The sequence below is a fragment of the Salvia hispanica genome, chromosome 1 (genome assembly GCF_029641045.1).
Source record: "Salvia hispanica isolate PSC_SH4W2 chromosome 1, Shi_PSC_v1, whole genome shotgun sequence".
Lineage (NCBI taxonomy): Eukaryota > Viridiplantae > Streptophyta > Magnoliopsida > Lamiales > Lamiaceae > Salvia > Salvia hispanica.
The window spans coordinates 60,235,378-60,379,556 of NC_142692.1; the positions used below are offsets into that span (position 1 = coordinate 60,235,378).

The following is a 144,179-nucleotide window of genomic DNA, read 5'->3' on the forward strand; positions in this document are numbered from 1 at the left end:
GGAGGGTTAAGGGTACTTGCTGTCAATATATTGGGAAGATTCTTGTCCAGTCGGGACAACAATATCAGGCATGTTTATTTGTAACATCCCGAATTTCCGAACCCTAATTTTAGAACCCTAGAATTTATAATTGATGACGTGGGAGATGTGAATTATTTGATAAGTGAATTTATTGCATGAGTTTCTTCGACCGGGAAGTTTGAAAAGTCAAAATTTTTGACTATGTGATGTGGCATGTGATTTATTAAATTATGAGGTGAATTATTTGTTTAAGGGTGAGTGAGAATATTAGAGAAAATTTCCATAAATACTAGCCACCTAAATATTGAGATTTTCGAACCCTTGACCTTTTTGAAGGAGGAATTCTATTTTTCCAGATTTAATTTAATTCTTGGGATATTTATCCAAATTAAATCTAAAACCCAATTATTCCTTATTTTTATTGAGAAAAATCGAGCCCCTTATTTTCCTAGGTGAATTTCGAAAATCACCATTTTGCTTGTTTGATTGATCCCTTACTTGATTTCCTTCCATACCTAGAATTTAAATATTCTACCAAATCTTTCCATACCTCAATAGATCTTGTCATATCTTATTTTAGTTAATATCAAAAAAATCCATGCCTCATTTAAAAGGCATAGGAAAGCCTATTTCAATCCCTAGTTGGGAGAATTCTTATTTTTATTTTTGCTCCGTGATATTTTATTCTACTCCGTAAAATATACCAAATCAAAATCTCGGCTATTTGGGAGCCCTATATTTCGAAATTTCCATGCTTGATACCCTAGTCTATTTTTGTTAATTCTTCTTCCCTACTTCACAATATTTATTTATTTAATTGTGGAGAATAAAATCTCACCAAATATTCTATTCTATTTACCTAAAGATTTTAATGAGCACTATAAATAAGAGAACCCCTAACCCTAACCCCATAATTTTTGCCCCCCACCCATACTACATGCCCCCTCTCTCTTCTCCACACTCTCTCAATTTTCTTCTACTTTTCTTCAATAATCCTTCAACCTTTGTGAAGAATTGAAGTTTGATCCAAGAATCTTGAAAAACCGAGTCTAATACTTAATTTCTACCGTTCGTTCTTCTCTTAAGGTATTTTTATATCCATCTTCTTCGTTTCTACTCGATTCCTCTTCTTTCTAACCGATTAATCGGTATTCTTGAACCCTCATGCATCTTGTTTGAGTGAAAGTGGGATAAAAAGGGATATGGGAATATGTATACATGTGTGTGTGGCGTGGGTGTGTGTGGCGTGTGTGTGTGCGTGTTGTGTGTGTGTGTGTTGTGTTTGTGTGGAGTGTGTTTGATGGCTGAATACTCTTGTATGACATATGTTGATGTTAGATCTGGATTTGAGATGCGAATGGAACTTATGCGATGAACATGACCTTGATTGATTAATGATGCTAAGATAAATCGGTGGGAAAAGGGAAAAAACGTTGAGACATGCATGAGTTAGGAGTTTGTGTTGAATCTGATTTGTGATATGTGCCTATGTGATTAAAAAGGTGAAACCTCAGTTGCGAAGCAGGATAACAAAGGAAAGAACATACTTGAAACCTAAGCAGTCGAGATGGGCTTTACTCTTAAACTCTTTTATGTGTAAATTTATGAATGTGGAGAAATAAGGGTGGTTTAACTGTTATGTCATGCCTATGTCTGTTTTGTTGTGATATTGTGCACCTGATGCCCACTTTGAGAGTTCGCTCCATTGGGCTATAGGGCTATGGATATGTTTAAACGAATTCGGGTCTGAGTACGGGCCGCAAACCCTACCAGGCTGTGTACACGAGGGGATCGGGAGCCGTCCTTGCTAGTCGGCTGGTCTCGTGGGCGAAAAGTGTGACCACACTTTCGTCGCACCATGGAAAGATTGTGATTGTGGAATTTGATGAGAAAAATGGGGAGTTATTTGACTGGCCAGTCTATTGGAAAATATATTTTGTGATACTCGTGATATTCTCTTATAACTGCTTAAAAATCGAGTTCACTTGGTAAGGGTGGCATAACTTATAAAACGTTTTGGCGATGAGCTCACTGAGTATTTCAAAATACTCAGCCCTGCATGTGTTTCCTTATGTGCAGGTTGAACGATGACGAGCGGTGGCGGGTGTTGAGCATGATAATTAATTAAGTTGGTTGTTTTGAACTTCAAGTGTAGTTGTGTCTTCATACATAGCTACTCTTTCTCTTGGTCGCTTCCCGCTGAGTTTTTGATACACTTACGTTTATTTTGAATATTTTGCACTCTCCTTTCGGTTTAGAGGCCTTAGACTATCTTGTGGTTTTTATCTGGGAAACTATGTCATACTCTTGAGATTTTTGATCGTAATTTATGATACCTTCCTTTTTCTTATTTAAGCTTCTAGGTTAAGTTGTTGTTTTAATGCTCTGATAGTTCCTTTAAATTTTTGGTCAAAACTCTTTAAATGTAACCCTAGCCTATGTTGAATTCTTTGAGTCCGTTTTGGTAGCAGTCGGCGCATTTATTGTACCCTAGGAAGGCGGGCTGTTACAGTTGGTATCAGAGCCTCAGTTCTTTCCGCTCTGGACCCAAGAGTCTTTCAAAATTTAAGTTAGCCTTGTTATCATTTTCTAACGTACTAAATACGGAAGGCTCAACACCGCAACTCGTCCCGTTCAACCACGAAGAATGAGGTAACAAGTATCTCGATGAATATTGATTTGAGTTTGTGAAATGTTGGAAATTGCGATGGGAATATTACTCTGGTGAAAATGAAAATATTTCAATGGGAATTGAAGTTAATATGATGTCTTTGAAAATATTGCTTGGGAGTGTGAAATGACGAATATGCATGAATGTGAAATTCGCTAATTGCGACTATGCAAAAATGATGAATGCTACTCCCTCCGTCCCGGCTAAGATGACACATTGCTTAGCCGGCACGAGATTTTAGGAGTTATTAGTTAAAGTGTTTAATTGGAGAGAGAGAAGGTGGGTGGAAGTATTAAAGTAGAGAGATAAAGAAAGATGGATATTTTAATAGGAGTGAGAAAAAGTGGTTGAGTGTATTTATTGGAGAGAGAAAGTTACCAAAAAAGGAAATGTGTCATCTTAGTTGGGACAGACTAAAAAGGAAAACGTGTCATCTTCAGCGGGACGGAGGGAGTATCATGCAAGTGAATATGTGTTAAGACCTCTATGAGATGAATGAATGAAATTCTATATGGTTGTGATTGTGATGTAGATGCGCATGAACTACATGATTTATGAAATGCGATTCCATGAATGATTGATTGACTGAGTGTTGCTATTCACATATATTGATGTACGATGCTTGTTATGCTATGAAACACCAAATGGTTTATATGATAAACATGTTTGATTGTGAAATATATGGATGACGTTTGATGTGGTGAAAATTCATGACCAACGAAGTACGAGGTATCGTTAGAACCACTAAGAAAGTGAAATGTGGAAATTTTCAAATCTGTTGCGAACGTAGAAGCCATATGGAGCTTGAGTTAGGTAATGATCGAATATACGTCGAAGTACGAGACTTCAAGCTATGCTTGAAAGTATAGAGTGCCTAAGAAGTAGGCCAGACTGAACGTGCTAGAACTTAGTTGTAAGTTGACAACTGCAATATCACTTTCCTGAGTGATAAAACCAACAAAAATATATATATTTCGAACTTTGATGTATTCTTACAATGGCGAGATCATACTTAAGATCTAATAAAACTATGCAGTCTTGCATAACATACCAAAGTGGCGATGCGACACAAATATGACGATGTTTATGACACATTAAGACCACGTGTATAATTGCAGTGTATTTCAAAAATGACCATGTGACATGGCCAGGAAACTTTGAAGATGCGACCATCCAACATAGTTATCAATTTCGACGACAAGATGAATCTCAATTTGGAATCCACGATTTCATAGAACGATATTACCATGTTCATGCTCGCGAAAAAAAAATGTGCGAGGGAGTGCGACCTTCGTAGCTGGAATGAACAATTCTTTTTAGTCAACAGTCTTACTTGGATCCTTAGAAAATTTTTCTGAACCTCTCGATTAACAGTGAGCCTTTGTTTATCTAAGACCTTGTTGGACTCACAATTTGCATGTAACACCCATTATTTCTTTTCTTATATCGAGTCATGAGTCACTTGTCTTGAAAGTTGGTGTTTGCCTTGGTAACCTTGGATATCTTGATTGAGTAGTCTCCTTTGATTCATCATAAGGACGGTATTTTGATTTTATGAGCTTCCGTCATTGAACTTTAATCCTAAAGTTGTTTGCAGTTATGACCTTGAGTATGATTACATCTCTAGACATATTTTCTTCAAATGATGGAATATTCTTCATGGAACTTTGGTTCACCCCTTTATTTTGTAACCATGTTTGTGGCAAGCTCTTTCTGGCAGAAGAGAAATTCTTTTTAGCTCGGTTTCACTACATATATTGTTTCATAATCAATGATTTTTCTTTCTTCAACACCAAGTTAAGGCTATCATGTTCTCTTCTTCCTTAACGGGTCGATCGTATTAAATTTCTGAAAAATTCCATTCAATTTGAGTTGTCTTTAACAAACCGCGAATCTATTGATGTGATTCCATTTTTTTCAATAACATGGTATCGTTGAACCATTTTAGTGCTACTTCATGACATTATGTCTGTGTTTCTAAATCCTGCCACGACTGATTATGTTAGGCCTCGACATGTTTGGACGATATCATTCATTGCCGTCCGGAATTTTTTTTTCAAATTTTGATCGGGCAGTCTGCTATGAAATTTGAGATTTATTGCAGTTTCATCCTGTTTTCATGACCCATCCCATGTTCTTTCGAGCTCTCGTCAGAAGTAAATTCTCAAGCTCTATGGGTCTTACTTGATACCTCTAAACCATTTAATTCTCAGAATGGACGAGTTAAGTTCAATGGAACTTAGTCCTTGCTTAGTTTCAAACCAATTGTCAATGATGAGATTTGAAAGTGTCGAGCTAGAAATGTTATTCTTGTTTCCTTGATTAGGTTTGGAGCCTTTTTGATGAAAGACATTTTGTGATGCTTCTTCGAGTTGAAATCGGTCCATATCCAAGTTAAGACTGTTTGATTAAATTTTTAGTTCTTAATACATATTCTGATTTCTTGATGCGTCACGGCACACGCCGGGTGGCAAACCCAAAGCCACGGGCCCACCATCCCCTTTGCTGCCTTTTTCCTTCGGGCCCACATTTTTCGGTGGCACCCCTTTGGTCACACCTACGGGTAGCCCCTTTCCGTAGGACATCCGGATCCACGTTCACCGCACCAAATTGATAAGCATATAAGATAGGAAGAAGCCCTAACTTAACCCAAAACCATGGTCAAAGGTAAAGGGTTGAGTCCCTAATATATGCTATTCCACACTTTCGTGTGAAACCGATGTGGGATCGTATCAGTGCATATAGTGGGACATACATTATTATATTGATATAACTTTCTAAAAATGGAATGCACATATTTTTGTGGGACGGACGAAAATGGAAAGTGCATATATTTTTATGGGACAGATGGAGTATATATTAATATAGGGTTGTGATTAATTGATAACTTTTAGCCTAATTGAGAACTGAAATCCATTTTCAGCCGCTTATTTTTATTAAATGAGTGGTACAGAATTTGTCACATGAAAAATATTTTTAGATTAATTAATTATGAAAGGGCAGAATGGTAATTTCATGGTAATTAAAATTGAACAAAAACTCCCATCTCTTGCTCTCAGCTTCTCGATCTCTCTCTCCAGCTGCTGCGCCTCTCTCTCGTTCCCGACACCACAGTGCCATCGCTGCTCGCTGAAGTCAGCCCCTCGCGTATCTCTCTCCCTCATTTTTTTTTTCGGCATTTCACAGCGCCATCACAACCCCTCTCAAATCGATGAGGAAGGTTTGGGGAAGGAGAAGAAGCTAAAGGGGAAAATTGATGAGGTTCGTGAATTTGCGAAGAAAATCATGAGAGAGAAAGAATCGGAGCTGCGGCGGCGATCGACGCTTGAATCGGAGGATTTACTCTCTAACTTTCTCAGATCTGGTCAATCCGACGAGGAATTCGTCGTCGACGTCGTGATCTGCTTCATCCTCGTCGGAAGAGACACCACGTCAGCGGCGCTGACGTCGTTGCTAAAGTGATTGCGCTGTAGTATTCAGTGGTTAGTTGTTTTCTCTTTCCCCCCAATTTGATTAGGTTTTGCTGATTCACCTCCATTTTTTTATATTACCGGTTTTACAGTAAAATGCAATGATACAATCTAGAAAATTTGATTACGCATTCTTCTTCATGATTAGGTTGGATTGATATGGAATTATTTGTATACATGAAGAATGCTAATTCCTTCGTACTCCTTTAACTTTGGTAGTTATTAGTATTTAAGTTTTTGAGGTTCAATTTGATGAAATTTTGTAACACTGAATTGAAATGCCAGTGTGTGTTAGTGTGTGTTCATTTCTCCCCAATTTTAATCATTTTGTTGTGATGGACTTGATTGAATTGAAAATATTTGCCAACACAGAGATTGTGATTGGGGACTTGATGTGGCAGGCTGATTTTGAGGATGCGTTGCCGCCGAATTGGAAGAATCTGATGTGAGGGCACATCAATTCGAGAGATGCGGTGAGGGGCATGATTTGCTACCATGATAAGTGTTGGATGTTTTAGGGTTTGGATTATCAATTGTGTTGGACGTGAGCTGGATTGGAGAATCAAGTTTAATCATAATGCACTCTAGGTGTTTGGTGATATTCCCCATTAGATTCAAGATTTATCCATCTCCCTTTTTAAATGTCAACTACGCACATATAATGTCAACTACATATATAATCTGTGTCAACTACATATACAATAGTCAACTACACACATATAATTTCAATTATATATACAATTCATGTCAGGGGAGTGATCAATTGCTAACTCATCATTTAATTTCTAACTACAACTAATTTAAGGCCACGTGATTTTAAAAAAACGTGTGGTCTACAATTTTCCACGTGTAATTTTCGTTTTTATTAATTAAATTGAAAAAGATAAAAAAAACGCCAAATTAGGGTTTTTGATGAAAATGTCAATATAGTGTTTCGAAAATATCAACACAATGCTTTGAGAATGTCAACACAAATTTAGGATTGACATTGTATATGCTTTATATTGACATATTATCTTAGCTGCATTGACATTAACCTGTGTACGAAAAATACGAAAATTCTAGATTTTTTTTTTCAAATTTTGACGTCGGAACATATGCATGTAGTATATCGTTGGAATCCTTATAAAATTATCTTTAATTTGATATATGTTATATGAATTTAAAGTTTTGGGATTTCTTTTAAAAGTTAGTTATAACTAACTTGACATTAATAACCCTATTGATTTTTATTGGAATTAATCCTATAGCCTTATTGACGTTTTTTGTTGATCGTATTGACATTTTGTGATTGATGATCTAGACCTTTAATTTGAATATCTAATGGCTATTATTGAGTTGTAGTTAGCAATTAAGCATTGAGTTAGCAATATAACACTCCCCATTCATGTCAACTATACACATATAATGTCAACTATAAGCTGTTGACATTTTGCTATAAGTTGTTGACATTTGATATTCTAGCTATTGATATGTGAATTATAAGTGTTATGTTTTAGTTGTTGACATTTTAATACGAGTTGTTGATATTTGATATTCTGACTATTGATATGTGAATTATAAGTGTTATTTTTTAGTTGTTGACATTTTAATACGAGTTGTTGACATTTGATATTCTGGCTATTGATATGTGAATTATAAGTGTTGTTTTTTAGTTGTTGTCATTTTAATACGACTTGTTGACATTTGATATTCTGACTATTGAAATGAAATGATGATAATACCCCTAGTTGACATAATCTACTTGCAGTTGACATTTCAAAATGAGTGGCTGAAAATGCATCTCAATTCTTAATTAAGCTAAAAAATATCTTGTTAGGTTGATATTTTTTTGCTTAATTGAGAATTGAGATCCATTTTCAACCACTCATCCACCAGATTTTGGAAATGTCAACGGCAAGTATATTATGTCAACTAGGGGGTATTATCGTCATTTCATTCCTTAAATAGCAGAAAAATAAAGATGCTTGTAATCAATTCATCCATCCTGTCAAGCGAACCGCTCTCGCCAACCGCCGTTTTGTGTGCCGAAAAAAATGGCTCCACTAGTGTGGAACAGAGGGAGTACTTATTATAAATATCAAATTTTCGTTTTCCTTACCATTTTAAAATCTATATTTTGGAGTTTAATGAATTATTAAATCCTAAACAAATTTCGACACTTGTATTTATTCCACTAAACTATATTTGTAGATTAGTTGCATTCAGATGTAATTGTGAATAAAACCAATTATGTAATTAATTAATTAATTAATAAAAATAACAAAATTGTATTAGATAAGGAGCATACTAAACCCTAAATATAGACGTAAGTGAGAACGGAAATAAAATATACAAAGTATATAATTGCGAGGTTTTAGAAGTTACTAGTATTCTCTCTGTCCCATTAAAAATGAAACGTTTCATTTTGAGGTTGTCCAACTAAAAATGACACACACTGAATCACACACAACAAACAGACTGTACGACTGCACACACACACACTGCACACTAGGGCTGTCAAATTGTGCGGGTTGGGTCGTTATCGTATCAACTCATTATCGACCCAACCCAACCTGAAATCATCGAGCTCTTATCATGTCCCAACCCAACGGGTTCATGTCGGGTTTGTGCTGGTTATCGTGTACCCAAAAAAAAGTCAACTCTCTGTTATTGATAGTAAATTAGTTTGACACGACACGATAACGACTAAAACATGATGTTATTATACGATTTAAACATGATATTACACGATAAAATAAAAAAATTGTCAAATTAAAATAATTATTTTCTTAATCAAAATAATAAAATTAAATGATTAAAAAAATTAATTTTTAATAAAATATAAGCATAATATTTTCTTAAAATTCATAAAAAATTAATTGATATTTTTTAATTAATAAAATTAAATTATAGTATTTTTTAATTAATTAAATTTAAAGTATAATATTTTTTAATCAATTAAAATTAAAGTATAATAATTTTAATCAACAAAAATAACTAAATTAATGTTTAATAATTTTTTAATTAATAAAAAATAATTATTTTTTTTCTTAACGTATAACCCAAACCCGACCCAAACACGACCCGACCCAATCCGTTATCTTCGGGTTCTTATTGGGACGACCCTATAAGGACCAAAATCCTAATCATGTGTGTTCATGTTGTGTTAATTTCGTGCGGGTCCATGTTGTATAAAAAATTGTCAGCCCTACTGCACAAACACACTGATTCACACATGCACACACACTAATTCACACATACATATGTGATATATGTATCGACAATCTATTGATTTCTATTATGTGTTTTGTGCATATGTGTGATCTTTAAATCTATTTGCCTCAATTAATAGTGGAAAAATGAAAGTAGAAGTTGCTTCACGTTTTATTAGTTGAATAACTCCCAACTAAGGTCTCATCCACATTTTGGAATCTTTCCCAAAAAAATTATTGAAAGATAGTATTTCCTTCATCCTACATGAAGATTTTTAATAATCGAAGAAAAAATCAAAACACTACACTCATACACATATTGCACTCATTAAAAACACACATTGCACATGCACACACACACTGATTTATGCACACAATTCCATAGAATTCCAATTCAATACCGGACAACATCATATGTCTGGAATAATTAATTCTAGCAATATCAACTAATTAAAACTGGAATTAAATTGTAAAATAATTTATTGTGCTTATAACAAACGATATTTCCATGAGGAGTGAGGATGGAACGAGTGAGAGTGAATTCATCTCCCACGAGTTTATGAAGAACCAAACAACTCCTATTGGAGTTACGCCGTTCATGGCTATGGTAAGTTCATTGCCTCTACGACAAGCCAAGACAGGCCAGAGGCAGAACTCACCTATGCCACCTACGGTTGTCACCAGGATTATCACAGGATGGAAGAGATTGGAAGTTCCTCGGGGAAACTTGTTGTCTGAGCATAATTATCTTTCTCGCCATTGCTTAATTTTTCCTACAAAATTAAGTTACAAAGTATAAAAATGATAGATAGTTTGCATCGTGAAGAAGAACCCAACATACACACACTGACACACAAGGATGCATATGTATTTCTACACAGTATTTACAAATATTATGGAATTAAAACACCAAAATATTTCGTTTTATATGCAAACAAATCCATTAAGAAAAATTAAAACATTCTTAATCTATATTATGTTCTTGAAGAGCCATAAAATGGTAGTAGTTAATTTCTATATAATCTCTTGTCTCTTGACATCCATGATATCAATACACATACCACAACAACATTTTGGTATATTAGCAAGATACATTTATTTAATAAAATCACAAAAAATATCCAAACTGAAAATGAAACGAAAATTCCAACCTTACACATGTGCAATATTAAAATTTCCAATTGATCATTATTGTGAAATAAATTGAACAATTCCAACCCATACAAATGCATTGGATTATTTAAATTTCCAAATTGAAAAAACCGTGAAATATGTTGAAGACCTAGACATCTTCAACTGCTACCATCCTGTGATAATCACGATGGCAGCCGCAGGCGGCACAGGTCAGCTCCGCCTCTGGCCTATCTGGGCTTGGCGCAGAGGCCATGAACTCCCCGCAGCCATCGACCGCGTGAAGTCCGAGATGAGCTACATGATTCTTCATGCAATCCATGTACACGACTCCATCTTCGACCCTCGGTCTGAGCACAATGATCTTTCTCGTCATTGCTATTCTTTTCCTACAAAATCAAGTTACCATGTTTAAAATTGATAGAACAGTTTGTATTATGAAGAATAACTAAACATACACACATACACACAAGGATGCGTATGTATTTATATACATAATCATCCACTAAATTCCAAAATTGGTCGTTTGCCTAAAATATATTTTGGTCCAATTCATTAAATGTGTGTTTTAGCTTTTAGTCATAAACAATATATTTTGGTTTATATTTAACGATTCCGTGATAAATTAATGGTCAACTACTTTTAATTATGTTTTGGTCCATATTTAACTCATCAATAAAGTCAATTACTTTTGACAGAACCATTAAATATGAATAAAAACATATTGTTTAGGACAGAAGCTAACACACTTAATATAAAAACTGAAAAGTATTTTTAGAAAAATATACGGGAGTAATATTGAACTTTAGTAGTAACAATTATATAAAGGTAAATGTAACAGATAAGGTTAAATTGTGGCTTTAATCTTAATGTCTAGATATGTGTCAACTTAGTTGAAAGGCATAAGGTCAAATAGGTTTAATTGAGACATTTCTTACTTTTGACTTTTTTCTACTATAGTTTGAGGCAAATAGTTTTAATTGCGGAAAATAGCTTTGAAGAGGATTGTTTATAAATGAGGCAAATAGCTTTGAATAGACGAGTTGATAATTGAGAAAATAGATTTAAAGATTGGGATATAGTTCTTTTTCAATTATTTAATTAATTTGAATTGTGATAAATTATGTGTGATTTTGAAGCCAAAATGCTAAATAATAGTGTTATTTGATCATTATTATGGATGGCTATATATATTCTTCTTTCATAAAAATGTACAAATTTAAATTTTATATTGTACTTACAAGGTCTAATTAATATACCCACAATATTCAGGATATAGTACTTACAAGGTCTAATTAATGTACCCGCAATTTTTGAGATGCTTTTTGCGCTTTGTTATGTGATCATATTATGGATGGCGATAAGTATTCTCCTTTCATAAAAATGTACAAATTTATATTTTATATAGTAATTATAAGGTCTAATCAATGTACCCGCTATCTTCAGGATGCTTGCGGCCATAAGTACTCTCCTTTCATAAAAATGTACAAATTTATATTTTATATATTATATGCAAGGTTTTATTCAATTCACCCGCAATCTTCGGGATGATTGCAACACTTTTCGATACAGATGATCATAAGTATTCTCCTTTTTTTATAAAAATATACAAATTTAAATTTTATACATTACTTACAAGGTTTAATTAATGTAACCACGATATTCGGGATGCTTGCGGCGCTTTTCGAAATGACTGATTGTTTATTAGAATTTGTACATTTTTTTGATAAGAGAATATTATGGCCATTCATAAATCAAATCAATGAAATAATTGAAAAAGATATCAAAGTTTTGATATAATTGACTTTTTTAAAATTTGCAGAATGACTAAACGTTGACCAAACTTTATGATCTATCTTAATCTATTGCTTTTTATTTTATGTATTTAATGTATATGTGGGATATTCTTTATATTCTCTATTTACCACATCTAAAACATTTCTCTTTTTAAATTTTCCTCAGTAAAAGAGGAAAAAAATAAAAGAAAATTTTGCTTGACATTTTATGAATTGAATCATCCCGACTGAGGTTCCATCACGTCCATGAGTTTTCGAAGTCAACTATTGAAAATTGAAATAGAAAAACCCAAAAATATATTAATCCTAAGATTTTTAGTTTGAATAAAGCCAGCTAACTTATTTGTTCCATTTATCTTTCAAAGTATATAAGGATATGTCTGTCATCTTTGGGATGCTTGCGGTGTTTACTGACACGACTGATTCGATAAAAGTATACCTAATTTTTCACCTATAATAAAACTAGGTCCAATTAATGTACCCGCATTCTTCGGGGTGCTTGCGACGATTCTTGATACGACAAAAATACACCTAATTTTACACCTATAATAATTTAAGATCTAATTAATATAGCACTACATTAAATTTTTCACTACATTAAATTTACCTAAAACTTATTCTCTCAAAAGTGTCTAATAAAGTAAGTGACATATTGAAACTGCTTCTTTTCTCGTCCTTCGCATTCACAATTCACAAGTAAATTTAAGCGCGTAGAGCACACAACCTAATCAAGTCAAGCGAGAACCTGTTCAACCCGGATAACTTCTACTGGTCGTTGGGTGTGAACAAGAGACGCGGAAAGAGCATTCAAGACCTTAACCCATAGTACTATTATACTAGTAAAGGGAAGTAAGGATCGAATCCCTCATAGATGGATGCGGTTGGAGTTGGGAATGAGACATCAGGAAGGTTGGTTGCGGCCTCGCTTTACTTTGGGGTTAAGTTTAACTAAGGGGGAAACTGATCAACTACCTAGAGACAATTTAGGCTAAGGAAATCGACTGGATCAATTGAGCTAAAAATGGAAAGAATAAAAGGTACGCGGGACCACTGACACAGACGTGTGCACTACGAAAAAGCTGCAAACAACGAAAAGGTGATAGAGACCGCGATTTTAACTAACTCATTTCTACTTCTTCTCTAAGCAACTAGATGAAAATGAATAACACAAAACTGAAATAGAGCACAAGCGTAAAACATGAAAGCGAACAAAGAGAACGTAGATCCATAAGAAATTCACGCAAACGGAAGCAGATCTAAACTAATTAAACTAATTACATGCAAGTTGACAAACATAAATCTAGATCTACCTACGGGAAAGCAATAACAGAGCATATCCAAAGCAAATAAAGACGATCAAAGCAGAAAACACCAGATCCAACAAAGCTTGAACTGAAAACTCCATTTCATTAAAAGATATTCGGTAAAACGACGGAAATAGAATTCTAGCGCAAATCAAACGACAACGAAAAGTAAACAAGAGTAGCAACTAGAAGCAAACATGGTAAAATAGCTAGACTATGAAAACAATGAACGAAAAAAACAGAATGTAAACTGTTTAACCCCTCGGGTACTACAAAAGCGTTGAGCTAAGATAACTTCTACGTGGATCCGGTCTCGTCTCCCTGGATGAGGAAGAAGAGATGAAGACTTGACGGTGGAACGGCGACTCCCCATCAGCTACTTCTACTCCATACTAAGGAAACTAGGCTGAATTTACCTAAATCTTATTCTCTCAAAAGTGTCTAATAAAGTAAGTGACATATAAACATAACTTTCTCTGAATTCACATCAATCAAACAATTAAAAAAGTATCAAAGTCATGATATTATTGATTTATTTTAAAAATTACCAAACTTGTGGTTTTATTCGACAATTTACTATAAATAAAGTTAATCTCCCAAGAATGAAAAGAACCTAGCTACATATGTATATGTATCGTAATATTCGATCTTAAATCTGTATTTTGTGTATATGTGTTCTTTCTATAATATCTACTATTACCACGTACAAAATTATTCTCTACAAAATTAATTTTCCCCAATTTAAAAAGAAAAAAAAGAATGAAATAGTTATTTGACATTTTATAAATTGAATTCACCAACTAACTAGGTTCCATCAACTTTTATGATTTTAAAAATATTTTGGTTTTAACTTAAAGCCAATTAAATTGAGATGTGAATTCATGTTCTGCGTGAATAACGTTAATTCTAATCATATAATCCCTCCGTCCCTAATAATTCTTCACCATTTGACCGGGCAGGAGTTTTAAGAAATATAATAGAAAGTGAGTTGAAAAAGTTGGTGGCATGTGGGTCCTACTAAGTTTTATAATAAAATGTGAGTGTAAAAATGTTAGTGGAATGTAGGTCCACTACTAAAAATGGTAAACGTGAAAGGTGACAAATTTTGAGGGACGTACGAAAATGGAAATAGGTGACAAATATTCAGGGACGAAGGGAGTACTATAAAACGAGAAAAAATAGATGAAGATCGAACTGTATTAACTGTTTTTATCCTCTTTAAATTTTAAGCAACCTGTCCACCCTAGTAATATTGTGTGAATAGGTTGGTCGAAAAATATTTAAAAGCAGTTGTTTGCTTTGCCTAAATTATAAAATCCAATCAATATATCATATAAATATAGTGTGAGAGAAAAAAATAAATACTCGATGTCTCCATCCATCCTACTCTAAGTAGAACATTTACTTTTTTGAACGTGATTTTATGTAGTGTTATCTTGTGAGGATAAAGTAAGAGAGATGAAAAAGTAGAAGAGTGATATTTCCATATAAAAAAATGTGTTATTTAAAATGAGACATCCCAAAAAAGAAAATGTGTCACTTAGAATGAGACGAATGAAGTATAATTATATATCAATACTCACGTTTTTGTTTTGAGAAATGCCTATCTGTTTATTTAGCAAGGGAGTGGTTGACAAACATGTATTTTAGTGTCGTGATTGGTGTGTTGACATGCTTAATGTTGAGTTTTTTTTGCTCAAAATGGTTATTTCCAGCCAATTACTATATGTTTATGAGTTCATGTGTCTGTTGAGTGTTTTAGGCAAAAACAGACGAAAATAGGCGAAAAAGGGCTCCACCCGACCGGGTGAGGTATTGTGCAATAATGCCACCCGGCCGGGTGGCATTAAGAAGCCGTGGAGAGGTGAAAGGGTCGAAGAAGTCCCTACTAGACTTATTGAAATCGAATTCGGGTTTGACTATGGAGTTTGTCCCTTCTCACGCTCGTGTACACCAATGGGGATTGTGAGCTGTCTTTTGGGTTGGCCGGTCTGGTGATAGAGTTTGTGGACATATTCTGTTTGGATTTGAATTAAATTGGGGCTCAATTTAATTAGTAAAAGTCCAACGGGTTGTCCCAAGTCCAACCTCCATGGATCCATAATCTGGCCCATTGTAACTCTATATAAAGGAAACTAAATAGAAGACTGATTAAATTGATTGTAATGATCAAAATTCATGCCCCCCTCACAGAATTGTCAGTCTTCTGTCTAGTCAAGTCCTTTAGATTCTGACAAGCTTTGCCCACCCAAAGGTCAAAATTCGATGCTGATTATGCAACACATTTGGATAGCAGTCAGCATATATATTCAAACTTTATGGGACAACAATCAGTTTGAAGTCGAGCTTGCAGTCAGTGGTTGCACTCTCAACGAATGAAGCTGAATATATTGCCTTAGCTGAGGCATTGAAAGAGGCAATTTGTCTAAAGGGGATTCTTGAATATTTTGGAGTCCATCAAAACACACTGTCCTATGCGACAACAACAGTGCTATAAGTCTGTCAAGACATCAAGTTTTTCATGAAAAGAGTAAGCATATTGATGTCAAACTTTATTTTGTAAGAGATGAAGTAGGGAAAGATTTAGTGTGTGTAAAGAAGGTGCATACTACAGAGAATGCTGCTGACATGCTCACAAAAACTCTACCAAGTTCTAAGTTTGAACATTGCTTGGACTTGTTAGGTTTGTTCCTCGGAGATGGATGTGTTCTGAGAATACAACTAAGGTGGAGATTTGAAGTGGTGTAGCTGCATTGCAGGAAGGCTAGTAGAGACTGAGCCCAGGCCCACATCATATTAATCTCTCTCGCCTAGCTCTGCCTCAGCTCAAGTTAGAAGCTCAGGTTAGTTAGGCGGTTGTTCCAAACGGCTAGTTCTGGAAGATGCATCCCTTTCTTATAAGAAAGGGAGGAAGAGCTCTGCAAGAAAGCTGGCGAAAGAAGAACCAGCGGCCAAATCTAAGAAGAAAATTAAAGTCCAAGTCGAGGTAAATAACTCAACTGCTACTATGTTTGTATCTCTCTTCGCTTAGCTACTATAGAGATAAATATGCATTCATTATTTATATGCTAGGTTAAACACGAAGATGCAGTTGAAAGACAAAGAGCTGTGTATTGAGGTCTTCCCCCCTTCTTTCATGTTCGTGTACGAAATCAAGATTAACAACTCAAGAAACATTCACTTGAAAAAGCTTCATCATATTAGCTTTTGGCCACACTCCATATTGAAATAGAGTGCTCAAGGATCATGTCTACCTAAATAGCCACCCGTTTTGATGGGAACGTGTGGCCTTTGCCAGCTTTGTCGCTGTAGAACCCGGCTTGATACTTCTGTTTTTCTCCCCATAATTTTGTGATTTATTGGCCATTTACCAAAATTTGAAATGTGCTAAATAAATGATTTTACCTGACTTGTACTGATCAATATTTATTCCAAATCTTATCTTTTATATTCTAGTTTATTCCTTATCTGGACCCGTTGAAAAAAAATTGTTTCATCAAATGTAATACTTCTCCTTGTGTGTCCTTGTCCGTGAGATAACGTCTCATTTTGCCATTTTAGTATGTTCGTTATTTAAAGTCTCACCAACATGTGCATTGATGACGCGATATTCTACAATAACTAATACTGCAAATGCTTTACGCAACCAAAAATCATTAGTGGTGAAGAATATCTTTAGCCCAAAATATTGAGTCTATTCCTTTTTTTATGAATGGTATCGAGTGTTTTTCCTTTTTACCTTTGTCACAATCGTTGCCCAATGTTAAAAGAATCCAATGTAAGGTTATGTTCAATTCTCAAGTTTTAATATCCAAAATTTAGCCAATAAACTTAAAAATCTTCAAAGATTCCCATCATAGCATTGGAAGAAAGCTTAATGCCCTTTCTCGGCATCCCACAAAGTAAATATCTATGGGTCTCCTTTTCTTCAGCTTTCTGCTTCTATTCTTCTTTTTATTTTCTACGCCAAATCTTTTTGTATATAAGTACAAACTTTTGCTTTTCTGGGTTGACAGATTAATCTACTCGGAGTTGAAACGAAGAAGATAGAGATAAGGTGATATTGTTGTGTGTGTTCACTTCTTGCAAAAGTTGTAACAAGTGTTTGTTTTGTGTGTTTCTTGATTTTTGGGAGTCCCTTTTTGTGTTTGTTTTTTGTTGTTGTATAAAAAGCTGGAGCAGGGAAGAGGTGGTGGAGAAAAGGATGATGAAGTTGTCAAGAGAATCATCGGACGGTGGAGGTTGTTTCGATCATTGAAACAGATGCCGTTCAAAGTTGTGACTGATTCAAATGGCCTCCAAAGGGTGACCCTCTCTCACCAACCTCATGGTCATCTGTTGAGGTACTCGTTTCTCTAACATCACACTCTCATTCCCATCTTTCAAAGCCTAAGAAACGATAAAAATAACAGATACTCTTACATGGTGGAAGGATCGTGTCGTGGTAGAATGATCGTTGACGAGGAGCTTCTGTTTGTTAGGAACAAGGTACGTGTTGATTGAGCTTAGGATCGATATCTTTCTTCGGTTTATGAACACGTCTCTTTGTTTTCAGAGTGGTGGAGGATCAATATTTGGTGGGATTTCCATTTGCTTTCCTAAGATTAGTAGTTTTGAGCAGCATGATCACATCCGAAACAGATCATGGTCAATAGAATATGGTGTTGGGGTTTGGAGCCCCTTGCACAGCGGAAGACTTGTACAAAACAAATAAATCAGACGTAGGATCTATTTGACCGATTATGCGATTATTCAATTCATGTTAAACAGATAATTGCATGCTAGAACGTAAATAACTCATGCTTAGAAAATATAAATCCTAAACATGATTTCTACGGTTTAGGGTTACCGATTTTGATTCTCCAAAGAATCGACGATTGTTTGCGCCTTCTCCACGATGATCTTCAATACTAGACCACGGATCTTCTGTCTGGTTCCCGAACTATATCTCGATATGAGGGTGGGCTGATCTTATCAAAATACTAGGACTTGAATAAAAGAAGAAAGAAATTCCTCACGGAGGAGAGCTGAAGAATTTTCGAGCTCCTCTGAAACCAGAGGGGGACGAAAATTTCTACTACTGATTAATTAATTTTGTCTCTCATTTATTCTCCTATTTAAATTAAGTTCATATTGGGCCCAGACAGGGATCTATGGAAGGTTTTGGATATGGGCTCCCCCAATTAGCTTTTTACTAATTAAATTGAACTCACAATTTAATACAAGCTTATATTGGAATATTACGAGCCACTACAGAAATAATATTGAACTCTCCCCATCCAAATCTGAAATTACAAGTAATCCGGGTTTCCACTTTGTTTGTTATTTATTTCCCGCGCTTAAGATATAAATGTCCATTATTTAATTAATGTCTGCTATGGACTTAATTAATTAATATCTTATTAATTCCAAGAGTGGACTTAGCAAGAAACATTTATTTATTATTCATAGAGCGATAAAACTCCAACTAGCCAGTTTTCCGAATAATAAAACCTTGTTCGAGCTCCTCTTGAGGACATTATCAAACGAGACTCACCTCGTGCACGATTCAACATAATAGCAATCCTAGCACCGCTAGATATTAATCACCACTACCCAATATATCAGGATTATTGGGTTGTGAAAAACCTGCACAATTTGATAAGTCAAAGTAGTGCATAATCAATACCGTATGCTCAATACTAACATATGTAGATTAAGAAATAATATTTTATCAAGACCTAGTCTTTCAGTAGATAGCATAAAGACACGTCTTGCAGCTAGATCCGTTCAGTGCTATACCACACCAATGTCATCTTATTTCAGTAAGGCTTAGAAATATGCGGACTAACATTGCAACCTTTCATGATAGGTAGCCAAAGCCTATCTAGGTTGTGAAATTCTTCTTTTTCTTTTGCAAAGCATTGCATAGATCTGACCGTGTTACCTTAAAGTGGACGATGCCCACAACCGGTCTACTAAGCAAAAGACTTAGACTTTGTTTACTTCTTATGCATTTAAATGTTTATTAAACATCATATAAATGCACAAGCAAACACAATGTAATAATAATAGTGATTCTATTCGTGTGAGATTGCTCGAATAATACTGAATCGGGTTAAAAGTGGATTGTAGAGTTTTACGTATACAAGCAAGATTCTATTCGCGTGAAACTTGCTCGAAACATGCTTTTCAGTATACCAAACCTAACATATGGCCCTAATCTTGATCATGGAGATTTTAATAACGCAGAGTCATCGGTCAATATCTTCTTTAAATCTTCGGAAAAGGACTCAAGAATCTAGCCTCGTAGGTATGTTGACTTGAGAAACGTAGTCTATCTTTCTTGAAACGTCATCTCTATTCGAAGCATACGTGTTTTGTTGCAGTTTTGAGCTGTGTGTAAAGGTCTCCCTTGGCCCGGGATAGCTAACCCCGACTCCTTCTATGAGGAACGTTGGTGATAAGCCATTTTCGTTTACATTTGGAACTATCTCATGCTTGTTTGTCTCTGATATTGATATCAGGTTGTTTGATTCTGCCTTTTTTTAGGATAATTAGGATTTAAGGTTTATGGTTATGACTGAATGTGTTACGTCATTGTCACAATGAGGTGCGCATTTAGAGACACTCGATTCCTTGGACAATTTGGTGCATCGGAAGAGGTTCACTAAGCAAGCCACGCTCTTACTTTTGATGAAGAGGTAGGCAATCTTGTTTTTAATGGTATGTGCCCGTTTTCTTGGAAGAAAAATTAGGGCATAGGTCTAGAAATAGTTTGACATCGTTATTATGAAGTGCTCCGGTAGTTGATACAAGGTCATGCGTAGGTTAATCGTGTGTATCTGAACACGCCCTTGAAAATTGTGGTCATAGACCATGGTAGGAAGAGGACATTCGTGGTCCACAAACAAGGCTACCCCGATGCTGGTTAGCTCTAAGACTACAATTAGCTTCCCTTAAAACCGCACTATTAATTAAGAGTGAGGACTTTATGAGAGTCTTAGGAGATTTTGTGAGTTACGGATCTAGGATTGACAACCCTTGTGTTAGTAACCTACACTTGTGCCGCATGAGCAAAACTTATGTGACTCGTTCTATCGAAGTATAAATTGTGCTAGGGTGTTGAAGTTGGAATTTATATAACTATAGCTGTGAACACACATCCCTGGAATTCTCTTATCTTTCATATTTTACCTCTTTAATTACTTGCAATTAGTTGTTTACTTACTTTCAAACTGTTTTTAGTTTTCAAAATCTTCGAAACTTTCGGTTTTCCAAATAGTGAAAGAAGCTTAGTAGAAGGTAGTCAGTCTGTGACTTTATTCCCGTGTTCGATATTCGGTACTGATCTTTAGCTATACTATTTATACTTCGTATACTTGCAAGTTTATTTAGTGCTAATAAAAACTACATCAGTAGTTGCCAAAAAAAAAAATTTAAAAAAAATTAAATTTTTTATAAAAATTTAAAATTAAAAAAAAAGTATTTATTGAATAAAATATACCATGAAATTACCATTCTTCCCTTTCCTCATTAATTAATCTAAATATTCATGTGGCAAATTCTGGACTGCTGATAATGCATCTCAATACTCAATTAGACTAAAAAATATCAATTGATCACAACACCTCTTAAAATGACATTGTGACACCACGCTACACAGCAATATCCGATACGCTGGACTGCAATCTATATATAGATTGCAGTCCAGCGTATTGGATATTGCAGGCAGGAAAAATTGCAGTCTAGCGTATTGGATATTGCAGCCCGAGAAAATTTGTCCTTGAACATTTTTTATGATTGACACATGACAGCTGATTATTCGTCCATGTGTACAAATGATTGGTTAGGCATGGTGGTATGGTGTTACTTTAAGAGGTATTGTCATTTTAACACAAACATATATATATATATATATATATAGGGTTTTGATCTATGCAAAACTAGATTTAAATAAAGAAACGCAAAATAATATCATGGTTAGTGTATTTTTAGGTCATACTAACCAAGTATCACCTAAAATGATCTTAGCATGACATTGAACTCAAATCTTATAATATGACCTAAAACTGGTTAATTATGACCTTCCGTATTTTTGGTTAATTATTGACCATTAGATCATCTAATCCTAGGGCTAAGATTTGGGCTGCATTTATGGATTTAAACACGTATTTTGACCTAAAACTTGTTTTGATCATATTATATAAAATATATTAAAAGAATATATATTATATATATGACATAAGGGGTGCTGACAGGTCCTCAGAGTGCAGTGCGGTTTGTGCTGTGTGATATCACTCGATCTAACAGGTCCAGAGGATTCGACTAGACTTCAGAGGCTAGAAGATCATGAAACTATCAGAAAGGGGTCGTCGGGTGCACTCTGTTCCTTCAAAAACCTCAACCCACTATACTACAACTTAGCACAGGGAAGTAAAGGATCGATCCCACGAGGACGAAGGTGCTACGAAACTGCATTTGAGGATGTTTTGGAAAAAGGAGTTGGCTGTTGCCACGCAATTTTGTGGGTCGAGAACTTAAAACTACTAGGTCTGAGAGATAAGCAAAACTTTACTCTACCTATTGGGTCTAAGAACTGAGAGCGTACGGAACATACATGACTTAGAGAAACTGAGATATTTTTAAAGTTCTAAAACAGCTAGGTAAACTCAACTAGAAAGGTTTTCATGATTTGGACCGACAAGCATAAAGCAAAAAACAAGTCAAGTTTCTTAAACTACCAGCGTCTGGAAAAGCAAGCAGAAAAGTAAAATTTACAAAGTGGATCGTACTGACAGGTCTAGGGGACATGCAGAAAAAGCAAAGTACATGCTGAAAAGTGCTGACATAAAGCAGATCTGGTTCTAACTACCAACAACTTCATCTTCTTCGGGAATCAAACGAAAATAGCAGAGAAAACAGAGTTTTAAACACCATGAAAAAAGAACAAACTTTAGATCTAGACTTAAAACTTGAAATTAAAGCCTAAACTAACAGATCTACGCTCCTGGACCTAAAGGATGCAAAAACAGAAAGTAAATGGCCATAATCATGCACAACGTAAACATCAAGCACCAAATATTCGAAACTTCAACTCCAAAACACCACGATTCAACAAGTCCAAACATCTCCATATGCGAATCCCCAACCTCCAACAACAAACCAATAGATCTCAGAAACAAACAAAGAACGAAAACTAAAAGCAAGAGATGATCATAAACTCAGAGATATCCAACCAAAGGCAAACATAAACTTCCATAATAACTAGAAATAAGTCTGAATCCAGTAGATCAAAGCGAGAAACTAGAGTTACGAACTTAAAAACCACAAAGTACTAAACGAAAGCAAGTAAAATTATTTCTTCGCCTCCACAAGGTGGTGTTACACAGCAAAATAACGATAATGATGAGAACCACGGTGGCCAGAATCCTCCATATCCAAGTGCGCAGCAACACGAAATGAAAATTTTAAGTATGGAACTAGAACTAGGAGAGCGTAGAAGTGGCTGTTCACGGGCTGTCTTGCTCTTCAAGGTTAAGCTCTTTATATATGTGAGGCTCTGATCCCTAGGGTATCCCCTCTGGTGATTTTACGCTCCTGCCCTTGAGTAAGACTCTTTCAAATAATTTGCTCTCGCTCCATTCTGCTCCTGTCGCCAACTTTTGATTCTCCCAGGTCTGAACGACGACTTCTGATTTTTGCTTCAATTTCATCTCTTTTGCATCTGCCAGGTCAGGTAACAGCAACTCCTGGGTCCGACAGATTTACTACGCACCTGAACTCATAAACGCACATTAGCGCCCCAAATGCACATAATTTTAACCCTAAACCAATGCATGAAACGAGCCTTATCAATCTGCTCACACTTAAACCATACTTGTCTGTTAGGTTTGGTATACTGAAAAGCATGTTTCGAGCAAGTTTCGCGCGAATAGAATCTTGCTTGTATACGTAAAACTCTACAATCCACTTTTAACCCGATTCAGTATTATTTGGGCAGTCTCGCACGAATAGAATCACTATTATTATTACATTGTGTTTACTTGTGCATTTATAAGATGTTGTACAAATATTTAAATGCATAAGAAGTAAACAAAGTCTAAGTCTTTTGCTTAGTAGACCGGTTGTGGGCGTCGTCCACTTTAAGGTAACACGATCAGATCTATGCAATGCTTTGCAAAAGAAAAAGAAGAATTTCACAACCTAGATAGGCTTTGACTACCTATCGTGAAAGGTTGCAATGTCAGTCCGCATATTTCTAAGCCTTATTGAAATAAGATGACATTGGTGTGGTATAGCACTGAACGGATCTAACAGCAAGACGTGTCTTTATGCTATCTACTGAAAGACTAGGTCTTGATAAAATATTTTTTCTTAATCTGCATATGTTAGTATTGAGCATACGGTATTGATTATGCACTACTTTGACTTATCAAATGGTGCGGGTTTTTCGCAATCCAATAATCCTGATATATTGGGTAGTGGTGATTAATATCTAGCGGTGCTAGGATTGCTATTATGTTGAAACGTGCGCGAGGTGAGTCTCGTTTGATAATGTCATCAAGAGGAGCTCGAACAAGGTTTTATTATTCGGAAAACTGGCCAGTTGGAGTTTTATTACTCTATGAATAATAAATAAGTGTTTCTTGCTAAGTCCATTCTTGGAATTAATAAGATATTAATTAATTAAGTCCATAGCAGACATTAATTAATTAATGGACATTTATATCTTAAGCGCGGGAAATAAATAAACAAAGTGGAAACCCGGATTACTTGTAATTTCGGATTTGGATGGGGAGAGTTCAATATTACTTCTGTAGTGGCTGCTCGTAATATTCCAATATAAGCTTGTATTAAATTGTGGGTTCAATTTAATTTGTAAAAAGCTAATTGGGCGAGCCCATATCCAAAACCTTCCATAGATCCCTGTCTGGGCCCATAAGGAACTTAATATAAATAGGAGAATAAAGGAGACAAAATTAACACAATTTTCATTCTCAAAAATTTTCGAAAATTTCGAACTCTCTAGCTGAGGAGAATTTCGAATTCCACTCCCTTTTCTAAAAGGATTTCTTCGGTCTTCTTTATTCGAGTCCTAGTATTTTGATAAGATCAGCCCACCCTGATATCGAGATACAGTTCGGGAATCAGAGAGAAGATCCGTGGTCTAGTATTGAAGATCATCACGTGGAGAAGGCGCGAGCAATCGACGATTATTTGGAGAATCAAAATCGGTAACTCTAAACCGTAGAATTCATGTTTTAGGATTTACTTTCTTTGAGCATGAATTATTTGCGTTCTAGCATGCAATTATCTGTTTAACATGTGAATTGATTAATCGCATAATCGGTCAAATAGATCCTACGTCTGATTTATTTGTTTTGTACAAGTCTTCCGCTGTGCAAGGGGCACCAAACCCCAACAATTGGTATCAGAGCCAATTTTTGGCTCTGATTATGTGAATTAATTTCATGTTATGTGAATTGCTTGAATGCATGATTTCTTCGCCGCGTGTTTGTTTGTTTGTTGTTTAGTTTTAATTGACAAAACGTAAAACACGAAGCATCGAAGAAACTAATTCGGTGGAATCTAATTCATTTATAAAGCAATCATTGCAATATTGCAATGATTACTTGGATTAGATGAGTTTTGTTTATTATTTGCCTTACGTGAACTAAATTTCCAAGTCGGCAAATTCAAGAACTGCTGCGTGTTCACCGCCTTCGGTAATAGATTGTCGGGAATTCGCGACAGCTGCGGAGAATTGCTGCGGAGAGGTGTCGACGCAGCAGCGTCGGAGATCACCGGGCAGCAGCGCCGGCGGCTGCAGAGACGACGTCGCACAAGCGACGACGCAGCAGCAGCGCCAGAGGCGTCGCAACAGTGAACAGCAACACCGGAGCAGCTGCGACACGGCGGCAGCGACGTCGGAGATGTCGCAGCAGCAGCAATGGTGGTTTCACGAGGCAGCAGCACCGCTGACGCCGGAGACGCGACAGCAGCTCCAGCGGAGCGACGTCGACGCAGCAGCGTCGGAGACGTCAGGCTCGGTGGATGCGTGAGACGGAGAGGGAAGGCTAGCTTGATGCAGGCGGCGATGGCGGTCTGAGTAGGAGCCCTTCGTGGGCAGTTCCCGGGCTCGAAAGACAGCGACCTTCGTGAGCAGCCGGCGTCGGAGAAGTCAGGCTGGCCAAGCTGCATCGGCAGCTCAAGCTCTCGAGCTTGACAGTTTGCGTGAAGCATAACAGCGGCTGTGATTCGAGTGGGAGCTCTTCGCGGGCAGTTTCCCGGCCTCGAGTTTGACGTCGCATTACCTCGTTCCGTGACTTCGCTTTCCAAATTTGATTAGGGTTTCCTAACCCTTGCATTAATTTTGGAAAGTATTCCGGATTAATTTGGAAATAAGATTTGAATATATCTTGTGGACTTTATATATTATATAAGATTTGATTTTGTATTAAATCATGGATTAATTATAGATTTTATCCTTATTTTATGGATTTGTAGGGATTTAATTCCTAGATGAATCCTAGTTAAATTTGGATAATGACAATTTAATTTTTATTTATATCCTATGGATTAATGTGGATATATCCTAGACAAATCCTAGTTGGATTTAGATAAATATAATATTATTTTATTCTTATCCTATGAGTTTATATGAATTTTTTCATAGATAAATTCTAGATGGATTTGAATAATGATAATATAATATTTTATTCTTATCTTATAGATTTATATGGATTTGTTCCTTGATAAATCTTGGATAGATTTGAATGATTATAATATAATATTATCTTATTCTATGGATTTGTATGGATTTATTCCAAGATAAATCCTAGATGAATTAGGATAAACATTTATATTAATTTATTTATTCCTATAGATTTGAATAGATTTAATTCTATTAAGACAAATCTTAGATGGATTAAAATAAGTATTAATCCAATTTATCCTTATCTTATGGATTTATATCCTAGATAGATTAGGATAAAGATGATATATAAGAAATCCTTATTTAATTGAATTTAGATAAATTTATTTATCTAAGAAATCCTAAGAAATGTTTAATATATTCTGGATGTCTATTCTAAATAGAATAAAGATTTGTATAAATCTTGGTTGATAGGATTTTATTTTTATCTTATGGATAATGATGGAACTGATTCTATCTAGTAATATCCTAGTACGATTTAAATAATGATAATCTTAGATCAACGTTATCTTGAATTGTAGGATTGATTTTATCGAAATAAAATCTTGAATAATCCTAAATGGATTTAGATAGTTAACTCTATCTTGATAAATCCTATCAGTAATTGGATAATTATGATCCAATATAAAAATTAATTATTTAATTGATTCTCCCTTGACTAGATTAAATAATTTTCGATAATTATCCTGTGTGTTTAAATGCCATGCATTAAATGGATTTATCTGTTTATTTGGTTTTTTTCTATTTTAAGTGGATTATCTGCTTTATCTGCTTATGTGATAATTATGCAAAAACCATATAAAATATCTAAGTGATGATTACAACAAGTGCGTTGTATATGGTCTCCATCGGTTGGACTACAAAATTTTGTGAAGCTGATTTTCTAATATTATCGCCACCTACAGAGTAGGGACAATAATCCTACGAAAACAGTAAGTTCATAAGGGCGGACTTCTCACATAATAAATAGAATGAACTAGAAAGTGGTTCCCAATATTATTGCCACCTGCAGAGTGGGGACAATAATCCTAAGGAACTGCGAGTTTCAGGGTTCAATCAGAATTTATGAGATAGCTTGATTTTGTTATCAACACATGAACATTGTTATGGGAGTGTGTTGTAGAAATAAAATTCTGTAATGCTAAATCTGATGGTCGTGCTTAGGCAGCATTAGGCGTGTCAACCTCCAGAGGAGGAAGCTATTGATGCGTCGGTGTTGTGACTAGTAAAATTGTCAAAATTTTAATGCGTATTAACCTCCAGAGGAGGATACAATTTATTAATTTTGCAGTTGTAAGATACATAATTGTTTTGTGGTTATTTGTGATTATGTATTGAGCATGAGTATGTGATAATAAGTTTATTTGCCAAATCTTCATTATGTCATTTAATATTTGTCTGCGATCCTTAAAGAAAGAAAACTCGAATGCCTAAATTATGTAAACCGGAAACGAAAATGGATAAGATTCTCATCGCGGAAAGCTTGGAGTTTATACTCAATGATTCATGTCCTCCATTTCCTCGACATAATTCCACGAAGAATGTTCGAGAATGCATTATGCATGTACTTGACGAGCTCTTTGAGGAATAAGGTCAAGCTATTTTCCTTTAAGTAGCTCGACAAGTCTTGGTAAATGACGATGAAAGATGGATATAAATAGAATCTGTCCAGATGATTCGATTGGAATATCCTAGAGTGACAGAATGTTTTGAGGATCTTTTGATCACTCAAATAGTTTCTGACACACAAGTCATCGCCTAAAGTAATAAGAAATGACTACAAGAAGGTTTAACTGAAAAGTAGAAAATCTTCAGAATAATAGTCGTTATGTTACTATTAGAGGAAAGTAACATGATAGATGACGAATTCATAAAGGCTGCATTTTTCTTAAGTCCTAGTTCATTTGAACAAAAGACTAGATATGGAAATGGGAGAGCCTGAATTGTCATCGAAGTTTGTTTAAAGCGAGAAAAGATGCTTTGTGATTTGGATTGACCTATTTTATAGAAGGACAATGACTTACATGACAATGCAACTTCTAAGTAAGAGATCTTGATCCAGTTAGGTTTTTGTTGCAGTGGGAGCTATTAATGCTCAACTATTGTTTTATGGTTGATGCTTAAGGCATCACAGTATTAAAATAATATAAGTGCGACAAGGTTGAGTATTCAACAACACATCAACTTCTTAATCATTGAATGATAAAGTATTAATGGCTCTTAGCCTTAAGGCCAAGAAAATACTTAGAAATTGTTCGAACTGATCTAGACTATCAAGATTTTAACATTTCGTTAAATAGCTTGACAGTTGAGAAAGTCTGTTTAATGCACTATGAGTTAGAATCATTTGATTTTTCAAGAGATTCAGAATACTTATAGAAGTGCAACATAGAAAGACTAGCAAGTCTTAATGGTTTACACCATAAGGAGACGAGCAAAGGGTTATGATCAGTAGTGGGAGTCTAATCTCCATTAACAAATCCAAGCATTCATCTAATGAATGGGATAGTTATGTAAGAAGGAATCGAAGTCTTATTAAGACAAGTTTGATTAAGTGATGAGTTGACTCATTAAAATCTTATCATTGATGGGATAAACATTAAAGAAACTACCAACATCAGTACCTTCTACAAAACACGAGTTGTGGACTAGAGTGTCTCTAGTCTAGCATATCTCAAAGTGTAATGTTGTTCCAATACGTGTTAGAAAAGTGTCCAAGAAATTGGAGTTGTGTACTGAGGCATGTTTTAAGGTTTGTCCCAAATGATGTAAGGTTATAAGTTCTGTAATCTTCAAAGATATAATTCTTGTATGAAGATCAAGAGATGAACTACAAGCCTAACAACGCGATAACTCTCAAAATAAAGAGAGAGATATCAGATTTTCCACAATACCAAGAAGTCATACCATTAGAAACTTTTGCACTAATAAAATCAACTTCAGTACCTAAGATTGTAAGAACCATGTCGTAGTGGGAGCGTTCCACTGGAACACAACAAGTTCATGGGTCTAAGAGTGTCGACTCAGTCTTAGATTAACTTGAACATAATCCCTTTAACTACAATGTAGTATTGGTTAATTTGGATAATCGTCTTAGAAAAGGTGATAGATTCCATATTACAATCTAAGATAGACAACATGTTTTACAAGACTTGCAATACTACCTATAGGCTGTGTCAGTCAGTGGGAGCAAGTATCTTTGCAAGTGTAAATGTGGATTGCAAATGGCTAGACAATGACAATGGGTTATCCCCAAAGAGAATTATCTTCTCGCTATCGTTGTGCCAGGATTTATTCGATCCTATTGTCTATTAGAACTTACATGAATTAGAATGTATGTGTTATGATTGTCAAGATAGCCTTCTATGAATAGAAGTCTTGAGGAAATCATCTACTAGAACATTCTAATGGATATGTAATTAAGGGCAAGAAACGCATGATTGGAAGCTTATAAAGACCTTCGTGGTCTTAGGCAAGCATCTAAATCAGAGTATATATGTTTTATCAAAATTGTCAAATGTCTGGAATTTGACTTTTGCCCATTGCAGTGCTGTAAGCACTAGGAAGTTGAAAGTGCATTAAATGTGGTATTATTGGTACTCTACGATGATGAAATCTACAAAAGTTGCAACAACTAAGATTGACATCTGGCGTAGGAAACTGGTCGTCTACCCAGTTTAAGATAAATGATTTAAGAGAAACTAATTACATTCTTAGCATCTAAGTCCCTTTAAGATTGCTAGAAAGAATGTTGAGATTCTCTTAGGAATCCTATATCTACACATTGCTTGGAACATTTAAGCATTATAAATTCCATGAAAAGGTTTATACCTCTCAAGATGGAATTGTCTTGTCTCTAGTCAAGTGTCGTTCGACGCTTAGTGAGATCAAGAATTATGAGACTAGTTTCGGAGATAGTTGTCTCATGTATGCTATAGTGTGTACTAAGTTTGATATTAGTTGTGCTTTTGCATAGCAAGTATATATCATAATAACCATGGCAAAGGATTTTGATTGAGGTAATGAATATACCCTAGTGCTTGAGAAAGACTAGTAACTATATTCTAGTTTACCAGTCATTCATGTAAAGTCCTTGAGGTTACACTGTCTTAGTTTTATTACTAATCAGTGATCGAGTAAGTTATCCTCTGATTATGTGTTTACCTTAGGAATATCTTCCTAATAGCTTTAATCGTAAGTTTGAGTATGCCTATGAGTATTATATTTAATTACTCTAGTGAAGGCTAACTCAAAGGACACACGAGTTTATTAAGCTAAGCAATCACATATTGGGATGAAATTAATTAAAGATCAAGTACGCAGCAAAGACATTATGGTGACAAAGATATAATCAGAGAACTACCAAGCAGATTTTTCTTTCACTTAGTGAAATGAATGGTAGTTCGATATGTCTAGTATCAATACCTGCTTTGTGTATAAGTGGGAGAGTTTTTGGCAGTGGGTATACTCGAAAGCATGTTTTGAGTGTAAGTGGGAGATTGTTAGGTTTGGTATACTGAAAAGCATGTTTCGAGCAAGTTTCGCGTGAATAGAATCTTGCTTGTATACGTAAAACTCTACAATCCACTTTTAACCCGATTCAGTATTATTCGGGCAGTCTCGCACGAATAGAATCACTATTATTATTACATTGTGTTTACTTGTGCATTTATAAGATGTTGTACAAACATTTAAATGCATAAGAAGTAAACAAAGTCTAAGTCTTTTGCTTAGTAGACCGGTTGTGGGCGTCGTCCACTTTAAGGTAACACGGTCAGATCTATGCAATGCTTTGCAAAAGAAAAAGAAGAATTTCACAACCTAGATAGGCTTTGACTACCTATCGTGAAAGGTTGCAATGTCAGTCCGCATATTTCTAAGCCTTATTGAAATAAGATGACATTGGTGTGGTATAGCACTGAACGGATCTAACAGCAAGACGTGTCTTTATGCTATCTACTGAAAGACTAGGTCTTGATAAAATATTTTTTCTTAATCTGCATATGTTAGTATTGAGCATACGGTATTGATTATGCACTACTTTGACTTATCAAATGGTGCGGGTTTTTCGCAATCCAATAATCCTGATATATTGGGTAGTGGTGATTAATATCTAGCGGTGCTAGGATTGCTATTATGTTGAAACGTGCGCGAGGTGAGTCTCGTTTGATAATGTCCTCAAGAGGAGCTCGAACAAGGTTTTATTATTCGGAAAACTGGCCAGTTGGAGTTTTATTACTCTATGAATAATAAATAAGTGTTTCTTGCTAAGTCCATTCTTGGAATTAATAAGATATTAATTAATTAAGTCCATAGCAGACATTAATTAATTAATGGACATTTATATCTTAAGCGCGGGAAATAAATAAACAAAGTGGAAACCCGGATTACTTGTAATTTCGGATTTGGATGGGGAGAGTTCAATATTACTTCTGTAGTGGCTGCTCGTAATATTCCAATATAAGCTTGTATTAAATTGTGGGTTCAATTTAATTAGTAAAAAGCTAATTGGGCGAGCCCATATCCAAAACCTTCCATAGATCCCTGTCTGGGCCCATAAGGAACTTAATATAAATAGGAGAATAAAGGAGACAGAATTAACACAATTTTCATTCTAAAAAATTTTCGAAAATTTTGAACTCTCTAGCTGAGGAGAATTTCGAATTCCACTCCCTTTTCTAAAAGGATTTCTTCTGTCTTCTTTATTCGAGTCTTAGTATTTTGATAAGATCAGCCCACCCTGATATCGAGATACAGTTCGGGAACTAGAGAGAAGATCCGTGGTCTAGTATTGAAGATCATCACGTGGAGAAGGCGCGAGCAATCGACGATTCTTTGGAGAATCAAAATCGGTAACTCTAAACCGTAGAATTCATGTTTTAGGATTTACTTTCTTTGAGCATGAATTATTTGCATTCTAGCATGCAATTATCTGTTTAACATGTGAATTGATTAATCGCATAATCGGTCAAATAGATCCTACGTCTGATTTATTTGTTTTGTACAAGTCTTCCGCTGTGCAAGGGGCACCAAACCCCAACATTGTCCTCAAGTATGAAGACAAGAATAAGGCACGTTTCAATGCATGGTTTCCCCTTAACCGATTCTATAAAAGAAAAAGACTCAAACTACTAGACCTAGACGCTAAAGGACTTAGACAAAGAAAACAGATAAAAACACATACTAACACATAAACACACAAATGCATAAACTAGTTCATTTTCTAGCAGCCATCCCCACAAGATTGAGGTTAATTCAAGAACCTACAGTCTCCGAATCATCCCCTTCCCTTCTTCTATCTAATCGGCTTGTCAGTTTGTCAAGATAGCCCCTAACTTCACTAACTGTTGGATTCGCTCGATCACTCATTCCTCACCAGGGATGTTAGGATCGTTCGCTCTTATAGTGCTATACCACTGATGCCTCGGGTCAGAGTGTTCCCCTGTCTTAGCTCTTATTATAATTTTCTCCTTCCCTCCTGGACGAACCTCCTGGACTTCGTCCAGCTTATAACTCCAAATTTTATTTTATTTTATTTTATTTTATTTTTTTTTTATTTTTTTTTATCTGGACCTTGTTCCAGTTTGTTCCTCCCTTTTTTAGACCATGGACTTCGTCCAGCTTATACCTCCAGTACCCTTCCCCTAGGCCCGAGATGTTACTTCTATCACCAAAAATTTTCTCCTTCTATGTTCTTTCCCTAAGCATCAAGTGGCAACCCTCTCATTTTGTGTTAGTATGAAGTGTTTAAGGCTTATAACTCACTTTTATGGAGGGCTTCACAACTAGATCAGTCGAGGCATATTCTATCGTCTTTACTTCATACAAACCGATTTTGATTTATTAAGGAAAAGGGCATCAAAGTTGACAAGCATTCTCTCTTCAATCACTCTCACTAAGGGGCTTTGCTTTCTATTCACCAGTTATGCATAAACACATAATTTCCTACTAACTGACTACTACTAACTCCTAGACCTAGTAAACAGACACACATAATTGACACTAACTTGCACTAACTCCCTCCCCCCTCCCACTTCACCATGCTTGTCCCCAAGCTTTTTTTGTGAAGTGGAAAACAGGGCTAAGTTAGTGCGATACCTAACAGACTCACAAAACACATATTATATAAAAATAAACTTCTCACACTTAGACCGAGCATCGGGCTAAGTGGGAGAAGGTACACAAATTAACAGACACCAAAGCATACTATATATAAAAAGAAAACAAACTTCTCACACTTAGATCGAGCATCGGGCTAAGTGGGAGAAGATAGCTAACGGACAAATATTTACAGAGACATAAAAAAAACTGGGCATGCTTTGTAAAATACGAACTAAAACATAAAAAGACATAAAAAAAACTGAAATTTAAAATTACTTGGTTAATGGGGGGGGGGGGTCAATTCTGGCTCTGGTCCCCCGTGGGACCAGACTTCTTGGGCACAGTCTTTGCTTTCTTCTGGCTGGGCTTTGGTTCATCATCCTTCTTGGCCTTCTGTTCCCCTGGCCTGGGGGTATCCTTCTTCACTGGTGCGCTGGTGGTGGTCTCGCTGTCCTTCCTCTTCTTTTCTGGTACACTGGTGGTGTTCTCGCTGTCCTTTCTCTTTTTCTCTGGTACACTGGTGGTGGTCTCGCTGTCCTTTCTCTTCTTCTCTGGTGGCATTCCCTGGGCGCCAGAGGCTGGCTTCTCTGGGGTGACTCCTGGGGTCAGCTGCCTAGATTCTGTGGGCAACTTCGGAGGCATGCGCTGCTGCTGGGCCCGGAGGATCTTTGGGTCTACCACAGTGACCATCTTCATCATTGTCTCCATGGCCTGAGCCATCTTGTCAGCTTGCGCGGCCATCATCTCTCTCTTGGCTACCGCCCCTTGGTGCAACTTCAGCAAGATCTCCTGTTGCTGCACCGTATTTGCTCTCAGCTTCAACATTGTCTCCTCCATTCTCGTCTGCCACCCTTCACTTGCCACTTTCTCCTCACCTTCTTCATCTATCCTCTCTGTCTTAATCTTTACTCCGTCAGCTTTCCCTACTTCGTAAAATCTCAACACGCCATCCTTCATTATCGTCAATCCCTTGTTGAAGAAGAACGGGAGATCAAAGTATCCTGGGTCGCTACACATTGGCAGGTTGGTGATCGAGTTGGCTATCTTCATTGAAACATTTCTCTGGAGGTATGCTCCCAGCAAGTTGCACGTGTAGAGATGGCGGTCGGAGTAAGTTCTGACTCTCTGGCATGCATAGGCAGTCCAGTACCCGAGGTGGACTTTCACGTTGTTCAGCATGCACCACATGAAATACAGCTCTGGAGTAGTGAGGGTTGCACCCACTTGACCCAAGAGATTGTACCCGATATATACTTGTGCCAATCGGAGTACAGGGTCAGTGATGTTCATCCCTTTTGATGTGCTTGTCTTGAACGTGGCCACCTTCTTGTGGGCGACCATCCTCCAGGCTTCCTCAGCATCGAAGCCAGCTGTATACTTGGGTGCGCCGATCTCTCTCTCATTCCACGCTCCTTCTTCCTCCTCCTCGGGTGTCAGTAGTCCCAGTCTCAGCAACCACCCCCTCATACTCATCTCCATCTCTTCGTTGAATATCCTGAAAGAGATTGTGTCTGCATCGAGATCCATAGATTGCTTGAACTTGAATGATGTGAAGAACTCCTTTGCCAGAGCCACCGGCACCTCCGCATTGCTGTGGTTGAGAAGCCACTCAAACCCTATGATTTTGAAGTAGGAGATGAACTTTTTCTCCACTCCTAGTTCCTCTAGGTCCGAGAGGCACAACTTCTTTCTGGATTTTGCCGACTTTCCATTCGTGGCTCGGCCATCACACGCCTTCTGCAGCTTTGGGTCCTCAAACTGGACCATGGCTTCCAACAATCTTTTGGTCACAAGGACCTCCATCGTCTCTAACTGGCTCTCCTCCATGGCTGGTATCTCAGCCTCTTCTTCTTCATTTGGATGGGCAAACGGCACACGGATCGTCTCCGGCTCGCTAATCACCACAGTGGTGTTTGCGGGGCGAGATTTCTTCTGTTGGGGCTTAGCAGAATGCTTACCCTTCCTCTTTCTTTCCACCTCATATCTCGTCTCCAGGGCCTTCGGAGAGATCTCCTCCTCGGCTGGTAGCGTTTCTTGGACCAGGGGGATATCATCCCCAGTCTCCTCAATATCTTCCAGCCTCAGGCGCTTGGACCTGCCTGCCTCTGCTTCATCCACTTGCTTTCTACTCGTCATCCTCTCGTCCGTCGGAGTTACTTGGTCATCAGTAGTCGTATCGTCCACCACGACGATGTCAGTCTCGATCTCTTCACAAACTTTCTCGGCATCTTGCTAATCGCCGTCTCTTTCTTCCTCCTTCTCAACATCCTCTCCTTTAGCGTTCCCTTCCTACTCTGTCTCCTTCCTAGCAACTCCCTCATCAACACTCTCACTTTCCTTCTCAGCCTCCTTGTCAACAACTGCCTCACCTTCTTCACCTACGCTACCCTCATTACCCTTTTCATCATCCTCAGTCTCCTCAACACCCTGTTCCTCCATCTCTTCCACATCCCCTGTTTCCTCTTGCCCCACTTCCTCTACTTTGTCTCCCTCCCCACCATTTTCAACCTCCTCTTTTTCCCTTTCGTTCCCTGACCCAGCGGCCTCTTCATCCGGTGTTTCTTTTTGCTCACCTAGACTACCCCCTCCCTCCTCTCTCTCTAATTCCTCCATATCCATCCTATCACCCTCCTCAGCATCAGTTTCTTCTATATTTACAGAGGGTTCGGCATGGGGCTTAGTTTCTGTTTGAGGAATAGTGTGTGGGGGTTTCGTCTCTTGAGTTAGGGTTTCGGGTAAACTTTGGGGGTTTTCGGGGTGTGTGGGTAAGGCTTGTGCAGTGGGTGTTTCGATTAATGTTTGGGGTCTTGGTGGAATTGTAAGTGGGGTTAGGGCAGGAATTACCTCTTCTTGTTTCCGGCACGCCTCCGACATTTGTGCGAAGAATTTGCTCGCCTTCGGCCCTTTCCTGAACTTCCTCATGAATTCTTGTATGATTTCTTTGGGATCCGGTTCCGCTTCGTCGGATTTCGCCTCGGCGGGGTTGTCTTGTCCGATGTTTTGCTTTGGTTGCACTTCGGGCGGTATGGGTTGTGGTGGAACTTCCGGCGGAGTGGGGTTTTCTTCTGGTGGCGGCGTGGGTATTTTCTCGGCCGTGGGAGCCGAACTCATCGCCTCCGTCACCTTCTTCGTGGTCTTTCCTTTCGGTGGGTTCTTCCCGCGGGTTGAGCGTGAAGCCAGATTTTTTTGCATCTTTGTCTACGGCGGTGGTTGATGGTTCTCGGATCTGCAGAGAGAAAGAAAAGTTTGGGAATGGTGAGTTATGAGAAAAGTATTTTAGGTGGGGGAAGTTAATTAGTTTTTAGGGAAGTTATTTTAGGAGAAAGAGAATAAAAGGAAAATAAAATAAAGAAATAAAAGGAAAAGAAAAAGAAATTAAAATAAAATAAGAAAAGGAATATCATGATTGGCTGCAGGCGAACGGTCGCGTCTCTGACGCAAGCAACCGTACGCCTCGCCAGCTTTTTGAAATTCAAAATTCAAACTTCCCCCTGATTTTTCTCACTTCCCTCTGACCTGGTAATTCGAAACACTTAGTAAAAATAACGAAATTTGCTGAACGTTTGGGTCAAAGAGATGAGCCTTTCACACTTGTGCATTTCCACAGAAGATCAGAATTTTCAAAAATCTTTTTGGGTTTTAGAAGCATATATATATTTTTTTGTATTTTCATAAAAAAAAACTTATTCATGTTATTTACACCTAAATGTTTAAATATTCTTGGGAATTAACTGGTCCAGTCAGCTGATCGAAAATTTTACCCTATCTACCTGACCCAGTAATTCCCGAAGAGTATTTAAACATGGCTTACTAGGCAATAGTGGAAGGTGTGTGGAGTGGAATTTCTTCCACTTCACACAACTCCGAACTATCCCTAAACACTTTCACTCTATGACCATTAACAAGGAACGGAACAGAGTTAGCATTAACTCCCTGAATTTCCACTGCTCCATGCGGTCGAATGCCAACAATTGTGTAAGGCCCTATCCACTTGGACTTCAGCTTTCCAGGCATGAGCTTGAGCTTTGAATGAAAAAGGAGTACTTTCTGCCCGACCTGCAGCTCCTTGACCCGAAGGTTTTTGTCGTGCCGGAGTTTGGTCCTCTCCTTATACAACATGGCCGAATCATATGACTCCAGCCTCAATTCCTCTAGCTCCTGCAGTTGCATTTTCCTCTCTTCCTCACAGGCATGAGCCTTCATATTCATTTCCTTGACTGCCCAATACACTTTGTGCTCTATCTCCACGGGCAGGTGGCACATTTTTCCAAATACCAATCTGTAGGGTGACATTCCTATTGGTGTCTTGTAAGCGGTTATGTAGGCCCAGAGGGCATCACCCAGACGCTTGCTACAGTCCTTCCTTGAGGTATTCACCGTCTTCTCTAGGATGCCCTTGATCTCTCGATTTGAGATTTCAGCCTGCCCATTTGACTGGGGATGATACGGAGTAGATAACCGATGGTGGACTCCATATTTTCTCATCAGTGCTTCAATCGTCCTATTACAGAAGTGAGTCCCTTGGTCTGAGATGATCGCTCGGGGCACGCCATATCGGTTGAATATATTGGCTTTTAGGAACTCTGAGACTTCCTTCGCATCGCTTGAGCTTGTAGCCTTGGCCTCTATCCACTTGGACACGTAATCCACAGCAACCAATATATACGTATTTCCATACGAGGATGGAAATGGGCCCATGAAATCCATGCCCCAAACATCAAAGATCTCGCAGACTATTATAGGAGTCTGTGGCATCTCATCTCTCATAGAAATCCCTTCGGTCAGTTGGCACCTGTTACAATTCTGGCAGAACTCATAAGCATCCCTATTCAACGAAGGCCAGTAGAAACCGCTATCCAGAACCTTTCTTGCCGTTTTCCTTGGGCCGAAATGGCCACCACATGCTAGTGCATGGCAATGGTTTAGCACGACTCTTTGCTCCCACTCTGGAATACACCTTCTTATTACTTGATCTGGACCCATTTTCCAGAGGTATGGGTCATCCCAAAAGTAGTACTTGGAATCACTTTTAATCTTCATCCTTTGGGCCCTAGTGATTTCTTGTGCGGTAGGTAATTCTCCAGTAACTAAATAATTCGCCAGGTCAGCGAACCAAGGCTCGTCATTCGGCTTGCCTTTTCGTTTCTCTGACTCCTCGGACCCAGTTAATGCTAACACTGCTACCCACCTGATTGGTCTGGTGGATTCCCCTAAGTAATACAAGTGCTCCTCCGGAAAAGCATCAGGGACGGCTTCCTCATTTTCTCCCTGGGTAATTCTGCGTAAATGGTCAGCCACTCTATTCTCGGTCCCTCTCTTATCTCTGACTTCCCAGTCGAACTCTTGCAACTGCAGCACCCATCGGATTAGCCTTGGCTTTGATTCCTTCTTGGCTAAGAGATACTTAATGGCTGCATGGTCAGTGAACACTATTGCCCTCGATCCCAGTAGATATGGTCGAAAATTTTCAAATGAGTATACTACAGCTAGCATCTCCTTCTCGGTGGTGTCATAGTTCTTCTGGGCCTGGTTGAGAGTCTTCGAGGCATAAAATATGACATCACTTTTTCCTTCGATCCTTTAGACTAGCACTGCTCCTACTGCAAAGTCACTCGCATCGCACATTACCTCGAAGGGATAATCCCAGTTGGGTGAGCGAATTATCGGAGCTGTGACCAGACGATCCTTGAGTAGCTGGAAGGCTTTTTACACTTATCATCAAACTCAAATTCCACCTCATTCTGGAGTAGTCTTGTTAGGGGTTGGGCGATCTTTGCGAAGTCCTTAATGAACCTTCGGTAGAACCCTGCATGCCCCAAGAATCCTCGAATTTTCTTCTGATTCGTTGGGTGTGGAAGCTTAGAGATCACCTCCACTTTTTCTTGACCTCGATGCCCCTCTCAGATACAATATGTCCCAGTATTATCCCTTCCTTGACCATAAAGTGGCATTTCTCATAGTTCACCACCAGGTTCTTCTTCCTGCATCTCTCCAAAACAACATCTAGGTGCCTCAGGCACGTCTCGAAAGAATCACCATATACGGTGAAATCATCCATAAATATCTCGATGCAGTCTTCCAGTAGATCCGAGAAAATGCTCATCATGCATCGCTGAAATGTCCCAGGTGCGTTGCACAGACCAAAAGGCATTCTCCGGTAGGCATATGTTCCAAAGGGGCAGGTGAATGTGGTCTTCTCCTGATCCTCTGGATTGACATATATTTGGAAGTATCCACTGTAGCCATCTAGAAAGCAGAAGTATTGCATTCCCGCCAACCTTTCCAGCATTTGGTCGATGAAGGGTAGCGGGAAATGATCCTTTCGTGCGGCCGCATTGAGTTTTCGGTAGTCTATGCACATTCTCCACCCCGTGACTAACCTTGTGGGCACAAGCTCGTTGCGGTCACTCTTGACTACTTGTATTCCTGATTTCTTCGGCACCATGTGGACAGGACTCACCCACTCACTATCAGGAATGGAGTATATGATTCCCAGGGCCAGTAGCTTCAATACTTCCTTCAAGACTTCCTCTCTCATGTTGGGGTTGAGTTTCCTCTGGAGATCCTGGTGTGCCTTGGCTCCTTCTTCCAAACGGATATGGTGCATACATAGATCGGGGCTGATCCCCACTAGGTCAGATAGAGTCCACCCTATTGCTTTCTGGTTCCTCCCCAGCACTTCTAATAGCTTGACTTCCTGCTCCTGGGTCAGAAGGCTGTTGATTATGACAGGCAGAGATTCGCCCTCTCCCAAGTAGGCATACTTCAGACCGGGAGAAAGGTTCTTCAACTCTTTCATTGGACGGGGTACTTCAGGTGGCAACGGATTCTTCTCCATTCCTTTTTTGACCAGCTCATCCAACTCTGGCAACTTTTCCACACTGGCCAGTTGGACTGATCCCTTGGACCCAGTGGATCCGGCCTTGCCACAGATCCATTATTGCCTTTGTGATTTCCTCATCAGATAGCCCTTGCTTAATAACTGTTTCACACCATCCCGCAACTTCTTTCCTCATGGATTCGGTCATCTCCGAGGTATCAGCCTGTTCCTGCAATAGTTCGGTCTCAAGAAACTCCTGGACCAGGGGGTTAATCACATCAACAAAATGGAGGTTTTACACGTCAAGTGGTTTCCTCATAGCTTCATCAATACTAAAAGTGATTTTCTCCCCATTATAATCTAAACAGATGGTGCCATCAAAAACGTCAATTATAGTCTTAGCGGTCCTCAAAAATGGTCTTCCTAAAAGTACGCCACTAGACTCAGCAGTTTCGTTGTCGCTCATTTTAATCACATGGAAATCGGCAGGGTATAGAAAATCATGAACTTTAACTATCACATTTTCTAACACCCCTTCAGGGCTAATGCATGATCTATCAGCTAACTGGATCACCACTTTCGTATCAGTCATTCTTGCTCCTACCAGTTTTTTATATATGGAAAGCGGTAACACATTAATAGATGCACCTAGATCACACATAGCATGCTCGACTCTGACACCTCCTATAGTGATAGGTAAGGTAAACATACCTGGGTCACTTTGCTTCGACGGCATTATCCTCTTTTGAATTACTGCAGATACATTCTCCCCGATCACGATCTTTCCATCGGATTTTGCCTTGCCCGCAATGAACTCCTTAATGAATTTGCTGAACGGGGGCAGCTTCATAGCCTCCAGGAATGGGAGATTGATCTCCAGCTTTCCAAAGATCTCCATGAAATCCACGGGGTTATCCTTTTTCTTCTTGGCATCCCCTCGGTAGGGAAAAGGTTTAATCCTCTTTGTTGCGTTGGTCGGATCTTTCTTAGAGGGCTCTTCCACCTCTCCTTTCTCTTTTTCAGTTTCTACCTCGGGCTCCGGGTCTAAGAAAAATGGGTCAGCCATTCGAGGTAACGATCCTCCCAAGTCACCGGCTTAGATATCATCCTCTGCCCTAACTTCTTCTCTTTGCTGGACCGGGTGGATAGCATCCTCGCTCATCGGCACTGGCGTTTCATCATTTACCTTCAGCTTGGGTCCTTCATATGCTTTCCCGGATCTCAGGGTAATTTGGCTGATATTTGCCCTTTCTGGTGGCTTTACTGAGGCTGGAATCCTTCCTTCATTTCCTCGCATGTCGCTCAGGGACGTTGCGATCTGAGATAAATGCTTCGACATCAGATCCATCGCGGCCTTGTGTTCTTGCTGAGCATCCTGGAGCTTGTGGACCACGTCATTATTAGCCAGGAAGTTGTTTTGCATGTGCTGTTGAGAATTCACTAGGTCATGGACCATATCATCCAGATTCCTCTGGGTCCGAGTGTTCGGTTGACTGCCACTTGGCCCTTTACCATGATTTGGTCCACCCCCTTGATGCGGGCGAAAGTTTCCTGACCTCCTTGTTATTGTTGTACTGATTCCCTGCCCCTGATGGTTGTTGTTCCTCTGGTGTGGGGGTACATATGAGCTTCCCTGGTTATTTTGGTTCCTATTGTTCCAGCTGAATTGATTTCCTTGACCTCCCTGACTCCAATTACCTTGTGCTCCTTGATTCCAGTTGCCTTGCCCCTCTTGATTCCTTCCGGACCAGTTGGGTTGGTTCCCTTGGTTCCCTTCCGAGTTAGTGATTTGGAGTTGAGGTTTTGATTCCCCTCGGACCACCTGAAGCATGGATTGTCCCTCCATGGAGCGTCTTTGATTCTCCACTGGTTCCAATTGCTGCCTTGATTATTTTGGTTCCAATTTCCTACCGCATTTATATGGGCTGTACAATCCATCCCTCCTTGAGATCCGCAATAATTGTAACCATCCTACGGACCCAGTGCTTGTTTTTCTTTCTATGTTGGACCCGGTGAATCGTTCTTCCCTAGGGCAGTTAGAATAGTCTTCTCCAGCTGCTCCATTCTAACATCTATCCTTGCATCCACTCGGGCATCCATCCTTTCTTCATTTTGCACTGTGGCTGCATCCGCACTTCCTCTCCTTAGGATGGTACGAGGTGAATCGTATGCCTTTTTTGCATCAATTAATCTTTCCAGTATCTCTCGGGCCTCGCTCACCTTTCTCTTGGTGAAATTTCCTCCACTAGCGGTATTCATCAGATCTTTGGACTCAGGTTTTGCCCCTTCATAGAATAGATAGTAGGTTTCGGCTTCCATCATCCGGTGGTTTGGGCAAGCGTCGAGCAGCACCTTAAATCTGGACCAATATTGGCTCAATGATTCATCATACTCCTGCTTGCATTCCTGAATCTCCTTCTTAAGAGCATTTGTTTTGTTAGAAGGGAAAAAGTAATCCAGAAATTCCAACTTGAAGTCCTTCCACGTATGGATCGAATCGGGAGGCAACCTTAATAACCACGTGTTAGCCTCCCCCTTCAGCGCAAACGGGATCGCGCGTAGTCGGTAATCCTCCTCGGTTGCATCGTTGGGCCTCTTCTGAATACTGCAAAGCTTACTGAACTCATTGAGGAATTCATATGGACACTCATTCCTCCGACCCGAGAAATTTGGTAGAATACCTAGCACATTAGTTTTGATGTCGATCGCCCTCTGGCGCTGGTTGGAGACGATGGCCTGGGCAGGCTCGCCATCTAAATGGGCAGTGAGCCAGCCAATCTCCGGATTGTCGTCGCCCGCGTTGGCCATACCTTCAACGCTTTCCTCCTCTGTTACTGAGGTTGACTCTAGTTCCTTCTTTACTGACGAAGTTGACTCCTCGTCGCTCTCCGAACTCAGGTGAACTGGATCCCCTGTTGTAAGCCCCCGATCTGGTGGTAACTGGGAATATTGCTTCCTTGACCCGCCAACTAGTCTGGGCACTTCTCCAACAGGGTGAGTTGTTCCACTGTCCGAACCGGTAGCTCCTGTTCAAAAACTGAAAAAATAAACAAATGAAAACATAGTAAATAAACTATTTACACCAAAACATTCGCAAACACACAAATAACACCATGCATTCCCCGGCAACGGCGCCATTTTGACAGGTCCTCAGAGTGCAGTGCGGTTTGTGCTGTGTGATATCACTCGATCTAACAGGTCCAGAGGATTCGACTAGACTTCAGAGGCTACAAGATCATGAAACTATCAGAAAGGGGTCATCGGGTGCACTCTGTTCCTTCAAAAACCTCAACCCACTATACTACAACTTAGCACAGTTAGTAAAGGATCGATCCCACGAGGACGAAGGTGCTACGAAACTACATTTGAGGATGTTTTGGAAAAAGGAGTTGGCTGCTGCCACGCAATTTTATGGGTCGAGAACTTAAAACTACTAGGTCTGAGAGATAAGCAAAACTTTACTCTATCTATTGGGTCTAAGAACTGAGAGCGTACGGAACATACATGACTTAGAGCAACTGAGATATTTTTAAAGTTCTAAAATAGCTAGGTAAACTCAACTAGAAAGGTTTTCATGATTTGGACCGACAAGCATAAAGCAAAAAACAAGTCAAGTTTCCTTAAACTACCAGCGTCTGGAAAAGCATGCAGAAAAGTAAAAGAGACAAAGTGGATCGTACTGACAGGTCTAGGGGACATGCAGAAAAAGCAAAGTACATGCTGAAAAGTGCTGACATAAAAACAGATCTGGTTCTAACTACCAACAATTTCATCTTCTTCGGGAATCAAACAAAAATAGCAGAGAAAACAGAGTTTTAAACACCATGAAAATAGAACAAACTTTAGATCTAGACTTAAAACGAGAAATTAAAGCCTAAACTAACAGATCTACGCTCCTGGACCTAAAGGATGCAAAAATAGAAAGTAAATAGCCATAATCATGCACAACGTAAACATCAAGCACCAAATATTCGAAACTTCAATTCCAAAACACCACGATTCAACAAGTCCAAACATCTCCATATGCGAATCCCAACCTCCAACAACAAACCAATAGATCTCAGCTCCAAACATCTAACAACAAACAAAGAACGAAAGCTAAAAGCAAGAGATGATCATAAAATCAGAGATATCCAACCAAAGGCAAACATAAACTTCCATAATAACTAGAAATAAGTCTGAATCCAGTAGATCAAAGCGAGAAACTAGAGTTACGAACTTAAAATTGTTTCTTCGCCTCCACAAGGCGGTGTTACACAGCAAAATAACGATAATGATGAGAACCACGGTGGCCAGAATCCTCCATGTCCAAGTGCGCAGCAACACGAAATGAAAATTTTAAGTATGGAACTAGAACTAGGAGAGCGTAGAAGTGGCTGTTCACGGGCTGTCTTGCTCTTCAAGGTTGAGCTCTTTATATATGTGAGGCTCTGATCCCTAGGGTATCCCCTCTGGTGATTTTACGCTCCTGCCCTTGAGTAAGACTCTTTCAAATAATTTGCTCTCGCTCCATTCTGCTCCTGTCGCCAACTTTTGATTCTCCCAGGTCTGAACGACGACTTCTGATTTTTGCTTCAATTTCATCTCTTTTGCATCTGCCAGGTCAGGTAACAGCAACTGGGTCTGACAGATTTACTACGCACCTGAACTCATAAATGCACATTAGCGCCCCGTAATGTACAGAATTTTAACCCTAAACCAATGCATGTAACAAGCCTTATCAGGTGCGTTAAAATGACAACACCTCTTAAAGTGATAATATGACACCACGTAGCCTGTAATATTATAAACGCTACACTGCAATAGTATAAACGCTATACTGCATTCCATAGATTGCAGTCTAGCGTATTGGATATTGCAGACGGGAAAAAATTGCAGTCTATCGTATTGGATATTGCTGACCGAGAAAATTTACCCTTGAGCATGTTTTATGATTGTCACATGGTAGTTGATTATTTGTCCACATAATCAAATGATTGGTTAGGAATGGTGGTATGGTGTCACTTTTAGAGGGGTTGTATTTTAACACAAACCTATGATATAATATACTTCCTCCGTTCACAAAAAAAAGAGCAATTTATGTATGGCACGAGCTTTAATGTAGAATTTGTAAAGTAAGAGAGAAGGGAAAAAAGTAAAAGAGAAGTAGTTTTAGTCGAATGATGTGTAGGGTTATTATATGTTGAAAATTTTCCATAAATGAATATGCTCTATTTTTTGTGGACGGCCAAAAATTGTAATTGTGCTCTATTTTTTAATGGACGGAAGGAGTATTAAATTAATAGAACCAATATATATATAATATTATATTTAAACTATAATTCGGGTTTTTGTTTTTTTTTCCGCTCGAACTGAACTGAACCGAAAAATCAAAAGTTTTGTATTTTTAATCGACCTCTTTTTAAATGTATCTTATGTCATTTATTGCTCTTCCCTTATTTTCTGCAATTTATTATGCACCTAAAAATATGTAGTTAGTGACGGGAGTGCGACCGATCCCTTAGCAAAACTAGCAACGAGAAAGGCAAATGCTACAAAGCATAAATGATACGCGAGCGTGAGCGGAATAAGGTTTCGGTGTTGTGTTTTCAACTGATCAGGAGGATATCCTAACCTAGCTTGGTCGTTATCACGTCAGCCTAATTCTGGTATCAATAAAAATTCCTCAACCACTTCTACTGGTTAGTATAGTAGATGTAAGGGTCGAATCCCACGGAGATGGATGGATGCAGGCTGGGATTGTGGTGACATTCTGGGGGTTTGGTTAGCTACCACGCTTAGGTTGAGGGTGTTTACCTAGACTGGAACTAAAGGTGGACCTGGACTCTACTGACTAGTATAACTAACTAACATCTGGATAAATTTGTCTGTATGAGAGAAAAGATATTGTCTACTGGAGTGCATGTGGAAAGTAGAATTTTACTAAAAATAGGTAGACAAGGACAAAATGGATCTCCGACCACGCTGGCTGATGAACTACAAGTCTGATAGAAAAGCTGAGTATAAAAGCAAAAAGTGTCTGAAAAGTAAAACTGGTCCAAAAGGCAGATGTTGATGTTATCTTCTTCAGCAAGTATACAAAGAAATCAAACTAACACAAACTCCATGAATAAACTCAGATTAACAACTTCACACATCAGATCCATAACTTAAAAGCTTAAACTCGAAGATTAATCACTAATAAACCCAGATTACTCTTACTGACTAACATGCAAGGTGATAGCAGCAACGTGAAGTAAATACGCATGCATTAAACCTTAGATCGAAACGGAGAAAACTTGACATTTTAGCTAACAAACTTGGATTTAGTCTACTCAACGAAAACATGCTTCAACACTTAGAAAATAACGTAAACAGTAGAAATCTAAACTAGGCAGAATGAAATGCAACAACGGCCAAAGGAGATAAAAGAAAAGAGATTTCCATAGCGAATGTTTGGATCACGACAAAAGACTTCAAAAGCAGCTGAAGATTTAAGTTCTAACGAGATCCAACAAGTGAAAACGAAATACAAAATTACACTAAAAAGCAAGTAAAGATTGTTTTTGCCACTTGGGAGATGAAACAGTTCTGGCGACTAAACGGCTGGAAGAGTAGACGGTAGATAATTCCGGTGGAACTTGGAGGGCTTCAAGTGATCATGACGGTGGCGAGGAATGAGAGTTATGGTGCTAGTCTCGCCTCGGAGGTAAGACTTCCGAAAACGATTTCTAAGTGAGCTTGTTGTGTTGGTAGGTAGATGGTAGACTATGGAGCATCCCTTTTTCATTCTTCATGTGGCCTTCTATTTATAGGGAGGCTTGCTGATACGACCATAGAAGCCGCGCATCAAAGTTTGTACCTGCAGCTGGCTTTAATCGGTATTCTGACTAATGAGATGGCATCCGAAAGCCTTGAAACTGCCACCATTGTCTTCCCCTTAGAGAGAGTTTAGTGGGAGTATCTTACACGCCACAATCGGAGCTCGGAGGAGGAGTTATGGATGTTTTACTGAAGCCGCGCAGTGCAGACTGTTCCACCCGGCCAGGTGGCTTTTGGCCACCAAATTCCACCCGGGCGGGTGGCCACCCGAAGGCACAGTTGGGGTAGCGACGTCCACCGGGGCGGGTGGTTCTTGGACGACTAAGCCACCCGGGCGGGTGGCCCGCCTTTTTCTTGGAATTTGGCCTTCAACTATAAATAGGACTTTATCTCTTTTTCTTCTTAGATGGTGATTGAATTAAAGTTATCTCCCTAGTGAGTTTTTCCTCTTTGAGGAATGTATCCAATTCCTTCCTAAAAGGTTGCTTGTCTCAATTTCATAGATTGATTCAAGTAGAGGTATGCATCAATGGAGTGTATCCATTGAGTAGTGGAGCCAAGGGGTGATAGAGCTATTGAAAGTTGCCTAGGGTTATTTCCATTGTTTTGGTCAAGGTCCTTTGGTTGTAGCTCTTTTATCTCATCATTATACACAAGCTTTCCATCTCTAATCCACCATCCATTCTTGTTTAGATTCAACTTTTGTGGTTGAATCTCTTTTTATCCTTTTGTTGTTCTTGTTAAATTGAAAATCAATCTCACAAAAATATCTAGATCAAGTATCACAAATGGGTAATTCCTTGGGAAATGGATCATAAATTACATGGATCCTTATCATTTGGTATCTAGAGCCTAGTACCCACTAGGTGTTTGATCTATTGCTTCCTTGAGTTTTCTTTTTGTCCTTGTTTTGCTTTGTTTTTGTTGGATGATCGGATTGATCAAATGTGATTAGATTAAGCTGAAATTTGGCTTGTATGATCTATGTTATATGTCCTAGCTACCTGCAAATATTCATCTAAACATTCCTTCGTTTGCCTAGTTAACTGTGGAGATTAACATCATTGCCCTGTTTTGGCATAGTTGGGAAAAACCATATTAAACCTATCCAATTATCAAGTCTGACTATATATGAATATTTTTCCCTTGATCTATACTTGATTGCGAATCTATCCACCAAAATTCATCCGAATTGGGTGTGGGGAACAATACAAAAAAAATCCATAAAGATCAGCCAAATTTCACCTAAAAGCTTCATCACATGTTTTGTTTCTTTGGTGTGTGTTTACTCTAGGCCTAGTTTTCCTTTCTTTCATATGTTTAATCATTATTACTGGTATTTACTACTTGGTGTCCATATGTTCTTGAGGTGTATACTTTGATTGAGTTGTCCGGGCGCCAACGAGTGGGAATTGGATCGAAAGTGTATGGTACTAGCCCCACTATATTCTAAATCTACCGAGTGATGTTGGTGAGTGACTTGGGGAGTAGGGGGTTGGGATACTACATTGGGGTGAGTTAGCTTCTTAAATCTTTCTTTCTTATTTTTACTAATCTCTAAGACTAGTCTCTAGTCTTTGTTTTTTTTGTGTTTGTAGGAAACTTTGATGCTTCATATTACTCGATCCAACAAGATGGGAGACATCCATGAGGAGGAGGAAGGGAAGGGAGCGCGCTCAAGTAGTCCCAAACCCGAAGGTGATCTAGTGAGCATAATATCCCGAATGATGAAGGAATTCGAACAAAAGGTGATGACCCAAATGGATGTTCGGGCAAGAGAGTCTGATGCTCGGGCAAGAGAATCCGTTGCTCGGGCAAAAGAATCCAAAGCTCGCATGCTTGCCGCTCAAAACACCTTGGTTGGAGCTTTAAAGGAGGTTCATGCATCAAGATCCGTCACTCCTAAAAGTGACCATATACATCTCAAAACTTCTGGCATAGAACATATAGTGTCGAGGGGTAATAGAGCCAATATGCGGATTGGAGGAGGAAATGAGGGGTATGGTCGTTTTGGGGTAGGAAATTAACATGGAGGGGTGGAGTCTTGTGGAGAGGTTGAAGGAGGGAATATGAGAAATCGGGATGAGAATGAGGGCTATGGGAGTTTCGGGATGGAGAATGTTTGTTGAGGGCCTTTTGGAGGAGGATATAGAGGGAATGATAGATTTGGATGGGCAATCAACGAGGAAGAGTTGGGCTTTATGGTGATGATAGAAGTGACTATGAATCAAGGTACAATGAAGATGGGCTTGGTAGGGGAAGTCGTGGGGAACGAGCTCCAAAGTCTCATGAAGAATGGCATTCTAGGAGGGTGAGAAATCATGCTAGCTATAAGGAGTGTGAGAGACTAATTGAAGAAGAAGTTTCATGTAGAGCTCAATTGAGGCCTACCTACCCACGTGGTGGTGTAGACACAAACCAAAGAGGTAACTCTTCAAGTCATTTGACTACATCCTCTTCTTTCCATTTCTCACATAAACCTCTTGATGTATATGGAAATGTCTCCTCTTCGATGAGTTTAAACCAAATCAGTAGAGAAAAAGAACGAGAGAGTGAGAGAGAAAAGTCTTGAGAGTAAAAGTGAGTCTAAAATGCCAAGAGAGCGTGAAAAAAGACAAGAGTGTGAAGTGCAAAAGTCAAGAGAGAGTGGTGGGGGTGAGAGAAGAAAAATATCAAATGAGAGAAGATATAGTTTTACTCTAGTGATAGCTTAATAGCCCTTGAGACACTTTGTTGGCATAGTTTGGAAGTTAATTGAGCATAGGATAGTTGTTATCAATCCCGTAGGATTCTACCCTTCTCATGCTTGATCTACATCCGTTTTATCTTATCAAATGAGAGAAAAACCACAAGCACAAGTGAGTAAAGGGTGCTTGTTAGATGCCAAGGCCAACCTTGGGTGGGCACCAAATGACCCTTTACCTCTTGCTCTTGGTGAGGAAAATAAGCCCTTACCCACTAATACTTCTTCTATGTCTTTTTGTGTTGATGAGTTTGTAGGAAATTTAATTGAAAGTATGGAAGTGAAGCATCAAATTGCACATGGCTTGGAAACTATGCACCCGAAGAAGGAACAAGCAGAACGAGGGCAAGTGGATGAACTCCTTGCCCAGGGTTCAAGTGCACTATCCTTGTCACCTTGTGATGCTTCCTTTCATATGATTACACTAGATAAGTCTCTTTGTGTTGATAGATTTGTTATTGATAACTTGTGTAGAAAGTGGTCTCATGGGTTTGAATCTTTGCTTTCATTTGTTGGTAATTTTGAGCTTCATGAGTGTGCGGATGAGAATAGTAGGACCAAGAGGAGTGGCATGGATAGTGACTTTAGAACTTGGTGTTTGCTATGTTTTCATTGCAAGGTGGTTAAACCCTTCAATGTGATTGGAGTGTTCTATAGCCGTTTTGTGAAGGATTTTTCCACTCATATGTCTCTTGAGGATGATGTTGTGAATATGGGCATAAAATTGCATTGTTCCCATAATTGTGGTATTGTTTTTATATTGTTGAAGGAATTGTGTAAGACCTATTTTGATAAAAATCTTATGATGCTTACTATGACTTTACACAAGTTACATATGCATGATGTTGTGCTTATTATACATGTGGAGCATAAAGATTTATGGATACATTGTGCATATGCTTTTGACCACTTTTTGAAATTGTTGAAGCAAGTGAGTAAAATCCATTGTGATGAACTTTGTTTGTTGAATGATAATCCTTCTTGCAAACTTGATGTGTGTTGTGATGAACCTCCTCTATATTTTGACCAAGAGTTTGTCAATTTTCTGAAGAGAACTTCTTATTTGAGCAAGAGTGGTGTGTTAATGATTGAAAATGATTGTTCGTTGTATGAGCGTGAGAATAAAATTTTTGTGCTTAGACCTCTCTTGATAACTTTCCATTTTGCACCATATGTGGACCCTTTCTTGTATGCCTAGTCTTAATGAGAATGCCAAATCTTTTGTCAAGATGTTCAATAATTTGGGCATCATTTGTATGGGAATGATCGAGCCAAATAGAAACAAGGTGCTTGGGGCATGTGTGTTTTGGCATGTTGATTGCTTTTATTGCATGTCCATGAAAAACCATTCAATGGAGTTGGGATGTTTTATGGTCTATTTGTAAAGAACTTTATATCTAATGGCTCTGTTTGGGACTACATTGTGAAAGAATGCCTATGTTTATTTGTACCCACATCTTGTACCAATATTGTGAGGTTGTTTGAGTTTTGGTATGAAGGGTATCTTGATGAGTTTGTCTTGATTCCTTATGGGTGAGATTTGGACATGAAAGGATTCATTAATCTGTGTTCTCATATTTATTGTGACTTGGCCTTGAGCTTAAGGGAACATGAATTTGGAGGTCCATACAACGTCTTTAGTTTAGTATTGTCTCTTAGAGCCGTTAGTGGTCTTAATCCTTTTCATCATACTTTGATATTTGATTGGCTCTTTTTCCATTTCATAGGTGTGCGGAATCCGGATTTGAGGGCAAATCCTTTCCAAGAAGGGGAGAATGATATGACCATGAGTGCTAGACGTCAAGTGTCTTCACCTCGACGTGAGCCATGGATTGATTGGGGTCCAAGGAAGAGAGTGAAGATGTGCCAAGGATTCAATAAAGCTAGAGGCTTTCCCGGGGATGCGAGGAATAGAGAAGATTCGGATTTGAGGACAAATCTGAATTCAACCGGTAACTGCCCTATCGAGATGATATCCGAAAGCTATGAAACTTCCACCATCGTCTTCGTCTTGGAAACAGATTCGCATGGGTATCTTGCACATCTCAATCGGAGTCCGAATGAGGGAGTTATGGCGGTTTTACAGAAGTCACACAAAACTGGCGGAGAGTTCCAGGAGGAACACCCGGCCGGGTGTTTTCATCCTAGATAAGATTGTGATTGAAAGTTATCTCCCTTGTGAGTTTTACTATTTAAGGAATGTATCCAATTCCTTACTTGAAGGTTGCTTGTCTCAATTTCATAGATTGATTCAAGTAGAGGTATGCATCAATGGGGTGTATCTATTGAGTAGTGGAGCTAAGGGGTGATAGAGCTAATGAAAATTGCCTAGGGTTGTCTCCATCCTTTTGGTTAAGGTCCTCAGGTTGTGGCTCTTTTATCTCATCATTATACACATGCTTTTCATTCCTAATCTACCATCCTTTCTTGATTAGATTCAATTGTTGTTGGTTGGATCATCTATTATCTTTTGCCTTGTGTTGATAAATTGAAAATAGCCTCACAAAAATACTTTAGATCAAACATCAAAGGGTAAATTCTTGGGAAATGATTCATAAAATACATGGATCTTTATCATCTTCTTCCACCAGGTAGTTTTCAAAGCTCCATCACAAATTTTGGTTTCCACTTTGGGTAAATTTGTAACTTTTGTTTTCTTCTCATTAACTTTAGAATTTGATGCAGTCTCTTCTTTAGAAAGTGATCCACCACATGAACCAAACATCCACCGCGGCAATGAAAAATCCCCCAATGTGGACCCAATTGCTTGTGTCTTTTGGACCTCTACAACATTCATAGCTTTGCACTCCATCTTCATAACCAGTTCATCGTCTTCACGACTCTTCATAGCATTGTAAATAGATAAGATGTGTCATTTGTTGCCCATACGAAGAGTGAGCTCTCCCTTTGCTATATCTATCAATGTTTTTCCTGTTGCTAGGAATGGACACCCCAGGATAAGCGGCACATGCAATGTCATTGTAGTCGGATTGAGAGTGCCGATCTTCATCTTTCTGAAAAACGATAATGGCATCAAATTTATGCTCGCCCCCAAATCACATAGTGCCTTTGTCTGTCTGTCATTTCCAATGACGCTTGAGATATTTGAAACTCCCAGGATCCTTAAGCTTGGCAGATAGCTTCTTTTGAATTATCGCACTACATTTTTCAAATATGTTCACCGTCTCATAATCAATCTACTTCTTCTTCTTGGAGAGCAATCTTTTAGGAACTTTGAATATGTATGCATCTCTTGCAGAGCTACCACCAATGGTATATTAATGCACCTTCCTAAAAATATCGAGAAATTTGGAGAATTGTTCATCCAACTTCTTCTTCTTCACCGCAAATGGGAAGGTCACTCTAACTATCATAGGAATGGATGGAGGGGGAAACTTTTCTAGCACTGCGTCGTTCTTGATTTGAATGTCCACCTTATTCTTTCCCTTGGAATTCTCTTCTACTCTGACGTCTTCCTCTGGAGTACTCTTCTTTTCCTCTACAGGCATGTGATGCCCTTTATAGCTTTTACCACCTCTCAAGTGTGTGGCCTTGCAGTCTTTGAGATTGTTTATGGTCTGTGCTGGGAATTGGCCCGGTTGATGTTGGACTCCCACATCTTGAGAGATCTGACTTATCTAGTTGTCAATGCCCTTCATGTGCACTAGCCCCACTATATTCTAAACCTATTGAGTGACATTGGTGAGTGACTTGGGGGGGAGGGGGTTGGGATACTAAATTGGGGTGAGTTAGCTTCTTAAATCTCTTTTTCTTATTCTTACTAATCTCTAAGACTAGTCCCTAGTCTTTGTTTTTGTGTTTGTAGGAAAACTTTGATGTCTCCTATTACACGATCCAACTAGATGGGGGATATCCACGAGGAGGAGGAAGGGAAGGGAGCGGGCTCAAGTAGTTCCAAACCCCGAAAGTGATCTTGTGAGCATGATGTCCCAAATGATGGTAGATTTTAGTCGTGATCTCAAACAAGAGATGAGAGAATGGAATGCCCGGATGGATGCCCGAAGGAAGGAGTTCGAGACCCGATGGAAATCCAATCAAAACACCTTGGTTGGAGCCTTAAAAGGAGGTTCGTGCATCAAGATCCGTCATTCCTAAAAGTGACCATCTACATCTCAAAGCTTCCGGCATCAAACATGTAGTGACGAGGGGCAATGGAGGCTATAAGGAGCATGTTGAAGAAGATGGGTATGATGAGTGGCGTCGGGTGGTTGAAGGAGGGAATATGAGAATTAGGGATGGAGATGGGGGCTATGAGAGATTAGGGATGGGGAATGTTGGTCGATGGCCTTTTGGAGGAGGATATGGGGGGAATGAAAGATTTGGGAAGGGCAACCAACGAGGGAAAGTTGAGCCCTATGGGGATAGATTTAGAGGTGACTATGAATCAAGGTACCATGAAGATGGACTTGATAGGAGAAGTGGTGGGAAACAAGCTCCAAAGTCTCATGGAGAGTGGCATTCTAGGAGGGATGGAGATAATGTTAGTCGTAAGGGGTTTGAGAGGCCAATTGAAGAGGAAGTCCCATATAGAGCTCGGTTGAGGCCTACCCATCGACATGGTGGTGTTGATAAAAACCACATGGGTACCCCATCAAATCATTTGACTACATCATTTTCTTTCCATTTCTCACATGAGCCTCTTGATGTGTATGGAAATGTTCCCTCTTCAATGAGCTTAAACCAATTTAGTAGAGAAAAAGAACGAGAGAGAGAGAGAGAGAAAAGGCTTGAGAGTGAAAGTGAGTCTAAAAAGCCAAGAGAGCATGATACAAGACAAGAGTGTAGGGTGAAAAAGTCAAGAGAGAGTGGTGGGGGTGAGAGAAAAGAAAAATATCAAATGAGAGAAAAACCACAAGCATAAGTGAGTAAAGGGAATTTGTTAGATTCTATGGCCAACCTTGGGTGGACACCAAATGAACCTTTGCCTCTTACCCTTGGTGAAGAAAATGAGTTTTTACCCACTAACACTACTTGTATGTCTTCTTGTGTTGATTACTTTGTAGTGAGTAAAGTTGAAGACATGGAAGTGAAGCATCAAATTGCATATGGCTTGGAAACTATGCTCCCGAAGAAGGATCAAGAGGAACAAGGGCCAATGGATGAACTCCTTGCCCAAGGTTCAAGTGCACTATCCTTATCTCCTTGTGATGACTCATTGGATATGATTGTATTCAAGAAACCCATTTATTTTGATAGATTTTCCATTGGTGACTTATGTGATGAATGGCATGTGAGCTAGAATCTTTGAATGCTAAAGCTATCTTTGCATCATATATTGATCCTTTCTTGGTAAATCCAAGCAATGGTATACATGGCATTTCACTTATGGAATCTTGCATGAGTGTGAAAATGTTTATTTTGGATGTTAAGATACCTAAGCTTTCGATTGCTATTGATTGCAAGTTTCTTGAGCATGTTGTTGGGGATAGTAGGGCCAATGCGTGTGACATTGTTGAAGATTTTAGAACTTGGTGTTTGCTATGTTTTCAATGCAAGGTGGTTAAACCCTTAAATGGGATTGGAGTATTCTATGGCCGTTTTGTGAAGGATTTTTCCACTCATATGTCTCTTGTGGATTGTTTTGTGTTTAATAACATAAGGACACATTGTTCCCATAGTTGTGGTCTAAAATTGTTGGAGCAATTGTGTGGGGCTTATTTTGACAAGTTTCTCATGATACTTGATGTAGCTTTTTACAAATTTCATATGCATGGTGTTGTGACTTGTCTCCATGTCGTGCATGAAGGTTTATGGATATATTATTCCCTTATTCTTGATAATCTCTTGAAATTGATAGGGCAATGGGCTGAAAAACTTGGTTTGTTGGTTGATGCACCTTCTTGCCAACTTGATGTGAGTTGTGATGAATCTACTCTAAGTGTTGATTATGGGCTTGTCAATTTGGGGAGTAGTTCTCATTTGAGCAAGAATGATGTATCAATGGTTCCCTATGATCTTTTATTGCTTAATCTTGAGAATAGGAATCTTGTCAATAGACCTTGTTTGGTTACTTTTGAATATACACCATAGTCTTGTTGAGCATGCCAAATATTTTGTGAAGGTGTTCAAGAATTTGGGCATCATTTGTATGGGGATCATCGAACCAAATAGAAGCAAGGTGCTTGGGGAATGTGTGTTTTGGCATTTTGATTGCTTTTATTGCATGTCCATCAAACCATTCAACGGATTTGGGATATTTTATGGTTGTTTTGTTAAGAACTTTATATCTAATGGTTTTGTTTGGGACTACAGAGTGACGGAATGTCTATGTTTCATTGTACCCACATCTTGTACCTATATTGTTAGGTTATTTGAGTTTTGTAATGAAGGATATCTTGATGAATTCGTCTTGATTCCTTATGGGTGGGATTTGGGGACGAAAGAATTCATGTTTTTTGTTCTCCCATTTATTGTGACTTGGCCTTGAGCTTAATGGAACACGAATTTGGAGATTCATACAAGATCTTTGGTGTAGTTTTGTCTCTGAGAGCCATTAGTGGTCTTAACCCTTTTCATCATACCTTGATATTTGATTTGCTCTCGTTCCATTTTATAGGTGTTCGGAATCCGGATTTGAGGGCAAATCATTTCCAAGAAGGGGAGGATGATATGACCACGGTTGCTAGACATCAATAGTGTCCCTCTCGACGTGAGCCATGGATTGATTGGGGTCCAAGGATAAGAGAGAAGTCACGCCACATACCCAATAATGCTCGAGGGATGGCCAAGGAAGCGAGGAAGAGAGAAGAGTCGGATTTGGAGACAAATCCTTTCCAAGAAGGGGAGGATGATACGACCATAGAAGCCGCGCATCAAAGTTCGTACCTGCAGCTGGATTTATTCTGTAATCTGACTGTTTAGATGACGTCCGAAACCCTTTAAACTACCACCATTGTCTTCCCCTTCGAGAGAGCTTCGCGTGAGTATCTTACACGCCCCAATCGGAGCCCGGAGGAAGAAGTTATGGCTGTTTTACTGAAGCGGCGCAGTGCAGAATGCCTCACCCGGGCGGGGTGACTTTAAGCCACCAAAATGCACCTAGGCGGGTGGCTGCCCAAAGGCATAGTTGAGGCAGAAAGTTCCACCAAGCCGGGTGGCTTTTGGCCACCAAATTCCACACGAAGGGTTGCCACCCGAAGGCATAGTTGAGGCAACGACGTCTACCGGGGCGGGTGGTTCTTGGACGACTAAGCCACCCGGGCGGGTGGCTTTTTGTGCCTTTTTCTTGGAATTTGGCCTTCAACTATAAATAGGACTTTATCTCTTTTTCTTCTTAGATGGGATTGAATTAAAGTTATCTCTCTAGTGAGTTTTTCCTCTTTGAGAAATGTATCCAATTATTTCCTTGAAGGTTGCTTGTCTCAATTTCATAGATTGATTCAAGTAGAGGTATGCATCAATGGAGTGTATCCATTGAGTAGTGGAGCCAAGGGGTGATAGAGCTATTGAAAGCTGCCTAGGGTTGTTTCCATTGTTTTGGTCAAGGTCCTATGGTTGTAGCTCTTTTATCTCATCATTATACACATGCTCTCCATCTTTAATCCACCATCCATTCTTGTTTAGATTCAATTTTTGTGGTTGAATCTCTTTTTATCCTTTTGTTGTTCTTGTTAAATTGAAAATCAATCTCACAAAAATATCAAGATCAAGCATCACAAATGGGTAATTCCTTGGGAAATGGATCATAAATTACATGGATCCTTATCACTTGCCCTAAAAAGTAGGGTTACTCTTCCTTGCAAATTGTCGCTTTTGCCCCCATCAATTAGTTGGCCGTCTACTAGCAATCCATTTCTCTACATCTCAAGCCTTGGGTATGCATCCTGGTCAGTATGCACCCTTCTTGCGTCCTTTTTCACTTGAACTTCCCGATTCCTTTCCTGCTGACTTGCACCTTCTTCCTCCACACTTGCGCTCTTTTCTTGCAAAATATGCACGTTAAGCTCATCATACTGACCAGTAACCAAGGCCTAGAATACGACTTATCAAACTGCTCACACTTAACACATGTTTGTCCTCAAGCGTGGAGTAACACACCAAAAAGAAATAAGTCGGATTCTAGCCTGGTTACTCCCCTTACTAACCCTAAACAAAAGAAACTAAACTAAAAAGACTCTAACGACCCTAAACAGTTGGCGCACATAGACAGAAACACGGAAAAAGAAAGAAAAACACAAGAGAAAACACATAAGAAAACACATTGATCAGGCTATATTTTCAATCATCCCTCCCCTTGGGATCAAGTGCAATCCGGCTTTAACCAGCCTCAAACTTCCGCCACCCCCCTTTTCTTTCCCAGCCAGTATATCTACTTGTCAAGATAACTCAAACCTTCGGCCAAACACTAGATTCACTCAGTCACTCATTCCTCACCAGGGATGTTAGGATATGCTGAACCACGGATGCTTCAGACTTAGATCTCACGTATAGCTCCTAAAGGTCTTTATTGGCTTGTAATGGGGCTAGGGCTTGTATCGTTTAGGGTGGATGTTCCTAAGGCTCTAAGATTCAAAATAACACTACTTATTTCTAATGCGGAGGAGCTGTGTGTATTTGGGTACTTGGCATTTCATTCTGTTGGGCTCGATGTTGCTCTCCTCGAACCGGTCTCCAACTGGTCAGTAGATTCTTTTGTGGCTTCGCCACCCTTATTCCTGATACGCTCGGATTTTGCACTGTTTTAAGGCCATTATTTGGTCCGTTTTTTATGTCAAAGTCACTCTACACGTCCGTTATTTGCATATTTTGTCTATTTTGGTATTTTGACGTGTTTTGTGAGAAATGTGCATAATTGAGCTGAAAAAAGGGAGCCAAAACGCAAAGTCTGGAAATCTGGAGTCAGACGGCGACCGGCGACCGCCAGCGCCTGGCGGGCAGAGCAGTGTAGCGGTTCGCCTCAGAAAATTACACTTGGAAGAGAAGTCTCACCCGGCGACCACCGGAAGTCATGCGGCGGTCCGTCGCTGGAGAACAGACTCTCTGGACTCCAACGCGGCGGCCCGCCGGAGAAAGGCGGCGAATCCGAGATGCCCTAGATTTGCTCCAAGATTTACCATATTTTGAAGATCTTTTCCTTCTACAACAAGAATTGGTTTTCCCCTATAAATAAGACTTCAAGCTTCATCCAATTAGAAAGCTTCTACTTGCAAAATAATTCATAGAGATTAAAAGCTAGAGTACTTCACTTGTGCAAGGAGTTAGAGAAGGATTTCAAGAACATCAAGAACGACAAGGATTCAACCTACGGGTTTTATTTTCTTTAGTTTTATGTTCAAATTGTTTTCCCTTCAATCTATGTGTTTAGCTTATTTCATTATGTGTAACTAAACTCCAAGGATTCTAGGGATGTGTAAGTAAACTTTGGTTATACAATTTCTTTTTCTATTTAATATCCGTTTTTTTTTTACTTTGTTTCTTCCCTAAGTAGTTCTGGTGCTGCATGATTGAGTGACACAATCTTGTATGATTTAACATAACTTGCTTCATAATTGTGAGAGAGTTCTAGCGAGTTTGATTCACTTAGTAGACGTTAAAGTTAGCTTCCCTTAAAACGGCACTGTTAATTGAGAGTGAGGACTTTTCAAGGGTCTTAGGAGCTTTATGGAGTTACGTGTTAGGATTGACAACCCTAATTTTGTAATCAACGTTTGCATCACTTGAGCATAAGTTAAGTGACTCGTCCTATCAAAGTAATAACTGTGCTAGGGTATTGTAGTTTGAAATTTGTATAACCATAACTGTGAACGCACATCCCTGGAATTCCCTTATCTCTATATTTTATCTCGTGATTTATTTGCATCTAGTTGTTATTTGCTTTCGAATATTTTCTGTTTTCAAAAGTTTTCAAAATCTCTTGTTTCTCCAGATAGTAATTGAGTTCTAGTAGAGGATAGACACTTTGTGTTTGCCTTCTCCGTGTTCGATATCCCGGTACTGACCTTTAGTTATACTATATATACTCTGTATACTTGCAGGTTTATTTAGTGCTAATAAAAAGTGCATCAATTCCTTCTTCATTTTGTGATCTGGATATTTGTCCAGGCCATTTTCTTTACCGTTCTTCCTTCTTCATTTTCGTGGCTTTTCCACCCTTATTCCTTCTTCTCGTTTTTTTTTAGGACCAAGTATTTCCTCCTGGTCAGTTTTCTTCATTCTTTTGCTTCTTTCTGCAGTTGGTTTTTTTCTTCCCTTGCTCTTGATCAGTAGCTCTTTGCCTTATACCTTCCATACACATAGTCCCGGTGGCCAGTGGGTTATATAGGGGTTACGAGGGGGTTTCCTAATGCATTTAGGATTTTGCTACACGCAATCACTTCACCATAGACATCATGTGGCAGCCACTCTTCCTTTTTTTTATGTGTTCAGTAGAAAGTAGTTCCACTTTAGGCCTTTTTACGAGGGGGTTTCCATTTTTTAGCATGCTTTATTTCCATCAATTCCCCTCACCGTCAGTTTGAAACAGTTGAGTTGTATGTCCGTTCATTAAGCACTTATCCTAAAAAAAACTATCCTAACAAGGACCTAGAACAAATACAGTTCCTAGCAAAACTATCACATAAATAGTATGTCATACTGGCCATTGTCTCCCCCCTCTCTCTTCACTCGTGTCTGCCCTTAGGTACGGGCTGTGAAGCGGAAAAGAAGATGGCTAGTATGACAGAAAAAAAAAGCAAAGAAAACATCATAGAAAATACATACTATATCCTAAAATTTCTAACGCTTAGACTATGCAACAGGTTAAGTGGGAAAGTATAAGACTAAAACACAAGGAAACACATAGACATAAAATACACAATTAACATGCGCCAATTTCGCAAACCCTTCCTTCTCACACTTAGACTATAGAATAGGCTAAGTGTTGCGAATTGGAGTTTACATTAACAAGTACTACTAAAAATCTAAACGTAAAACGGATAAAACAAGAACTCACAAAAAATATTAAAAATTAAAAGAAACAAGAAAAATTAAAAGAAAAACTAACTGTCAGGTGGGTGGTCAGTTGTTCCTCCTGCTCCTCCTTTGGGCAGGGCTAGGTGCAGGTGCTTCTTCTGGTGCGTCCTCCGGTTGCTCACTTTCTTCTTCTTCAGACACCTCGTCTTCCTCCTCATTCTCAGCCGATTCACTTGGTTCACTCCTTCCACTAGCTTGCCCACTCGTCCCGGCCTCGCTTCCCTTCTTCTTTCTTGCTAACTCCTTCAGAACACTCTCCATCATATCCGCCAACCTTGCTAATTCCTCCCATACCTCTCTATTCTCTGCTCGTGCCTCCCGATTCTCTGCGGTCAACTCTGCCACGGCCCTCTCTAGGTTCGCTTGCCTCTGGTCTTGGGCTTGCACTCCTTACCCAGCCAGTACCCGTCCCGCAGGGATCGCTGCTTCACCTATTGCGTAAAAACGCAGGACTCCTTCCCTGATGTAAGCTATGTTGGTACGGGTGAAGAAAAAGGTATCAAACAACCTAGGAGGGTCCACCATTATCATCGGTGATAGGCCTTGATGCATTATTTATTAGCACTAAAAATACTTGCAAGTATACAAGGTAGATCTAGTATAGCTAAAGGTCAGTATCGGGATATCGAACTCAGGGAATAAGATTGCAACCGTCTATTATATACTAAGCGTCATATACTATTTAGAGACACAGATTTTTGGTTGGATTATTTAAACTAGACATAAAGAAATATATAAACAAATAAAAGAAAACATAAAAACAAATATATACAAAACAGGCTAAGGAATGTAGAGTTTTAGGAACCACAATCAAAAGCTAAAATCCAAAAGACTTCCTTGAATCCAAAAGCTATCACATATGTAAAGCTATATCTTCTCTCGAAGTATACAATTTGTAGATTGCTACCTAGAACCGAAGTGTCCTTCCTAGAACTAAGGCAACAACTCCTAAAAGCTCCTAAGATAAATTTGCTTCATTCAAAGGCTCAAATCTGTCGATTATATTGGCAAAGACGTCAATTTCTCCTCTTTCAAATTAAACTACTCACTTCCCAGGTATTGTAGTAAAGTCCATATGCATTCATAAGATGGTCAGTCAAATAAATGTATAAGTACAAGAGAAATTGAAATAACTACAAAAGCTAACAAGGAAAAACAATTGAATTAATAACTCAAAATCATAGCATGTTTACCAAAAATTCCACAAAAGATGTTTAATACTCATAGACAAGCAAAACAACAAAAAGTACTAGACGTAAAGAAAAACAAAACAAAACCGAAGGTTGAATGATGTAGTCTTCAGTCTTCTCTTGCCTGGATCTGCAGAGCTCCGCTCCAATGGAAGATGGAGGAATTATATATGGAATATTGGAGGCTCTGAGATGAATGTTATGAATTAGGTTATGGGGTATATATAGGCTAGAAAAGGATTTATAATTGGTAAAAAGTATCCTCGAAGTAATGGGAAACAAGGTAAATTCGAATTCTCCAATTAATAGGAGAGATTTGGCAACAATTTCTTTCCTTCCTTAATTTCCGCCTAATTTTAACTGCACTGCGCAACGTTCTTAAAATGGCCATAACTTTCTCCACAGAACTCCGATTTAGATGTTCAAGGTACCCACGCGAAGCTCTTTTGAAGACGAAGAGAATGATATGTATTAAGCACTGATTGGACTTCAAACTCGTGGGCAGATGGGCTCGAACAGAGGCTGCTGAAGCACCTTGACCATTTTTGCACCTTTTTCCTATCTTTTTCTATCATTTATCAACAAACACGTCAAAATACCAAAATATATAATATATGCAATTTAAGAACATAATTTGCAAGATTAAAATTTAAAACGAGCCAAATCTAGGCCTTAAAAACATGCAAATCCCGTGTTTATCAATCCCCCAAACTTAAATATTTATTTGTCCTCAAACAAAACAAGAGAAAAATTAAATAAGAAACACGGATGTTAAGGACTAGATTTCATAGTTGTATCAGTATTTATATAAAAAAAAATAAAGAGTTCGACAAGAATACAAATCAAATCAAGCAAAGCTTATTAGTGCACTTTCATTACTAGCTCGTTGATCACCTTGAAGTACATGCGCTCACAAGTGATTAGAAGTGTATTCATCACTCACTCTCAAAGTGTATAAGGTAAAGAATATATGCTCTCAGATCATGCAACATGCAAAGTTTACTATAGGCTTGCTCGAAGTCTAATCTCTCCTCTACTTTTTGTGATTAAAATCAAAAATCCGAAAGGTCTTTATTTTAGGTTATAATGTAGGCTCTTTGATAAGGTGAGGAAATATGGCTAAAATGTGACTAAACCCAACATAGCAAAAGTGATCAGTTTCTACTACATCAAACTCAATACCCAACCAACAGTTCAAATCTCAGTAAAATTCTAGAATTTGTCCAGATTTCTTCTCACTTTCCAAATTCCTTTGATTTTTTTTCTTCCTTTTCATTCTTTTTTTTTCTTTCTCGATTTTTTTTTCACTTTTTTTTTCTTTTATATGCACTTTTCACATTTAAGCACACTACTTTTTTTCTACCTTATCTTTCAAACTCTTTTTACAAGATATAAACTAACTTTCCCCAAGAGTGTTTGGATATTCCCCCTTTATTTAGCTTCCAAAGAAAAAGGCTTTAAAGGCTCAAAGTAGCTAGCTAGGAAAAATATTTTGAGTAAGGTCATAAATTTGGATATATAAAGTAGCTAAGAAGGATGGCCTAACGTCCTCTTTTATCATTTAAACACTATGTAGACTTAGGCAGACTGGGAGCAAGTTCTAGAAACAAGTACATGAATGCAGATAAATCACACAAGAAAGAAATTTTTGGCTCAAGTCTCACAAGGTATAAGCACGATTCAAGGCAAACAAGCAATTCATTAATTATGCACCTTTTCACAAAACTATCAAATCAATGTATCAAGCCAACTCAAGCAAAACATATTAGAATTTTTCATCGGAGGCAACTCGGTCTGATGTCCCTAAACATGAGTATTTCTAAGTTTTCTATGTTATGCTCATGACTATATTCACCTCGGGTTTTTAAAAAAAAATTAAAACAAAAACAAACTAATCTAAAAAAATAAGTTTTCTATCTCCCTCGTTTGTTAGTTAATTGATGTTTTAGGGATTGAGTCTATCTCCCTAGTTCTATAGGAATTGAGTCTATCTTCCTATGTGAAATTAGTGTATGCCTATTTCATGGTGTTTCTTTTAACTGAGTTATTGTTTTTGTTACATACAGACATGAAGTAGATGAAAGTTCGGGGGAGTTCGAGAGAACCCACCCCTCATACTATATTCTTTGGTGAACTTACACATTCTTTTTATAGGTACCATGTCTTCCACAGGAAAAGCCGAGGCACCGAGAAAGTATGGTGTTCGAGGGCTCAATCAAGAACAGAAGCAAGCATGGGACAGACTATCCCGCAGGCCAACTGTGCCTACTCGATATTTGAAAGGGCATATGCTCAACTATTTAGGAGTAGAAGCAGATGTAGTAAAGTTGAGCTTAGTGGGCGAACCAGAGACAATCTAAAAAAATAAGCAAAAACAATTTTGTGTTACTATAGCCTAATATCGTGATAAAAATTAAGATTAATAATCTAGATTTTACTTGCTTTATTTTTCTTTTCTTTTTGAGTTATTCTCACTTTTGTGTTTTTCTTTTCAGGTTGTATGCTCACTCGCTCTAAGGGGCAACCATTAGAGTTATTCGATCCTGAGATCGAAGCATCCAATCGAAGGAGAAACGCTCAGAGAAGGCTCAACCAAAGGCGATCACTTTCGCCTCTTAAGAGAGAACCGCCTATTCCTGTTGCAATAACAATGGCGGACAACGGAGAGAACAATGAACCACATCCAGATCCTGTAGTCCAACAGCTCCAACTACAACTTGCAAATTTGGTGAAACAGGTTAAAGAAAAAAATGAACAACAAGCCATGGTGCCAGTGCAAAACATGTACGCTTACAGAGAGGTAGAGGACCCACCAATTGGCAACGATGGGATCGATGCCAATCATTTTGAGCTCAAGCCAGGATTGCTAAATATGGCTGAGGCTAATGCTTTCGTGGGGAAGGCCAATGAAGATCCCAACAAGCATCTTACTAAGTTTATTCAGATCAGTAACACGGTGAAGCTTAATGGGGTGAGAGATGAACAAATCAGACTAAGGCTATTTCCATTTTCCTTGAGAGATGATGCTAGAGACGGGTACGACAACATGGGGTCAGGATCTGTTAAAACGTGGGATGCCATGGTAGACTTATTTTTGGAGAAGTATTTCCCACCCAGTGAAGTTCTAAAAAGGCAAGCAGAGATAATTCAATTTCAGATGAAGCCTCATGAGACAATCCGAGAAGCATGGGCTAGATTCAAGACACTGTTGAAAAGATGCCCCAAACATGGTCTAAGTCCGGGACACCAAGTCATAACTTTTTATAGGGGGTGTACTCCAGATGCAATGCGTGAACTGAATTGGAGCGCCGAAGGGGCACTACTTCAATTAGGAGAGAATGATGTCATGCAAGTGATTGAGAGAGTAGGTTCCACTGATGAAGGATGGAATAATGAAAGAAACAAGTCATACAGGGTGGCCTCTGTTGTAGAAGATGATAGAATAGACAAGTTGTCTCAGCAGCTAGATCTTTTGACCACTCAATTGGGAATCATGGAGATGAGACAGCCTAGACCAGAACTACAGGGAGGAGTTGAAGATGTGAACTATGTGCACCAAGGAGGAAATAATAGGAACTTCAACAACTATCGCTCCAACCAAGGTGGTGGTAACTACAACAATTATGGTAACAAGGTGCATCCCAATCTTTCATATGGGAATCCCAACAATGCTCTGCAACCACCTCCAGGATTCACAGTATCTAATGGGTTGGTCGAACAACAGAAAAAGCCTATTACTGAAGATATCTTGGCAGCATTCATGAATCAGACTACCAGGTATATGGAGAAAACAAACAAGTACATGGAGAGCAATAGTCAAAGGCTGGTGAAGGTTGAGAATGACGTGCAAAGTTTGAACGTGCATATGAAGAGTGAAGTGCAGGTTCTTTGTCCTAGTGGTTTTCGTATGTGAATTGGAGTGTATCCAACTGATCAGGAAGTGATTCCCGACCCAGCTGAGTCGTTGGTACGATAACCGGGACCTGGCTTCAAACAAATTTCCTCAACCCATTTCTACTGGCTAGTATAATGGAGGTAAGGGTCGAATCCCGCGAGGGTGGACACGTTTTGATAACTGTGGTGACTTTCCTGGGTGTTTTGGTTAGCTACCACGCTTGGGTTGAGATTTTACCTAGACGGGAAATAAAGGTGGTACTCTACTGACTAGTAGGCGGGAAAATAACAGACATGTGGGAGTGTTCGTGAAAATAGGGGACAAGGTGTATCAGAGACATATGGAAAGTAGACAGTTACTAAAAGAGGAAAGTTAGACAACAAGGTGTATCTGATGGCTGGGGGCTTTCTGACAAGTCTGGATAGTACCTCTGAAAAGTAGGGAACAAAAGTAAAAAGTAACTTAAAAGCAAAAGAGGTCCAAATTAAAGTTGATTTTGACGTTTTCTTCCTCACCAAGTATTGACAAAAATCATATGAACACAGACACCATAACTAAACTTCAGATTCATGAATTCAAACTCAAGATCCATCGATTAAAATGCTTAAACTCAAATTAAACGGTAAAACTGTAACTTTACTCCTACTGACTGACATGCAAGGTGGTAATCACGGCGCAGAAAGGAAACTCATGCATGAAAACTTGACTAAACATAGCTACAACTTTTGAATCAACAACTCCCGATAAGAAAGCACTCAGAAATTAAATGCAATAACTAAATCTAACTTTCCTAGGCAGAATGAAGCGAACTCAAACCAAAGTGACATGCGAAATAGAAACTTCATAACGTAAATGTTGGAAAATTACAAGGTACTTCAAAAGAGCAACAACGATGAGTGTTTGCAAATTGTTTGTGCCACTCCGGGCGATGATACTACTACACTGCTACGATAACTGGTTGGAACGGCGGACTGATGACTTTTTCGGCAGACTCTTGGACGTCAAGTGACCATGGCTGTGGTGAGGAACGAGAGGTAATATAATGCTGAAGGATCGATCTTTTAGAGAGAATTCTACTAAGTGTTATTGTCAAACTACGAACTGAACTCTTAGGAGGCGTCTATCCGAATCCTTTCTCTCTCTCCAAGTGGCTTCTTTTATAGGGAGGCTTGCCCTTGCTTTTAGGGTAGACTTCTCCCGCGTTTTGACCTTTTTGCCCTTGTCAATGATCATCCCAGCTATCCTCCTTCTCCATCTCGAGCCTTTTCTCTGGCATGCATCCTGGTCAGTATCGCACCCTTCTGGCGCCCTTTTCACTTGCGTCACCTGAATCGTCTCCTGCTGACTTGGATCCTTTAATCCTGCACACTTAAGCAACTGTTTTGCAGATAATACATGCATTTCACGACATACTGACCAGTAACCAAGGCTTAGAATACGACTTATCAAACTGCTCACACTTACCACATTCTTGTCCTCAAGCGTGAAGACAAACGAAAAGAAATAAGTCGAATTCGAGCCTGGTTACTCCCCCTGACCGACTCTACCTAACTAGACTCAAGACTCTGACGCAAAAGAAAAGAAAACAAAAACGACACAGACACATAAGACACATAGTTAACTTAAACACATAGAACAGGCTATATTTTCAACCACCCTTCCCCTCGAGATCAGGTGCAATCCGGCCTTAGGCAGCCTTGAACTTTTGCCGCCCCCCTTTTCTTCCCCAGTCAGTATATCTGCTTGTCAGGATCACCCAATCCTAGGCCAAACACTGGGTTCACTCAGTCACTCATTCCTCACATGGGATGTTAGGACTGTTTTCTCTCAATGCTAAACCACAGATGTTTCGGACTTAGATCTCACATGCAGCTCCTGAAGGTCTTTAAGGCTTGTAATGGGGCTAGTGGCTTGTAGCGTTTGGGGTATTTGTCCCTAAGGCTCTAAGGTCCAAAAATAACTACTTATTTGATGAGGGAGAACTGTGTGCATTCGGGCTTCTGGCTAGGGCTTCTTCTTCGGCTGGACAATTTCTGACATTGGCTTCCAACTGGTCAGTAGCTTCTTTGTGGCTTCGCCACCCTTATTCCTTCTTCCTCCTTTCTCTTTTTGTGGTCAAGTATCTGCGACCATTTTCTTCAATTTTCCTTTTTGTGGCTTTGCCACCCTTATTCCTTCTTCTATTTTTTTGGATCTGGAAACTTCAGATCGATTTTCTCCTTTTTTCTTGTTTTTCTTTTCTTCAGCTGGTTCATTTTGTATGTCCTCCTGGGCAGTTGCTTCCTTACCTCATGCCTTGCACGTACACAGTTCCAGTGGCTGATGGGTTATTTCGGGGTATAAGTTAGGCTAGAAAATGGGGTTCTAAGGGTAGGGTTTTTTTTTTTTTTTTTTTTTTTTTTTTTTTTTTTTTATGGGGGGGGGGGTTTCCTATTGCCTTCGGGGTTTGCTACACGCGGTCACCTTGCCCTAGACATCATGTGGTAGCCTCTCTTCTTTTTTTTTTCAGTATTTAGTGGAAAGTAGTTCCACTTTAGGGTTTCTAACTCACCTTTTAAGAGGGCTTTCGTGTCTGGCCTAAGGGATGGGTTTTTCCTTCATACTTGCATCATCTACACTGGAGGGGGTGGTTTCTGTTTTCCGGCATGCCTTATCTCCCTCAATTCCCCTCACCGTCAGTTCGAGGCAGTTGAGTTTTAAGCCCATTCATAAAACATAACACATAATTCCTAGACCTAAACAAACCTAAAAAAAAACTAACATGCACTGACTCAAATAACACATATATACATGTCATACTGGCCATTTGCGCCCCCCCCCCCCCTCTCACTTCACAAGTGTCTGCCCCAGATACGGGCTGTGAAGTGAAAATTGGGAATGGCTAGTATGACAGTCACATATTTATAACAAACACATATTATATCTAAAAACTTCTCACACATAGACTATGCAATAGGCTAAGTGGGAGAGTTCCAGATATATACCTAGATCTATAAACAAAACAGAGCAATATATTTACAAACATGAAGTAAAACATATAACTCCTCACACTTAGACTACGCAGTAGGCTAAGTGTGAGGTATCATGCTCACGACAAAACACAAAGAAAAACAATTAAACATATATGCACCAAAAGTAGCAACCCTTTACTTCTCACACTTAGACTATTAAATAGGCTAAGTGTTATGAATGGGGTTTGCATACAATTAAAACACATAAATCTACCTATTTAATAAAAGTACGAAAACATAAACAAAAGAAAGACTTAAAAAAGTTAAAAAGAAAACTAACTGGTCAGTTGGGGGTGGTTCGGTCAGATGTTCCTCCTTCTCCTTCTTGGGGCAGGGTTCTGTGCAGGTGGGTCCGTTGGTTCTTCTTCAGTAGGTCCGGTTTGGTTGTCATCATCCTCCTCTTGCTCATCATCTTCCTCTTCCTCAGGTCCGGTGGTTCTAGCTTCCTGTCCTCCATGTCCGCTTGGTCCAGCTTCATTGCTTGCTTTTCCTCTTGCCAACTCCTTTAGTACGCTCTCCATTAGGGCTGTCAATTTCACCATCTCTGCCCTCGATTGTCTGTTCTCCTCAGCCAGCTCATTCACTGCCCGCTCCAGATTTTCTTGCCTCAGCCTCTGCGCTTGGTCGATCGGGGCAGCTTGCACCACCTGGCCTTGTTGTGCCCTTCCCCCAGGGGCTTCTCCCATTGGATAGAACTGGGGTACTCCTTCTCTGTAGTATACCAAGTTGGTTCGGACAAAGAAGGGTACATCAAATAGGCCAGGGCGTCGACCATGTACATTGGAGACAGGTCCTCTGCCTCTGTTATGATGATGTTGTTGCGTACGAAGGCTCCTAGTATGTGGCAGAGCGACAAGTTTCTGGCTGGGTAGGTGGCTATCAGGTGGCATTGGTAGGCTGTCCAAAACCCTAGGTGCAGTTTCCTTCCATGCTTAGCGCACCATACCAAGTACAATTCGGTCATGGACGTTCTTGCAGCGGAGTTACTCTGCCCCAGTAGGTTATAGCCTAAGTAGAGCTGCACCAACCGTAGCATGGAGTTGTTGAAGTGGGTGGATCTGGATTTTGTTGAGGCGAACTGGCCAGCATTGGGGTGGGTTAACTCCTCCCAGGCTTCCTGGGGCTCAAATTCTATATGACGCCTCGGTACCCCCCTCTCACGGCTTCTCCAGTCCGGACCTATAGCCTCCTCCAGGCTACACATACCCAATCGCATAGTCCACTCTATCAGACTCATCGATAGTTCTCCACCGAATATCCTAAAGGAGATTGACACCTCGTCTAGGTCCATAGTGAGTTGGAACCTAAATGTGGTGAAAAACTCCTTCGCTAATCTCACAGATATCTCTGGGTCCCTATTCTCTAGCAGCCATTCAAAACCCAATGCTTCCATACTAGCCAGGAATGATTCACGAACAGACAACTCATCCAAAGAGGGTATATGGAGTACCTTTCCGCACTTGACTTGCTTGCTACTGTCATCCTTGTCGTCAAATGCATCTTGAAGCTTTTGGGTGTCGAAGTGCTTCATGTCCTCCATAAGCTCATCAGTGAGCGTTACCCTCCACCGCCGGTACACGATCCTTTCAACCGGAGGGTGGACTAGTTTAAAGTGGTTGTCTGGGAGCTGCTGCTCGTGATAGTTTTCTCCTTCCAGAGAGATATCACTCTCTGAGTCAGAATCCTCGCTGGAAGTATAGTCTGTGTCACTTGATCTTTCTTTCTCTTTTGGCTCTCTGATCACTATGGCAGGGGCTTTCCCCTTCCTCTTCCTTTCTTGAATGTACTTAGTCTCTTCGACATCCATTGCCTCTGCTTCCTCGTCGGCTTGTGTTGAAGTGTCCTCCTGGGCGGTAGGCTCGGCCACCATGCGGGCACTAATATTACTTCTTGCTGCCTCCTCCCGACCTACTGACTCTGATGCGAGGTCCAGACCCTCAGCCACCTTGTCAGTATTCTCCTCCTGGTCAGTCGGCGTTGCTGATACTGTCCCTGTTGCCAATTGGGTGTCCTCCTGGCTAGCATTCGAGGGCTCCTCCCCAGGTTTTGTAGGAGTAATCTTCTCGTCATCACTCGAAACCTCCACTGCATCTGCTGCAGTGTTTGCTCCTGCCTTGTTGGACGTCCACTTTCCTAAACATCTCTGTGACACTCTTTGGGGTTTCTGCTTTTCCGCCTTGGGGTTGTTTTTCAACACTAGCCTCCTCTTTACTGGTTTGGGTTTAGTCATTACTGAGGCTTCCTCTTGATGTGTTTCTGGGTCTTGTCTCTCCTCTTCAAGTTGTTCGACCCCTTTCAGTTGTTCGTCTGTCTTCTCCTCCACTGACTGGTGGGCTACCCCTTCCGACCTTTCCGCTTTCTTTGTTGCTTCCTCCTTCCCTACTGCCTGGGATGCGAGGTCCAGTACCTCAGCCACCCCTTCAGGGTTTACCACGATTCGATCCCCCTTGCCCAAAACCGCTTGAAATTCTTCACCCGTCATTAACCCTTGCCTCCTGGCCGTTTCGTTCAGATCTATCTCCTACTCCGCTGCATCGATTTCTGCTTCAGTTGCCCTAATCTCCTCTGCTTCACCCTTCTTGCTCTCGCTTGCTCTCCCTCCACCTTCCTTATCTTCTGTTTCTCCCCAGTTGGGATCTTGATAGGCGGAAAGAGGGCTGACGTTGGTGTATGGGAAAAGGGTGGGAGGGTTCTGCTTGTGCAACAATTGTTGGGGAAATATTTTCGGACATTGGAATTGTGGTTTTTGGGGTGGTGGTGGGTGGATTTTCTGTGGTTGTGGTTGGGGTAGGGTTTGATGTCGCCGGCACTCCTCCGGTTAAGCCAAATCCGGCTAGGGTTGCTGTCCAGTCTCTATTGGGGTCCTGTTGGCTTAGAAACGCCGCCAGTGCGTCTAAAGGAACCATCGCCAGAATTTGTGTCGTCGGCGGTGGTTGTGATCGTTGTGGGCTTGGCGGCCTCGATTCGGCTGCTGGCTGGGGTTCAGACGAGGCCCCGCTGGCGGTAGATGCTCGGTCGATGGTTGCCTTCTTCTTTGCCATGGCTGTACCGGTGGTGGTTTGCGGCGGTTTCTTTAGTGCGTGGTAGTTTTTCGGAGTGGAGGTTGCGGTTGTGGGAGAGAGAGTGCAGGTGAGGGTTTGTAAAGTGAAGGGGAGTAGGCGGTGGGGTGTTTTATAGGGTGGTGGGCAGTTGAGGGTTTTGACCGGTTGTAGGCGGTCGCTCGGTTGAGATGCTTCGTGTGGGAGGCGGTTGTGCTTGCTGGCAGCCGATTGGATGTTGCTTGTCACGTCCTTGCCTCACGCGCCTCCCAGCCTCTGCACTTGCCTGCAAAGCTGCAACACGCCCAAATTCAAACTTTACTCAACTCCCTCCTCTCAATTAGCTAGAAATAGAAAAAGTAAATAAATGGCTCTTTAATATAATTCAGAGTTTCACCCAAGTGGCATCCTCGTGGTCAGTACGAACTCCGAATTAATATTTAAGATCCGAAAAAAATCTTTTTGTTATTTTTCTTTCTTGACTTAAATTAAATTACCAAATATTTACAATATTTACATCATTACTAAGGGTATTTGAAGTTTTACCTGGTCAGTAAGTACATTACATATGACGTTGACCAGGTGGAACTTCAAATCCCTTTCCTACTGGTCATTTAGATGCTCTTAAAGTGTAGTGGAATTTCTTCCACTACACACACTTCTTCATTTCCCTATATATTTTTAATCTATGTCCATTAACGACAAAAGGTTCAGAGTTAGGGATACTCCCTGAAATCTCGACCGCTCCATTAGCACGTAATGCAGTGATAATATAAGGTCCTGCCCATTTGGATTTGAGCTTCCCAGGCATCAGCTTCAGTCTTGACTGGAAGAGTAGTACTTTCTGACCAACTTGGAGATTCTTGGTTCTCAGATTTTTGTCGTGCCACATCTTTGTTTTCTCTTTATACCACATGGCTGAGTCGAACGACTCCAATCTGAGTTCTTCCAGCTCTTGTAGTTGTAGCTTCCTTTCCTCTTCGCAGGTCTTAACATCCACATTAACCTGTTGTACTGCCCAGTAAGCTCGGTGCTCAATTCCCACTGGCAAGTGACACATTTTCCCAAAGACGATGCGATAGGGGGACATCCCTATAGGAGTTTTGTATGTTGTCCGATATACCCACAGAGCATCTTCCAACCTTATGCTCCAATCTTTTCTGGAGGGGTTGACTGTCTTCTCTAAAATGCTCTTTATTTCCCTGTTTGAGATCTCCGCCTGCCCGTTGGCTTGGGGGTGGTAAGGACTGGATAGGCGGTGATGAACTCCGTACTTCTTCATCAATGCCTCGACCGTTCGGTTGCAGAAGTGAGTCCCTGGATCGGAGATGATTGCTCTTGGTATCCCAAATCGGCTGAATATATGACTCTTGAGGAACTTGGTGACTTCTTTAGATTAACAAGTGCTTATGGCCTTGGCTTCTATCCATTTCGACACATAGTCAACTTCCACTAAGATGTAGGAGTTCCCATAAGATGAGGGAAAAGGACCCATGAAGTCCATACCCCAGATGTCAAACACCTCACAAACTATTACTGGAACTTGCGGCATTTCATCTCTTGAGGAGATTCCACCAGTCAGTTGGCAACGGTCACAGCCCTTGCAGAACTCGTATGCATCTCTATTCAGGGTTGGCCAGTAGAATCCGCTATCTAGCACCTTCCTGGCAGTCTTTCTTGGCCCGAAATGTCCTCCACATGCCAAGGAGTGGCAGTGCGTCAGTACATCCCGTTGCTCCCAGTCAGGAATACATCTTCTAATGACCTGGTCTGCTCCTGCCTTCCACAAGTATGGATCATCCCAGAAATAATACCTTGCTTCGCTCTTGATCTTCATCCTCTGAGCCTTTGTTACGTTTGGCACCATTGGCAGTTCTCCTGTTACTAAGTAGTTTGCCAAGTCCGCATACCAGGGTTCCTGTCCCACTTTCTCCTTACCCTTGGTCGTTGCGTCCTGACCAATAAGTCTCATCACTTCTTCCCAATTGATCTTCCTTGCGGAGAAAATTACTTCACATAAATGCTCTTCCGGGAATCGATCCCTTACATCTTCACTGTTCTCTTCTTGTATTATTCTGCTCAAGTGGTCCGCTACCTTGTTCTCAACTCCCTTCTTGTCTTCTACCTCCCAGTCGAATTCTTGTAAAAGCAGCACCCATCTGATTAGTCGGGGCTTTGACTCCTTCTTCGCAATGAGATACTTGATTGCCGCATGATCAGTATAGACGATGACTCTGGATCCCAGTAGGTACTGCCTGAACTTCTCGAATGAATAGACAACCGCCAACATCTCCTTCTCGGTGGTGTCATAATTCCGTTGGGCTTGATTCAGGGTTTTTGATGCATAGAATATCACGTACCTTTTCCCATCTATCTTCTGACCCAGCACGGCCCCCACTGCATAGTCACTAGCATCGCACATCACCTCGAAGGGGTGATCCCAGTCAGGAGCCTGAATGATCGGTGCAGAAATCAATTTTTTCTTAAGGAGGTTGAAAGCAGCCTTGCAATACTCATCGAAGACGAATTCCACCTCGTTCTGGAGAAGCCTGGTGAGTGGTTGGGCAATCTTGGCGAAATCCTTGATAAATCATCGATAAAATCCCGCATGGCCAAGGAAACCTCTTATTCCCTTCTGATCAGTAGGGAAGGGTAGTTTGGATATGACATCCACTTTAGCTTGATCCACCTGGATCCCTTTCTCCGACACCACGTGTCCTAGAACAATTCCTTCTGTAACCATGAAGTGGCATTTCTCAAAGTTCAAGACCAGACTCTTTGCTTGACACCTTCCTAGCACCACATCCAAATGTTGCAAGCACGAGTCGAAAGAGTCTCCATAGACAGTGAAATCATCCATAAAAATCTCTATACAATCTTCGATCAAGTCCGAGAATATGCTCATCATGCACCATTGGAAAGTACCGGGGGCGTTGCATAGGCCAAATGGCATACGCCTATACGCATAGGTTCCAAACGGGCACGTGAACGTGGTCTTATCCTGGTCCTCCGGGTTCACATAAATTTGAAAGTATCCACTGTACCCATCCAAAAAGCAGAAGTACTTCCTCCCAGTCAGTCGCTCCAGCATTTGATCGATGAATGGCAGGGGAAAGTGGTCCTTCCTGGTTGCAGTGTTCAGCTTTCGGTAATCTATACACATTCGCCACCCAGTAACTAGTCTGGTGGGCACTAGTTTATTCCTCTCATTCTTAATCACCTGGATCCCTGACTTCTTGGGGACCATATGGATTGGACTAACCCATTCACTGTCTGGCACCGAGTATATAATGCCCAGTGAGAGCAACTTCAAGATTTCTTTCAGTATCTCTTTTCGCATGTTTGGGTTCACCTTTCTTTGAGAGTCCCTATGCACCTTGGCTCCATCCTCTAGCCTAATGTGGTGCATGCAGACGTCTGGGCTTATACCTACCAGGTCCGTAAGGCTCCATCCAATAGCCTTCTTGTTTTTGCTCAGCACGGTCAGTAGTCTTGCCTCTTGTTCTTCAGTCAACCCGTTGTTGATGATTACGGGGAATGAGTCTTCCTCCCCTAGGTAGGCATACTTAAGTGTTGCTGGTAACTTTTTCAACTCCACTTGCGGGGGTAGTGTGTCTGTAGGTAGAGGGTTCCTCTTTGAATCCTCCTCTTGTTCTTGTTCAGCATCTGATTTTTCCTCCATACTGGCCGGTACCACGGCCCCTACGGATCCTGCTAGTTCTGACTTCTGACAGAATTCCATAATTGCTTCTTCGATCTCTTCGTCAGTCAACCCTCGGCTACTGATCAGATCACACCATGCGGCTGCTTCCACATCAGCCTGGGCATACACATCCAAGGCTTGGAGCTTTTCCTGCAATAATTCGGTCTCAAGAAATTCTTGGACTAGGGGGTCAATTACATCAACATACCATAGATTTTTAGAATCTATTGGTCTTTTCATGGCTTCATTGATGTCAAAGACAAATTTCTCACCATTAAAGTCAATGCATATTGTCCCTTCGGCCATATCCACAATTGTCTTGGCCGTTCTTAAAAATGGTCTTCCTAACAATATCCCGCTAGACTCCCTAGCTTCTGGTTCACTCATTTTAATGACATAAAAATCCGGGGGATAAGTAAAGTTCTGTATCCTGACCAACACATTTTCTAACACACCCTCAGGATTGATACATGACCTATCAGCCAGTTGGATTAACACCCTAGTATTTGACAATTTTACCCCTTTTAACCGATTATAAATGGATAACGGCATAACATTGATAGATGCTCCTAAATCACACATTGCATGCTCGACTTTCACATCTCCAATTGTTATGGGTAGGGTAAACATACCTGGGTCGGCTCTCTTGGGTGGTAGCTTCTCCTGTACAATGGCTGACGCTATTCCCTCCACCATGATCTTTCCATCTTCCTGGGCCTTCCCGGCTATGAACTCCTTTATAAACTTCCCCAGAGGGGGCAATCTCACGGCTTGGAGGAATGGTATAGTGACATCCAGCTTCCCAAAGATCGACATGAAATCCACCGGGTTTTCTTTCTTCCTCTTCGTCACAAACCGATATGGGAACGGTTTTTCTCCCTTAGCCTCTCCAGTCAGTCCTTGTGGAATTCCCTTTGGCTCCTCCTGGGCTTGAGGTTCCGATGTGGGCATTACTCCTTCCGGTTGCTCATTCCCAGGTTGTGTTTCTTCCTCCTTTCCCTCCACGGTAGGCTTCTCGTTTAGAAAAAACGGATCCTCCATCTGAGGCAGAGGCCTCTTGAGCTCTTCCGCTGGAATGACGTCGCTCAGCACCCCTTCTCTATTAGACTCCCCAATAGGGTTCTTGAGCTGAGGTCCATTATAGGCTGTCCCGGACCGCAGTGTAATCTTGCTCACATTTGCCTTCTCAGGTACATGGACTGTAGATGGGAGTTTCCCTGAGTTCCCTTTCATTTCGCCCACTGAGTTAGCGAGCTGGGCCAACTGCATGTTCATCATATCCATATTTTCCCTATGTTCCTTCTGGGCACTTTGCATTCCTTGCATTGTTTCATTACAGGACTGCAAGTCATTTTTAATGCTTTGCTGCGAGGCAAGCATCTCTCCCATCATGTCCTCCATTGACCTCCTTGGCCTGTTCGGGTGATGGAACTAGTTCGGTCCTTGGTAATTGTTATACTGGGGTGGTGGATTTGACTGGTAGCCTGAGAAACTTTGTTGGTTTTGGTTTTGTGGGTACAGGTTATACAGGGCAGGAGGGTTATACTGGTCGTGATTGTGCTAGTACTGACTTTGGCTCTGGTGGTGGGTGTTATGTTGCGGCCCTGGGTTAATTTGGGTTTGATTTTGGTTTAGAGAGTTTCGCTGATGGGGTGGCACATAGGTAGGGTTCGGGTTCTGGTTTTGAGAGTTTTGGTTATGAGGATGCTGGTTCCTTCCTACCCAGTTAGATTGGTAGTCAGGGTTTGTTGGTCCGCGGTAGGGATATTGGTTAGGTTGGGGGTTGGGTTGATTTGGAGCCTGATTTTGGTTCTGATTCTGATTTCCATCTCCCCATCGGAAATTTTGGTGGTCTCTCCATGGTGTATCTCTTTGTTTCTCCGGAATCCAATTGCCGTTGGAATTGTAGTATCCTGCGGCATTTGCTTGCTCCACATCCAGCGAGTTGTCCGGCTGATCATATGGTAGTTGAAGCGTGCAGTGTGTTTGTTTGCTTTGTCTCTTCCTAGTGCTTGTAAAATTATCAAGCCTCCTAGATCCAGCGAATCGACTAGATCGCAGGGTCTAGGAACTCGCGGAACTGGAGAATTTCGGTCGTTGGATACACAGAACACTCCTTCAAAACCCTCAACCACGAATACTAAAATTTAGCACAGGGAAGTAGGGATCGATCCCACAGAGATGGATGCGTAATGATTATGCATAGAGATCTGGAAACTATTTTTTTTTGGTTTGGCTGCTGCCACGCATTTTTTGGGTTGAGGAAATTAAACTAGGTTTGGAAATGAACTCTGCTATGCTAACAGCTAGATCTAGGCAGAAATGAATATTGCATGAAAACTACGACTAGACAATCACTAGATCTAAAGACTCGTAACTAATTTACCTAGACCAGGGAATTTAAAATGCAAGTGGGACCCAAAGCTGAAAAAGTAAATACGGACGAAAAGAAAAGCTGCAGAATAACTAACTAAAGCATCAACTGAAAAATGACTTCATCTTCTCCGATGGACTCGCAAGAACACTCGGTAAATTTAATTGGACGCGATTCGGAAACAAACAATCAGATTCAAAACAGGCAGGTGACATACGAAAAGATAACAGAAAAATCTACGCCACTAGACGAAGCCAAACAGAAACAGAGCATAACACTTGAAATTCATGCACAAATCTATCTCCCCTGCTCAGATCCAAAACTCGGATGCTAAATCCACTCCGGATCCAAGCATCCGACACAAAACTCCAACCAAAAACAGCTCCATAACAACAGATTTGGATTCTCCACAGATCAACAACAACAAATACAGATCAACAATCAAACTCCCAGATCAAACACTATGTCGACAGAGAAAATAGCTCAACATAAATCAACTCCAAAACAGAGGAAATGAAACCAACAGAAATGCATAGGAAATTAAGCAACATCAACAGCAGATTCGACTCCCGAAAGTGAAGTTCGAAACAAGAAACAACAAACTGAAATTAAAATGATTGTATCTTCGCCCTCACGCGGACGGTGTTACGTCGGAACTACTGAACTCAAAAACGACCCCCTTAACCACCCCGAATTCCCATTTCCAAGTGTGTGTGTGTGTGCTAAGAGTGAGCAAAAAACAAAAACGTCCTCTATTTCGTGCTGCATACTCCTCCATTTATAGGCGTTGAGGTGGGGCCCAGCGAGGTATAGATAGACCTTGTTGCCCTCAGCTATTAACTCCCTTCCTCTTGCCTTCTTTTCCTTCAGTTTTGATCAATTTCTGCTCTGTTCCTCGCTAGACTGTTTCCTCCAGTATCTCCTGGATCTAGCGCTTTATCACACACCTGGCTTAATCAAACATGTTAGACCCAGCAGAAATGTGATGCTTTTCACTATATAACCAATGCATGAAATTAGCCTTATCAAACTGCTCACACTTAAACCATACTTGTCCTCAAGTATAAAGACAAGAGAAAAGAATAAGGCGAATTTCAAAGCATGGTTATCCCTTGACCGACTCTACAGACACTAAACAGACTCCTAGACCTAGACACAATTGGCACAATTTTTAGACACTAAAATGAAAACACATAAACACATAAAACGAAAACACATAAACAAATATGCATGAACTGACTTCAACTTTTAGGCAACCGTCCCCACAAGATTAAGGTCAATCCAACAGGCTGCACTCCTCCAAATAGGCCCTTCCCCTTCCTCTACCTAGCCAATCTGTCAGTTCGTCAAGATGGCCTTTTACTTCCCCAATTGTTGGATTCACTCGATCACTCATTCCTCACCAGGGATGTTAGGACCAATTCTCTCTTAAGTCATCGCCATACCACTGAAGCGTCAGGTTATGAGAATTTTCTCCTTCTAACTTCCCCCTTTTTTTTTTTTTTTTTTTTTTCTTTCCTGGACTTCGTCCAGCTTATACCTCCTTAATTTCTTGGACTTCGTCCAGCTTATACCTCCTTAATTATACTTCTTGATTTTACTTCTTGATTTCCCTCCTCTGGACTTCGTCCAGCTTATCCCTCCAGATTATCATTTATTTTATTATCTCCTCCCTAAATTCTTCTCCTTCAGCATTCAGTGGCAGCCCATTTACATGTGTTAGATCGAAGTTATTAAAGGCTTATAACTCGCTTTTAAAGTAGGGCTTCACAACTGAGTAAGTAAAGGCGTTCTCTATCGTTCTCGCTTCACTCAGATTGGCTCGGCTTGTTAAAGAAAAAAGCTTCTAAGTTGGAATACCTCCTATTTTCAGTTACTCTCACTAAGGGAATCCTGCCATATTATATTCACCGGTTCATGCGACTCAAACAACTAGACCTAACGACTCCTATATCAAAATTGCATTGACTCCTCTCCCCCTCCCACTTCACTCAAGCTTGGCCTCAAGCCGTCGTCGTGAAGGGGAAATAGAGAGATCAATGCAAAACAAGCAGACAAAACTTCTCACACTTAGACCGAGCATCGGGCTAAGTGGGAGAAGATAAAACAACACAGAAAAAACAAAACAACTTCTCACACTTAGACCGAGCATCGGGCTAAGTGGGAGAAAAGAAAACAGAACAGAAAACAGACAAACAAAATGTAAAAGGAAAAAAGTAAATGTTACTTGGTCATGGGGTGGTGTTCACTTCTGGGGCTGGCTCCCTCGGGAGCCAGAATGTGGTGGGATTCCGGGGCGGGTCATTTTCACCTTCTTCTTTGCTGGCTGATCCAGCTCTTCCTCTGCTTGTCCTGTCTGGGTGGGTACCGACTTCATCACTTGGGGCTTTGATTTGGGTGGGACTGGAACTTGCTTGGGAACGGTCGGAGTGGTCATCTGCTGGAGTGACTTGACGGAGGGACTGCTCTGGATGGGCTTCTTGACCTCACTGCTTGACCCAGGAGTTGCCTTCGTCTGGGTCAAGGGGAGTGTTTGCTGCATCCACTTCAACATCCTCATGGAGAGCTCCACTGCCTCCGCCACTCGTTCACTTTGTTTGGCGCATTTCACGGCCAAATCCTCCACATTGTCCCTCAGGACCTTCGCTTCCTCCCGATTCCCGTTCAATTCCTTCCTGATCCCGCCGAGTTCCTTTACCATCTCCTTCCTCAGCAACTGCATCTCCTTTCTCACTTCCTGGACTTCCTTCCGTAGCTCCTCAATCTCTTCACTGGGCATGGTCTCCTCGGCTTCCTCAGGCTCTGCAGTCCCCTTATCTCCTAATGAGTAGAAAAGGGACTCAGCACCTCGAGTTTGTAACAACCCCTTGTTGAAAAAATAATCAACACTGAAAACCTCCGGGGGGTCGCACATAACTATCAGGGTAGCGGATTTGGCGATTTTCACATCAATATTCCGTTGGAGGTGTTAGAGTTTGTATACTAGAAATCACGTTTCGAGTGATTGAATACTGTAAAACTCTTATTTTATTTTCCAATGAATAAAACAGATTATTTTTGTCATAATGTTGTTATGTTTTACATTTAATGGATGTTAATACATGTTTAAATGTATAAGTTAACTTAACAAAGTCTAAGTCTTTGTTTCAGTAGACCGGTTGTGGGCGTCGTCCACTTTAAGGTAATACGGTCAGTTCTAAACAAAGAAAAATATGAATTTCACAACCTAGATGGAATTAGACTACCCATCGAGAAAGGTTGCAATGTCAGTCCGCATATTTCTAAGCCTTACTGAAATAAGATGACATTGGTGTGGTATAGCATTGAACGGATCTAACAGCAAGACTTGCCTTAGGCTATCTACTGAAAGGCGAGGTCTTGATAAATATTTATTTCTTAATCAATGTAGGTTAGCATTGAGCATACGGTATTGATTATGCACTGCTTTGACTTATCAAATGGTGCGGGTTTTTCGTAACCCAATTATCCTGATATATTGGGCAGTGGTGATCGATATCTAGCGGTGCTAGGATTGCTATTATATTGAATCGTGCACGAGCTGAGTCTCGTTTGATAATGTCCTCAAGAGGAGCGCGAAACGAGGTTTTATTATTCGGAACCTAGCTAGTTGGAGTATGATTACTCTATGAATAATAAATAAGTGTTTCATGCTAAGTCCACTCTTGGAATTAATAAGAAGTTAATTAATTAAGTCAATAGCAGACATTAATTAATTAATGGACATATTAATCTTAAGCACGGGAAATGAAAGATAAACGGAAACCCCGATTACTTATAATTTCGGATTTGGATGGGGAGAGTTCAATATTACTTCTGTAGTGGCTGCTCGTAATATTCCAATTATAACTTATATTAAATTGTGGGTTCAATTTAATTAGTAAAAAGTAAATTGGATGAGCCCATATCCAAAACCTTCCATAGATCCCTGTCTGGGCCCAAAAGGAACTTAATATAAATAGGAGAATAAAGGAGACAGAAAAATAATAATTTCTCATTATTGTAATTTTCGAAAATTCCTCTCCCAAGCTGAGGAGATTTTCGAAATCTTCTCCTATTCCAAAAAGGATTTCTTCTGTCTTCTTTATTTAAGTCCTAGTATTCTAGTAAGATCAGCCCACACTGATATTGGAGTACAGTTCGGGAACCAGAGAGAAGATTTGTGGTTTAGTACTCAAAGCATCACGTGGAGAAGTAGCTAGCCATCTTCAATTCTTTGGAGAATTAATTAGGTATTTTTCTGCTCCGTAGAAAAGCATGTTTTAGGTTTTCAATATTCTTAAAGCATGATTAATTCAAGTTATGAGCATGATACATGTGATAATTACGCGAATAGATTTTGTCTAAATAATCTGCTAAATAGATCTGATTATTATGTGATTTATTATGAACGCACGCTTCCGCTGCCAGCACCAACAGGAGGTAGGCGCCGAGAAGGTGGCATGTGTACATATGGCGCGCAGGGTACTTCAGCCATCCACGTCCTCTGGTACTTCAGCCATCTGCAGATCTGCGTCTGCAAAAAGTTTTTCAGGGGTTTCCCCCTCACCATCCACCATCGGGGTTGTCCCCTCAATATAAACGGGGTCCTCCCCCCTTACATCACTCGGGATTGCCCCCTCTTCCATGGCTTCAGAGGTTGAGACTCTGAATTCAGCCGGACTAGCCACAGCAAGGGTTCCCCCCTCCACACCGTCATCACCCTCAGATTTAGGGTTTCCGTCACCATGCAACTCTGTTTCATCCACCTTCCCGCCGTTCGTTGGTCCACCCTCTTCGTCGCCCGCCTCCTGCGAAGCGGTCTCTGCATTTTGTGGTTCAGAGTTCGGCTCTCTCGCTTCTTCTTGAGGCAATTCTTCTTGAAAACTTGAGGGTTCGGCCGCCGAATCCTCTGGAATCGACGTTGGTGGAGCGGCCGCCGCGGATGTCATCAAATTAGCAGAAAAGAGGGCATATACTTCTTTTGCCTTCTCGACGCTCCCCAATTTTTGCGTCAATTCGACTAACAAAGTTGGGTCGTACTCCGCTTGCTGCGAACTTCCGGTGGGCTTGGCTGATTCCATCGCTGTAGATCTGAAATTAGACAAGAATTTGGTCGATTTTGGGTTAGGGTTTGTATTTTTTTTAGAGAGAGAGAATGACAGTAGAGAGAAGGGAGAGCAAATTCAGGTTGAGTATGTGGAGAGAGAAACGACGGTTCGCCCCCTTTAACTGAAAAGGTGATGCGGTTGCAGACATGACGTCAGTACCCGTACACCTTCCATAAATATCGGTGATTTGAATTTCAAATTATTATTTTCCCTCCTTGATCTTTTCCTTCATGCTTTCCTTCCCTCATTGATTTCCCTGACCGTGACCCTACACTAAGAAAAGAATGAAGACGCCAAACTCCTTGGTCAAGATTAGAGTACAAGATATAGATTCCCCTTGGAGTCTGGTGCTTCGAAAATGTTTTTGGGAGATTAAAATTTTTACTTTGTTTGGATTTTCTTAAGGTTTCCGAAAGCAATTAAACTATTTACAAATTATCTTTGAGTATTCTCGAAATCCCCTGGTTCAGTATGTAAAAACATAAACATTTTCCTTGACCCAGGAGTTTATCGAGAATACTTCCTTGCCTGACTAGGCGACAACCGAGAGTGCACGTAGTGGCATTTCCTCCACCACGCACAACTTAGAATTATCCCTATAGACTTTCAATCTATGACCATTAACAAGAAAAGGAACAGAGTTAGAGGCACTTCCCTGGATTTCCACTGCTCCGTTTGCGCGGAAGCTAACGATGGTATATGGGCCAATCCACTTAGACTTCAACTTTCCTGGCATCAGCTTGAGCCGGGATTGGAAAAGGAGCACCTTCTGTCCAACATGGAGTTCCTTGACCCGGAGATTCCTATCATGCCATAGCTTCGTTCTTTCTTTGTACCACATGGCAGACTCATACGACTCCAGCCTCATTTCCTCCAGTTCTTGTAACTGTAATTTCCTTTCTTCTTCGCAAGCCATAGGCTTCATGTTCAACTCTTTTACTGCCCAGTACGCCTTGTGCTCAATACCCACGGGCAAGTGGCACATCTTGCCAAACACAAGCCTATAAGGCGACATTCCAATAGGTGTCTTAAAGGCAGTCCTGTAAGCCCATAATGCGTCACCGAGCCTCTTACTCCAGTCCTTCCTTGACGGGTTGACCGTTTTCTCCAATATCGCCTTGATCTCGCGATTAGATATCTCCGCTTGACCGTTAGACTGAGGGTGGTACGGGGTGGATATTCTATGGTGAATACCGTATTTCTTCATCAGAGCCTCGATGGTGCGATTACAGAAATGCGTCCCTTGATCCGAAACGATTGCTCTAGGAACTCCATATCTGTTGAAAATATTGGTCTGCAGAAATTTTGCCACTTCTTTTGATTCACATGTCGTTGTGGCCTTGGCTTCTATCCACTTAGACACATAATCTACTGCAACCAATATGTAAGTATTCCCACAAGATGACGGAAATGGTCCCATGAAGTCCATTCCCCATACATCAAAAACTTCACAAACAACCACCGGGACCTGAGGCATCTCATCCCTCCTAGAAATTCCCCCCGTCTGTTGGCATCTCTCGCAGCACTGGAAAAATTCAAAAGCATCTTTATTCAATGTTGGCCAGTAAAAACCACTATCCAAGACCTTCCTTGATGTCTTCCTTGGTCCGAAATGACCTCCACATGCCAAAGTATGGCAATGAATTAGCACGTCCTTTTGTTCCCATTCGGGAATGCAGCGCCTAATCACTTGGTCTGAACACATTTTCCACAGGTACGGATCATCCCAAAAATAGTATTTGGCTTCGCTTTTAAGCTTCATCCTCTGGGCTCGGGAAGCTTCTTCTGAGCTTGGCATTTCTCCCGTGACCAAATAATTTGCTAGATCGGCGAACCATGGTTCTGCGTTAAGTGTGCGCTTTCCTTTATCAGATTCTCCAAGACCGGTTAATGCCAACACAGCTTCCCAGCTTATCGGTCTAGGGAGTTCATCCAGACAGTTCAAATGCTCTTCGGGGAAAGCATCAGGGATGGCCTCTTCTGTTTCCCCTTGATGAATTCTACTCAAGTGATCGGCCACTTTGTTCTCCGTTCCTCTTTTGTCCCTTACTTCCCAATCAAACTCCTGCAGAAGCAATACCCATCGGATCAACCTTGGTTTCGACTCCTTCTTAGCCAGTAAGTACTTTATTGCTGCATGATCCGTGAAAACAATAACCCTTGACCCAAGTAGATAGGGTCGGAATTTTTCAAATGAGTACACAACAGCCAACATTTCCTTCTCCGTGGTATCGTAATTTTTTTGAGCTTGATTCAGCGTTTTGGACGCGTAGAAGATCACATAACTTTTTCCGTCTATCTTCTGCCCTAGGACGGCTCCCACAGCGAAATCGCTCGCGTCGCACATTATCTCAAAAGGGTAATTCCAGTCTGGCGCCCTGATAATTGGTGCGGTCACGACTCTATCCTTGAGCAACTGAAATGCCTTTTTGCATTCTTCATCAAACACGAACTCCACATCGTTGTGCAACAAATGAGTGAGTGGTTGCGCAATTTTTGCGAAGTCCTTGATAAACCTCCTATAAAAACCTGCGTGACCCAGGAATCCTCTAATTTCTTTTTGACTTGTGGGGTAAGGTAGCTTTGAAATCACTTCCACCTTTGCCTTATCTACTTGAATTCCTCTATCAGAAACTACATGACCTAGGACAATGCCCTCAGTCACCATGAAGTGACACTTTTCGAAATTCAAAACCAGGTGCTTCTCTTGGCATCTTTGCAGCACTAGGTCAAGGCTGGCCAAACAAGTATCAAACGAGTCTCCGTATACGGTGAAGTCATCCATGAATATCTCGATACATACCTCCAGCAGATCCGAAAAAATACTCATCATACAACGCTGAAACGTTCCCGGTGCATTGCATAGACCAAATGGCATCCTTCGGTAGGCATAAGTGCCAAAAGGGCATGTGAATGTGGTCTTTTCCTGATCCTCTGGGTTGACGTAAATCTGGAAATAACCGCTGTATCCGTCAAGGAAACAGAAAAAAACTGTTTGCCAGCCAACCTCTCTAGCATCTGGTCAATAAATGATAAAGGAAAATGATCCTTTTTGGTGGCCTCATTCAGTTTCCTGTAGTCAATGCACATCCTCCATCCAGTCACCAGTCGAGTAGGCACCAACTCGTTTTTGTCATTTTCTACCACTTGTATTCCTGATTTCTTAGGTACCATGTGAACCGGACTGACCCACTCGCTATCAGGGATGGAGTATATGATTCCCAGGGACAATAGTTTCAAAACTTCCTTGAGTACCTCCTCCCTCATATTCGGATTCAGCTTCCTTTGTGGATCACGTCGAGCCTTTGCCCCTTCCTCTAATCTGATGTGGTGCATGCAAAGATCGGGGCTGATGCCAACTAGGTCCGAAAGTGTCCATCCTATGGCCTTCTTGTTCCTCCTAATTACGTCTAGCAACGTACTCTCTTGTTCCTCAGTCAAGCGGCTGTTGATTATCACTGGACAATTTTCCCCTTCCTCTAGGTACGCATACTTGAGATTCTCAGGTAAGGTTTTCAACTCTTTCTTTGGTGTGACGGCTTCCTGAGGCAGGGGGTTTTTCTCCATACTTCTTGTCGCTATTCCCTCTAGACTTGTTCCTTCGTCTGGGCTCTTCCCTTGAACTGACCCTGCTGATTGGAATGACAGTGGTTGTTGGCAGAATGCCATGATCGCTTCATTGATTTGGTCGTCCGTCATGTTCCGAGTAAAAAAGGTTTCACACCATCCTGTCACCTCCTTCTCCACAGCTTGGCTTAGCTCAGAATTGTTAATCTGTTCCTGCATTAACTCAGTCTCAAGATATTCCTGGACCAGGGGGTTAATCACATCCACAGCATGCAAATTCTCAACATCGAGTGGTTTTTTCATCGCATCATCAATGCTGAAGGTGTACTTCTCCCCATGATAGTCTAGGCATATTGTTCCATCAAACACATCAATAATAGTCTTTGCGGTGCGAAGGAAAGGTCTTCCCAACAGCACCCCGCTAGACTCAGCAGATTCATTATCACTCATTTTTATCACATGAAAATCTGCCGGGTACAGGAAATCATGCACTCTAACTATGACATTTTCCAACACTCCCTCAGGAGAGATGCATGTTCTATCGGCTAACTGAATCACCACCTTCGTGTTTACCATGCTCACTCCCACCAATTTTTTATATATTGAAAGAGGTAAAACATTTATCGATGCACCTAGATCACACATGGCATGCTCAATTTTAATATCACCTAGAGAAATAGGGAGAGTGAACATACCTGGGTCTGTGCATTTTGATGGCATCCTTCTTTTCTGTATCACCGCGGACACACTTTCTCCTATGACAATCTTCCCATCAGGTTTGGTTTTCCCAGCTATGAACTCTTTGATGAACTTGCTGAAAGTGGGTATCTTCAGAGCTTGTAAAAAGGGCAGGTTAATCTCCAGCTTGCTAAATATTTCCACAAAATCCTCTGGATCATCCTTCTTTTTCTTGGCTTCCCCTCGGTATGGAAATGGCTTTGGTCGCTTCACTGCATTTGTGGAACTCCCTGCGGGGGTCTCACCAACCTCCCCGCTGCCTTCTTTACTCTTTAATTCAGGTTCTGGATCAAGGAAAAATGGGTCACTTGGTCGAGGTAGAGATCTCCCTAAATCTCCCTCCTGGAGATCATCCTGAACAAGGACTTCTCTGGGTCTAGGGTTATCCCCTTGAGACTCTCGGCTTTCTTTCCCTTTGATCACCTGTGAAGGTATCTTTTCATCACTCTCCAGCGTCGGTCCTTCATAGCCTCGTCCGGATCTCAAAGTGATTTGACTAATGTTTGCTCGGTCTGGTGGCTTGACCGTGGCAGGCAGTCTTCCTTCATTTCCCCGCATTTCATTCAACGATGTGGCTAACTGTGACATCTGCTTTGCCAGCATGTCCACGGCAGACTTCTGCTCCCTTTGAGCATCCTGAATTTTGTGCACCACGTCATTGTTAGCCTGCATGTTATTCTGCATGTGTTGCTGAGAGCTGACCAGGTCATGCACCATGTCATCTAGATTCCTCTGAGGCCGGTAATTTGTTTGATTTGAACTGGAACCTTGATTCTGACTTGTTCCAACAATCTGGTTCTGGCGATAGTTTCCCTGACCTCCCTGATTGTTGTTGAACTGATTTGCTGGACCTTGGTGATTTTGTTGGAAATTTTGATTGTTCCCCGAAGTATTCCTTTGATGTGGTGGCACATAGGAATTCCCTTGGTTATTCTGGTTCCTGCTCCAGTTATGTGGTGGCCCTTCTTGATTCTTCCCTGACCCGTTAGAATTATGCTGCAGTCCTTCCTGATTCCGGTTGGGCCAATTCTGCTGGTTCTCCGCTGGACCTGGGTATTGCAATTGCAGTTGTTGGTTTCCTTCAGCCCACCTAAAACAAGGGTTATCCCTCCATGGTGCATCCTTAATCTTCCACTGGTTCCAGCTTGTATTTTGATTGTTTTGGTTCCAATTCCCCATCGCATTTGCTTGAGCTTGAAACTCTCCATCGGGTGATGGGCTGCTATAGCATTGGATTTGATGTTCCTCCTGACCAGGGGTATTCTTCCTTTCAATGGCATTTAGCAGTGCCTTCTCCAATCGATCAATCCTATCTCTAACCCCTTCTCCTTCTTGTTCCTTAACTGCATTCGCTGAACTTCTCCTCATGATGGCACGCGGATTGTCATACGCTTTCTTCGCGTCAATTAATCTTCCCAGAATTTCGCGCGCTTCACTTGCCCTGTTCTTGGTAAAATTCCCCCCGCTCGAGGAATTCATTAAGTCCTTAAAATGTTTCATAGAACAAATAAAATGTTTCAGCCTCCATCATTCTATGATTAGGACAAGCATCAAGCAGTCCCTTAAACCGAGACCAATATTGGCTTAAAGACTCATCGTAGTCCTGCTTGCATTTTTGAATCTCCTTTTTGAGAGCATTTGTTTTGTTGGACGGGAAAAAATAGTCCAGGAATTCCAGTTTGAAATCCCTCCACGTGGTGATTGAGTCAGGCGGAAGCCTCAGCAACCATGTGTTGGCCTCTCCCTTTAAGGCAAATGGAATCGCACGCAAGCAGTAGTCCTCCTCAGTAGTTTTGTTGGGCCTCTTCTGGATGCTGCATAGCTTGCTGAACTCGTTCAAAAATTCGTAAGGACACTCGTTTCTCCGCCCTGAGAATGTAGGTAAAACGCCAAGCACATTTGTTTTAATCTCAATAGACCGCTGGCGCTGATTCGACACTATGGCATGGGCTGGCTCTCCATCCAGATGTGCAGTGAGTGAACCAATTTCTGGGTCTGTGTCCACTACGTTTGCCATTACAGATTCCTCTTCCGAATGTTCAGTTTCTTATGACGACTGTGGATCCTCCTTCCCCGATGAATTCCACTCTTCTTCGCTTCCTGATTCAAACGGAAACGGATCTACTGTTGACAACCCTGATCTGGTAGTAACGGCTGATGTTGATTCCTTGACTTGCCACCTCAATTGGACGTTCCTTGACCAAGACGGGTTGTTCCAGATTCCTGACCGTGAGCTTTTGCTCATAAACTGTCAACAAAAAGAAACACAAAAATTAAAACTATATACACCAAATCTCTAAACATAAAAAAAACCTACGCCATCCATCCCCAGCAACGGCGCCATTTGAAGCGTGCAGTGTGTTTGTTTGCTTTGTCTCTTCCTAGTGCTTGTAAAATTATCAAGCCTCCTAGATCCAGCGAATCGACTAGATCGCAGGGTCTAGGAACTCGCGGAACTGGAGAATTTCGGTCGTTGGATACACAGAACACTCCTTCAAAACCCTCAACCACGAATACTAAAATTTAGCACAGGGAAGTAGGGATCGATCCCACAGAGATGGATGCGTAATGATTATGCATAGAGATCTGGAAACTATTTTTTTTTGGTTTGGCTGCTGCCACGCATTTTTTGGGTTGAGGAAATTAAACTAGGTTTGGAAATGAACTCTGCTATGCTAACAGCTAGATCTAGGCAGAAATGAATATTGCATGAAAACTACGACTAGACAATCACTAGATCTAAAGACTCGTAACTAATTTACCTAGACCAGGGAATTTAAAATGCAAGTGGGACCCAAAGCTGAAAAAGTAAATACGGACGAAAAGAAAAGCTGCAGAATAACTAACTAAAGCATCAACTGAAAAATGACTTCATCTTCTCCGATGGACTCGCAAGAACACTCGGTAAATTTAATTGGACGCGATTCGGAAACAAACAATCAGATTCAAAACAGGCAGGTGACATACGAAAAGATAACAGAAAAATCTACGCCACTAGACGAAGCCAAACAGAAACAGAGCATAACACTTGAAATTCATGCACAAATCTATCTCCCCTGCTCAGATCCAAAACTCGGATGCTAAATCCACTCCGGATCCAAGCATCCGACACAAAACTCCAACCAAAAACAGCTCCATAACAACAGATTTGGATTCTCCACAGATCAACAACAACAAATACAGATCAACAATCAAACTCCCAGATCAAACACTATGTCGACAGAGAAAATAGCTCAACATAAATCAACTCCAAAACAGAGGAAATGAAACCAACAGAAATGCATAGGAAATTAAGCAACATCAACAGCAGATTCGACTCCCGAAAGTGAAGTTCGAAACAAGAAACAACAAACTGAAATTAAAATGATTGTATCTTCGCCCTCACGCGGACGGTGTTACGTCGGAACTACTGAACTCAAAAACGACCCCCTTAACCACCCCGAATTCCCATTTCCAAGTGTGTGTGTGTGTGCTAAGAGTGAGCAAAAAACAAAAACGTCCTCTATTTCGTGCTGCATACTCCTCCATTTATAGGCGTTGAGGTGGGGCCCAGCGAGGTATAGATAGACCTTGTTGCCCTCAGCTATTAACTCCCTTCCTCTTGCCTTCTTTTCCTTCAGTTTTGATCAATTTCTGCTCTGTTCCTCGCTAGACTGTTTCCTCCAGTATCTCCTGGATCTAGCGCTTTATCACACACCTGGCTTAATCAAACATGTTAGACCCAGCAGAAATGTGATGCTTTTCACTATATAACCAATGCATGAAATTAGCCTTATCAGTAGTGCTGGGGCTTCTTGGCCTCCAGTTGGAGAAGGTGGTGGAGTGTTCTGCTTGATTGCAGTCAGCAATTCCTTCTTTAATTCCTCCATCTTCAAGTCCATCCGTTCCTCCTGGTCAGTAGCCGAAGCACTCGCTACCCTTTCTCTGTTGTACCCATCTCTAGCGTTGTCGTATGTCTTTTTTGCATTCAACAGCTTACGTAACACCTTCTTGGCTTCACTTACTCTCAACTGGGTGAAATCGCCTCCAGATGATGAATTCGCCAGATCCTTGGTTTCCTTGTTCATCCCCTCATAGAAGGTGTGGTGCACCTCTATCTCCTTCATGCGATGGTTGGGGCATGACTCCAGAAGGCTCATGTACTTCTCCCAGTACTCGCTCAGAGTTTCATCATATTCTTGCCTTATGCACGATATTTTCCTCTTCAATGCACTTGTCTTTGAAGACGGGAAAAACTCGGCTAGGAAAACTGACTTGAAATCGGCCCATGTATTGATAGAGTCGGCTGGCAGGCGCATGAACCAAGTGTTGGCCTCTCCCTTTAGGACAAAAGGCAGGGCTTTCAATCTGTAATCATCCTCGCTCGCTCCTGCTGGCCGCCTCTGTGCCTTGCAGATTTTGCAGAACTCATTTAAGAATTCGTATGGTCCCTCGTAGCTCTTCCCACAGTACGTCGGTAAGATTGCGATCACGTGGGGTTTCACATCACAGGCGGTCTGGCCTGGGGTGACTACTATGGCTTGTGGGGGATCTCCGTCGGCGTGCGCGGTAAGCGTTGCGAGCTCGGGATCGTCCTCACCTTGGTCAGCCATTCTCACTAGTGTTCTTACTGGTTGGGGTGGAAGCTCCGGGAGTTGGTACTCTGGCCCCTCTTTCTCTTCGTCGCTACTCGTGCCTAGGTCGGACAGTGCCGTCGACAGGCCAGAACGAGTGGTAACGAGTATTGTTCCTCGGGGAAGTATCCTTGGTCTCCACTGGCCAGGAGCCGAGCCACTTCTCATAAACTGAAAACAAAAAGAAAAGAAAAATTATAAACAGTATGTACACCAAAAAGATCACACACAATAACAAGTATGAACGCCATCCATCCCCAGCAACGGCGCCATTTTGAAGTGCAGGTTCTTTGTCCTAGTGGTTTTCGTATGTGAATTGAAGTGTATCCAACTGATCAGGAAGTGATTGCCGACCCAGCTGAGTCGTTGGTACGATAACCGGGACCTGGCTTCAAACAAATTTCCTCAACCCATTTCTACTGGCTAGTATAATGGAGGTAAGGGTCGAATCCCACGAGGATGGACACGTTTTGATAACTGTGGTGACTTTCCTGGGTGTTTTGGTTAGCTACCACGGGTTGAGACTTTACCTAGACGGGAAATAAAGGTGGTACTCTACTGACTAGTAGGCGGGAAAATAACAGACATGTGGGAGTGTTCGTGAAAATAGGGGACAAGGTGTATCAGAGACATATGGAAAGTAGACAGTTACTAAAAGAGGAAAGTTAGACAACAAGGTGTATCTGATGGCTGGGGGCTTTCTGACAAGTCTGGATAGTACCTCTGAAAAGTAGGGAACAAAAGTAAAAAGTAACTTAAAAGCAAAAGAGGTCCAAATTAAAGTTGATTTTGACGTTTTCTTCCTCACCAAGTATTGACAAAAATCATATGAACACAGACACCATAACTAAACTTCAGATTCATGAATTCAAACTCAAGATCCATCGATTAAAATGCTTAAACTCAAATTAAACGGTAAAACTGTAACTTTACTCCTACTGACTGACATGCAAGGTTGTAATCACGGCACAGAAAGGAAACTCATGCATGAAAACTTGACTAAACATAGCTACAACTTTTGAATCAACAACTCCCAATAAGAAAGCACTTAGAAATTAAATGCAATAACTAAATCTAACTTTCCTAGGCAGAATGAAGCGAACTCAAACCAAAGTGACATGCGAAATAGAAACTTCATAACGTAAATGTTGGAAAATAACAAGGTACTTCAAAAGAGCAACAGCGATGAGTGTTTGCAAATAACTAGCGACGAACAAAAGTAAACTTTAAACTAAGAAAGCGATTAAGATTGTTTGTGCCACTCCGGGCGATGATACTACTACACTGCTACGATAACTGGCTGGAACGGCGGACTGATGACTATTTCGGCAGACTCTTGGACGTCAAGTGACCATGGCTGTGGCGAGGAACGAGAGGTAAGATAATGCTGAAGGATCGACCTTCTAGAGAGAATTCTACTAAGTGTGATTATCAAACTACGAACTGAACTCTTAGGAGGCGTCTATCCGAATCCTTTCTCTCTCTCCAAGTGGCTTCTTTTATAGGGAGGCTTGCCCTTGCTTTTAGGGTAGACTTCTCCCGCGTTTTGACCTTTTTGCCCTTGTCAATGATCATCCCAGCTATCCTCCTTCTCCAGCTCGAGCCTTTTCTCTGGCATGCATCCTGGTCAGTATCGCACCCTTCTGGCGCCCTTTTCACTTGCGTCACCTGAATCGTCTCCTGCTGACTTGGATCCTTTAATCCTGCACACTTAAGCAACTGTTTTGCAGATGCATTTCACGACATACTGACCAGTAACCAAGGCTTAGAATACGACTTATCAAAGAGCATTGATACTCAGATAAGCCAAATCTCTCAAGCTGTAGGTGTCCATCATCAGCTAGGGCAATTTCCAGCACAGACCATAAACAATCCCAAGGACTGCAAGGCCATAAATTTGAGGAGCGGTAAAAGCTATGAAGGACCTTCCATGCCTATAGAGGAAAAGAAGAGTACTCCAGCGGAAGATGTCAATGCAGAAGAGAATTCCAAGGGGAAGAACAAGGTCGACAGTCAGACAGAGAAAGAATCAGTGACAGAAAAGATGCCCCCTCCGCCTATTCCTACGACAGTCAAGGTGCCCTTCCCATTTGAGATGAAGAAGAAGAAGATGGATGAGCAATTTTCCAAATTTCTTGATATTTTCAAGAAGGTGCAAATCAATATACCATTGGTGGAAGCTTTACAAGAGATGCCAAACTATGCTAAGTTTTTTAAGGATGTTATCTCCAAGAAAAGAAGGTGGGGAGAATATGAAACTGTCAACTTGACAGAGAGCTACAGTGCGATAATTCAGAAGAAACTGCCAGCCAAGCTTAAGGATCCCGGTAGCTTCACTATTTCTTGCATAGTGGGGGACAATCAAGTGGGGAGAACATTATGTGATTTAGGGGCAAGCATTAATCTTATGCCCCTATCATTCTTCAGAAAGCTTAAGATTGGAACATTGAAGCCTACTACTATCACACTCCAAATGGCAGACAGGACAGTCACATATCCTAAAGGCATTGTGGAAGATATTCTAGTGAAAGTAAATAACTTTATCTATCCGGTGGACTTTGTTGTGTTAGATATGGAGGAGGACCAAAAGATCCCATTGATTTTGCGAAGACCTTTCCTTGCTACAGGGAAGGCAATGATAGATGTAGCAAAAGGAGAACTTACACTTCGCCTTGACAATGAGAGCATTACTTTTTCCATCTACAAGGCGATGAAAGTACATGATGATGAAGAAGTGGAGATGATAGAGCATTGCAACTATGTGCAAGTGGTGGAAGATTTTGTTGAAGGAGTGGCCGAGATCAACTCTTCACATGATCAACTTGAGCGATACCTATTTCAATCTCTTTATTCTTCTTGTATTAATGAAATAACTGATGCTATGTAACATCCCTAACCCGAAACATGCATTAATTTGCATATTATCATATTATATTGGCATTGCATATTAATTGTCATTTATACTAAATTGATACTGAGTGTGTTATAGAGGATATATTAGTTGTTATACTAGAATATATTTATTGTTGTGATGAATCAGTATAGTCGAATATATAGATAGCTTTGATTTACGGAAATAATTATAATGGTATTTTATAGTACAAATTAGTATATATATAAATTAGGTAAGTAAAATGTGTGTGTTTGCATGTGTACCATATAGTACTAGTATTTATCTACGTACGTGTATATATATATTACAAATGATAGTATTTCATAATATAAATAATGGTAGTAACATGTATATATTATGTAAAGGAGATTTGTAATAAGAAGATAAAAATGTGTGTGCACGTGTAATTTAATTGACAAATGCATGTCATTGCATTCTAGAATATTAATTAAATTTATTAATTGATTTTGGCTTATGTATTACTCTTATTATAATAGAATGTATACGTGCCTTATGATGAATAAATGAAATAAAGTGGTGGATACCTGATTACAATTATACGTGCCTTGTGACAAATGAATAACCGACTAAGACTTGGTTATAAATAGGAAATCTGACATATAATAGAGGGGAGAGAGGAGTTACAAGTAAAAAAATAAAAAGAAAGAAATTAGTGAACAAGGACCGGGAGGAAACGAGGAAAAAGAAAAATAAAGGGAAGGAGGGAAGCTTTATTCCGACAAGGGAGAAATTTATAGAATGAAGAATGGACATCAGGGATTTAAATAACTGCGATAATCAAGTGTGTATAAATCACACTTTTAATTTTACATGGTTTATGTGATTAATTGCTATGTGTTAGATTGGAGTGAATATTTGAATTATATGATGTGAGCTTGAAATGGTTATGTGTTATTTGATATTGATGGTGAAATGTGATGTGGATATGTGGTTTGTGCAAAATATATGTTTACCTATAGTATTGGAATTAATTGATGGAATATATGGTTATGTAATTGGTGCAATGGATATGTTTGATGTATCATATTGGAATCATTTGAATCATGGGATTAAAGAGGATATGTGACACTCTTGCTCTGGATCTGATATACAATGGCAAAAGACCTATGGGTTATATACAATGATAATAGACCTACGGGTCAATACAAAGAGCAAAGAGGGACCTTCGTGGAAAGGTCAAATCAAAGAGGGGCCTTCGTGGAAAGGTCAAAATATGCAAAAAGGGGCCTTCGTGGAAAGGTCAAATCAAAGAGGGACCTTCGTGGAAAGGTCAAATAAATATAAGGGACCTACGGGTGTATACAATGGAAATCCCGGGCAGATACCAGGCTTGATGTGTCACAGAATAATGAAAAGAATGGAGAGGCATATGCATATGAATGTTAAATTATTTATAATGTTTATTACTTCCGGTGATATATTTTGATGAAACAATGAGTTTGATATATGTGTGTGAAATTAAAGGTAAGGTTTATATGCAATGAGTTGTGGCTCATATAAACCACTAATATTTTTCAGGAATAAGATATCAATGATTCGTGGGTTGACGTGAGTTACAGTTATTATAAGGGTCGGCGGCTGACGCATTTTGGCAACTTCTCTCCCTCATCATTTATGCATGTAGATAAATGTGTTATATATAGAGTGGTGAGAGGGCCCCACTGCTTTTCAGAAAGTTTTGATATATGTACCTGATATAATATGTGGATTTTATGTAATTGACACGTGGATTATTTATTTTAAAATTTTGAATTTATTTATAGTAAGTGCTTATGTCATAAGGGTTGAGGTGTGACAGCTAACTCTGAATTACTTGATTTGGTAGGTACACTTGATTCCGCCGAAGAGATCCCTCGTCGTCATAAAAAATTCCTTCCATTAAGGAACGAGGATGAATAGAAAGAAAAGGAGAAAGAAAAGGGAAACAAAGTTGAGCTAAAACCATTGCCAACTCACTTAAAGTATGCATTCCTTGGAGAAAATGAAACATATCCGGTAATTGTATCTTCTTCCCTATCTGTAGCTGAGCTCGATAAGTTGTTGAGAGTCCTTAGGAAACATAGAAGTGCTATTGGATGGTCTATTTCTGACATTAAAGGGATTAGCCCAACTTTGTGCATGCATAAAATTTTGTTAGATGAAGGGTATAAACCTAAGGTTCAAAATCAAAGAAGACTTAATCCAATTATCCAAGATGTGGTGAGGAAAGAGGTCATAAAGTGGTTAGATGCAGGAATTGTTTATGCCATATCTGACAGTGAATGGGTTAGTCCAACTCAAGTTGTAGCTAAGAAGGATGGCATAACGTCCTCTTTTATCACTTAAACACTATGTAGACTTAGGCAGACTGGGAGCAAGTTCTAGAAACAAGTACATGAATGCAGATAAATCACACAAGAAAGAAATTTATGGCTCAAGTCTCACAAGGTATAAGCACGATTCAAGGCAAACAAGAAATTCATTAATTATGCACCTTTTCACAAAACTATCAAATCAATGTATCAAGCCAACTCAAGCAAAACATAATAGAATTTTTCATCATAGGCAACTCGGTCTGATGTCTCTAAACATGAGTATTTCTAAGTTTTCTATGTTATGCTCATGACTATATTCACCTCGGGTTTTTAAAAAAAATTAAAACAAAAACAAACTAATCTAAAAAAATAAGCAAAAACAATTAAACTCACGGTCCACCACTTCATCCCCCCAAACTTATTCAAAACTACGTTAAAAATAAGTTTGAAAATGGGTAGGGACGTGAGTAAACTAAGAAAACAAATTAAACTAAAACAGAATTAAATATAAAAAAAATAGATGATACCAATGTTGGGTTGCCTCCCAACAAGCGCTTGGTTAACGTCTTTAGCTTAACGTTCTTTGAAGCTCATAAGTTATCCCACATTCTTGGGACTTCCTTTGGGATGCCTTTTGTATCTACAATTTTGCAATTTTACAATGTGAGCATAGAATGAAGAAAATTGTAGTAGGATATAACAAATAACTTTTGGCATTCCCCCAAACTTAGATCAAATTAATACCTAGAATATGCAAATCAAATTGTCTACCTTAACATGATCACTTTTCATCCCCTCATTATCTTCTCTATCCCCCAATTAATTGCAAAGATTTTCAACAATAAACCATGATCAAGCAAAACAACTAAATATATACACAATTCATGCAAGATAAAATAGTCTCACAATACTATGAACATGAACTGTGCGTATCAATCAAAGGGAAATTCAAATTCTCAGCCACCAAGATCAAACATACACAAGCACACCCAATAATAATTAATTTCAAAAATCCAAAACTAACAAATTCAGCATTGCTCATCAAAATCCAATCCAAACTACCAATACATATCAACAACAAAGTCATTCAATAATAGAAGTCAAGTTCAGAGCTCAGAAATAAAAAGAAGAACATACCTTGTGTTGGTAGATATTTGAGTACAAAATTAATTGGTAGAATCCAAAGAATTTGACTAAGCAATGTGAATTTGAAGTGAGGTGTGTGAATTATGTGGAGAAAACAAATACTCCATAAAGAGAGGGGAGTGAATTTGGTTCTGACCTTTTTTTTTATTTTTTTTTTTGGTTTTAAATTAAAAATGAAAAGAAAAAAGAAATTGCAAAAAGAAAAAAATGAAAAAGGAACAAAAACAGAAGACGTTTACACTACTAATAGCGACAGAAGGCATTTTTAAAAAAAACAGAAGTGATTTTTTTTTTTTTAATCTAACTAAACTATAAACAGATTTATTTATTTTTAAGCTAAAGAAAAATCAAAATTTAAACTATTACTAGCTTCAGCTCTACGGAAGAAAAACAAACTAAACTAGAAAATTAACAAAAAGAAGAGGGCAGTTAACATGGACACATAAAATCAAACCCATACAAATTATACCTCATATGATATTTCAGTTTGACCTTGGGTTTTTCAGCTTTATTTTTATCTTCCTTCCATGCATGACTTAATTGTGAATCTTCAACAAAATTAGCTTTGTCAGCAATAAAAGGAATTAAAGTTGTAGAGAGAGGGGGCTTGAAAGATTTCACCCATTTGTCGAACGTATGGATATGTTCACTCATCACTTTGAGCATATTGTCGTATCTCTTCTCTTTATTTTCCATAAAACTTATCAAAGCTTTCATATAAGTGTCCCACCAATCCTTGATTTTAGATACATCATCTGCACGTCTTTTACTTCTTTCTAATAATCCACTCATCACATCTTCAAAGCTCTCACAATCCCATGTCCAAATCAGAAGCCTACTATATAGGGAATATGGCATTGTTGTGCTCTTGCTCTCCTCAAGTACCTCGAAAAATAAAAATAAATAAATAAATAATATTACACTCTAAATTAGTTTTATCAACCTTTCTACAATATCAGCTTAAAGCAATAATATTCCCAGGCAACGGCGCCAAAAACTTGACTCAACTTATTTTTAACACAAGTATGCCCGCAAGTGTACGGGGCTAATGTAGCAAATAGTAAGCAAAGAGTATCATATCCACAGAGACAATCAGTGTCAACCTAATTACCACGAACCAACCTCAACTACTATCTAGATGAATCGGAAAGTTTGGGTTTTCTAAATCTACTTAAAAGCAAGGTAAAAACAATTAAAAGCAACTAAAGAACTAAAACCAAGTAAGAAAACGGATGTAGATCAAGGATGAGAAGGGTAGAATCCTACGGGATCGATAACAATTATCCTATGCTCAACTAATTTCCTAACTATGCCAACAAAGGTTCTCAAGGGTTATTAAGCTATCACTAAGGTAAACTATATATTTTCTCAAAGCATATAATTTGTAGATTGCTACCTAGAACCGAAGTGTCCTTCCTAGAACTAAGGTAACAACTCCTAAAAGCTCCTAAGATACTTAGCTTCATTCAAAGGCTCAAATCTGTCGATTATATTTGCAAAGACGTCAACTTCTCTTCTTTCAAATTAAACTACTCACTTCTCAGGTATTGTAGTAAAATCCACATGCATTTATAAGGTGATCAATCAAATAAATGTATAAGCACAAGAGAAGTCAAGATAACCACATGAGCCAAGGCATAGAAAAAGGAAATCAATTAAACATAAGAATCATTGTATCTCCCCTGTAGAACTCTACGAAGGATTTAGCTACTCATGTTCATCAAAAAAGTCAAAGAAATATTCAAAGAAATATTCAAAAACATTGTTTGAACAAGAATAAAACTAAAAGTAGAAACTCCTAGAATTGGATTGGGCGGATTGGAGGTCTCGTCTTCAATCTTGCGATGAATACTCGTTCTCTACTCGTTCTTCTCTTCTTCCTAGGTGAAAAAGTACTCCCTCCGTCCGTGAATAGGAGTCCCGGTTGAGTTGGGTGCGGGTTTTAAGAAAAGTTTGAGTGTAATAATTGAAGTGTGTGATAGTGGAATGTGGGACCCATTTATATTATTATTTGCTTTATTCTTGGGAATAATGAAATCTAACATTAAGATTACAACTACTATACTAAGATTAAAATTAATTGCAGCTTCTAATTTAGGGAACAATGGGGTCATTTTTTATACTGCCAAGATAAAATGTCTAACCGGGACTCCTATTCGCGGACGGATGAAAATGGCCAACCGGGACTCCTATTCGCGGACGGAGGGAGTAGTATTTTTGGGGTTGAAGGCGTGTAGAATGATGTAGGAGGCATCCCATGCACATTAGGTTAAACAGGGCTCGAAATTTCCTTGTTTGAAACTGTCGGCCGAACATGGCGGGTCGCCAGGTTCGTTACATGGTGAAGCTGGCGAGTCGCCAGTAGCTCACGGCAATTCTGGGCGGTTGTCCTGGCGAGTCTCCAGGTTGGTAATGGGCCGAAGCTGGCGAATCGCCAGCTTCGTGCTGCAATTTCGTCCTTCTTCCATCCCGATGCTTCCTTTCGCCATTTAAGCTGATTTTCGACCCTTGTTCTATACATTCTTCACAAAATGGTCAAAATACCAATAACATAGAGAAGTAGGTATAAACCATGTCTCAAAATACACAATATACGATCAAATTCAAGTAAAACTACCCTCTAAAATCATGTAAAATCCAAGTGAATCGGCCTTCTGTCTCGATTGTGGCTATGTTGTTTCTCACGAATGCTCCTAGGATGTGGCAGAGAGAGAGGTTTCTAGCTGGGTGGGTAGCGATCAGATGACATTGGTAGGCAGTCCAGAACCCTAGGTGTACTCTTCTTCCGCGTCTAGCCATAGAGGTTCGTACTGCAGAGTTAGTCTGTCCCAGCAGGTTGTAATCCAAATAGAGTTGGACAAGGCGCGTGATGGATTGTTGAAATTAATGGAGCGGGATAAGGTAGACACAAACTGCCCAGCAGCCGGAGGGTTCATCTCTTCCCAAGCTGCCTGGGGTCAAACTCCACATGTCTCCGAGGGATTCCCCTCTCCCTACTCCTCCATTTTGGCCCTATGGCCTCCTCAAGCATACACATCCCCTAACTGTCCACTCTATTAGGTTCATGCTTACTTTTCTCCCAAACACCCGGAATGAAATAGATACCTCATTGATACCTCATTCAGGACAGTTGTGACTTGAAACCTGAATCTAGTGAAAAAATCCTTCACCAATCTCACGGGTATTGTGGGATCTCCATTTTTCAACAACCAATCAAACCCCAACACACGTATATATGACAAAAACGGTTCACGAGCGGCCATCTCATCTAGAGAGGGAAAGTGGAGTACCTTGCCGCATTTGATCTACTTGATGTTATCCTCTTTGTCATCAAAGGAATCCTGAAGCTTCTTGGTGTTGTAGTGCTTCATGTCCTCCATCATATCAGTTCGACTTCCCACGGCTGGTACTCTAATCTTTCCACTGGGGAATGGATTAGCTCACGGTGGTTCTCAGGTAACTGCTGCTCCTGGAACTCTTCATCGTCAAAAGACATGTCGCTCTCGGATTCTGGTTCTTCACTCGAGGCATATTCATCGTCGATAATATCCCTCCATCGCGGTGGGTCTCTCTTCTCCGGTTCTCGAATCACTATCCCTGTGTTGGTTGTGCGGGGCTTCTTCCTGCTTTGCTTTGGTTTGACAGGGGCCTTCCCCTTCCTTCTCCTTTCTTGCATGTATTGGTCTTCCTCAGTATCCTCATCTGGCTTCTCCTCGGTCGACGCTGAAGGCTCCTCCTGGTCGGTAGGCTTGGTCACCACACATAGGATAACATCCTTATCAACAGGCTCAGAAGGTATGGGTGGGATTTCTTCAGATTTCATAGAAGTTACTCTCTCCTGGTCAGTAGGGGTAGGTGGCACCAGTTCTGTCTTCGTTGGGGTATCTTCCTGGTCATCAGCCGGTAAGGATTCCTCCCCAGGTTTTGTAGGAGTGGTCCTCTCATCTTCGCTTAATATCTCCACTGCACTAGACGCAGTGTTGGCTCATGCCTTCCCAGTCATCCCTCTTCCTAGGCACCTTTGTGACACCCTTGTTGGCTTCTGTCTCGATACCTTTGGGTCATTTTGCAACACCAATTTCCTTTTGACTGCCTTCGGTTTAATCACCAAGGTTGTTACTGTCTCCAGATCGCCAATTGGAACTTCGGGTTCCTTCTTCTTCGGTTGTTCATCTTCCGCCTTTGCTACTGGCTGGTATTTTGGCACTTCGGGGCCTGTTTCTACCGCCTTCTCACTTTTCATTTCCTCTACTGGCTGGGCGGGCTCTTCTTTTGATTCCTTGGTGGGTTCCGGTGTGCTTTTGCTTCCTACTTCCTTAGATGCGAGGTCAAGACCCTCAGCCATCTCGGAAGCATTCTCCTCCCTCCATGTCACTCCGTCGAGTAGTGACTCGAACTCTTCGTCAGTCATAAGGCCTTGTTTCCTGGCCAGTTCGTTTAGCTCTTCTTCTTCTTTCCTAATCTCCCTTTCCTCCACGGTCTCCCTTAATTGCGTCTCCTCCAGAACCTCTCCTTCTCCTCCGCTTGCCTTTTCTGCGGCAACCTCCTTCCTTTCTGCGTTCTCCCTCCCGGCCGTTTCTTCTTCTGTTCCTGGATCTTGGTAGGCCGAGAGGGGACTCACGTCCAACAGTACGATCGGTTGTGGTATTGAGGAGGGCTTGCGTTTGAGTTTGATTCTTTTTTCCCCATTGTTAGAATCGATGGTAGTTTAGGGAGTTTTCTGAGAAATTTGTGATCGGCGATGGTTTTGTCTCTTGGGGTAGAGAGATTTGCAGGTAAGGGTTTGTAATATTGAATGAGGTGGGTGGTTGGGAGGTTAATATAGTGGTGAGGGCAGTTGAGGGTTTCAATCGGTGGTAGACGGTTTCCATGTTGTGACGCTTCGCATGGAAGGCGGTTGGAAATTCTCGCACCTGATTGGATGGCTTGGCTTCTGTCACTTCACTGCCTCACGCGCCCTCCCAGTCGCAGCCTACGCCTGCAAAGCTGCACTTCAGACACCAAAATTCAAATTTTCTTCTATTGAAATCCTTCCCTTAATTCAAACTTTCCCCCTAAAATTGCTAAGTATGGAAATAAAGCAAAAAGGACACTTAAATATATTTTATTTCGGGGTTGCATTAATTTGGACACTGTCTTGGTCAGTACACACCCTTCCAAATAAAATTTAAGTTCCAGGAAAATCTTTTTGTGTTTTTAAATTTTTTTTTTTCTACTTGCTTAATATTGAAAATTTAAACTTCCTAATGTTCTAATATTTACATTACTACTCTAGGCAATTTGAAATCCTACCTGGTAAGTGCCTGCAAACGTATTAAATAAAACTGACCTGGTGGATTTCCAAACCTCTATCCTACTGATCATTAGATGGCGGTATTTTGCATGTCTCAGTATTTCTTCCACTACACATGTCTCAGTATTTTCCCTAAATATCTTAAGCATATACCCATTCGCGATAAAAGGTTCAGGGTTAGGAGCACTTCCTGAAATCTTGACCGCTCCATAAGAACGAAGTGCGGTTATGACGTAAGGTCCTGCACACTTTGATTTGAGCTTCCCAGGCATTAGCTTCAGTCTCGACTGGAAGAGTAGTACTTTCGGGCCAACTCGGAGATCCTTGGTCCTCAGATTTTTATCGTGCCATAATTTAGTTCTTTCTTTGTACCACATGGCTGAGTCTCGGGGTGTCGAAACGGGTACCCGCGGGTACCCGCACCCGACGAGTCAGGTACCCGCGCCCGATTTTGGCCGAAATTGTTGTCCTGATACCCGCGCCCAATGTGTCGGGTATTACCCGATACCCGAGTCGGGTATCCCGCACCTGACACGACCTTTTTATTTTATTTTTTATTTTTATTTGTTATTATTATTTGCATTATCCTCAATTTATTGATCGACATCAAACATAATGTTGGTATTTTGATGCATCTAAAAACATAGAATTCCATAAATCATTAGACACAGACATCCACAATTTAATACGTTTGGCGTGTACTACTGTACAGTATATAATACATATGTGTGTGTAGGCATATGCTAGTGTATATTATTAATGTACTACATATGCTACTGTAGGTATATATAAAGTATTTGTATGCTAAAAACTGTATATGTATATATAAAGTATTTGTATGCTTAAAAACACAATTTAATTACTCTTAATAGAGAAAAAAGATTAAAAAAAAATTATGTTGAAATTTGAGTCAACAGATCATTTAAAACTTATAGTATTAAAATTAAAAATTACAAAATGCTAAAATAAAATCGGGTATTTTTCGGGATTATCGGGTATCCCGAGCGGGTATATACCCGATACCCGCAAAACCAAAAATATGATTACCCGATCTCGACCCGTTAACTGTTTTTGTCGGGTAGCGGATACCGGATACCCTACGAGTATTGGGTCGGGTGTGCGGGTACCCAATACCCGCTACCCGTTTCGACACCCCTAGCTGAGCGAATGACTCTAATCTGCTCCTGTAGCTGCAGCTTCCTTTCCTCTTCACAGGCTCTAACATCCATGTTAATTTTTTGTACTGCCCAGTATGCTCGGTGTTCATTTTCCACTGGTAAATGACACATTTCTCCGAAGACAATTCGGTATGGGGACATCCCTATTGGCGTTTTATAGGCTGTCCTGTAGGTCCACAGAGCATCTTCCAGCCTTACGCTCCAGTCCTTCCTAGAAGGGTTGACAGTTTTTCTAGGATGCTCTTTATTTCTCTGTTAGAGATCTCAGCTTGACCTTTGGCTTGCGGGTGGTAGGGGCTAGATAGTCGGTGATGAACTCCATATTTTTTCATCAATCGGTTGCAAAAGTGAGTTCCCTGATCTGAAATGACTGCCCTTGGCACTCTGAATCGGCTAAATATACGACTTTTCAGGAACTTGGCAACCTCCTTGGATTCACATGTGCTCGTGGCCTTAGCTTCAATCCATTTCGATACATAATCGACTGGGTGCCACCAGGATGTAGGAGTTTCCATAAGACGAAGGAAACGGACCCATGAAGTCCATGCTCAATCGACTGCCACCAGGATGTAGAAGTTTCCATAAGACAATGGAAACGGACCCATGAAGTCCATGCCCCAGACATCGAACACTTCGCACACAATAATTGGGACTTGTGGCATTTCATCTTTTGCGGAGATCCCACCGGTCAGTTGGCAACATTCACATATTTTACAAATCTTGTAAGCGTCCCTGTTTAAGGTTGGCCAGTAGGATCCACTGTCCAGAACCTTTCTCGCAGTCTTCCGAGGCCCAAAATGTCCTCTGCACGCTAAAGAGTGGCAATGCGCTAAAACATCTCCTTGTTCCCAGTCAGGAACGCACCTTCTTATCACTTGGTTGGCTCCCATTTTCCATAGGTATGGATCATCCCAAAAGTAGTATTTTGCTCACTTCTGATCTTCATTCTCTGCGCCTTCATAACGCATGGTAACTCAGGGAGATCTCCTGTCGCTAGATAATTCGCCAGATTGGCGAACCATGGCTCTTGACCAACCTTCTCCTTCCCCTTTTTAGTCATTTCCAGGCCAGTAAGCCTCATAACTTCTTTCCAATCGATTTTCCTAGCCGAGAAGATTACTTCACATAAATGCTCCTCTGAAAATCTTTCATGCACATTCTCGCTATTCCCTTCTTGTATAATTCTGCTCAAATAATCAGCAACCTTGTATTCTATCCCTCTCTTGTCTTCGACATCCCAGTTAAATTCTTGCAGGAGTACCCATCTGATCAGTCTGAGTTTCGACTCCTTTTTGCCTATCAGGTACTTTATAGCCGCATGGTCAGTATAGACGATGACCTTCGAACCTAGTATATACTGCCGAAAATTTTCAAAAGAGTAAACTACGGCCAGCATCTCCTTTTCGGTGGTGTCATAGTTCTTCTGCGTCTGGTTGAGTGTCTTTGACGCGTAGAAGATCACATACCTCTTTCCATCGATCTTCTGACCCACTACAGCTCCTACTGCATAATCGCTGGCGTCACACATCACCTCGAAGAGGTGATCACAGTCAGGAGAGCGGATAATAGGAGCTGACACCAACTTTTCCTTAAGAAGCTTGAAAGTTGCTTCGCAATGTCCGTCGAAGATAAATTCCACATCGTTCTGAAGGAGTCTGGTAAGAGGCTAGGCAATTTTGGCAAAATATTTGAAGAATCTTTGATAAAAACCTGCGTCCCCAGAAAACCCATTATCTCCTTCTGATTAGTAGGTAACGGTAGCTTGGATATGACTTCTACCTTTGCTTGGTCGACTTGGATTCCTCTTTCTGACGCCACATGACCCAATACTGTTCTTTCTCTGATCCTAAAGTTGCACTTTTCAAAATTTAGGACCAGGTTTTTCTCTTGGCACCTCTCCAATACCACATTCAGATGTCGTAAGCACGAGTCGTATGAATCTCCGTAGACGGTGAAATCGTCCATATAGATCTCGATGCAATTTCAATCAGATCTAAAAATATGCTCATCATGCAGCGTTGAAATGTCCTCTGGGCATTACAGAGCCCAAATGGCATTCGTCTGTAAGCATAAGTTCCAAACGGACAGGTAAATGTTTTCTTATCCTGGTCTTCAGAATCCACATAGATTTGGAAGTAACCATTATACCAGAAATATTGTTTCCCCGCCAATCGGTTCATCATTTTATCTATGAATTGCAAAGGGAAGTGATCCTTCCTGGTGGCGGCATACAACTTTCGGTAGTCTATGCACATCCGCCATCCAGTGACTAGCCTGGTGGGCACTAATTCGTTCTTCTCGTTCTTGATCACCTAGGTCCTGGATATTTTTGGGACCATGTGAACTGGGCTCACCCATTCACTATCCGGTACTGAGTAGATTATCCCCAATGATAACAGCTTTAATATCTCTTTCAAGACCTCTTCTCGCATGTTAGGATTCAGCATCCTTTGCCGATCCCGATGTGCCTTGGCTCCATCCTCCACTCTGATATGGTGCATGCATACGTCCGAACTTATTCCAACTAGGTCCGTTACACTCCAGCCAATGGCTTTGTTATTCCTACTTAGCACAGCCAGTAGCCTTGCTTTCTGCTCCTCAATCAGTTCGATGTTGATGATGACCGGGACAAATCTGCTTCACCGAGATAGACATATTTCAAATTGGCTGGCAGTTTCTTCAACTCAACTTGAGGCGGTAATGTCTCCTAGGGTAATGGGTTGCCTTCCATGTCTCCATCCTTTCTTGACTCTTGCTCTGGTGTACTTCTCTATATTGGCTGGTAGATTGGCATTCGTGTTCCTAGCGAACTCAGGCGTCCTCCAAAATTCTTTAATAGCTTCCTCAACTAACTCATCAGTCATCCCTTGGCTACTGATCAGTTCACACCAAGCCGTTGCTTCCACGTCAGCTTGTACATACACATCTAATGCCTGCATCTTTTCCTGCAATAACTCGGTCTCAAGATACTCTTGGACTAGGGAGTCAATCACATCAACATAACATAGATTTTCAGAATCAATGGGTTTTTTCATGGCCTCATCAATGCTAAAAGTAAACTTTTCACCGTGAAAATCTATGCATATTGTGCCCTCGGCCATATCGACAATAGTTTTTGCTGTTCTTAAAAAGAGCCTTCCTAAGAGTATCCCGCTCGACTCTCTAGTTTCTGTTCACTCATTTTGATTACATAGAAATCAGCAGGGTAACAAAAATCATGCACCCTTACGTGTACATTTTCTAATACCCCTTCAGGGTTGACGCAGGTACTATCAGCCAGTTGAATTAGGATCCGTGTACTAGTTCACCTTGCCCCCTTTAAACGGTTAAAAATGGCATACGGCATAACATTGATGGACGCTCGTAGGTCACACATTGCATGCTCAATTTTGACATCCTCAATAGTTATGGGTAAGGTGAACATACCTGGGTCAGCTCTCTTCGGTGGGAGTTTCACCTGAACAATGGTTGATGTTATTCCTTCCACCACGATCTTTCCATCCTTCTTCGCCTTTCCCCCTATGAACTCCTAAAATGAACCTACCCAGCGGTGGTAGCTTAACTGCTTGGAGGAAGGGTACAGTGACGTCCAACTTTCCGAATATGGATAGATAATCCACGGGATCTTCCTTCTTCATTTTTGTTAAGAACCGGTATGGAAATGGGTTCTCTCCCTCCATCACTTCCTTTGGAGTTCCAGTGACCTTTTTGGGGTCCTTCTCTGCTTTGGTAGGTGGTTCAGCAATTGATGTTGTGTTGTTGGGGCCATTCCTACTATGCAGTAAGATCTTCTTTTGCTCAACTTAGCTCAATTGCACTTCTTGGCCTTTCATACCTGGTTCCCTTCCGACTTTTTCATCTCAGGTACTTTGTACGTTGTGCCGGAATGCAATGTAATTTTACTTACATTTGTCTTATCAGGCAGTTGGACTGTAGAAGGGAGTTTCCCTGAATTTCCTCTCAATTCTCCCATTGAGGTTGCCAGCTGGGATAGCTGTTTGTTTAGCATGTCCATATTAGCCCTTTGCTCCTTCTGAGCGTTTTGCATCCCCTGTGTTAGCCTATGCACTCTCAAGCAAGCTGAAACTAAAGTGAAGCTAGCTCTCAATCCTAATGCTGGTGCTAAATGTCAAAAATGAAAATTCTTCAGTCAAGGACGTAGCATCTACTCACAACATGAAGAGCTGGAAAGATGTGCTCTTGGGACCACCTAAAACGTTGGCAGCAGGAGAAGGTGGCAAGCTCGCTCTTGTGGTCCAAGGCAGTTAAATGTGTTGTGTTGTCACTCTTCTCGGTCGGTTGCGGTTCTGGATTGGTTGGGGCCCTGCTGGTGGTAGTAGTTATACTGGCCCTGGGTATTCTCCTGGTAGTTTTGGTTGGGCTAATAGTGGTTATACTGGTTAGGATGGTTATGGCTGTCTTGGTGGAAAGGTTGTTGGTTTTGGAAAGTTTGGTTTTGGGAGTTTTGATTCGGGAAGTTTTGGTTGTTTCGCAGGTGGGGTGGCATATAAGCAGAGCTTGAGTTTGGATTTTGCGAGTTTTGACCTTGGAATTGGTTCTGTTGTTGTTGGTTTCTACCTGCCCACCCAGTTGGGTTGGTGATCTGGGTTTGACGAGTTATGGTTAAAATTTTTACATGAGGGAGGGTTTTGGTCCTAGTTCTGGTTCTGTTTTCCTTCTCTCCACCTGAAGTTTGGCTTGTCCCTCCATGGTGCATCCTTGATTTTCCACGAATTCGAATTGTTATTTTGGTTCCAATTCTCGGCCGCATTGACTTGGGCCATCATTTCTGTGTTGTACTCCGGGTGCTGCCTTCTCTGTTCAGCGACGTGCTCGAGTGTTGGGGAAGGTGGACCGCTTTTCTCGATTGCCTTCTAGAGCGCCTTCTCCATCCTATCCATCCTTATATCCATTTTTTCATCTTGCTCTGCTTCTGAGGCGTTTGCTACTCCCCGCCTCAACTGGGGGTGTCGGGGGTTATCGTAAGCCCTTTTTGCGCTCAAAAGTTTCCTTAGGACTTCCTTGGCTCTATTGACCCGTAGGTGGGGAAATGCTCCTCCAACTGACGAGTTCGCCAGATCCTCAGTTTCCTTGTTCATTCCTTCGTAGAAGATGTTGTAGATCTCTGCTTCAGACATCCGATGATTGGGTCACGCGTCTAGGAGACTGTTGTATCTTGACCAGTAGTCACTCAGGGTCTCGTCGTAATCTTGCCTGGCGCTTGATATCTCTTTTTTCAACGCACTCGTCTTGGTAGAAGGAAAGAACTGCTCCAGGAAAGCTAGCTTGAAATCGGCCCAGCTCCTGATGGAATTGGGTGGTAAGCGCATGAACCACGTATTTTCTTCCCCCTTCAGGACGAAGGGTAAAGCTTTCAATCTATAATCGTCCTCGCTCGACCCTGCTGGCCGCTTTTGTGAACAAATTCGTAAGGACCTTCATAACTTTTCCCATTGAAGGTGGGCAGCACTTCTATGACATGTGTCTTAACATCACACGCTATCTGTCCTAGGGTAATGACTATGGCATGCGGAGGCTCTCCATTGGAATGAGCGTTTAACGACCCAATCTCGGGATCGTTGTTCAGCCATCTCCTCGGCTTCTTTTTCTTGATGAACAGATGGTGGTGGGATTGGTTCCTCTATGTCAACCTTCTCTTCGTCACTGCTTGTGCCCAAGTCGGCTAGTGTTGTCGACATGCCGAAACGGGTGGTGACGAATATCGAACCTCGTGGAAGTATTTTTGGTCTCCATTGCTCAAAAGGTGAGCCTATTCTCATAAACTGGAAAACAAAAGAAAGGAAAAATTAAAACACTATATACTCCAAAGTATCACACACAAATGCATGAAAGAACGCCATACATTCTGGGGTTTGGTTAACTACCACGCTTGGGTTGAGGGTGTTTACCTACACTGGAACTAAAGGTGAACCTGGACTCTACTGACTAGTACAACTAACTAACATCTGGATAAAGTTGTCTGTATGAGAGAGAAGATATTGTCTACTGGAGTGCATGTGGAAAGTAGAATTTTACTAAAAATAGGTAGACAAGGACAAAACGGATCTCTGACCACTGGCTGATGAACTACAAGTCTAACAGAAAAGCAGAGTACAAAAGAAAAAAGTGACTGAAAGTAAAAGTGGTCCAAAAGGTAGATGTTGATGTTATCTTCTTCAGCAAGTATACACAGAAATCAAACTAACACAAACTCCATGAATAAACTCAGATTAACAACTTCACACATCAGATCCATAACTTAAAAAGTTTAAACTCGAAGATTAATCTCTAATAAACCCATTACTCTTATCGACTAACATGCAAGGTGACAGCAGCAATGTGAAGTAAATACGCATGCATTAAACCTTAGATCGAAACAGAGAAAACTTGAGATTTTAGCTAACAAACTTAGATTTAGTCTACTCAACGAAAACATGCTTCAACACTTAGAAAATAACGTAAACAGCAGAAATCTAAACTAGGCATAATGAAATGCAACAACGATCAAAGGAGAGAAAAGAAAAGCGATAGCGAATGTTTGGATCACAACAAAAGAATTCAAAAGCAGCTGAAGATTTAAGTTCTAACGAGATCCAACAAGCGAAAACGAAATGCAAAATTATACTAAGAAAGCAAGTAAAGATTGTTTTTGCCACTTGGGCGATGAAACAGTTCTGGCGACTAAACGGCCGGAAGAGTAGACGGTAGATGATTCCGGTGGAACTTGGAGGGCTTCAAGTAATCATGACGGTGGCGAGGAATGAGATTTGTGGTGCTAGTCTCGCCTCGGAGGTAAGACTTCCGAAAACGATTTCTAAGTGAGCTAGTTGTAGTTGGTAGGTAGATGGTAGACTATGGAGCATCCCTTTTTCATTCTTAATGTGTCCTTCTATTTATAGGGAAGCTTTCCCTAAAAAGTAGGGTTACTCTTCCTTGTAAATTGTCGTTTTTGCCCCCGTTAATTAGTTGGCCGTCAACTAGCAATCCTCTTCTCTCTATCTCGAGCCTTGGGCATGCATCCTTATTAGTATTGCACCCTTCTGGCGTCCTTTTTCACTTGAACTTCTCGATTCCTTTTCTGCTGACTTGCACCTTTTTCCTACACACTTACCGATGCACTTTTTATTAGCACTAAATAAACCTGCAAGTATACAGAGTATATATAGTATAGCTAAAGGTAAGTACCGGGATATCGAACACGGGGAAGGTAAACACAAAGTGTCTATCCTCTGCTAGAACTCAATTACTATCTGGAGAAACAAGAGATTTTGAAAACTTTTGAAAAACAAAAAATATTCGAAAGCAAATAGCAACTAGATGCAAATAAATCACGAGATAAAATATAGAGATAAGGGAATTCCAGGGATGTGCGTTCACAGTTATGGTTATACAAATTCCAAACTACAATACCCTAGCATAGTTATTATTTTTATAGGACGAGTCACCTAGCTTATGCTCATGCGATGCAAACATTGATTACAAAATTAAGGTTGTCAATCCTAACACATAACTCCATAAAGCTTTAACTCGCTAGAACTCTCTCATAGTTATGAAGCAAGCTATATTAAATCATACAAGATTGTGTCACTCAATCATGCAGCATCATAACTACTTAGGGAAGAAACAAAGTAAAAACAAAACGGATATTAAATAGAAAATTGGAATTGTATAGCCAAAGTTGTTACTAACACATCCCTAGAATCCTACGAGTTTAGTTACACATAATGAAATAAGCTAAACACATAGATTGAAGGGAAGACAATTCGAACATAAAACTAAAGCAAATATAACCCGTAGGTTGAAACCTTGTCGTTCTTGATGTTCTTGAAATCCTTCTCCAACTCCTTGCACAAGTGAAGTACTCGAGCTTTTGATCTCTATGAATTATTTTGCAAGTAAAAGCTCTCTAAGATTAGGGTTGGAGGAGGAGTCTTGGAGACTCCCCTTTTGGGGCTATAGAAGGGTTGAATTCTATGAATGAGGTTATGGGGTACATATAGGCTTGAGAAGGATTTAAATTTGGTAATAAGTTTCCTCCAAGCATTAGGAAAGATGTAATTTTCGTTCCCCATAGTAGAAGGAAAAGATTTGGCTTCACAAGGTAATATTTTCTTTCCTTCTTCAAATTTCCGCCTACACTGCAGCTGACAGCTTTGCGTGACTTTGGTAGAACGGTCATAACTCTCTTCACAGAACTCCGATTGAGGTGATTCTTGTACCATCTTGAAGCTATTTTCAAGACGAAGAGAATGGTGTGTAGAACGTCCTTATTAGACTTCAGCATCGCCAGAAAATTGAGTTTGAAGACAGCTATCGCACGCCGTGTTTTTGTGGCGGGCCGCCGCACCTTGGCCGGCGGTCGCCGCGCGCAGTCTAGAAGCTTCTGTGTAACGCCCCACTTTTTGAACCCTAATTTTCGAACCCTAATTTTATTTTCATTTAATGCTTTTGATGTCATGAAGTTTGTGGATTTATTAGCGAGTGAATTTTGGTTTTGAAATGGTCGAGACCTATTTTGATTTGGTGTTTTGACTATGCGTTGATTGTGTCAATTTCATTTATTACGTGACGCGGCTTTTTTTTTACTAACGGGTGCTTGATGAATCTATTTGTTTTATAAGCTCGAAATTGTGATGGTAAAATCGTAATGTGAATTTAATTAAATCCTTTCCTTAAAGATTATTTATTTGGACTCAATTCCGTGTTGGATCCGATAAATTAAGTAAATAAGTCCGATCTTATAAAAGAATAAATTGCGGGCTACATGATTTAAATAAATAAGGAAAAAATACTGATGCTTGAATCCCAAATCAATTTTAATTAAAACCCTATTCCTTGTCTTGGTGACCAAAACTTTCCTTGGTTGCAATTTTTTTTCTTTGTTAAAAGTAAATATATTCTGCAAAGATTTTCCTTTCCTTCTCTCTCTGGCGGTTGTTTTCTCTTCTCCCCTTGATCTACGCCAAAAATAAACCCCAATCACCTTTAATTCCTGAGAATCAATTATCAAAATTTCTTCTGCAAAACACGGTATATAAACCCATTCTCAGTACCCAATTCATTCACAGTCTACCTATATTTCTCTCGCAGCCATCACGTTTTCTATAAATTCTCAACTGGAGAGCAAAGCATTGAAGCAAGAGTTTGATTTCACATCTCCAAAGGTAATCTCACAAGATAAATCTCATTCTTCTCTCCCACAAGATAAATCCCCTTTGACACACCATATTTGTTTTGTTTGATGGAACCAGGAATCAAATCCAGAAAGGAACGGAAAAACACAATCCTTATTGCCTGATCCTTTGTTTTCTATGATCTGTTACCGGAGGTAACCACCTCTCCCACCCAAACCTATTTTCATATTTGTGCATTCATACATCCTACACCATCGTACTGAAATCTGCAATACATCTCCAAATCGATTAAACCGAAGCACACTAAACTAAAGAATAAAACTTTATTTCACGAAATCAAATTTAGAACTTAACTGCGGGGTGGAAACTGGGCTGCTTCGTAGGAGAGATGTTGGCAGCAGCAGCAAATTTGCGTGACCTCTAGCCTCTGTTTTGGGTTTGTGTTCTTGCCCTTTTGTGGGAAAAAATGGTATGGAGGAAGATGGATTTGGAGATTCTTGTTTTTGCAGTTTTGAGGATGTTCTTTTAAATAAAACACAGTAGAGAGAGAGACGGAGAATCCGATGGTTTTAGCGAAGGAGATTATTTTTCTGTTGGTTTACTTTTAAAAGAAAGTGTGTATTTGTTTGTGTATTTAGGAAAAGGAGTATACTAGTTATGTGTTTAGGAATAAGGGAAATTTTTTAAATTCTACTCCCTCTGTCCCATTAAAAATGAAACGTTTTCCTTTTTTGGCTGTCCCATTAAAAATGAAACGTTTCCTAAAATGGAAACAACTATATCTCTACTTTTTCATCTCTCTTACTTTCCTCTTTCTTCTTTAACTCACAAAACAACACTACATAAAATTCCGTGCCAATTCTCAAATGTTGCATTTTAAGTGGAACGGAGGGAGTATTTGTTTTAAATCTTAAATATTTGATTTTGAAAAAAAATGTAGATGGGTGTGTACGTGTACGATTTAGGGAAGGGAGTATTAACTTTTCTTACTCTGCCCCTTCTTTTATTTTTGTGTTTGACACTAAAATGGAATGGGGAGTGTACGTGTGCTTTTGGAAGGAGAGTATTTTCTCGGTTTCTTGTTTAACTATTTATCCTACTATTTTAGTTGGGATTGTTTGATTTAAAAGTGGAATGGTAGTAGTGTGTACGTGTCTTGCACTAGGAGTATATGCTTTGCTATTAAAATCCTTTCTCTCTTTCGTTTGTAAAGAAAATGGAAACTTTTAAATTAACTTTTGGGGCCGGTCAGTAGGCCGAATTATTTAATTCTTTGGGCTGGTTTTTATATAATTTGTTGGAGCGTGAGCGGGCCGGAATTTATCGAAATACCTATGAGAACTTGTACCCTTAATCGAGAAAATAATTGGAGACATAGGATGGATGCATATTATTTATTACTTGATTCCTTGTGTTGATTTATGGGTGATTTTAAATCTCAAGGTGATTACTCGCAAGTGAATCGTGATCGCAAGGGAAAGAATAAAATTTTGGGTTAAGCAGTCGAGGTGGGCTCTCTTTTTAAATAAGGACAATGTCCTAACTATTTTTGTCGATGGGAACGAAATGCAAATTGTTTATCATGCCAGAATTTTTGTTTCAACGTGCCTATCTGAAATGGCTTTGCCATTTATTATTTAAATCGAATTCGGGTCCTTATAGGGCCACAAACCCTACTTGGATTAGTGTACACCTACGGTAGACTGTGTGTCAGCGTACGGGTTGGCCGGTCTAGTGACTTGGTTTGTGGCCACATTCCAAGTCATGTATGAGCAGATATGGTAAACGTCTATGGGAAAATTGGTTGCGCAACCGCAATTTTGAACAATGGAATATTTTGGTGCATCGGGTATTTCTAAAGCTAAAACCCCGGTGGTTACCTGAAGTTGGCATGATAAATATAAATATTTTTGACAACTTGTTTTCGGCATGAGTCCACTGAGTGCATCAAGTACTCAGCCCTGCATATGTTTTCCTTATGTGCAGGTTGAGCGGCGACGAGCTTGGGGTGGTGTTGAGTCGAACCTTAATCATTGTTGGATTTATTTTGAACTCCGAGGGACGTCGTGTCTTCATACATGGCGCCACTCTTACTCTTGGATGCTTCCGCTGAGATAATACTTTTCTTCGAAATTATATCTTTGAACCATTTTCACTCTTGGATTAAATTATGATAATTGTTGACTTTAGATTCAAAACCTAAGCATTTACTTTGATTATTCCTCAGTTATTTGGATATTAAACGCTTCAATCAAATTCTTTATTGAAACCCTAGACCATTTCCCTTTCTTAAAGTCCCATTAGTCGCGACCACCCACATTTATTAACCCTAGAAAGGGCGGTCGTGACATTCTGACTCTTTATGGCGGTCGCCACGCACTTCCCAGCGGTCGCCGGGCCTGTCTTTGTCAGCCTATGAGCTCCGGCGGTCGCCGAAGTGTTGCGGCGGTCGCCGGACGCCACCTGAAGGTCCAGATTTCCTACTTTCGCGTTTTGACTCCCTTTTTAGGCTCAAATATGCACATTTCTCACAAAACATGTCAAAATACCAAAATAGATAAAATGTGCAAATAATGGACATGTAATGCAACTTTGATCTTAAAAACGGGTCAAATAATGACCTTAAAACCGTGCAAAATCCGAGCGTATCACTTACGCACTTTTCTTGCAAAATATGCATGTTAAGCTCATCATACTGACCAGGAACCATGGCCTAGAATACGACTTATCAATAAAGTTAAATAAGAATGCTCTGAGTTTAACTACTAATCACAAAAGAAGGCAACTATATTAATCAAATAACAATTTCTCCTTTGATTATAAAATACCATTAACATAATTAGAATAAAGTGAATTGTGGAATTTACCCTTCTTGAACCACAGCCAAATCTTGGAAACAGAAAAGCTCTCACCTTTAACCCTACTGTTAATCTTGTTCTCGTCCTCTCCACCATCATCAAGAATCTCACACTCTATGGCAGAATGCAATCTGCAGCTCTGAATCAGCCACCACATAATGAAAAGATCCGATTGAGTATCGAGATTGGTGCAGTTGGTTTCCCCCAATTCCTGAATTTGATTCTCTTGCACCACAACTCCATATATAGTTACTAAACCTCAATTTCCCAAGCCTCACTGAAAAAACCCTCCTCCCACTCAAAACAGAGCTACGAACACCGGGTTCTCGAAGGTGAACCCGGGGGTTCAAGATCTCCCCCCTGCAGAGGGGGCAGGTGGAATTGGACTGAAGCCATGTGTCAATGCAGTCAATGTGGAAGGCATGGCTGCAGTCTGCAGTGGGCGGTGGCGGCGGCGCTGATGGAGTGGGAGAAGAATCGGGCGTTGCGGTGGCGGTGATGGAGTGGGAGAAGATCAGCGGAGAGAGCAGGCGGGAGTGGGATGAGAGGGATGAGAGGGGGCGGAATCGTCCATTTTAGAAGTAATTAGAGATTCAATTTTGTGATCCGAATTCTGATTAGCGTTGCATACGATTAAATAGATTTTAGTTACATACAGGCCCCGGCCTGGATAGCAATGATCTCGCCAAAAACAATAATAAAGGAGTAAGAGACTTGTATATAATTAGGAAGAAAATACACATAACAAACCATCTTTGAGATCAATTTTTCAGTGAATTTTGAAAGCAGAATCATATAATTAAATCAAACGTGTTTTCTTACAAAATGCTAGTTGTATAAAAGAATCAAGAAAAAGGACATACTAGCATTTAGGCAGAACCAAGATAAAATGATTCAATTTTGCACTTTTATTTACTATCATCTCAGTATTTGCAGTGGTTATTCATGACAAGATGAACATTTCTTCTTTTGAACTTTTTTCTAAACATGCTTTGTCTTGAGTTGTCTGAATCTCGAATATTTTAATTTTGTTACTATTAATTTGTATCCTTTAAAATTTCTTCATATAAATAAATTCTCTCAAAATAATTACACAAGACACAAATATTCATATTTATTTAATAAAATAATAATAATAATATAATTCATGTAATTGTAAGAAATAATGTCATTATATTTGAGCCACGAAATTAAGTCTATTTATCATATCAATATTCAAACTAAGCGAGGTCATAATTAATAGAAATGCATCAAACAGAGCATGTAAAGGAAGTTATGAAAAACTATTAAAGTGCATAATATTTATATCTATAACTCTACTAATCCAGCCCTTCCATTTTACACTCCTCACAACATTCAGTCGGAATACCAATTATTCTCTATCCCATACTTGTGCAACTCGGTCCATCCACTAAAACTAGAACCCGTGTCATAATGGACGAAGGGAGTGTGTCGAAAATCATGACGTGCACGAGCTAATGCCACTTGGTCACAGGACACGACAATCAGTTTCTGGAGAGCTTTAGCATTATTGATGACGTCCAAAGCCAATCTACGTTGCCAAGAAGAGCCAAAATATCCCGTGATTTCCAAATACTTTACTGGCAACTTTGCCCCCGTTTGTCGTTCCAAATATCCTGGTATAAATTTTAGACGTTGACACCCACTACACTCTGTAGCAGCAGCAAGTTGATCCAAGCCCATCACTTCCCTACACCCCTCACACATTGCATGTTGATCAATAATACCCACTTCCCTACACTCCTCACACATTGCAGGTTGATCTATGTTCATCACTTCCCCACACTTCCAACACATTGCATACTTCACTTCCTTTGTCCGATGCATAAACTGCAGCACAAATTGAAAAAAAATGCATCAAACAATGTAATGACTGCCCCAAATTACAATTGATGTCCAGTTAGTTTAAGTTAATGCATACCTTTATCACAAGTTTTTCCAATGAACCACATGCTTCAATCAAACGGCGCACATAGTGTTGAAAAGGCTCGTCATATGAAAGATAATCGATCGTCTCAATCACCAACTCTAGATATTTTATATTTACAAGATCAACCCACAACAACTCATCATAATCAAGATCTATCTGCAAATTAAATTCACATTAATTAATATTTGCTATATATATGGAGTATATAAAAAGAAAAAAGAAATTGAGGAAAAGTTATTACCCGAGACTTATAAAAATAAAACTGAAATGTAGTTGAGAGGCGTAGTAGTTGTAGTTGGTCGCGTACGCAAGATGGAATTTTGACAAGGAGCTGAGCAAGTGTGAGTAGTTCACGAGTTTCATGAAAATTGAGTTTGGCAAGCTTCGGAATGTTACTAAGTTTGATGGCACATCCAGTTGACAAATTATAGAGCGTCAAAGAAACGAGGCTTTTTGCGTCGCGAATCACAATGGATTCAACTTCCCAAGCATGTGATAGTTTTACATGCTTCAATTTTGAGTGCCCAACTATTGAGACATTTTTCAAGCTGATAGATACTTCTCAAGCATTCAAGAGCAAGCCAATTGGAAACCAAAAGCTCAAAATCTTGATCGGTCATTTTTATTCCATTGCCTAGATACAAATCTTTAAGGCATTTCATACCATATGTAACTGGAAGTCTTAGAATTGGACCCTTTTTGCGATACCGAACACGTAAACATATTTTTTCAGCTTTCTTAGTTATGGCAAACTCGAACCACCTCTCAAAATTGTCACAATTGTCAAATTGTAGAGAATACACATCCACCACCAACTCTTTTATTTGAGTGCCTCTATGTGAATCCAAGACATGATCGATCATACTTAAATAATTTGATTTTGTGTCAATCATATCTCTGAACTTTGGGAAATTGAGATGAGTCACATGGGTATGGAGATGTCGCCAACAAGTTGAAAGTATACAAGTCGAAGTAGCTTCTTTGAGAGTCAGTCGAGAGATTATAGATATCAGAATATCACTAGGTAATTGGCTGATTCTATCTTCACGTGCGCAGGTCCAAGTAGCGTCATTCAGTTGCAGTCGAGAGATTGATTCGCTGATACTATCTTCATGCAACATCTGCAATATTTCACATATTATAATTACTCTACATCCAATTAAAAACAAAAGCAGAAGATGAAAAAAAAATCATCTGCAATAATTCAGTTATTATAGTTACTCTATAATATTTAAAAAAGAATAAGAGAAAAAGAGACGCATAAAAATCTTCATTGAAAAACATAAACATCAATTTAATTGAGTAAAACATACCGTTTGCACCATAGATTTAGTGTACTCGAAGAAACAAAAATGGGGGAAAAATACGACGGCGAAAAGGTGAAAACTCTAAAGAGAGAGCAAATTAATTTTTTTTTATCGAAATAAATAAATTTGTTGTATTAATTGACTAGGTACATTAGATCTACTCTTTCCTTTCACAACATGGAAAAAAAACAACCTTTAATCGAATTAAATAGAAAAGGTTCTAAGTCCGTATGAATGGAAACCTTTCACAACATGGAAACAATAAACAACCTAATTAAGGATGAAATACTTATAAAACACAAACATAATTACCTAATCTAAAAAAGTCTGGTAAATATTTGATAGAGAAAAGATATATACACATAATATTTACTCCATTAGTAATTTGCACTTTCATTATTTAAGGAAATTAATCATGATCCTTATAATCTTCTCTATAATTATTCTTCACATATTTATGTTAAATTTTTTTTATACAAAAACGTACCTAAATTTTTGATGAATGGTTTATTTAAATAAAAATATGATGATGTTAAAAAAATATTAATAATAAATTAATAAAACAAATTTATATTTATTTACCAACAATTTTCTATAAATATACAAATAGTTATATTTATATCCCCTATTACTTTCAATTTTATTTCTTTTATTTAACTATATAATTTTCTTACTCACATTATTCAAATTCGAATAAATCAAATTTTAGTCTTGACATATAGTGTTGAGGTTGAGTCTTTGGTATTATGTTTTACCTTGGACATGGCCTATTCTTTTATTCAATATAATAATTTGTTCAACACAAATAGAGAAAGTTATTGGAACGTATATTAAACTATTGATCAGGTAATAACATTCCATCAAATCCAACTAGCATTTGGTGGAGCAAAATGCAAACCATATGCCTCATTACTACATAACCAGAATAAAAATAATAGGCTATTTCAGCACATAACCATAAATCCCACAAATAATATCCAAAGTAAAACCAAGACACATTAGCAAAGTTAAGTGTTGTGGATAGAAGAGATGACTTACTAAGCTAAGCGGACGTATGTATGGTGCAGAAAGATAAACCAATATTTTGAACCAAACTATTGGGCTTCGATAGGTCACGACATTCCACGGATATCCATAAATAAAAATTCGAAAAAAATAAGTTTCAATTTGCTTGAAAATCTCAATTGAGTTTGGAGTCATTCTACATTTTCATAGTACTACGTCAATCATTATATCCATGACTTAATCAAACAGTGTGGCGTCCTTTAAAAATTTTTCAAGAATTCAATCGTATTTATAACAGGATCAAAACTATTAAATTAGTAGATTGGTTATCAGTGAATCAAACAACAATAATCATAGTAGGAGTATAAAATTAGTACTAGTAGATCAAATGTAGATGAAATTTGAATAAAATATAATTATTGGCAGTGATGATTAGAAAAAAAACCCTCCCATCACCATGCAGTTGAGCCATTATCTGATCTCCACCGCAAATGTGGGACCGCGTCCCCACCAATCTCTTTCTCATCTTAAAATCAATTTCTTATTCAACTAAACAGCTTATGTTCATCCAATGAATCTAGACATTTTTAACATAATGTTTAAAAATTGTTGAATGGCCGTCACTAAATTCCGAATCTGTTTGAACAACTTACAAGTTAACATAACTATCTAAAATTGACCGGCGGCGAGATGGGGCTGGCGGAGCACGCTGCGACGCCGTATTTGGGGATGGTGCTTGCCTCAACGGCGCAAGTCGGCCTCATTATCATCAGCAAAAGCGCTCTTGCTTCTGGAATGACTAATTACACCTTCGTCGCTTACTCCAATGCCCTCGCCGCCCTAATCCTTCTTCCTCTATCTCTCCTCGTTCACAGGTGGAATACTTCCCTCTTTTCCTCTCACTTCTTCTCTATTTAACTAATTGTTTTCTTTTTGCAGGTCATCAAATCGGCCGCCGCTGACATTCTTGATTCTTTGTGGATTTTTTTCCTTAGGTGTTCTTGGGCAAGTTTCTTCATCCCTTCCTCGCGTTTATTTCAATTAATTGAGAATGTAACCAATTTATGAAACAAAGTTCGTATTTTTATGATGTTGTGATGTGGCTTTTGCTTTTGCCTCTCTGATTTGAGTTCTGATTAAGTTCTTGCACCATTGAGTTTGTGCCTTGATGAATTTGGGGGAATATCTTGATCAATGTGATTTTTGTAATTACATTGCAGATGTTTGGCTCAGCTGACTGGATACACTGGAATCAGTTACACTTCTGCTGAGTTCGCCTCAGCACTACTGAATCTCATACCTGGATTCACCTTCGTGCTTGCTGTCGTATTCAGGTTCTTGATTTCATGCCAAACATCGTGCTTCGACCAGTGAATTGGCAATTGCTTAACCTTTAATTGTATGGTATTTAGGATGGAAGTGCTAAACTGTAGGAATTCGAGTTTTCTAGCAAAAACGTTGGGAACGGTCGTCTCCATTTCTGGCGCCTTTGTTGTCACTCTGTACAAAGGCCCTGAGATCCTAACTTATCTATCGTCTCCTAAGTTGCATTACGAGTATATTGGTGTAGTAGCAGCACAGTCAAGCTGGATTATTGGAGGGTTATTCCTTGCTGCAGACTGTGTCGTATCTTCAGCCTACATAATTGTACAGGTATTACTACACAGATGGCAATGAAGCATGAAGAGAACAAGACGAGCTACGACTGGAATCTTTTCATATTCTTTTATTGCTTATGCAGGCCTCAATTCTTAAGAAATACCCTGCAGAGCTGATTATAGTATTCTTTTACTGCTTCTTTGCTGCCATTCTGTCGACATCCGTGTCTCTTATTACTGATCGGGACCTTAGTGCTTGGTCGTTGCAGCCTAATATCCGACTGATTGCTGTTCTGTATTCGGTAGGTGAATAGCTGAGCTGGTTTATAACTTCTATCTCTAATTCTCTATGTTAGGCAATGCATTAGATGGAGATCAGTTTGTTACAATGAATATGAAGTCAGGAAAATCACCTTTTTCGTATCTGGCTGTATAATTTGTACAACTCTTCTTCTTCGTAGGGAGTATTTGGTTCTGCATTCCAAGTCAGTGTAGCTGCATGGTGTCTGCACAAAAAGGGTCCTCTTTTCGTTGCAATGTTTCATCCGTTGGGAATTGTGATATCTGCTGTGCTCGGTGTTATCTTCTTGGGCGACATACTGTATCTGGGAAGGTGAGATTTGTGCACTTTGTTTAGATAGCTCTGAAATTTTGAATTTGCAGAAAAGCTTGGGCTCTTTTATGGCTATTGTTATTCGTGTGTGTGTGTTTATAGATTTGGTTTTTATACAGTTTGTTGGGGTCAATTATCATAGTTATCGGGTTCTACTCGGTGATGTGGGGGAAGGCAAAAGATTTAAAGGTGATTGACAACAACACAACAAATAGTGAAAAGGCCCCTCTTCTGCCCATTGAGAATGAGCGGACGACGTCGATAGACGGATCATGATGCCATTCACTTACTAATATAAGGAGGTAATCTCTTACTCTCTTGAGAGGGAAGTCTACAAAAAATCATTTTCAAGGTTAAAGATATCGGTTTTTCAACTCCCGCCTCAACACGCTGCTCAATGATCATCTCTCTATATTTTCTTCCATTTATTTATTTTGCCTGCCTTTTATTGACTTCGTGCAATAAATAAACTAAGTGGTACTGACAAATGTTTGATAATCTATTGGAGCTTTCAGCACAGCTTATTATCGTCTGAAAAGTCAGTCGGATTTGGGTAAATGGAATGATGATCTAAGACCGATTATAGTAACTTCAGTAGTGTATTTTTAGGCAAAATGTAGAATTACTGAAGTTTGATCAACACGATTACTAAGATGCGTGATTTATCAGGACTTTTGTTCTTATAGAATGCTAAGAGTCTACTTTCTTCTCATACCATCAAGAAAATTTTGTGAGGATATAAAGCCGTTCATTTAGGTATCACAGGAGTCACATCCATTTTTCTACCCTTTCTTGTAGAGTTGAACAACCCAAAGCTGGAGAAGTCGATGTACATGTTCGATAACCATCTTTCCTTTCACATGCATGCCTCCTCATCATATAGTAAATGATTTTCTCTTGTACAATGTCAAATCTCTCTTTCTTCGTTGAATATTCGTTGACGTTCGCACATCTTGTTCTACACTGTATGAGTATTTTTGGTGAATATTTGGCTGCAGGTGAGATATTGTCTAAACATGGAAACTTGGTCTTCAAACTCTTTGTTTTGATTGGGATCCAAATCTTGTATATATTATTGTTAAAATGGCTCTACGCTCTACACATATTAATTGTTATTGGTGGTGGGAAGTTTTTATCTCTGTAAAATGTGTACAAATTGAATTTTCATCTTCTGAAAATATACGTGTATTAGTATTGCCTGGGGTATTTCTCCAACTGGTTTTTATGGTATTATGCTCTGTTTATGACTGTTATGACTGCATTGGATGTCTAGTAATGGTTTGATTTAGTTGCTCGAGTTTAATGGAAAATAACTAAAATGTCATAACAAGTAGTACTACTTATTATAATAAAATCTCTAATAAAAATAGAAAAATAAGGATGTTTTTTTATCACAAAATATGGATCCAACTCTCGTTTATTTTACCTTTCTATTTTCAAAATAGTACTTCCTCCGTCTGCGAATAGGAGTCTCATTTTTTCATTTTAGTTCACCCACGAAGGAGTTCTGGTTCACTTTTACCACAGATAGTAATAGGTTCCCACTTTCCACCAACTCATTTCACTCACTTTTCATTTCAAACTAATATATACGAGTGAGACTCCTATTCCACTAACTTTTTTTCCACCCACATTTCTTAACATTTTATAAACCCGTGCCGCCAAGAAATGGGACTCCTAATGGTGGACGGAGGGAGTACTAATCAGTATGTCCTATAATAGATTTCTCATTTTAAGAAACGTTCTTGTATTTTTGTATGTTAATTGGTGAGAGAAGATATATTTTTATAACTTGATGTGAGAGGGAGCTTTTTTTCAAAAAAGGAAATGGTACTCCTTCCATCTCAGCTAAGTGATACAGTTTCTTTTTTATTTTGTGTAACAGATAAGATAATACGTGTCTATTTTTTATAACTTTCTTTCTCCAATTAATATGTAACCACCTTTTTCACTCCAATTAAATGTATTCAACTCTCTTTCTCTCTTCATTTAATACTTACACTCACATTTTCTCTATCCAATTAAACACATTAACCAACAACTCCTAAAATCTTGTACCGGCTAAGAAATGTGTCATCTTAGTCGAAGAAGGCTAGGGGAGTATATGTTTTATAGGACAAACTAAAAGGTAAAGTATGATATTTACTTTGGGACATGGAGAGTATGTTTTACTTTTTGAAAGTTTAATATTAACCCAACTTTACCAAATTATTTACACGTTTTAATTTAATATGTTATTAATATATTAAATAAATGATAAGTAGTACTCCCTTCGTCCTCTAAGGAGTATGAACTATTTCTTTTTTCGTCCATCCCTAGAGAGTATGAACTTTCTAAATTTGAAAAATTCAAACATTACTATCCCCTACACATCATTTTATTTACTCCCTTCGTCCCCCATTAGGAGTCACACTTTCGTTTTTGCACTCGTTTTATAAAAATGATAATAAATAGTTAAAGTGGAGAAATGATAAAGTAAGAGAGAGAATAATGTAGTGCAGAAACGGAAGTGTGACTCTACATTATTCTTAACTCTACATTATTATCTCTCTTACTTTACCATTTCTCCACTTTAACTATTTATTATCATTTTTATAAAACAAGTGCAGAAACGAAAGTGTGACTCCTAATGGGGTACGGAGGGAGTACAACTTATACCAAAACCACAAACACTTATACCATTATAATAATGTAGTCTCACTCTCCACTAACATTAATTTCACTACCCTTTCTCTCCATCTCTCTTACTTTTCCCCCTATTTATTAAAACCCTTGCCGAACCCAAAGTTCCTACTCTTTGGAGACGGAGGGAGTATTAATCTATCTATGTTACTCCTTTCTCCCCATAAAAATAATAATTTTTGTACATTATAATTACAACAATTTTTTTTTTTTCAAGAAAATGAGGTAATTTTATAAATTTAAGATGTTTCTTCAGATAAAATAGAAAAATATTTTCTGGAATAAAGTTTGCCCCTACAAAGTTTGGACTTCTAGACAATAAGTGGGCAACACGATTACAAGCTCTAGGGATGAATTGAAAATCGATGACGTCAACCCTTCTAGCAATAGCCAAGATGTCATCTTTTACAACCTCACTGTAAGGGTCAAGATCCACTCTAAGTTCGGTCTTACAAGCAAAGACAACCACCCCTTTTACATCTCTAAAGATCGCCCCCAATCCAACACGACCATTCTGGAGAACATTTATATCACTATTCATCATAAGAGTGCCCGATGGAGGAGGTTCCCATTTCTGCATGTTCAATTGTATTTCCAGCATTCTTTTCAAAAGTGTCAAGCATTTCCATCCAATTTTTGTGCGCCAATAAAAGGATTTCTTCCCAGTTAAAAACTTTTTGGTCAAAGTAAAATTCATTTTTCCCCTTCCAAATATTTCATGCAGTACAAGCAAAAAGTGCAAAGGCTTCATGGGGTAGTTTTTCCAAAAGAGACTACACTTGCTTAAAAGAAGAGCTATAAAGGAGATGAGAGTCCAAGCGAAGAGGGTCATACCTCCAAATATTAACCACTTCAGTACAATGTAGCAGTAGATGATCACCTGACTCGCAACTCAAGCCACAAATCTAACAAACAGATCCCGCATCAATGCCTCGACGATACAGATTTTCCTTAGTGGGCAAGCTGTTTACACATGCTCTCCATAAGAAGTGTCGAATTCTTGGTGTAACTTTTGAATGCCACAATCTTTTCCAGCCAGTTTCCAATCTACTTGAGGAGGCTTTATATTCTTGACTTTTCCCAAGAAATGTAACTGCCAAGTGATACGCTGTCTTGACCGAATATATTCCTTTCTTATCATATCCCCATATTCGTTTATCATCTAGTACGTGATTGCTAAGTGGTATAGCCCAAATACAGTCCGCTTCATCCTTGTTAAAAAGTTTGTATACTGTCTCTTCTTTCCATATCAAATTTTGTTGGTCAATCAAGTCAGAGACGTAGGAGTTTTCTGTTCCTTGGAAGGTTTTTGGTGCTGAGGGATGCAAGTCATTTATCCATTTTTCACCAATAATTGAAACTTTTTTCCCATTACCAATCCTCCATGCCATTCCTTTATTCACCAGCTCGCGAGATGCAATAAGGCTTCTCCACAAATAGCTTGGTTGATGCCCTATAGTAGCACTGAGGACCTCCTTTCTTGGATAATATTTTGCTTTAAGAAGTTTACTTATAATGAGAGAGTCAGGCTTCTGTATTATTCGCCATAATTGTATACCCAACATAGCTAAATTGAACCGACGAAGATCACGAAATCCCAATGGATTTAGTTAGGAAGCTCCATGCATTCCAATGAATTTTATGTTTTTCTCGCACTCCACCCCAAAAGAAGCGTGCCATTGCCTTTTCAATCTCATCGCAAATGGAAGCTGGGAGAAGAAAGCAGCTCATTGTGTAAGATGGTATAACTGGAATGATAGCCTTGAGAAGTATTTCCTTACCTGCTTGTGAGAGTGTATTTTCCTTCCAATTCTTTAGTTTTTTATGCACCTGCTCCAATAGAATCTCAAAAACTTGTTTCTTTGATTTCCCTATTATAGTAGGAAGCCCCAAATATTTTTTGTGGAAAGGGACATCATTTACCCCCAACACCTCACGAATTTTTTCCTTCATCTAATCACCTGTGTTTTTGCTTACAGTTAGCTCAGATTTCTCGAGATTAATTTTCTGCCCAGAAGATTTTTCATAAATGTGGAGAATATTTTTCAGTTCCAAAGCTTTCCTCTCATTTGCACGGCAAAAGAGAATGCTATCATCAGCGGAGAAGAGATGAAACACTGATGGTACTAACCGTGCAGCCTGGTAACCATGGATATGATTCCGTGCTTCAGCCTGATACAAAAGAGTAGACAAAGTTTTTGCACAAAGGATAAACAAGTAAGGAGAAAATGGATCCCCTTGTCGGAGGCCTCTTTCCGGGCAAAAACTATTTGTTGTGGCACCATTTAGAATGATTGAGTAAGAAACAGACGAGACACAATTCATAACAATATTTATCCATATCTCACAAAAACCTAACTTAGTGAGGACTGCCCTTAGAAAAGGCCATTCCATTCGATCATAGGCTTTACTCATATCTAATTTGAGAGCAAGCACCCCATTTCTTCCCTTAGTTTTCTTATTCATAGAATGGAACAACTCAAAAATTTTCATAGCATTATCAGTTATCATTCTTCCTGTGATAAAAGCACTTTGATTTTCAAAAATGATAAAAGGAAGAATATCTTTTAACCGGTTAGCTATCACTTTAGTGGCAATTCGAACAACAACATTACACAGGCTTATGGGACGGTAATCCTTAGGTGATTCTGGATTAAGAACTTTGGGAATTAACACAATGTGAGTTTCATTTAAAGTAGCTTGCTCTATGGTGCCATTAAGAAAGTCAATCACAGTCTGAATTGTATCATGAGAAACCACATACCAAAATTTTTGACAAAAGTTAGGATTCATACCATCTGGTCCAGGTGCTTTGGATGGATGCATTTGCTGAAGCGCTTTAGTGATCTCCTCCTTTGTGTATGGCTTTGAGAGACTCTGATTCATTTGCTCTGTGACCTTTGTGTTAATAGCATCTAATGCAACTTCAATCTCATGGCAGCCTTCGGATTTGAATATAGTTTAGAAGTGATCCAAGATCACTCTCTCAATATCTTTTCTATTAGTGAAAATCAATCCCTCAGTGTTGCGAATTTTCTTGATTGTGTTTCTTTTTCTCCGGTGAGTAGCTTTTTCGTAACTTAGAATTCTTATCACCTTCTTTTAACCAGAGTGCGCGCGATCTTTGGCTCCACAAAATCTCATCCAGTTTTAAGCACTGATTTAGCTCATCTTCCAAATTTCGGATTGTGTCCGCCGTATCCTCTGATTGGATTTCTTGTTGAGCCTTGTCTAGTTTATCTTCAAGCTTTTTTATTTTGGTGCGAATATGACCGAATAACGAATTCATGTCGATCCCATTCCATAAGCACTTGTAGAGGTCACCACGGTTCAAGAACCGCCGATTCCCGGTTCGGAACCGCCGGTTCAGATTCGAAAAAATGCCGAACCTGAACCGGCCCGCCTAAGTTCCGGCGGTTCCGGTTCTTGAACCGGTTCGGACACGGTTCAACGCCGGTTCAAGACCGGCGGTTTCTAGACGGTTCCGGACCGGTTCCGGTTTGGACCGCTGGTTCAAGTTTGTTTGTTTTTTTTGTTTTTTTTATTATTTTTTTAAATCTATTCATTTATAGTACGTATTACAAATCACACCTTGTAGTTGTAGTCTTTTACTATCGAATAAATAAATAAAACGAGAATGACAATTGACAAATAGAGTAGAAGTCGACATTGGAGTTGGACAATTGGAATTTTATTGATACAATTATACAAATTTGAACGATATGTCGATATTACAAATACAAATGTTGAAAATTGAAATTACAAAAGAGTCAAAAGACTTAATACATAACATAATACATGTTTGTTAGCTTGTATAACAATTTAAATGAAAAAACTTGAAGTAAAAAACAATAAATTATAAATGTAAAAAGATAGTATATATATATATATATATATATATATATATATATATATATATATATATATTCTTAGTCGGCGAATGAGATGTTTCTAGATAACTAAATTGAGGATACCTTTAGCAATTCAACCTTAATTGTTGAGTTTAATTTAACCATCAACAATCATGGTAGAATTGTCAAAAGTCTCCCGGATTTAGTCTTATAGAGAAGTCTTTTTCACCGATTAGAGTATATACAAATACAATTATATAATTGTATTTGTATATTTTAAAGTTAAACAATTGAAAAAAAAAAAATCTGCCGGAACCGGCAAACCGCCGGTTTCCGGCGAACCGCCGATTACAGTTCTTCATTTCTTGAGAACCTGAACCGGCCCGTCGGAACCGCCGAACCTTATCCGGTTCCGAACCGTCACCGCGGTTCCGGTTCACGGTTCCGAACCGCCGGTGACGGTTCCGGGCCGGTTCGGTTTGGTGACCTCTAAGCACTTGTCCACATGTTTTCACTTTCTCTTGAAAGTTACATCCCCGTGTTCTCTCTTGCCATGTATTTCTAACCACACTTTCAAGTTGAGGATGTTGCAACCACATGTTCTCAAATCGAAATCTTTTGTGTCTCCTACCTTGTTTATCATCAAATGCAACCTCAGTGTCAAAACAAATCAGTATTGGTGCGCGATCTGAGCAAATCCGACAAAGATGTCTCACTTGGTGTTCTGGAAAAATATCTCACCAATTATCATTGGCCATTGCCCTGTCTAATCTTTCTTGGATGTTTGCCTCACCTTTTCTCCCATTTGACCAGGTGAATTTATTTCCAATAAAATTCAAGTCGATCAGTGAGCACTTAGCTGTTGTCTCTCTAAATGGATTCATTTGCTGACTAGAACGGTAAGACCCACCATTTTTTTCATGTGACCAAAAGATTTCATTGAAATCACCACAACACATCCAAGCTTCATTTTTACCTCTCTGTATTTGCTCCATCAAAGCCCATGTACGCCATTTATTGGTATTTTCCGGCCAACCATAAACCCCCGAGAAGATCCAGGAATCATGTTGCCCACGTACAATCCTTCCCGTAATATGGTTAGTAGAAAAAGATATAAGATCAAAATCAACATGCAATCGATAGATTCCACTATGAACATGCAAACTTTCTCTCTAAAAAAATCTCTCTCGATTCTTCTGTCCCTGTTCATTGGGGATTTTGGTATCCAATCTGGATTCCTCTGTCCCTTTCGAGTGTTTAGTGATTTATTTCTCCATCTTTGTGGTTTCAATTTCTTCAAGCACTCTCTAGATTTTCATTATCATTTACACTCTCACACCTTCCCACTTGCCCTGTTATTCTAGCCCCCCTTTGTTGGTAAATCTTTTTGGGAATTGTAGAACAGTAAAGTAAAGAGACATAGTGGAGGAAGTAGTAGTTTTTATAATTATTCAACATAGGTAACATATATATAGTACAAGAGACTGAGCTAGGCTATGTTACATAACCGATGTGGGACAGAATACATATGAGAAATTAACACTCCCCCTCAAGCTGGATCATATATATTGATCATGTCCAGCTTGGTACAAAGTTCAGAAAAACGTTTCACAGGCAACGGTTTTGTGAAGATATCAACAATCTGGTTGGCCGATGAAGTGAAAGGAGTAGTAATTGTCTGATTCAAAACACACTCTCGAATGAAATGACAATCGACTTCTATATGTTTAGTCCTCTCATGAAAAACTGGATTATTAGCAATGTAGATTGCAGCTTGATTGTCACAATGCATAGGTAAAGGTTCTTTGAAAGTGAACCCCAGTTCTCCAAGTAGATTCTTGACTCCAATCATCTCATGAGCCATAGCTCTATACTCAGCCTCAGCAGACGATCTCGCAACAGTATGTTGTTTCTTACTTCGCCAAGTTATCAGTTTCCTCCCAAGTAGGTGCAATATCCAGAAGTAGACTTTCTATCAGACTTAGAACCGACATAATCAGCATCAGAATATCCTTCGATGTTTAGATGACCATTCTTTTTAAATAACAATCCTTTACCGGGAGATTTCTTGATATATTGAAGAATTCGAATAGCTGCATCCAGTGAACTTGCTTAGGCTTATCTAGAAACCGACTGACCAAGCCAACAGCAAAGGAAATAACTGGCCTTGTTACTGTCAAGTAGATAAGCTTTCCAACAAGACGTCTATACTTAGCTTTATCCTCCAAGAATTCTCCACTTTCATCCCAAACACTTGGATCAACTTCCATAGGAGTATCAACAGGCTTTGTTCCAAGTAATCCAGTTTCTTTCAGTAAATCTGTAGCATACTTTTGCTGAGATAGAGACACTCCAGAACTTCCGTGTGCAATTTCAATTCCCAAGAAATACTTAGGACGCCCCAAATCCTTGATAACAAAATGTTGCTGCAAATATTTCTTAGTTTCCTCAATTCCACGAACATCACTTCCAGACATGAGTATATCATCAACATACACAATGAGAATGACAATGCCCGATGCTTGATGTCGCACAAAGACCGAATGATCAGACTTACATTGCTTGAAACCAATAGTTCCAAGAACACCACTGAACTTATCAAACCACGCCTTGGGACTTTGTTTAAGGCCATAAATTGCCTTTTTAAGACAACAAACCTTAGTAGCATCCTCCCCCTGAGCAACATAACCCGGAGGTTGCTCCATAAAGACCGTCGGAGTCAAATCACCATACAAGAAAGCATTCTTCACATCAAGCTGAAACATGGGCCACGAAAGATTAATAGCCAAAGAGAACATAATGCGGATTGAGTTCATACGAGCAGTGGGCGAGAACGTCTCAAAGTAGTCAATACCGTAAGTTTGTGTGTACCCTTTGGCCACAAGCCGAGCTTTGTATCGATCAATACTACCATAAGCAAGAAATTTTATGGTAAACACCCAACGACAAAATACAATATCTACCGAATTAGGGGCATGTACCAATATCCAAGTACCACGACTCAAGAGAGCTCGCATCTCCTCATCCATAGCGGCTCGCCATAAAGGGTGTTTGAGTGCCTCTTGGTAAGAAGTTGGAATCACTGTAGATAAAAGACAAAGACCAAAGGCACGAAAAGGAGCACTTAAGCGAGTAAAGGAAACATGATTAGACACAGGGTGTTTGGTAGTACAAGTACGTTTACCTTTGCGAATAGCTATGGGTAACTCATCAGGAGGAGTTGGATCTTCAGAAGCTGGAGGCGAAGATGACTGTGGCAGTGGACATGAGACCGTATTTGGTACTGTTTCAGAGGTTGTTGCAGGTCGATGATGTCGTGTATAGACCTGTAGAGGAGGAGCAGAAGACATAGGAGAAACAAAAGTTTGGGCAGGTATAGGAGTAGGAATTAACTGGCTGGTTGGTTTAGTTTGAGGATGAGTAAAATAAGGCTGAAACTCAAAGAAGGTGACATCTGCTGAGATATAATGACGTTTGGTAAGAGGGGCAAAGCAGCGGTATCCCTTTTTGGTTCTAGAGTAACCAAGAAAAACACACTTAATAGAGCGAGGGGACAGCTTATCCAACCCAGGAGTAAGATCATGAACAAAACAAGTACACCCAAAAATGCAAGGAGGAATATGAAAAAGAGGTATCCCCATGCAACACACTAGATGGCATCCTGTTAATAAGGAAGCATGCAGTAAGAACAGCATCAGACCATAGATACTTAGGCACATGCATGTGAGACATAAGAGTACGCGCAACATCTAAAACATGGCGATGCTTGCGCTCGGCTACCCCATTTTGTTGCGAAGTGTGAGAGCAAGAGGTTTGATGAATTATACCATAAGATTCACAAAAAGATGCTATAGATTGTTGTGTGAACTCAAGAGCATTATCAGTATGAAGAATACGCAAATCAACAGAATATTGTGTCTTTATTTCATGATAAAAGGATTTGAGAACAGTGGGGACTTCACTTCTTTGTTTAAGCAAATACAACCATGTCATACGAGAATAATCATCAACAAGGATTAGAAAATACTTGAAACCCCCTCTAGACTCAATCCTACTTGGACCCCAAACATCACAATGAACTAGATCAAAAGCAGCAGAGCTACGACTGTTGACTCGAGAAGGAAAAGAAGTGCGATGGTGCTTGCCCAACTCATATGACTCACAATTAAAATCAGCAGACTCAACTGGAACTAAACTACGAAGACTGGAGGAAGACGGATGACCAAGACGACAATGCCACTGATATGGAGACACAGCGGCAGAGAGAGCACTAGGAGAGACGGGTGAAACAGGATCCAAATAGTACAGACCGCCACGCTCATGTCCTCCACCAATCGTCCTCTTCGTCTACAGGTCCTGAAAGATACAATATGAAGGATAAAAAGTGACAGAACAATTGTGAGTTTTTGTTGACTGACCAATAGATATTAAGCTGACTGGAAAATTTGGGGCAAACAAAACATTATCAAGAGTGATATGAGTAGTGGGTTTGACAACACCAGTGCCAGTTACTGGCGAATAGTTTCCATCAGCAAGACGAACAAATGGAAGAGAGGATGGAGAAAAAGATGTCAAAAGGGATTTTGTACCAGTAATATGGGTAGAGGCACCCGAATCCAACATCCAAGACTTACCACAGCAAACGCTACAGAGGTAGAAGCATCAGTAGTAGATGAAGAACTTGGCGCATTAAACTCAGTGTTGTTAGCCCAATCTGGTTTGCCAAACTTCTTCCAACATTTATCAGACTCGTGATTCGAACGACCACAATGATCACATAGTCGATCATGAAACCCTCTTCCTCGACCTCGGCCATGTCCCTGTCCACGGCCACGTCCACCATACGAACCTCGACCGCGAGCAGACATAGCTGAACTCTCAAAAGAAGTGGATTCCGTACGCCCAGTGGAGACACGAAGAACGCGAGACAACGCGTTAGACAACGTTGGAATGGTATCACTAGCCATCAAGCTATCTCGAAGTGGCTGGAGATCAGCATTAATACCTGACAAAAATTTTGCTACCATAAATTCCTCCCATTGTTTTGCTCTTGTTGTGGCATCACAGGAAAGAGGATGATAAACCAAAATCTCATCAGCAAGGCCTTTCAGGGTAGAGAAGTAATCATTGACTGACTGAGCATCCTGAGTATGAGAGAAAAGTTTCTCATACAATTCAAATACCTGAGAGACGTTTTTGTCATTGAAGAACATCTCCCGTAGAGCATCCCACATGGCTTTGGCAGTATCCAAGCACCTGATATTTTGGCTGATAGCTGGTTCAAGGCTATTGAGAATCCAAGTCATGACGGAGCAATCATCAGCACACCAAGTGTCGTAGTTGGCATCTATAGGAGGAGGCGGGGCAGCTTGAACATGACTTTTCTTCTTCTGTGATCCCAAAAATAGGAGAAAAGCACGGGAGCAAAGCATATAGTTGGAACCATTTAGCTTAATGGTGGTTCCGATAGGCGGTCTAAGATCAGACATGATGAAACGAGAGCAAATCTTATGCAGAGCAGCAGACAGATAATTGTAGAGATTGCAGAGCAGGCAGATAATTGAGTCGCAGGCAGATAATTGCAGATGCTGATAGTAACAGTAGATAATAGCATAGTAGAAGCAGATAATTGCAGAGAATGTAGAGGAACAACTAAAAAAATTAGCTATAGGCAACGGAGCAGGAGCAGCAGGAGCAGAATCAGCAAGCAGAGCAGCAGCGGCAAAAAAAAAAAAAAAACCCTAATTTTCATATTCTTTTTTTTTTTTTTTTGCAGACTAACCTAGTGACGGATTCGAATCCGCTCTGGTACCATGTAGAACAGTAAAGTAAAGAGACATAGTGGAGGAAGTAGTAGTTTTTATAATTATTCAACATAGGTAACATATATACTGTACAAGAGACTAAGCTAAGCTATGTTACATAACCGATGTGGGACAACATACATACGAGAAATTAACAGGAATAAAGTTGCTTTCTTGGTGAACATTGTTGCAACTAACTACAACATTTATACTCATGTTTCTTCAATCACATGGCGTCAAGTTCAAGACAAATGAAGCATCTGGAAGATGACGAAGAACCCATTCAAATCCAGGTAAATAACAATCATATCAATGTTTGATAGGAAAAGTTTGGACGATAAAGGCAGTTAACACATATGGAGTCATTGAGACAATGAAAAGATTGTGGGCTCCAAAAAAGGTATGATCTGTAGAGATATAGCACCTAATTTGATTCGTTTCAATTTAGCCATTGTCGTGACGTGGAAAAGGTTTTTATCCATGGAGCCTTGGCTCTTTAACAACAATGTCTTAATGTTGAAACGTGCGGATAGTAAAATACCTCCTACAGCAATGAAGTTCAACACATCTCCTTGTTGGATTCAGTTATATGATCTTCCAATGGCAGTCAGTGATCCACATGTTTTAAGGTTGATAGGAAGAAGATTTGGGGAAGTTATTGAATTGGATGCACATAATATGGATGTAGTTAGCGGGTGCGCACGTCTAAAAGTGTTGCTAAATCTCGAGAAACCGCTTAAGCGAGGAACTACTGTTTCGTATTGGAGAAGGGGAACCACTATGGATTTCTGTAAAATATGAGAGACTGCCATCTTTCTGTTGCATCTGTGGCTACATTGGACACAATATGAAGGACTGCGATACTATTGACACAACAGAAGATATAAAGAAAATGAAGCAGGCTGAGTTTGCTTTTGGGGAGTTTCTGCGTGCATCACCTAGAAAGAAGAATATCTTTGTAGTGCCAGAAAATGAGGTTATGAGTTTCAAATCCAAGAAAGAACTTGTCCATGAAGAAGAGGATCATACTTTGAACGATGAAGAGAAAGGAGATGCTAGCTGCATTAATACTGCTGGAGTCCAGGATATTGTAAATTCTCTTAACCAAATCGCCATGGATACACAACAAGGTTCCAACCGGAATTCAGCAGCTATAGCAACCTCAAAACAAAATAACCTGATCTCATGTGGACAAGAGTTCATGAACCTATCTACCTCAAACCAACACCAAAATACCAATACTTTGTTGGAAAATCAAAGTAAACCGATCCCTACACCTTGCTCCAAACTTATACAAAAAACTAAATTACCTTCCAGCCAAAACACCTTGGTTATCATCATCAAAACCTTACAACTCAGTCAAATTCTGAAGCTCTCAATCTCACCATTACCCACCACATGGTTTCATCCACAAGACAAATAACCATTCCTCATCATAGCGATACTCCTACTCAGATAGGAGCTGAACAAACCCACATAATCAATTCGTATGCGGAAGCACAAAAGGGAAATATCATTGGAGTAACTCAACCTTCACAATCTCATGTAAGTTCTCGGCGTGCTAGAATCTGGAAGAAGTTAGGACCTACAGAAACCTGCTTACAAAAATTGGCTGGAACAAAGAGGGATCTGAGTTTAGAAATTATTGGAGACAAAGAAACAAGTCCAAAAAAGAGCAAATGTTTGATCTTTGATGCTGAAGACAGTTTTCATCTCCCAACGGCGGAGGCTGGTTACCAGCCCCGCCGAGCGCCATGAAAATCTTAAGTTGGAACTGTTGTGGGCTTGGGAACCAAAGGACAATTCGAGCTCTTAGAAAGATCCTGATTATTGAAGGTCCAAACATTATATTTTTGATGGAGACTCGTTTGTTCTCACAACAAATGCACTATCTTAATCAAGTGAAATTTAAGGTGGTTGGCTGCTTACCTGTTGATTGTACTGGAGAAGGTCGAAAACGGAAGGGAGGCCTTTGCATTTTATGGGACGAGGAAGTTGATTATAATTATAACAATATTTATTCAATAGAACAATAACATCTACTCAAAATAACAATACATCTTAATAGCTAAGAGCCCAAGATCATAAATTTTCTTAACAAGAAGAATGACTTATATTCGTAAATCATTAGCTTTAATTTATTAAAAATAATATTAATTTTTATCAACACAATAAACTAATTTTTATTAAAAACATTAATAAATCATATTCTCTCTCCATCCCCATAAAATTCTAATTAATACTAGTACTATAAAAAATTTCGACGATGGTTAGCGCAAGTTTACGGTTTACCTAAGTTCTTGCCTTAATTAAAGTTTCATAATAATCTGTTTCAAATAATACTATTAGGGTATATTAGTCAATATAATATAAATTTTAATCATAAAAAAATAATGATATTATGGTATAGAGATATTATGTCTCAATATCATTTGTGTCTGAAAAATGGAATATTTTCCTAAATGATAGTCAAAGTATAAATATGTAATATTTGAACTTAACTTAAATTAATTAAAAATTATAAATGTGTTAAATTATATGTCCAATTATAGTATTTACTATTTATGTAAACTTATCATTTTTGCCTAGTAGTGATATCATGTATATAGGGGATGGAATTCTGTTTATGATCACCGAATATCCCGTAAAATATGAATATTTTAGTCAACCAAATCTTCATATATATGTTTCCATTTAATAAAAAGAATATATATTTTGAGTACTCCATCCGTTCCTTCATAGTTGAGTCATTTTTCCATTTTGGGAAATTCCTTCATAGTTGAATCATTTCTATATATGGTACTCCACGTTGGATATTTTAGTGTAATTGGATTAACTTGATTGATCAGTATTGTTATAATGATACATCATTTAAGTATGGAGGTGCGGAGTGCACGCTTATTTGAATTCATTATGATGTTAGGGGCGAAGCACCTAAACAGATGAACGGGGGTCCGGGGGCGCTGCTCCCGGGTAGCGGGGTCCAAGGGGCAGAGCCCCTGGCTGGGGTATTTTCAGTTATATTCCCAACAGATGCACTGTTTCATCAGCAGGTGCACTAGTTCGTCTTCTTCAAATTCTGATCGATTCTTCTGGTTCTGAATATCTCGGATACACATGAATTTTCTGCATTCTCTGAATTTTATCCGATCAAATAACTTTGGTAGAACCACCAAAATTGATTTGATCTGAAAGTGATTATCACGACTTTCAGACATCTGTTTTTCTGTTCTATATATTGAATCTCCCTAACACTCCCTCCGTTTCTTCATAGTTGAGGCGGAATTTTTCGGCACGGAGTTTTAGAAATGAATGTTGGGTGTGTTAAATAAATAGATAAAAAAAGTAAGAGAGATGAAAAGATAGAGAGAATAATGTATAAAGTGAATAAAGTAGAGAGAATAAAGTAGGAGAGAGTAAAGTAAGAAATAGAAAAAAAAAGTTACCATATATGGAAATGACTCAACTATGAAGAAACTTTCCGAAATGGAAAAATGACTCAACTATGAAGAAACGGAGGGAGTAACTTTTTTCTCTTTCTTACTTTTCTCTCTAATTTAATTTATTCACTTTATACTTTATTTTCTCTACATTTTTCTATCTCTTACCTTTTTACCTATTTATTTAACACACCCAACATTCCTTTCTAAAACTTCGTGCCAAAAAGTTTCGCCTCAACTATGAATAAATGGAGGGAGTACTATCTTGGAGCCACAGTGGGAAGCTATTATGACTCCATATTTCCAAAGTGTGTACGCACTACTTGTGAGCCATATATTTTTTATTGCACATCAAAATCTAAAAGTGTAGTGCATGCATGGTTGTGGACTTGTGGCTGCTTTAAACAGGTTACTTATATTTGTGCTCATTATTGTAATTTGTAACAGTATTTGAGTTTCTGTCCCTTTCACTCGCATGCTTCTTGTGATAAAAGTTTCAATCATAAGTTGGATACTTTTTCCACATAATTATTTGATGCCAACGTCAAATACAAGTTATGGTAAAAATCAAAGGTTTATTAATTTGTTCCTAATTTTGTTTGATTTCTGGCTGTTACCCAACAGATGAGATCCAATATGCCATTTTGCCGTGCCTTAATTAATTATTCATAATAATTAGTAGGAGTATAAGTTTTTATGATGCATGAAAGTTAATTCGAATATAATAGATTAAAAATTTACTTAAAATTTAATTGATATTTCAAAAATTTTGGGCACAAGATATTGCTCCTCTCATTTTAGGCCATGATTCTATTGTAGGACATGTTTCTTCCTTCATGCAAGTACTACATTAAATCCTTATACTTGTCATTCCAAAATTGAATAAAGATAAATGTACATAATATAAAATTAAAACATGGAACCAAAATTTAAAAATATCGTCACATCAAACAAAAAACCGTTGAACTAGAAAACTACCTAACCCTCACCAAAAAAAAAAAAAAACAACCTAACCAAGAAATCATGATCCTAATCTCTCTCACTAAAATTGACTAAAATAAAATTGACTAAATTTAAATAAAATTTACTAAGATAGAAAGAAACAAATCACGAATCTCGTAAAATAAAATCCAACAAAATTTGATTCCACGTATCAATAGGGCCAGGCAAGCACCAATGCACGCAATCATTCTGCACGTGCTCGCCCACCCCGTTCGCAAACGGGTTCGGGTTCATATACGGGCCAGGGTGCCCGTCCGGCCTTAGCAACGCGATCTTTGACACATCCAAAGCCCTAAACCTAACCTTGGAATCCCTAACCCTAAACCTAGCCTCCTCCACCCTCTCCACCCCAACCCTCCTCATCTCCTCATTCATCCCTTCCAGAACCTTCTCCCCCTCCCTATACGGCGCCGTTTTCGCACACGCCCCCAACTTGTCCCAATTCCCCTCGAAATGCGCCGGCGTAAACGTCGTCAATATCACATCCATCTCTTTCTCTTTCCTTCTCTCGATTACGCTCTCGAAAGCCGTCTTCAAAGCTCTCCCAAAAACGTCGTAGAATCCGATTTCCGTGTGATTCTCGCAATAGTGGCACCCCAAAACGCCGCCGTTTTGGTAATAAACCGCGGGGTGTAAGAACCAATGCCCCGCGGAGAATATAAGTATGTCCAAATCATCCAAATCCTTCGCCCAAATCTCGTTGGGCGAATCAAGGAAAAGCTGATTGTAGTTTCTCTCAGCTGATTTCTCGATTCCTTTTACTAGAAAGGGAGACCAGTAGATGGAGAAGGTGGCGTTGTGGGATGGAATGATCCATCTCCGGAACTTGTTGTCTTTGCCGAAAGTGTAGACGAGGCGCGGCTCGGCCGCAGAGGCCGTCATGCAGAGGAGGGACTCGAGCTGGTTTCGTGCGAGGGAGTCGCCGACGAAGGCGACGTGCTTGTTGGAGACGAGCTCGAGGAAGGCGGAAGGGCGGAACGAGGGGAGGTCGCAGTGGCGCGGGCGCCACTTCCAGAAGAGGAAGTCCCGGTCGGGGCGGCCGTACGCCATGCAGTTCTGGCCGTTTTTTATTGTGGAGCAGGTGGACCCGTTGTAGAGCGGGGCTGCCTCGGCCGGGACCCATTCTCCCTCTGTGTAGTCACAGAGGGAGAATGATGGGGGTGGGGGTTGGGGAGGGGTTGCTAAAGGGGGGGTTTGAATGATGATTTTGGGAGAAGAGGAATAAAAGGGATCTAAATAAAAGTGAATTAGGAGAATTGGGATGATTGCATACAATGGATAACACAATAGTTTTTTTAACAAGGATTGATGCAATTCCGCAATGGGATTTGAAGATTCCATTTGCCTTTTCTTTAGAAAAGATCATTGCAATTCATCATCAACAATAAGAGAGAGAGAGGGAGAGATTTGAGGGGGTGATTGGGTCAAGGTTATTAATTGGATGGTCAAGTGAGGCTTTTAAATTGTATCCTTTGATATTCAGATTTTGAGACTAGGAAAAATTGATAAATTGTAATAATCAGAGATGGAAAACATACCTAAATTAAAGAATTATGTGTGGGCTGGAAGCGTAACATGTGATGAAACATGACTTTTTGGGCTTTTTGATTAGTTGGTTTATTTATTTACGTGTTCTCATATTGAAATTAAAAACATTAAATTTTCGCTATCACTTGAATTATTGTAATAATGATCATTCATAGTCCTAGATATTGGTAATGGAATGACTTGAATGAGTGCATTATAACAAAATCATTTTATAAGGACACAAATATAAAAACGCACTAATATTGATTTCTTTTTAAATAGCCAGATTTTAGGATACAAAAAGGTGTGATTGAGTTGAGCATAAATTTGTCAAATATTTTGATTTTATGGAATGATTCCATTTGTGTGAAGATACCAAGATTGATAATTTTTCTAAGGTAAGTGATCTACTAATAAATATAAATTAGTATCATTAATTAAATAAAGAAGTATTTCTAGCAATTTTTTGTAGTGATTTATATTGTCACAATAAATAAAGATTCTCGTTTTGAACCATTTCTTATAAACTATAACTACTGATGTATAGAATCTCATTTTAGCGAATTTGACTATGGTAATAGATTTTTAATTATTTTAATTGTACGTGCATTTAAGTTATAACAAATGAATTAGGGTTGCACTTAATTGTATTACAAGTAGGGGTGGTGTTTGATTCGTTAAACAATAGAGTGATACAATATGTATGAGATAAGTCGCAATACAATTTGTCTAATGTTAAATTATTCATATGGATAAAATTGAGATGGAAAGTTATGAGCTTACTTTTAAAAAAAGAGTGAACTACAAAAATAGTTCCTGGACTATGCGTTTATCTCGCCAATGAACCCTGGACTTTAAAAATATCCTCAGATAACCCTGGACTAAGCGTTTATCTCGAAAATGGTCCTTTTACACTGTTTCGTGACGAAAATACCTTTTTAGGGGGTTTTGGAGGGTTTGGGCAATTTAGTCTTTTTACATTTTAAATCTGATATTATTTCAGTTATGTACTAAATCTGATATTATTTCAAAATTATCATTCAACTATTAATTTTGTCATCCTTCACTTTGTTTCTTTATTTCAATATTAGATTTAATTTTATAAAATTAAATTTTAAATTTTAAATTTTAAATTTTAAATATCAATAATATTTTTAATTATTAAAATTACTATTAAATAACAAATTAATAGTTTTAATCAATATTTGATAGTGTCTAATATTTAATCAATAAGGTACGACGACACCTTAGATTTAATCAATATTTAATAATTTTAATCATAAATAGATCATATAACACGATTTATTCCGAAATAAATATGCATCTAATGTATAGGAGAATTTGACTAAAAATATTATGAAGTTGACTAAATCGTGTTATATGATCTATTTATGATTAAAACTATTAAATATTGATTAAAACTAAAGCGTCGTCGTACCAGATTGATTAAATATTAGACACTATCAAATATTGATTAAAACTATTAATTTGTTATTTATTAGTAATTTTAATAATTAAAAAAATTTATTGATATTTAAATATTTAATTTTAATATTTAATTTTATAAAATTAAATCTAATATTGAAATAAAGAAACAAAGTGAAGGATGCCAAAAGGGAAGAAGAATGATAATTTTGAAATAATATTAGATTTAAAATGTAAAAAGACCAAATTGCCCAAACCCTCCAAAACCCCCTAAAAGGGTATTTTCGTCACGAAACAGTGAAAAAGGACCATTTTCGAGATAAACGCTTAGTTCAGGGTTGACTGGGGATATTTTTAAAGTCCAGGGTTCATTGCCGAGATAAATGCATAGTCCAGGGACTATTTTTGTAGTTCACTCTTTAAAAAAAAATACAACCAAACAATAAATAAAATTAATCATAATCTTCGATCACAAGTAAACATTGAAATCAACCATAATAGTCATAATAGAAATATCAAATGATAAAGATTACAATAACAGTTACTCCCTCCGTCCCGGATAATTCAGGTCACTTTGACCGAGCACGAGTTTTAAGAATTATAATGAAAAGTGGGTTGAAAAAGTTAGTGGAATGTGGGTCCTACCTTTATATATTAGTTTTATAATAAAATGTGAGTAGGAATGAGTTAGTGGAATATGGGGTCCACTACCAAAAATGGTAAAAGTGAAGTGGAATAAATTATGTGGGACGGACCGAAATGAAAAACTGGGACGAATTATCTGGGACGGAGGGAGTATTATTTTATTTGTTTAGCAAATTTATAATAGCATCACATTTCAATAACTAGTGGTCGATGCAAAACGTGTATTTGTTTTTCTATTTCGGTCCGTCCCACATAATTTGTTATCAAATCCCGTACTTTGTTTGCAAGAAGAAAGGTGCTGGTGTTATCAAATCCCGTAATTTGTCCCATTTTTCTATTTCGCTCCGTCCCACATAATTTGTCTCATTTTACTTTTACCATATTTGATAGTGGACGCAATATTCCACTAACTCATTTTTACTCACATTTTATTATAAAACTAATATATAAAAGTAGGACCCACATTCCATTAACTTTTTCAACTCACATTTCATTACATTTCTTAAAACCCGTGCCCGGTCAGAGTGAGACGAATTATGTGGGACGGAGGGAGTA

At 39.7% G+C, this 144,179-nt stretch overlaps 3 protein-coding genes, 2 long non-coding RNA genes and 3 pseudogenes across 10 annotated transcripts; 4 read left to right on the forward strand and 4 right to left on the reverse strand.

The window, feature by feature from the left end:
* Positions 1–17,506: 17,506 nt before the first annotated feature.
* On the forward strand, positions 17,507–20,501 carry LOC125185583 (putative glucose-6-phosphate 1-epimerase; annotated as a pseudogene).
* Positions 20,502–35,674: 15,173 nt separating this feature from the next.
* On the reverse strand, positions 35,675–86,909 carry LOC148934283 (uncharacterized; annotated as a pseudogene).
* A 7,131-nt stretch (positions 86,910–94,040) lies between these two features.
* Positions 94,041–94,844, forward strand: LOC148934284 (uncharacterized). Its single transcript, XM_089062253.1, has one exon. The coding sequence runs from the start codon at positions 94,053–94,055 to the stop codon at positions 94,842–94,844; it is 792 nt and encodes a 263-aa protein (XP_088918379.1). The 5' UTR covers positions 94,041–94,052.
* An 18,656-nt stretch (positions 94,845–113,500) lies between these two features.
* Positions 113,501–114,575, reverse strand: LOC125219955 (uncharacterized). The gene is made up of 2 exons (XR_007176264.2): positions 114,271–114,575; positions 113,501–114,182 (listed from the first exon to the last, which is right to left on the reverse strand). It is a non-coding gene; the product is annotated as an uncharacterized LOC125219955 (long non-coding RNA).
* LOC125219954 (uncharacterized) lies at positions 113,637–116,135 on the forward strand. The gene is made up of 3 exons (XR_007176263.2): positions 113,637–113,946; positions 114,034–114,110; positions 115,903–116,135. It is a non-coding gene; the product is annotated as an uncharacterized LOC125219954 (long non-coding RNA).
* Positions 116,136–116,704: 569 nt separating this feature from the next.
* On the reverse strand, positions 116,705–117,343 carry LOC148934285 (RING-H2 finger protein ATL47-like; annotated as a pseudogene).
* A 4,258-nt stretch (positions 117,344–121,601) lies between these two features.
* On the forward strand, positions 121,602–124,454 carry LOC125217735 (WAT1-related protein At3g28050-like). 6 transcript variants are annotated; one of them, XR_007175792.2, is made up of 9 exons: positions 121,603–121,912; positions 121,977–122,042; positions 122,258–122,371; positions 122,450–122,690; positions 122,779–122,937; positions 123,097–123,248; positions 123,368–123,550; positions 124,047–124,130; positions 124,247–124,454. XR_007175792.2 is itself a non-coding variant. In XM_048119259.2 (8 exons), exons 1-7 carry the CDS (start codon positions 121,728–121,730, stop codon positions 123,522–123,524), a joined length of 1,074 nt encoding a protein of 357 aa, XP_047975216.1. In that variant the 5' UTR covers positions 121,603–121,727; the 3' UTR covers positions 123,525–123,550; positions 124,047–124,349. The 6 variants fall into 6 exon arrangements, 3 of the variants coding, with proteins under 3 accessions (XP_088923980.1, XP_047975216.1, XP_047975215.1); XR_007175794.2 differs by having other exon boundaries at positions 121,602–121,912; positions 123,391–123,550; positions 124,047–124,349; XR_007175793.2 differs by lacking the exon at positions 124,047–124,130 and having other exon boundaries at positions 123,391–123,550.
* Positions 124,455–139,920: 15,466 nt separating this feature from the next.
* TBL27 (TRICHOME BIREFRINGENCE-LIKE 27) lies at positions 139,921–141,500 on the reverse strand. The gene has a single exon (XM_048122451.2). The coding sequence runs from the start codon at positions 141,366–141,368 to the stop codon at positions 140,133–140,135; it is 1,236 nt and encodes a 411-aa protein (XP_047978408.1). The 5' UTR covers positions 141,369–141,500; the 3' UTR covers positions 139,921–140,132.
* Between the last annotated feature and the right edge of the window lie 2,679 nt (positions 141,501–144,179).

Bases quoted from the DNA above. Each gene is read 5' to 3' on its own strand.
- LOC125217735 (XM_048119259.2), top strand. From the start codon at position 121,728: ATGGGGCTGGCGGAGCACGCTGCGACGCCGTATTTGGGGATGGTGCTT. The intron at 122,691-122,778 runs GTATTACTACAC...TTGCTTATGCAG, and splicing joins CAGCCTACATAATTGTACAG to GCCTCAATTCTTAAGAAATA. The intron at 122,938-123,096 runs GTAGGTGAATAG...TCTTCTTCGTAG, and splicing joins TGATTGCTGTTCTGTATTCG to GGAGTATTTGGTTCTGCATT.
- TBL27 (XM_048122451.2), bottom strand. From the start codon at position 141,368: ATGGAATCTTCAAATCCCATTGCGGAATTGCATCAATCCTTGTTAAAA.
- LOC148934284 (XM_089062253.1), top strand. From the start codon at position 94,053: ATGAAGAAGAAGAAGATGGATGAGCAATTTTCCAAATTTCTTGATATT.